This window comes from Hyaena hyaena, unplaced genomic scaffold (assembly GCF_003009895.1).
Source record: "Hyaena hyaena isolate Hyena2069 unplaced genomic scaffold, ASM300989v1 scaffold_551, whole genome shotgun sequence".
Classification (NCBI taxonomy): domain Eukaryota; kingdom Metazoa; phylum Chordata; class Mammalia; order Carnivora; family Hyaenidae; genus Hyaena; species Hyaena hyaena.
Genome location: NW_024081183.1, coordinates 376,024 through 492,120, shown reverse-complemented (window position 1 = coordinate 492,120; position 116,097 = coordinate 376,024). Strand labels below are relative to the sequence as shown.

Below are 116,097 nucleotides of genomic sequence, written 5' to 3'. Positions count from 1 at the left end.
GAGCAAACAAGCATGGTGGGGCAGAAGATTATCACTTATTTTTCTTAACCCAAAAAGAAATTACTTTACAAAAATCACAATGAACAGCAGAACTTCAAAAACATTTGTTTTAAATTTTTGTAATGCTTATTTATTTTTGAGAGAGAGACACACACAGAGAGAGAGAGAGAGAGAGAGAGTGAGCACAAGCAGAGGAGGGCAGAGAGAGAGAGGGAGACACAGAATCCAAAGCAGGCTCCAGGCTCCAAGCTGTCAGCACAGAGATCTACATGGGGCTCGAACTCATGAATCGTGAGATCATGACCTGAGCCAAAATCAAAAGTTGGATAGTTAACCAACTAAGCCACCCAGGCGGCTCTAAAAACATTTGTTTTCAAAGAAGACACAAATGTCTTTCAATGACTAAACCTGCTCACCAATGGTGTTCTCTTGGTTCTTTCTGATTAATTCCTGAGTATAAGGATCCTTTTAGGTTCTTAGCCCTTTAGGTACCACACACTGGAAATATTCATCCTAGTAGACTCAACAGAGCTCCAGGTAACTTCCTTAGTGCCCTTGGTTAGGAGGGAACATCCCTAGACCCAGCTAGTTGGGGCCCTGCTTATGCAAACGTGTGATACAACTAGTGCCTGAACAGGAAGTGGCCCAGATTTGCAAACCACCATACAAATTCAGCTTCGCAACAATGATACTGTCTTCCTCTTGGTTTTGTCCCTTACCAGGAAACAGACATGTCACGCATTCTTGCTAGCCCACTTTCCTCTCTTCCTGAAGGCCTCGCTGATTCCTGGACCTCTCCTGGTCAAGTTCTTATGGTGTCACGGGGTAGGGACCTCAAGTTTGCACACTGCCCTTTGCATCCTTCACTGATCTCCCAACATGGTGTGATGAGTCTGATGTGAGTCTTAGGTATCTGGTGCTGATACACACCAAGATACAGCTGGTTCTGTTCAGGTATGCTGCTGATCCCTGCTAAAGGTCACTGCTGAGGAAACCAGCGATTTCTCTGCTGGCATGTCTGGCTTGGCCTCTGGTACCAATGATGTACACTATTGGCTTCATCAGGTGGCCCATTCAGTGAATTCAGAACACCTAAGCAGGCTACCATTCCATGGTTTTTTGAGACTGGGATCCCATGGCCACACACCTGCCATTCCTCACTAGAGGGAGATTCCCCCCCTAGCGTCTTATAGGGCTGGAGAGTCCATCCCACCAACCTCGTCTCTGTGTAAAGGTTGGAGAGAATGCTTCTCTTCTGACTCACCAGCCCTCTGCCATTCCAGCAACTGCCTGTGAGCAACCATGCTGGGAAAGGTGCTCCTAGTGACCTTAGAAAGGATGGGGGAAGGGTACTTGGGCTGCAGAAAAAATAACATGAGGATTAGAAATAATAAAGAGCTGGAGCACCCGGGTGGCTGAGTTAGTTAGCTGTCCGACCTCAGCTCAGGTCATGATCTCACTGGTCCCGAATTCAAGCCCCGTGTGGGGCTCTGTGCTGACCCTGGAGCCTGTTTCAGATTCTGTGTCTCCCCTCTCTCTCTGCCCCTCCCCCACTCATGCTCTGTCTCTCTCTCTCAAAAATAAATTTAAAGAACATTAAAAAAAGAAATAATGAAGAGCTCTTTCATTTATCTGCTGTGTGACCTCAGACATGATACTTAACCTCTATGTGCCTCCGTGTCCTCATCTTTAACATGGGATTAAAAGAGTGGTTATGGGGCACCTGGGTGGCTCAGTCAGTTGAGCGTCCAATCTTGATTTTAGCCTAGGGCATGATCCTAGGCTTGTAGGATCAAGCATCACATTGGTCTCTGTGCTGAGCATGGAGCCTGCTTGGGATTCTCTCTCTCTCTCTCTCTCTCTCTCTCTCTCTCTCTTTTTCCCTCTGCCCCTCTCCTCTGCTCACCTCTTTCTCAAGTAAAATTTTTTTAAATGTATAAAAAAGAAGGACTATGAAAGTTAGAAACAATGTATGAGAAGAATCTGGGATATTGTAAGTGTTTAAAAAGTGGTGCTTATCCTTATTATCAACTATGAACAGCAGATCTATTTTTGACCTCCAGTTCATCACTGAAGTCATAGAAGTATATGCATTAAATAACATAGCAACAGCATCAACAACAAAAAGCAAAAATAGTAACCTCAGAAAAATTTACAGACATGCAATTGTGAGAGAATTTAATAAATTAAAATTCCCAGCAGAAAAACACTGTGGGTGATAGGAGCAGGAACTTTGGTTAAAGAAAAACAAAATGATCAATAAGCATGAAAAGATTTCACTCTCACTAGAAAGAACTGCAAATTAATGGAATAATAAAGTTGGTTTCATGCGTCATGTTGGCAAAGGTTTTAAAATTATAATACCCTCATTTTGTCTGGTAGATTGAAAACCAGCAATCTTTTCTTTCTTTTTTTTTTAAGAATTGACTGTCTGGGGGGCACCTGGGTGGCTGTCAGTTGAGTGTCTGACTCTTGATCACACGGGCTCGTGAGTTTGAGCCCCATGGGGGGATCCACGCAGACCCCACAGAGCCTGCTTGGTATCCTCTCCCTCTCTCTCTCTGCCCCTCTCCTGCTTGTTTACATGCTCTTTCTCTCTCAAAATAAATATTTAAAAAAATTTTTTAATTGACTTATTTATTTATTTATTTATTTATTTTATTTGAGAGAAAGAGAGAGCACATGAGCAGGGAGGGGCAGAAAGAGGGAGGAAGAGAGGATCTCAAGCAGGCTCTGCACTGAATGTGGGGTCTACCTCACAACCCTGGGATCTTGACCTGAGCCGAAATCCACAGTCGGACGTTCAACCAACTGAACCACCCAGATGCCCTTCAAAAACCAGTAATCTCGTATATCACTAGAGGGAGGGGTATGTGACTTGTTAACCCAATTCCGGAGAACAACTCATGAATATATGTTAGATGTCTTAGAATAGCACTTATTCTGTCATGACAATTCCAGTTTCAGGAATTTATCCTAGAGCAGTAATAGCTGAATGCAAAGAGAGTCTTTAAGCACTATTTATAATACTGAAAAATTGGAAACACACCAAAATCAATTTTTAAAAGGTGACTATCTAGAGGTTGCCACCACAGAACTTTCTAAGCAGAAAAGCCATAGAAGAATTCACATGCACAAAAGACTTAAAACCGTATGTTAAAAAAATCAAAAAGTATATTTAAAATCAAGCAATAAGATGGCAGAGTGTTAATGCCCTACTACTACACTACAAATAAAAAAGTCCTCCAAGGGGCACCTGGCTGGCTCAGTCGGAAGAGCATGTGACTCTGGATCTTGGAGTTGTGACTTTGAACCCCACATTGGGTGCAGAGATTACTTGAAAATGAAATTTAAAAAAAAGTCCTCCCATTAAGAAGAAAACAGACAAGGAGTTAGTTATCTGAAGGCAATTCACACAAAATATATAAATGGTTAATAAACATGAGAAAAATATTTAGCCTTATTAAAAGAAATGCGTATTTAAATATGATTTTTTTAACTTATCAAGTCAGCAAAAAAAAAAGTTTAATTACAACACCCAGTGTTGTTAAGGACATAGGGAACTATACACTTTCACTAACCACTCTTAGAAGTTTACATTGGTTTAAATTGTTTTTTTCTGGAAAACCACCAGCAGTATATTAAATACCTTTTAAAAAAAAAATCAGACCCTGTGCTAGCACCATACAAAGGAAACAATCCAAGAAGTCCATAAAGAATTATGTACTGTCACTTTCTTTTTTATTTAAATAGTTTATTTATTTTTGAGACAGAGAGAGACAGAGCATGAGTGGGGGAGGGGCAGAGAGACGGAGACACAGAATCCAAAGACCAGCTCCAGGCTCTGGGCTGTCAGCACAGAGCCCAATGCGGGGCTCGAACCCACGAACCGTGAGATCTGACCTGAGCCGAAGTCGGTCGCTTAACTGACTGAGCCACCCAGGTGTCCCATGTACTGTCACTTTCTTCACAGCATTATTCACAGTTGGGCAAATGTAGAGGCTGGTTAAGTAATGTATTTGTGCAGGGGTGGAGGGTGAGGGCAGGGAAACTGAGTACATCGATCTTATTATCTAGCTCCTCATGCATATTTTGGTGGACACCACAGAAAGATAGAAAAACGATTTGAAAAGTCTGACATGTAGTAAAAATACCAGGCATGAAGACTATTTTTCTAACGTGATATATAAGAGGAGGAAAGAACTCTGGCTTCAGACTTTTCCCTCCCTTTGACCTCCAGCCAGCTGCAATTTTAGTTCTTCAAAGAATCCGGATTCTCTTTCCCTCTAGGCCTCCATTTGCTGATCCCCTTGCCCTGAAGACCATACCTTACTCCATACCCTCTTCCCCACTTCATCCCTCTTCTTTCTCTGACCGGCTCCCACTCAGGTCCAGACCCCAAATCGTAAGAGGGAACCCTGGAAACATAAAGATTGGTTGTATTTTTTTTTAAGTCAAACTCCTCTCCTATTGTGTATAACTGTTGCGTGGGGATGGAGGGTTTGAGACTCCAGGCTTTGCTCAAGTAACTCTGTTGGTGACACAACCAACTTCCAAAGAGAATGGGTGAGTCTAGTCAATAGCAGAGCTTTTGTTTTGCAAGTTTGAGGCCAGAGCTGAATTGCTTAGGTTAATGAGAGAGAAAGAAAATAGGCCTTCCTCTCCAAACTTTCCTTGTATAGTATTCATCCTCTCTACTAAATACATTTGCCTAAATATTTAAAGACGATTGGATTAGGTGGTGTCAAATTAATATCCTGCTGCATACACTCAAGGAAACATCCAGCATGTTTCTGCTCATTGGCACAGTGCAGCCGAAACGTCACTTTCATTGTTGCAGTCTCCGTACTGAGCACTCCAACATAAGTTCACAGAATGAATAAGTAATGGGATGGAGTAGACCGGTTCCTTCAGAGAGACTTAATAGGAAACTTGAAACCTAAAAAAGAAGACCGTGACAGAAGCCCATGTTGTAAACTGGGGTGTTCCATTCTCAAAGCTGGGGTATTCCGTTCTCAGCCAGCTGCCTCCTGCTGTGGCGGGCCAGCATGACCTGGTGGAAGTAGCTCAGAACTGGGATTCAAGAAAGCTGATTTCTTTTATATATATACATATATATAATTTATATAATATATATGTATATATATGTAATTATATATATAATTAATATATATAATTAACATACAGTGTTAGATTAGTTGCAGGTGTACAATATAGTGATTTAAGAATTCTATACATTAGTGCTCATCACAATAAGTGTATTTTTTGTCTGTCAGAGTGATAGCTCTTTCTTTCTTTTTTAAAAATAGTTTATTGTCAAGTTGGTTTCCATATAACACCCAGTGCTCATCCCCACAAGTGCCCTCCTCCGTGCCCATCACCACCCCGCCCCCCCGATAAGCTCTTTCATAAGCTGTGGCCACACTTCTCCCTAACGTCCAGGGAGACCAGTCCTCTCTCTGGCCAAACTTCCAAATGTAAGGCTCTAACTTTCTGTTCCCCTCCTCCTTTCTTCCTGCCTCTCCCACCCCATCTCTCTACCTATTCCTGATCCTGAAGCACAAAGCCTGGGAAAGACAGAACTTTGCGTAGGAGGCAAGATAGTGTCAGAGTGAGGGCAGAAGCTAAGCAAAAATGAATTTGGTTGCAGAGGGAACACTGCTAAGGTTTAGATCAGAGAAAGCACCTTAGTAACTGCAAAAAAAAAAAAAAAAGGAAACATCAGTGTCCTTCATTAGTGGGATGTGGTTTAACTACAGTGTTGTTACACACAATAGATGCAGGTATGAAAAATGAAGGGAGGGGCGCCTGGGTGGCTCAGTTGGTTAAGCGTCCAGCTTCGGCTCAGGTCATGATCTCACGGTTTGTGGGTTCGAGCCCCGCATCAGGCTCTGTGCTGACAGCTCAGAGCCTGGAGCCGGTCTTCGGATTCTGTAACTCCCTCTCTCTCTGGCCCTCCCCTGCTCACGCTGTCTCTATTTCTCAAAAATGAATAAAACATTTTAAAAAAAATTTTAAACAAAGGGAAATTTTAATGTGCCGATTAAAGAAATCCATGATATGTTGAAGAAAAGTAAATTGTGTGTGTGTGCATGCACGTGTGTGCCTGTGTGTGCTCATGTGTTTATAGAAAGCACTTGAGAGGAGGAGGGACATTTTTAAGAGGTGGGAGTTCTGAATGCTGTTTACTATTTTGTTTTTTACAGAGACAATAAAAATGAAAGCGAATAAATGTCAACCTTTCCACTGGAGGAGTCTCCTTTCCATCAATGGCAGGGAAACTCCTCCCTGACTAATCGGGAGCATGACAGCGGTAGCTGGATGTGTGGCCCCCTAAGCAGGGAATCGGCTGAAACCAGCATGGTCATTAGCGGTCCAGCCCCGCGCTCAGCCCTGTCGCTTCTGCTGCTCCCATTCACAGCTCAGATGGCTCCCACTCGCATGACGACTGCCTTGGACACCTCTGCCAAAATCCTCAAGTAAATCCTGCAGTGACAGCTGACAGAACAGAAGGCGTGAGCTGGAGGGAATCATGCCCATTATTTCTCAAACACTCACGAAGAGCCCATTTCATAGTGGACCCCTGGCTGGGCAATGAGGACACAACAAAGAGGCAGACACAGTCCCTGCCCTCAGGCATTTAGAGTCTACAGAGGAGGCTGAGAAGTTCATGGTCATACCAGTGCCATATGATACACCCCGATGGGGGAAGTACTGGAGCATGCTGTGGGAGCGGGGCAGCCACAACCCAGAGAAGGCTTCTGGAAGACGATGATGCCTAACCTAGACCCAAAGTACAGTAAGAGTGAGCTAGCTCAACGGTGACCTTGATGTGATCGTGGAAACTGCGAGACTGCCGGCAGGCAGTGTGGCTGTAACCCAGGTGCTGGAGGCAAGGGGGAGGGAAAGGTGAGAGGTGGTGTTTCACAGCAAGAAAAACCAGATCCCAAAAGCTGTTCTCCATCAGCCGAGGCAGGAATTTGGCCTGTATCCTGAAGCCTGTCAGGAGCCATTGAAGAGTTAAGCAGGAAAGGAACGTGACCGAGTTTGTTCAGAGAGACCACGCCCGCTAACCTTTGGAGGGTGGGGTAGACAGCATAATCCCCCCCTTCAGATGTCCACGTCCTGATTCCTGGAACCTGGGACTATGCTACATTACATGACAAAAGGGGCTCTGCAGGTGTGTGACCATGAGCATCTGTACAAGTGGAAGCAGGAGAAAGAAGAGAGAAGCAGAGATTTTGTGATGGAAGAATCGTCAGAAAGATGCATCATTGGTGGCTTTGGAGAAGGAAGAAGGGAACCACAAGCCAAGGGATGTGGGAAGTCTTTAAGAAGCTAGAAAAAGAGGGGTGTCTGGGTGGCTCAATCAGTTAAGCTTCTGTTTGCAGCTCAGGTCATCTCGCTGTTCAGGGGTTTGAGCCCTGCGTTGTGATCTGTGCTGACAACTCAGATCTGTGCTGACAACTCAGATGGAGCCTGCTTTGGATTCTACATCTCCCCTTCTCTGTCCTTTCCCCACTTGTGCTCTCTCAAAAATAAATGTTAAAAAAAAAAAAAAGTAGAAAAAGAAAGGAAATAGACTCCCATAGAGTCTCCAGAAAGGAAGGCAGACCTGCTCACATTTTTATTTCATCCCAGTGTCCGACTTCTGACCTACAAGATGCCACATCTGTACTGTGTTAATCCGCCAAGCCCGTGGTTATTTGTTACACAGCAGTAGAAAACAAATATAGGTTTTGGTGCTGCTGGGCCAAGCATCTCAACACGTGCAAGTGGCAGTGGAACTGGACAGTAGGGAGAGGCAGGAAAACTCCAAGGAACATCTAGAGAAAGCCTCGATGGCCTTGAACAGACTGAGAGGCAAAAACTCTGCTGCTGAGGACTCAGAAGTGAGGGGCGCGAAGGAGAAAACATAAACCAACTTTGAGAAGGCCCACCTCATCAAGCACGGACTTGGTGGAAATATGGTTTGTTACAGGCGCTGCCCGTAAGAGCTAAGAAGGAAATGAGAAACATGTTACTGGAAACTTGTTCCCTGGTGGCAAGAAGCCTCAAATCACACGCCCCACAGCCATGTGGAAAGCAGAACTTACAAACGATGAACTTGGATGTTTCGCTGAAATTTCCAGGCAAAACACTGAAAGGGGCCACCTGACTACTTCTTGCCGTTTGCGGTAACCAACCAGAAGGGGACACGGGCACACGGAGAAAAGAACTATCAAATAAAAACAAACCAGAGCTTGACGATTTGGGGGAATTCTCAGCCTGTCTTGATTGTGATACTAAAATGGAGAGATTTACTGACGGGAGAAGTGCACTTGAGAAAAAGCTGACGGTGTGCCTGGACAATCTCTTGTTAACATCTCTGAAAGATCCAAAGGTCCAAGTATTTGGTCACGTAGGAGGCTTGTTTGAAGAGATTCAGTGTGTGACTCATCGGTCACATCAGCTCTCTCAACAAACCCCAAAACAGAAATGGAATTATCCAGGGAGCATGTGTGAAGGAGCCTCCGATGCAATGGAGCGAATCTCTACATGAGATATTCACAAGGTTCTTGAGTCTTTTATCTCAGGAGAAACAGTGGAATCCAGACTTGAAGGGACAGAGAGAGTCTGAAATGAAAGAAGGCTACAGGCAGGAAGCAGGCTGAAACAATGGCCCAGCTGGAAACAGGTGCTGTTTTTCCTGACAAAGAACAAACGACTCAGAGAGAGAGCTAAGCTTTGAGCTACAGAGTACTATCCTTAGGCCCTGAAGCCTAATGGAGCTTGTCCAACTTAACTTTGAAATTACCTGGCACCTGTGACTCCTTTGTGTCTTCCATCTTCTCTCTGTTTGCACAGGAACGTCGGCAACCATTACGATATGCCAGTCCCAACATTCTATTCGGGGAGCAGAGAAACGAAGAAAACTTGTTTTCTAGGTTCATGGGGCCACAGATGGGGAGGAGTTCCACCCCAGGAGAGATGACACGGAGTCTCATCTGATAACCTAATAGAGATGATATTGATGATGAGGTTTATATTTTGGACTTTGAATTGATACTTTAATGGGCGGAGACTTTGGGGCACATTGGGGAATCGTTTGGAACGAGGTAAGTGTATTTTGCATGGAAGGCAGACATGAATATTTGGGGGTCAGAGAGAGGATGGTGGCAGGGAGAATAAGAGCCCTCCAAAGATGTCTATGTCTTAATCCCTAAAACTTGTGAATCTGTTATACGGTAAGAAGGTCTTTGCAGATATAATTAAGTATCTTGCAATGGAGAGGTTATCCTAGCTTATCTGAGTGGGTCCAATGCAATCACAAGGGTCCTCAAAAATGGAAGAGGAAAACTCAAGAAAGAAGAAAGAACCCTTCCATCTGATACAGAAGAGTAGTCTAGACCTCCGAGAGGTGTGATGTTTCTGCTTTTGAAGATGGAAGGAGGGGGTCCAAAATGAAGGAAATGTGGGAAGCTTCCAGAAGGTAGAAAATGTTAGGAAATGGATTTTCCAGGGGTGCCTGGGTGGCTCAGTTGGGTGGGCATCTGATTAGGCTCAGGTCATGATCTCACAGTCTGTGGATTTAAGCCCCGCGTCAGGCTCTGTACTGACAGTTTGGAGCCTGAAGCCTGCTTCAGATTCTGTGTCTCCCTCTCTCTCTGTCCCTCTCCTGCTTGTGCGCGCTCTCTCTCTCTCTCTCTCTCAAAAACAAATAAACACTAAAAAAATTCTTAAAAAAAAAAAAAAAAGAAATGGACTTTCCCCTACAGCCTCCAGAAGGGAACACAAGCAGCAAAGATGGGTAAAACTGAGGCCAAGAGTCAAATTCAGAGGCAACTGTAATAATCCAAGCAAAATAATAATAATAATAATCCAAGCAAAAGAGGATGGTGTCCAGGGTGAGGCAGTTGCATTAGGAATAGAGAGAGGTGGAGGGACTAGATAAACATATATGAGGTATAGCGGCTGGAACGTGGTGATAAAACTGGGGTGAGGGGGAGTCAAGGCTGACACCCATATCTTTGGTTTAAGCAATAAGGCAGAGGGTGAAACTACTGGCTGGCTGCGGAAGCCACACAGGAAGAAAAGCAGGTTTGGGGATCAGCAGATAATTTCATTTTGGACCTATCACCTGCCTATGGAACACCCAAGGGGCCCTTGGATAAGCAGGTCGGAGGCTCTGCAGAAAACATACAGGTGATAGTTAAAGTCAGAGGAGGGGGTAAGATGGTCCAGGAAGAACCCAGAGAGTAAGAAGAAAAGGACAGGCTAGAACCCTGTGGAGTGGTAAGTAAGGGCGTGCAGAGAAGAGAAACCCACAAGAAGCCTCAGAAGGAACAGCTGGAGAGGTAGGAGGGAAACCAGGAGAAAATAGCTCCGTGAAAGCCAGCAGCATAGCTGCAGTGTTGTCCGTGTGCACCAGCACTGGGAAAGAATCCGCTGGAACAAGCAGGGGTCAGATGGAAGCAGGAGCAGGACCGGGCAGCTCAGAGGAGAAGGAAGTGCAGTGGGTGGCGTTTTCTGGCCAGGCATTTGAGGGCGGCCAGAGTCCAGGTGAGCAAACCTGCTGAGCACCGGAGCTCAGCCTAGAAGAGGCAGCTGGTTCCCTTCCAGGAAGCGGTTCTAGCAGAGAAGGAGCTCATGTCACCTCTGCTGTGTTCCAGAAAACTAGCCCTGCGCCCTGCCTTCGCTGACAAAGTTCCTTCTGCCTAAAATAAATGCCCAAAGCTTGCTTAGCACTGTGCTAAGCACTTCCTGGACATCAAGAGGCACTGGTGTTCTCCTCGTGTTACAAAAGAGAGAACCAAAGCTCTAAGAGGTGAAGTGACTTGCCCATGGTCACACAATATGCAGTAGAATTCGGACCCAACTCTAACTGAATACAGGCTCTAAGCTCTGATTCCTCCCAAAGCCATGCTCTCTCCCTTATTGGGTTCCCAGCATCTTTTATCTTCTCTCTCCATTTCATCTCCAGAAGGATTTTCCTCCCTGAGAAAGGGGCTTTTATCCAACTTGTCAAGTTGTCGGCATTCTGCGCTGTGGCAGGGAACCACTAGGTGGCGCCAAAGCCCCAGACAGCCTGATTTCCTGCTGACCAGGAGTTGGACTCCTTGGGGAACAGAGTGGGGTGGGGGAGGGAGGCTGACCTTTTCTTCTTACCTTCCATGCCCACCCCTCCTCCTCATCAGAGCTGGGGAGTAAAGAACAGGAGATTGGAAGGTTAGCGATCAGAGGTCTGAGGATTGTAAACTGGAAGGCTCCAGCCCTCAAGTCAAACAGATGATTCTAAGAATTCTCTGAGAAGGGCGAGGACCAGCAAAATAAAAGCTTGTGGCTGAGGCTGGATTTCAGCCCCACTCCCCTCTATTTTTGTGCAGAGTCCCAACTGCACAACCATATGCTGTGATCTTTGTGGAAAAGGGAGGAAATGCACATTATTGGTACTTACCATGAGCCAGAAACGGTAGAAACATAGCTGGGTGCCCTTGGGAAAACCACTTACTCCTCTAAGCCTCAGTCTTCACAGAAAATGGGGGTAAACACAGGACCTACTTCACTGAGTGGTTGTGAGGACTTAACCACAAAATGCACAGAACAGACCAGTACAGTGTCTGTCATATAGCAGGCGCTTAAGAAATATGATTATAAATAAATGATAATTTTATTAATATAAATATGTAAATGATACGTTTTATTATTAAAATTTAGTAGTTCCTAGGGGTATCTGGCTGACTCAGTTGGTGGAGCGTGCGACTCTTTTTTTTTTAAAGTTTTTTGTTTATTTCAGGGGCGCCTGGGTGGCTTAGTCGGTTAAGCGTCCGACTTTCGCTTAGGTCATGATCTCGCGGTTCGTGGGTTCGAGCCCCGCGTTGGGCTCTGTGCTGACTGCCAGCTCAGAGCCTGGAGCCTGTTTCAGTCTGTGACTCCCTCTCTCTGATCCTCCCCTGCTCACGCTGTCTCTCTCTCCTAGAAATAAATAAAACATTAAAAAAAAATTTTAATGACTCTGGCAGTCAGCACAGAGCCCGACGCGGGGCTCGAACCCACGAACCCACGAACCGTGAGATCATGACCTAAGCGAAAGTCGGACGCTTAACCGACTAAGCCACCCAGGCGCCCCGGAGCATGCGACTCTTAACCTCTGTTCAGGCCACTGTGATCTCACAGTTCTGTGGGATTGAGCCCCGCTTTGGGCTCTGCACTCATAGTGCAGAGATTCCCTCTCTCTCTCTCTCTCTCTCTCTCTCTCTCTGCCCCTTCTGCACGCGCTCTCTCTCACTCTCAAAGTAAGCAACTAAATATTTTTTGAATAAAATAAAATCGTTACAATAATCACTCATTCCTAGCTACCCCTTTTATGATGATATCAATTATTTAATTATTTCCTCACACTGCAGGCCTGATACATAGCGGGTCCTGGAGAAATATTAGTGGGATAAAACACTGAAAAAATGAATTTCAGCCATGTTCTCTGGGCTGATCCAGCTTATAGTCTGGAAAGACTTTCTGGAGGTGGGGTCTTTAAGGACCAAATAAGGATAACCACACACTCTGGTTACAGAACAGTGTCTGGGGACAGAGAAAATGCTTACTAAATACTTCAGAAAGAAGAGAGGGAATGAGGAAGAAGGGAAAAAAGGAAATGGGGGAGAAAGAGAGAAAGGAAGGAGAGAAGAAGGAAAGAAAGCTCAAGGCGGTGTTTTAGTTGACCTAAGGATCTCTGAGAAGGGGCTTCAAACAGGATCCTTAGCAAAATGCTTAGTAGAGAGTTGATGTCAATACTTGCTGGGTCCTGACAGTCCCCCACATTTCCCCTAATATAGCCCTCAGCACACTTTTTTCTTATTTGAGCCCCTACCCCCCAGTGTGAGCTCTGTGAAGGCAGGAACTGTGTCTATATTTTTCAGAGGTACACAGCAGATGTTCAGTAAATAGTTGTTTAATTGCTGCATTGGGCTGAGTTCCAGTTGTGGTAATGGTGCAGTGAATTGCCAAAATATGTAAAAAAGAACTGAATTATGGCACAATAAAGTAACCAAAAGCAGGCACAAACTGAAGGAGGATTCAGCATTTACATGAAGAGAGCCACACTAGATATGGTCCATATTTATATGAATTTTCTGCCAAGGGGACCTCTTAGTTTAAATAGCACAGAGAAGCTAAAACTCAAGTAAAAATCCACAATCCTATGGGTTTGATGAATCCGAAGACAGAGTTCAGGGTGCCACAGTGGCTAAAAACTTGAGGGAAAACCACAGAAACAAAAGAGCCACAAAGAGGGATGGCCAAAAATCTGTATATTAACTCCCCTCAAATTTGTGGCTATCCCCCAAAAGGCACAGGCACAAACAAAACTCCAAACAATCCATGGGGAATTGAGCAAAGATTTCAGCTGCTGCCCACTGCAAGAAGCCAGTTTGGAGCTTAAATTATGCCAAGTTAGCAGGGCTTGGATAACACCCAGGACATTCTTTTAAAATCCTAGAAGGGTCCCACCTTAGAAGAAGTTCTTATATCCTGTAAATAAGACACATACCCCAGGATTAGGAGCAAAGCCAAAAGTAGAGTTACCTAACAATGAATAAAACTAAGCATATACAAGTTCAAGATCATCCACCAGAAGATCCAAATGGCTGAAAAACCAGTTAACATTCTCCAAAGGAATATAACACAATTCAGAGTCTTTACAACACATCATTTGTGCACAGTATACAATAAAAATTAATAGACATGCAAAACAACAATAACAAACAATAAACAAAAAACCAGGAAAATGTGATCCATAGTCAAATAGAAAAGTAAGTCAATAGAAACAGAGCCATAGACAACCCAGATATTGGAATTTGGAGGCAGGGACTTAAAAATAACCATGAAGGGGCACCTGGGTGGCTCAGTCGGTTAAGCGTCTGACTTCAGCTCAGGTCATGATCTCACGGTTCGTGGGTTCAAGCCCTGCGTCGGGCTCTGTGCTGGCAGCTAGCTCAGAGCCCGGAGCCTGCTTCAGATTCTGTGCCTCCCTCTCTCTCTGACCCTCCCCTGCTCATGCTGTCTCTCTCTCTCTCAAAATAAATAAAACAACAACAACAAAAAACCATGAAAAATGTTTCAGAATCTCTCAGAAAGCTCCCACCATAGCATGTAGAAGAGGAGTAAAATCCAAAGCAAGAATGAAGTAATTAACAAAGATAACAAGAGAAATAAAATTGAAAAGATAAAACAATAGAGAAAATCAATAAAATAAAGAACTAGTTCTTTGAAAAGACCAATAGTATTGACAAGCCTCTAGCAAGACGGACAAAGACAGAAAGAGAGAAGACACAAATTCCCAATAGGAATGAAACAAAGGATATTACTACAAACCCCACAAACAGCAAAAGGATAAGGAAATTCTACAAACTACTCTAGACACACAAATTTGACAAATGAAATGGAGCAAGTCCTCAAAAAATACAAGCTACCATACTTTATCCACTATGAGACAGATCATTTGAATAGTTCTGTAATTAATTAAGGAAACTGAATTTGTAATTTAACACCCCCCTCTTTTGGGCTCAGATGACTTTTTTTTTTTTTAAGATTTTATTTCTATGTAATCTCTACACCCAATGTGGGGCTCCCACTTACAATCTTGAGATGAAGAGTTGCATGCTCTTACCAGCTGAGCCAGTCAGGCACCCCTCCTGGCTCAGATGATTTCATTGGAGAATTCTATCAAATCTTTAAATACGAATTAACACCAATTCTATAAAAATCTGTTCCAGAAGATAAAAAAGGAGAGAATACTTTTCAATTCATTTTATGAGGCTAGAATTACTCTGATATCAAAACTAAAGACAATACAAAAATAAAGAAAACTGTAGACCAATTCCCTCCTGACTATGGATGCAAAACCCTTAACAAAATATTCGCAAATAAAATACTCCAATATATTAAAAAATTCTGGGATTTATTCCAGGGATGCAAGAGTGGTTCAATATTCAAAACATCAGTGAATGTAGGGAGCCTGGGGGACTTAGTTGGTCAAGCATTCGACTTCAGCTCAGGCCATGATCTCATGGTTTGTGGGTTTGATCCCCACATTGAGCTCTCTGTTGTCAGTGCAGAGCCTGCTTTGGATCCTCTGTCTTTCTCTCTTTGCCCCTCCTCTGCTCACAGGGAGAGAGTGTGTAAGTAGGGGAGGGGCAGAGAGAGAGGGAGACACAGAATCCGAAGCAGGCTCCAGGCTCTGAGCTGTCAGCACAGAGCCTGATGCAGGGCTTGAACCCATATACCATGAGATCATGAACTGAGCCAAAGTTAGATGCTTAACTGAATGAGCCAACCAGGCAACCCCCCGCCATTTGTTTAATTTAAAAAAAAATCAATCAGTGTAATCCACCATATAAATGGACTAAAGAAGGGGGGCCTGGGAGGCTCAGTCAGTTAAGCATCTAACTCTTGATTTCAGCTCAGGTCATGATCTCATGGTTCGTGAGATCAAGCCCCACATCAGGCTCTGCACTGATAGAGCCTCAATTGATGCAAAAGAACTGGACAAAATTCAACACCCATTCATGATTTTTTTTTTAATGTTTTATTTATTTCCAGGAGAGAGAGAGAGAGAGACAGTGTGAGCAGGGGAGGGTCAGAGAGAGAGGGAGTCACAGACTCTGAAACAGGCTGCAGGCTCTGAGCTGGCAGTCAGCACAGAGCCCGACGCGGGGCTCGAACCCATGAACCGCGAGATCATGACTTAAGCGAAAGTCAGACACTTAACTGACTAAGCCACCCAGGCGCCCCCCATTCATGATTTTTTAAAAAATCTTAGCAAACTAGGAATAGAGGGGAACTTCCTCAACTTGATAAAAACTGTCTACAAAAGAAGTACAGCTAACATCATAGTTAATAATGAAACATTAAATGCTTTCTCCCTGTATCAGTCAAGGTTCCACCAGAGAAGAAGAATCAGGAGACATATTATGAGATGTATGACAAGAAACCGGTTTACACAGCTGTGGGGAAATCCAAAAGGCAGGTCACCAGGCAAAGGAGGTTGAAATTCTCAGGAAGGAGCCGAAGCTGGTATGCACAGGCCAAATGTCTTCCTCATCGGGGAACCCTCAGTTCCACCTTTCAAAAGACTGAAGCAGGCCCATCCAGATTACCTAGGATAATCTCCTTTACTTACAGCCAATTAATAATGGACTTGAATCGTATTTACAAAATATTCTCACAGGGGCACCTGGCTGGCTTAGTCGGTAGAGCGGGTGACTGACTCTTCATCTCAGGGCTGGAAGTTCAAGCCCCACATTAGATGTAGAGATTATTTAGAAATAAAATATCAGAAAAATTTTATTTCGCAGTAAACCTAGAGTAGCATTTCAATAACAGAGGACTCTAGCATAGCTGAGTGGACACAAAACTGTCCATCACACCTCCTGAGACCAGGAAGGAGGCAAGTATGTCCACCTTCACCACCCTTGCTCAGCATAGTACTGCAAGTTCTAGCCAGTGCAATAAGGGAAGAAATGGGGATGAAAGACATGTGGATAGGAAAGCAAAAATAAAACTGTCTCTATTTCAGAAAAACGTTTAAATCTACCCCAAAACAGAACCTGCTAAAATTGAGTTCAACAAGGTACTGGGATATAAATATGCAAAAAATCAATTGTATTTACATACACTAGCAGTGAACATGTGGATGGGAAATTTAAAATATAATACGAGGGCACCTGCGTGGCTCAGTCAGTTAGGTGTCAGACTCACAGCTCAGGTCAGGGCCCCTCAGTTTGAGGGTTCAAGCCCCTCATCGGGCTCCCCACTGATGGTGGAAAGCCTCCTTGGGATTCTCTCTCTCTTTGCCCCTCCCCCATTTGCATGCTCCCTCTCTCTTAAAATAAATAACAAATAAACTTTAAAAATAAAATAAAATACCATTCACAGTCACTTAGAAATTATATATTTATGACTTACAACTAATGAAACTACTATACAAACCCATACAGTACATGTTTGCTGAAAATTACAACGTGCTAGAATTGTACTGTCAATTTCCTGGCTTTGTTATCATTCTACAGTTATGTAAGATACTAGGATTGAGATAAAGTGGATTCAGGGAACATGGGGTCTTCCTATACTATTTTTGAGGCTCCTTGTGAATTTACAATCAGTTCCAAATTAAAAAAAGATTTTAAAATCTTTTTTTAAAAACTCACAATTTTTCACTGAGGCTTAGCTGGGCAGTTCTTCTGTTCCATGCGGAGTTTCCTCAGGCCCTTGGTGGCATTTAGCCGGTGATCAGGCTGGTCTGGGAGGTTCAAAATGTCTGGCGCTTTGGTGTGGACAGCAGGAAGGCTGGGCTTGGCTGGGCCTCTCTCTCCATGTAGTCTCCCCAGTGGGATGGGCTGCCTTCCGGCCTGGTGGCTCAGGGATCCCAGGGCTGATAAATATTTCAGAGCTGAGGCGCTCTGAATGAGACCAAGGCCTCAGGTATGGCCTTGAGAATATGGCTGAAGTGGAGGGGAGGAGACGGTCACTAGAAATGAGGCGGTTAAGGCAATGGGAATCCCGGATGTTGAAGGGGTCATCCAAGAAAACAATGGAGCGCCCCAAATGGCAGGACTCTGAGAGGAGGGGAAGACGTGACCCTGGGGCCCAAATCATTAGCGAGTGAGGGAAAGGACCCAGAGGAAAGAGGAGGGGAAAGAGAACAGTTGGCACCTGAGGGCGTAGGGGCTTCTACACGCACCTTTCTGGAGAAACACTTAAATACTGTGGACGCTGATCCCACGTTCCGAGCCTGAGGGATATGAGGCCTCCATCTGTGACGGCTGCAGGAAAGCAGGTTGTCAGGGAGGATCACGTGGAGGTCCAGGCTTGGAGGTAGACAATGTGCCCTGAGAAATTGAGAACAGTCAGATAATTTGCTAATCATGGAACCGATGTTCCAGAAGACAAGGTGGAAAGGTTGGGATGGGAGATCCGCTGAGACCCTGATGTGGGGTTGGGGGAGGGGAAACGGAGCCACAGGGAGGTAGATATTTTGGGAACTGGCTGAGGAAACCAGGTGAGGTTGGTCAGGTGTAAGCGAATTTAGTCATTTACTCCACACAGAGTCCTGAGAACCTGCGAGAGAGAAGGGCGTGGTTAGGGAAGGTCCTGAGGAAAACCTCAGCCCATAGATCCAACTGGGGGTTGATTCCGTGATCAGTCCCTTGCTCCAAAAATCTGTGGACACCTGGAGCACAGGGGATGGGTCAGACTCAGTCTCTGACCAAACGAAACCTCTCTATGATTAACACAAAATTTTATTGAAAAAAGGAAAAGAAATCCTGAGCTCATTCAGATGAAAAGGCTCTTTTCGGGAGAGATGAGGCTGATGTGGGAGCTGGCATGTCAATGCTCCCTTCTGGTCCAGGACCTGGGATTCTTAGGCTCCTATTTTCAGGTTTATTCTTGCAGCGTCAATTACTATGGTAGGTGGGAAGACAAAAGCAAGAAGATTGGAGTTTCTTTCTCCCCCCTCACCTTTGAGATGATCTTAAACTTTAATCTTTAATCTAATAGTGTGGTAAAGTAAATTAGTAGAGTTTCTTTTTTTTATTTATATTTATTTTTGAGAGCAAGAGAGATAGAGCACGAGTGGGGGAGGGGAAGAAAGAGGGAGACACAGGATCTGAAAGAGGCTCTAGCCTCTGAGCTGTCAGCACAGAGCCCTACGCAGGGCTTGAACCCAAAGACCACCAGATCATGACCTGAGCCGAACTTGGATGCTAAACTGACTGAGCCACCCAAATGCCCTTAAGATTTTATTTAAAACTGGGTGCCTGGATGGCTTAGTCGGTTAAGCGACCGACTTTCGCTTAGGTCATGATCTCGCGGTTCGTGGGTTCGAGCCCCGCGTCGAGCTCTGTGCTGACTGCCAGCTCAGAGCCTGGAGCCTGTTTCAGTCTGTGACTCCCTCTCTCTCTGACCCTCCCCTGCTCACGCTGTCTCTCTCTCTCTCTCTCTCTCCTAGAAATAAAAAAAAATTAAAAAAAAAAGATTTTATTTAAAAAATAAAAAATCTCTACACCCAATGTGGGGCTTGAACTCACAACTCCAAAATCAAGAGTTGTATGCTCCACTGACTGATCTAGCCAGGCAGCCCTAAATTAATTTGGCATCTTTCCAACAATGAGTCTTCCTATCCAGGAATGTGGATATACGACTCTCCATTTATTCAGTTTCCCTGCTCCTTAAGATTTGTATGTGACTGGCCTGAACCTCTAGTCCCTGTCTTGTGGGACAATTTCTCTTGATCATCTCCTGCGTTGGGCTTCAGTTTCCACTGAATTGATTCAGGTTATAAACCCAAGTATGGTAAATTGCATTCTCCAAAGATGGCCGCACCCACATAGGTTCCACACACACACATTCCATGCTCTTCTTGAAATGTTACATTGACACTCGTTCATCAGGAGGTGGAGTCTTTGTTCCCTCCCCTGAAACTGGGCAAACCTTTGAAATTCCCTGGGCCAAGAGAAAGTAGTGACATCGATGCTGTATGACTTCTGAGGCTAGATCTTGAGAGGCAATTCTGCTTCAGTCTGGTGTTCTTCTTCTCTTTTTGAGCTGCTAGGTTTTGAAGTTTGGCTACCTTGAAGCTGTGTGCTGGAGAGACCCTGTGGAAAGCCCACAAATAGATAACGGAGAGAGCTTCCCAAGGAATTCCAGCTGTTCCAGCCCCAGCTCTTAGAGACTTCGTGGCACAGACACCAGATACGTGAGTGAGGAAGCCCAGACGCATCTTACGGCAGCCTCATAACGGACCCCATATCAGAACCAACCAACAAAGCCGCTCCTGAATTCCTGATCCAAGAAAGTGTTGCTTTAAACCATCACATTTTTAGGTGACTTTCTATACAGCAATAGACAACTAACACACTAATATGTGCTATCCAGACATGAAGCGCATCCACCTTCTGTAATTTCCACACGCAAAAAGAAAACGTACACGAGGCCCATGTGTGTTTAGCTCACAAAGAGATGGAGAAATGAAAACATAAAAACCAACAACTTTGGGGGTGCCCGGCTGGCTCGGTCAGAAAAGTATGTGATTCTTGATTGCAGGGTCATGAGTTTGAGCCTCACATTGGGTGTAGAAATTACTTAAATAATTAAATTACAAAAAAAAAAGCAAAACATGGTGGCTCAGTTGGTTAAGTATCTGACTCTTGATTTCATCTCAAGTCAGGATCACACAGTTCGTGGGATCTTCGATGACAGTGTGGAGTCTTCCTGGGATTCTCTCTCTCCCTCTCTCTGCCCCTCCCCTTCTTTCTTTCTCTCTCTCAAAAACAAATAAACAAATATTAAAAACAATAGGGGCAGCTGGGTGGCTCAGTCGGTTGAGGGTCCTACTTTGGCTCTGGTGGATTATGAGTTCAAAAGAGCTTTGCATTGAACTTGCTACTGTCAGCACAGAGCTCGCTTTGGGTCCTCTGTGCCTCCCCCTCGTCTCTCCCGTTTCTGCTCTCTCTCCCACACCTCCCCCAAAACATTTAAAAACATTAAAAAAATTAAACAACAATAACGACTTTGGCCATCCCATTTCTGAGAAGTCTGTTACAAATAATACCCTCCCTCCCTGGGCAATGCCCATCATCCCTCTCTCACTTCCTCCTCCTCTCTTCTTACCTCCTATAACCTCCAAATTCCTCTTCACTCTGTTAGGCAGAGCAACGAAATTCTCTCAAGCCTTTTCTCCCAAACTGAGCTCCAGGAACATGTCTCAAAGCTCAGGGCCCTTTGCCCACCTACTCCACGGGGTTGGCCTTTCCTAGGTCCAGAGGGTCGATTATTTTAGCTGATCTTGTGGCCCTCTCCCTCACATTGGGTACAGGATGCTAAAGAAGGTGTCCTCCGTAAATCACAAGGAAAGCTAAAATGTATCAAGCACCTACTATGTGTGTCTGCCAGGTTAAGTACTGCATATACATCAACTCATCCAATCTTCACAAAAACCCTAAAGATAGGGACTATCATCATTCCCTTTTACAAATGAGGAAACTGAGACATCACTTAGTGTCAGGTGCCCATGGTCATGATTAGTGACAGTCTGATTCCAAATCACTTCACCAATATTACTTAAGCGAGTGAAAAGGAAACTAAGACTGGGAGAGAGGCGATGCTGGATAAGTAGGCTTGGGAAATTGGTAAATAGGATGGTGGCTGTTTCCATGAAGGTGGAGGAGATCACCCCGAACCAGAGAGAAGGCCCAGACCTAGAGACTGCCTGCTTAAGGAAGTTGCCCTGAAGAAAAGGCAATAGAAGAAGAAAGAAGGCTGGACGGTGGAAGTGGGGGCAGGGAGAGCTTCACCGAGAGAATGGCCAAGGGCAGCTCCTGGAGCCAACAGCCTCCTGGGGGTGGGAAGGGTACTGAAGAGGGGCTGGGCCCCACTGGTGACCTCCAAGAGACTGCTCTCCCAGCTGGGGCTGAAGCAGGGAGGTGAGAGCGAGATGAGGGAGTTTGGAGGCGAGGCAGTCAACTCCACTGCAGAGTTAGCGGGGCGGCAAGAAGGAGAAGGTGGACGGGGGTATTCACGAGATGGCTGATCCAGGACGGGCTTTGGTAGAGAGGAGGCGAGACTGCGTGTGAAGCTGAGCGAGGCGGGTGGGGGGCTCTGCTACAGACAGGGTCTGCAGAACCTAAAACTCGCTCTGGGCCTGGGCGCTGGAGGAGAGAGGAAGCACCCAGGCCACAGCTCGCAGGCAGAAGGGGCTGAGACCCGGCCAGCGATGGGGCGCGGGCTGCGGGTCAGGGGGGAAGGTGCGGGGCCTTGGAGGTCAGCCTGGAGGGGGACCTCGGACGGCCCTGGACGGCCTCCCGGAGAAAGGGGACCGCGTCTCAGTCCTGCGCCGCCGCCGCTCGTCGGATGGGCAGAGGGTGGGCACTGGCTGCGGGACGGAGCGGGGCGGAGCTGGGCGCAGGGCGCCGGCCTCCCTCCCCCGGCCCTCTCAGGTGACAGACCCCGCGGGCCCCCGCCCCGCCCCGCCGCATATCCCTGCGGCCCTGCCCGGCGCGTCCGACAGCAGCCAGCGCCGCCGCGCCCGGAGCCTCCGCGGGCCGGTGCGAGCGTGGACCCGGGCACCCGTCCTCCGCGACCCCGCCGCCCGCCATGGCCGCCGCGGCCGCCCCCCGCGGCCTCCTGGTGCTCCTCCAGGTGCTCGCGCTCGCCCTGGCGCAGATCGTAAGTCCCGCGGCCGCCGCCACGCCGGCGCCGGGGTGCGGGGAGCGGGGGCTGCGGGGCCCAGGAGGCAGCTGAAGGACTCGGCCGGTCTCCCCGCTCGCCTGACGCCCCCCTGCCTCCTCCCACCCCGCTTCGTACGGCCCCGCGGCGCGCGTCCCCTCGGTGGGTGCGCACGGGGGGCGCGTCCAGGCGCCGCGAACGGAGACGGGCGAGCCGGGGAGCCAGAGGGACCCTGTCGGGAGCCGCTCGGCGCAGCCTGGGAGCCGGCAGCGTGGCCAGGAGCTGGCGCCGGGTCCTGGCAGCCCCGAGAGCCCAGGTGGCCGGGGAGACAATGGTGCCCATTCACGGGGCTCGGGAGCCTCCGCCCCGCCTCCTCTCCGGGGGCCCCGGCTCCAGCCAGACGCCGCTCGGCCCCGCCGCTGCCCCTCCGCCTGGCTCCCACTCCCGCGCCCCCGTCCCGCTGCCGAGGGCCGCCGGGGGTGGGGGTGCTGGTGGTCTAGCGGGACCGGGGCGCGATGGGGCCAGGCCCGGGCACCAGCCTGGCACTTCTCGGCCAGGGGAGGGCGCGGGCACCAGGCAGACGCGGGACCCCTGCCTCGGTCGGGACTGGCCCCCGTACGAGGGCAACCCGAGGGAAGAGCGGTGCTGGGAGAGGGGTGCTCTGAGGGGAAGGGAGAACGGGCCTCCCCTCCCTACGCCCCCTCTCCCTGCGCCTCCCCCACTTTCCTTTCGAACGAGAGAGAGGGGTACCTACTCACCGCGTATACCTGTTGTTCATCTTAAAAGAATAATACGAGCAACCACTCACTGGAGCCAGCAGTCAGCTGGGCACCGCCTCGCCTACCATCTGCGCTTCACTTGCGCCGTCGGCATCCGCATCTCTTCCCCGCCGCGACGGCCCCAAGGGCGGCGCGGTCCGGTGGAAGGAGGCGGGCGGACGCAGCCCGGAATCCTGGCTCCACCGCTTACTGTCTGCGCTCATTCATAATCCTTCAGAGCCTGCTTCCTCAACTGCAGACTGGGGCTCCTAATAGTATCCGCCTGACAGTTGTGAGCCTTCCAAAAGACGGTATAGGCAGTGGCACACAGTGCGGGGCACACTAGGTTCTCAATAAACGCACGCGCGCAGCCTTCCCGGGGAGGCTGGCGGCTGGGACCCCCTGCTCCCTGCACAGTCTCAAGGCTGCGCCCCTCTGTGTGTTTTCCAGAGAGGCCCGCCCGGAGAACCTGGGCCCCCGGGCCCCCCGGGGCCGCCGGGAGTGCCTGGATCCGACGGCATCGACGTGAGTCTCCGACCTGGGCCGGGAGGGGGAGGGAGGCCGCGGACAAAGGCGAACTTTGTGAGCGGCGGCGGCGGTGGGGAGGGAGCCCGGAGATGCAGCGCCCCCTGTTGTCAGTAGGCGGCGCCGGCCTGCGCCACAAGGAGCCCGTTTGTTCTGGCAAACCTCAGAACTAGCGCCGCGACGCGAAGCCCGTTATAGCCGCCGGCGGACAAGGGGCTGCTGTTCTGCCTGCCGGCCGCAGCTCACAGCGATTTCCCCCCCGCCCCCCACTCTCCCTTCTTTTTGGGGGTGGGAGACGCCTTAACCTCTCGCCCTGCCCCGTTTTGGGGGTGGGAGACGCCTTAACCTCTCGCCCTGCCCGCTGGCACGTCTGCATGCATCTTCAGGGTGGCTTGGGAGCCTTGGTCAGACCGCTGACCCGCTGAAGCCAGTCTCCTGTCTCTCCCTCTGCATTTTTTCTCCCCGATTTAGAACGACCAGGGCTTGTTCCCTGCTCTCCCCAGCACGGTGAGGGTTAAATGCCTCATTCAGGAGGCTCCCCCAGGAGGTCAGCTCCATGTTTACCCATCTGGACAGACTTCTATTCAACCTGGCGGCCCCCACCCTCCAAACACAGGGCGCTGGGTCCCTGCCAGACTTTCTGGCCGCTGCAGGCCCTGAACTGCCTGCCTATAACCCCACAGGCGCTGTCTGTCCTCCACCATGGGCCCTTTGTCACCGGGGAAGGAGGTCCTTTCTACTTTAGGAACAGATTGGACCGACCCTCGTCATAGGCCCTCTTGGTCCTTGCTCTTGTTCCAGTCTCTTCTTTTCCTGACCCCAATCCAGAAAAGGGCTGCTGCGCGCCCAGCTCACCTCCCCTTCATGCTTCACTGAAGGTCCCAGGTTTCCCCCACACTTGCCCAACTCCAAGAGGCGCCCACTCTCTGAGGTGACTTGGAGCCCACAATCCTCTATCTGCAGGTCTTCTAACGGGCCCCTTACCAACATCCGAACGTCTAGAACCCAAAAGCCTATTGACAGCACCTCTCCAACCTGGCTGGGGTTGGTCTCAATCCATCCATGATTTTTTTTTTTTTTTTTGAGGGAAAGAGCTATTAAAAAAAAAAAAAAGCAAGCAAGGCTGAGGGGACCCAGGACAGAAGAGAAGAAATTGAGGAGAGGGGCATGTAGATTTGGGGTAGCAAGAGCCACAGGGTGCTATCTAACCAACTCGTATCTTGCAGGGTGACAAGGGGCCCCCTGGGAAAGCTGGGCCTCCGGTGAGTGCTTTTTTTCCTCTTTGACCTTTGACCCTTCTGATTCTTGCCCTCCTCTGGCTAATATGTGCCCCACCTCTGTGTTTAAGGGACCTAAGGGAGAGCCTGGCAAAGCGGGGCCGGACGGGCCGGACGGGAAGCCCGGGATTGATGTGAGTTTCTGAGTGCCTGGTAGAGCCGGTTAGGGTCCACTCACTGACCTCCCGAGTCCAGTTCTGGCATCTTCTCTGCTCTTCTGTTCAGAGCGGGGCAGCAAGGTGGAGGCTACAGCTCTGAGTTCCCTTCAGCTCCCTGTGACTTGTGACCTCACAGCCACCCCTGGAGCATAAGTCACAGGCATATGGGGTCCAAAGAGGGGTTCTGTTTATCTGTAGCAGCTGGATTTAGTCTCACATTTCTGGCCTCTGAGTAGCGGATCGAATGCTCTGGATGGCGCTGTCCTTTCCTCCTCATTCCCTTCCCTACTCCACCCCGTCCCAGCCCCAGGAGCAATGCAGGAGAGGAACATTATTGGTCGATACCACAGAATTCCCAGGAGCCCCCAAGGTCACAGGCTCCTGGACACAGAACCATTGAGTCAGTCACCTGATTGAGGAGTACACTTGGGTCAGCCACTGAAAGATGGGAGGAAAAAGAAGCCCCATGAGTTTGCCTTTACCCTGATGGCTCAAGAGGGGTCGTCATGGCTACAAACAGCCACCAGGGCCCCTGCCAATTTTCCACAACCTGCATAGATTAAGGAGCACCTTGCCTTCCACTGGCATCTTGGTTCTCACATCCATCCAGAGAAGCAAACATGATTAACCCATTTTGCAGATGTGAACACTAAGGCTGAGAAAAAGTTGCCAAGAGCAGACAGACATCAAGAAAATGGCCAATCCAGACCTACATCTAGGTCTTCTAGGCTCCTAAACTGGGAGGTGTGAGGCCCATGCAGACAAACCTTGGGGGCCTTGGTTTCTTATCTTTCATACGAGAGTAATCCTTTGGCCCACCTGCCTTCCAGGGTTGCTGTGAGAACTGGGGGAAGGCAAAGCAAAGTGCTGAGGTCGAGTGGCCTTCGTGGAGTGGGAGGCAGCTTGGGTCCATCCAGGAGAGACTTCAGACCCTGCCCTCTCCCGTGGTTCAGGGAGCAGGTTTGCCCTTTGCTGATCTATCTTCTCTTTCTTCTTCAGGGTCTAACTGGAGCCAAGGGGGAGCCTGGCCCCATGGGGATCCCTGGAGTCAAAGTGAGTGACCTGATGGGAACTCAGCTTGGGCAATCCAAGGGGGTGGGGGTGGGGGGCTGTGGTAGAGAGTAACAGAGACCTAAGAGACCCCAGCCTCTGACCCTCTCCCATTGCCCCTGCAGGGCCAGCCCGGCCTCCCAGGTCCCCCTGGCCTGCCAGTGAGTATGAGAGCCCGCAAGGGCTTCAAGTGACCCTTTGTATGGGGGGGGGAGGGGGGACTTGCAGAAAGAGCCATGAATTCAATCTCCTTTTCTTCTGTTCCAGGGCCCTGGCTTTGCTGGACCTCCTGTAAGTCTTTCTGGATGGGCAGGGTCCCGGGACTCTTAGGGAACAGGAATTACAAAAGGGCTTCCAGGGAACTGGCCATCAAGGGGAAGGGCCGGCACGCCGTGATGGTGTCCAGAACGGGCAGACTTACCGGAGGACTCGCGGTGGGCTCGCTCTGGGCCTGTCTGCTGGCTCTGGGATTCTCTGGCCCTTACGGCCCTAAGTTGTCAGTCTTTCCGAGCTTGGCTCTAAAGTAAAAGTGGGGAAGGGGCCTCTGGGTGCCTGTCCCTACCTTTGTATCAGGGTGAGCGAACCTTCTAAGGCATCCTGGCCAGTGACAGCTTTCCTCCTAGGGACCACCCGGACCTGTCGGCCTCCCCGGCGAGATTGGAGTCACAGGCCCCAAGGTGAGCCCCAGCCTCCTCTTCTCACTCTGCCCCCCTGCCCTCCACCTCTGAAATGGCAAGCTGGTGGGGGGGGGGGGGTCTCTCCGGCAGTTCCTGGGCCTACTTCCGGCAGCCGGGAGCTCCTTCCGGTCTGGGGCAGAAGCCCCTCCCACCATTCCCACCTTGCTGTAGGTCTTTCAGGAAAGCCGAGGATTGGGGCCACCCCCTGCAATTAGGCCTTTTATCTCTCTGTGACCTAGAGGACAGGATAGACAAGCCAGTAGCAGGGACTGGAGGAGGGGGCAGAGTGACCCTGGCGGAGCCGGACAGGAGTATGATTTGGGCCCCTCTTGCTTCCAGGGGGACCCTGGACCAGAGGGGCCATCGGGGCCCCCGGGGCCACCTGGCAAACCGGTAAGTGTCCTCGGACTTCCCGCATGGGGAAGGACGAGAGTCTTTGGCACAAGCCTGAGGTGGGAGAGGGTCAGGTCGGGCTCCATCTCCATCTGCCTTCTCCCAGGGCCGCCCGGGCACCATCCAGGGTCTGGAAGGCAGCGCGGATTTCTTGGTGAGACGTGGCCCTGGGGCGGGGCTAATGTGGGGAAGGGGTGGGGCCGCTTGGGACGTAGAGACAGGGGGATGGGGAGGGGCTGCGGCGCGAGGTTCGAGGAGGGTTTGGGAGATGGCAAGGCGCGAAGCACAGGCCGGTGACCACACAACCTGACGGGATTGCCTTTCCAGTGTCCAACCAACTGTCCAGCGGGCGTGAAAGGCCCCCCAGGGCTGCAGGGAGTGAAGGTGAGCTACTGGCCCAAGACCTTCGGGGTGGGGGCAGAGCAGCTGGTTGGAAGGGGACCTCACACCGAGTTCCCTCCTTCCCTTCAGGGGCATCCTGGCAAACGCGGGGTTCTGGGAGATTCTGGTCGCCAGGGGAAGCCCGTGAGTATGAGGAAGACAGGGCTACAGAGGTGTGTGTGCAGAGGGTCTCACAGGGACCGCCCCTTCTTCACCCCTTCTCCTTCCCCTGCTGGCTTCTGGGGACTGAGCGGAGAGGCGGGAGGCCCAAGTACTTTCTCTTTGCTGGGCCTCCATTTCCCCATGGGTTCTAGGGTCCTTCCTGTCTGCTTTTTCTGGGAAGGGGATGGTGTCTTTGGCTGTCTCTATGTCTTTCTCTCCATCTGCCTGCCCGTCTGATCACTCGTTCCTGCCTCATAGGGTCCCAAGGGAGATGTGGGTGCCTCTGGAGAGCAAGGCATCCCTGGACCGCCGGTAAGGAGCGCTTCTCCCGGGGGCCCCTCTCCTAATCCTAGGGGATCTTAGTGGAGCCATTCCCTTGCTCCGGCCTCCAACCTGTAAAAGAAACACCTGCGTCCGGTTGGCATGCCTCTGGGTGGAGAGAGGGAGGCTGAGGTTGTCAGAAATTGGGGGCCAGGAACGAAGGCTGTCAGCCAGAAGACTCAGCTGGGGTGCAGGTTTTGTCACTGTCCCCTTGAGTGACCCTGGTGAGTCCCTCCCCATCTCGGAGCCTCAGTGTCCCCTCTCTGAGATGGGGACTATGCCGCCCGCCTCAGAGGGGCATTGTGAAGATCGCGGTGGGGGTCAGAGAAGGTATCGCAAAGTGGGTCTTGAAATTGCCATTGCTGTCATTCTTCTGTCTTGACAGGGTCCCCAGGGCGTCAGGGGCTACCCGGGCATGGAGGGACCCAAGGGAGAGACGGTAAGTAAGTCGGGAGTGTCCTGCAAGGGCTGTCATGACCAGGCCCCTGGGGTCCAGCCGGGACTGACTGTCACTCTTTTCTCTCCCAGGGTCCCCGTGGGTACAAAGGCATGGTGGGTTCCATTGGTGCTGCTGGGTCACCGGTAAGTGTCCCCTTGCTCCTCCTGCATGCCTGCCTCCTCCAGGCCGGAGCTCCTGGGGCTGCACAGGGAGTGTGGCTCTCGCGGAGCCCACGTGACCTGGATGCCTGTTTGTCCTTCTGGCCAGGGCGAGGAAGGTCCACGGGGGCCGCCGGGCCGCGCGGGGGAGAAGGGCGATGTGGTGAGTCCTCAGCTACCCTTTGTCCAGCCATGGTCCCTGGGGAGTACTGGGCGGAACTCAGCTCCACCCGAGGCCTGTGTGTGAGTGTGTGTGTGTGCATGCATTACTCTGTGTGTCTATGTGAGTGTGTGTGTGTTACTCTTTCCGTGCGGATGCATGGGTGTGTGTGCATGTGTTGCTCTGTTTGTACGGCTGCGCACGGATGTGTTGCTTTGTGTGTCTATGCAGGTACGTGTGTGTGTGTGTGTTACTATGTCTGTGTGAATGCATGGGTGTGTGTGCATAGTTACTCTGTGTCTGTACTTTGTGTGTCTGCAAGTACGTGCATGTGTGTGTGTGTGTTACCCTGTGTGTGTGCAGGTGAGTGATCAGTGCAGGGCAGGAGCCTCTGTGCTGGGAGCCCAGCCACCCCACCCCACCCCCACTGCTGCAAGCCCAGCCTGTGCTGATCAAATTCAATTTGGGAGAAGGGCATCAGATCCAGGCCCATGCTTGCTGGGGCCAGACAATGAAATTCCAGCAAATCAGCCATGGGACTAATGGGATTTGCTCTATATCCCAGTTCTCTTAACTTTTTTTAAAAAAGTTAATAGACTATTCCTTTTGAGCAGTTCTGAGCTTACAGAAAAACAGAGCAGAGTGTAAACTTTCTTAAAAGTTTTTTATGGTAAGTTTTTAAGCACACGTAAAAGTACAGAGAATTATACACTGAATCTCTATCTACCTGTTTCCCCAAATTGACATTTTGCCCTTCTCAAGCCACCACTTTGTTGTTGGTATTTTATATTCTTCCTTTTTTTAAAAAAGAAATTATTTACTTATTTTGAGAGAGAGATAGGTTGAGTGGGGGAGGGGCAGAGAGAGAGGGAGAGAGAGAATGCTAAGCAGGCTCCATGCTCAGCCCAGAGCCTGATGTGGGGCTCGATCCCATGAACTGTGAGATTATGACCCGAGCCGAAACTGAGAACCGGGCACCCAACTGACTGAGCCACCCAGGTGCCCCTGTCGTTGATATTCTCAAGCAAATTCCTCAACATCATGTCATTTCACCCCGAAATACTTGTCTATCTTAAAAATAAGGACTTTTCCTCTAATGATAATATCATTCATTTTCATACCAACAAAATTATCCATTATTCCTTCATATCAGTAAATATCAGTTATTCCTTAGTATCAGTGTATGTTCAGTGTTTCCCAATTGTCTCAAAAATGTCTCTTCAGGGTTCTTTTTCATATCAAGACCCAAAGTCCACACATTGTACTTGGTTGTGTTCTTTCATGTAAATGGAGCTCAGAGGCCAGGTGAGGTCTCAGTGAGTGCTCGTTCCTTCCCCTGCCCTTGCCCAGCCCAGCCCAGTCTCTTCAGCTTGGTGCTGACCTCCACTTCCTCCCCGCTGGGTCCCAGGCCCCTCTTCTCCAGCGCCTGCACAATGTGGCCTGTGCCAAGAGGGACCCTGAGAGCTGGAGGTCACTGTTTTCAGCTGCTCCCCTCTCTGATCAGCATCCCAAAGGTGACCTCATTTCTATCTACTTTGTAGGGCAGCCAAGGTGTCCGAGGACCCCAGGGAATGACAGGCCCGAAGGGAGCAACCGTAAGTGTCCCAGGCCTCCCCAGATAGAGAGCGAGGTCAACTCTGTCCAACCTCTCAGAGGATGAAGAACCTGGGATTCTAGACTGAGCTCTGTTGCTGCCGGTCAGCGCTGTGACCTTGGGAAATGCCCTCTCTCTGTGCCTTAGTTCTTTCCCCTGTAAATGGGATGGTGATGTAGCAGAGGTTTGGGGAAGCTTGTGGCAAGCTGGGACACTTGTCATCCACACAGAGGAAGGACTGTGGCCCATCCCCCAAAATCCTCTCTTCCCATTTCTGCCCCCTCTCTCAGTTGGCTGGTGGGCATTCCCGAAATAACCAGACCCACTTCCTATTGCAGCTGTCACCTAGGGGGACATGTGCGGGTGTGACATGGGCGGGTGGCCTGACCCCAGGCATCTCCCCGCTTTCCTTCTGAGCAGGGCCCCCCAGGCATCGATGGCAAGGACGGGACCCCAGGCACACCTGGCATAAAGGTAGGAGTGGGGAGTGCTGGTGGAGTTGGGGGGTGGTCAGGGTCCCTCCCAGCTCAGGCCCTGAGTCTCATCACACTGATCCTGGAGGCCTAGGGGCCTAGGATCCTCAAGTGTGTCATTGCTGCATCCCTGCTTGCCTTTGGGCCTCTGTTTCCCTACCTGCACTTGGACAGAAGCCATGGACCCTCTAGCTGGAGCTTTCACTTGTGTCTCTGGTTCTCCGTCTCTCCCAGGGCAGTGCGGGGCAGGCGGGACGGCCAGGAAACCAAGGCCACCAGGGCCTGGCGGTGAGTATGGGGTGGAGTCCCGGGGGCGGCCCCATGGGCAAATTGCTTCCCCTGCTCAGTGTTGCCCACTTCCCCATGGTGGCATGAGTGGCTGATGAGGTGGAAATCCACACACCCAGGGATCTTGCTCTAGCCCTTGTCCCCACCCAGCCCGGGTGCCAGCCATCACCACCTCTGTGGCCTCTGGCCTGGCTTAGGCCTCATCATTTGAATGGTTCCTCTAGCCTTCTCTTTGACGCTTCTAGTTCTCCATGTTGGCTACTTCCTGCTAAGGCACTTTCCATGGCCCTCATTGCCTCCAGGAAAGTCATTCCATCCAGTCATTCAAGAAATAGTGACTGAGTCCCCAGGGCACACTGAGAGGCAGAGAAAGTCGTGAATGGGACAACTACGAGGCTTGTCCTCACAGCTCATTTTAGCATTCAAGGCTACCATAATCTGATGCCACTGTACCCTTCCATCCTCACCAGCACTGCCCCTCTGTGTCCTTGCCTTTCTCAACATTGCCTTGGCTCTTCTACCCCCACACCTTCAGGCCTTTGCAGGTGCTTCTCCTTGGAATGCCCTTCCCTACCTCTCTGTGCCTTCTCACCATTCAGGGCCACCTCCGTCTCATACCTTCTGGAAGCCCAGTCCACAGGAGCCCCCCTTCCTCCCTGCTGGAGGCGCTGAGGCCAAAGCCTGATAACATGCCCATGTGCAGGCTGTGTTCCTGTAGGCATTCACATGTGCCTTTGAACACAGGGAGCTCCTCTTCTCCCCAAAGACTATAGGCCCCTCTGTACCCCCGTCTTCTCCCACCAGGGCTCAGGGCACAGTCAGTTTTGTGATGCCATGGCTGGGCCTTCTGTTCAGATCCCATAAGCCAGGGCTGAGAAAGGGAGGGGATCTGGAGTCAGAATGGGAGGTAAAGCAGGAGGCGCCTGGGCTCCCCAGTGCCAGGGTGGAAACTGATGTCAACTTCTTTCTCCAGGGTGTGCCGGGCCAACCTGGGACAAAAGGAGGCCCTGGAGACAAGGTAAGGTGACTTCAAGCTGGGGACAAGATTGGCTTCATCTGAGCAAAAGAGCCTGGGGTCAGGGCCCAGGGGCATGGCTAAAAGACCCTAAGGCCCAGGCCTCACCCCAGGGTTTACGACAGGGCCTGGACACAAGTCTCTAGGGCCTAAGCACGTCCTTTCTGCCACTTCCCCCAACCATCTGTGGAGACAGAATGGCATGGCTCCCAACCAGAGGAGAAACCAACAGGAAAACCAGTGGACTCCAGAGGACCTGACCAAGAATACCTTCTCCCCAACTCACTTGGCTCTAGATTGTTTAGGGTTCATCAGGCTTCTCCAAGGTCAAAAGCTTGACTGTCCCTCCCCAGACTGACCTGAACACTGTTTTCCTGCAGGGTGAGCCAGGCCAGCAGGGCCTCCCTGGATTCTCTGGTCCCCCTGGGAAGGAGGTGAGTGCCCCTCCCCTGACACAGGGCTCTTGCATTAGTCCCCCTCCCAGGCCTGAAGACCCTGCACTCAGCATATGCGGCCTGGGTGAAAGTGTGGCGTGAAGCCTTAGTTTGGGGGCCCTGAATGCCAGTCTGGGGTGTGCCACTGACCCAGGGAGACTCCCTTTCTCCTCTCTGGGTCCTTGTTTCTCTATGGACAGTGCAGTGATGGTGGGATTGGTTCTGCTCTATACGGGTATGACATCCTCAGATGGCCAAGTTGACTGGGGCTAAGAATCCAGCAGAGCCATTCATTCATTCATTCATTCATTCCATAAACATTCACCAAATACCTGCAACTGTGTTAGATGCCGAGAGGGTCTCTACTCAGATAAAGTTGACAGTTTAGTGGACAAACAGATATTAAATAAATGATCACGTGATGACTGACCACAACGATGTAGGGTCCTACTGAAGCAAAAGGACAGGGATCCGAAGAACAGGGGATAAATGATGAAATGAATTAGCTGAGACCCAGGGAGGGCAGGGGCCAGCCAGCTGTGGAAGGAAGGGATGCACCGGCCTTTTGCTCACTCCCAGTTTCTGTCCCCCAGGGAGAGCCAGGACCTCAAGGAGAAATCGGACCCCGAGGCATCATGGGACAGAAGGTGGGCGCCTGGCACAGTGGTCCCTCCGAGGGGGCGCCTGCAGCAGCTGGCACTGGACCCAGGATCTGGGTTCTGTCAATGGCTCCAGCACCTGCCTAGTCCTGCCCAGCCTTGTGGGCCTTCCCAGCAAGGGCCCCAGTTTGCTGGTCTGTAAAGTGGAGCAAAGGACCTCAGTGCTGGTGTGGAGGAATGGAGGGCATCCTGACCAGCAGGATCTGGGGTCTGGAGGTGGGGGGGGCAGTGCCCGAGGAGGGGGTGCCCCTACTGATAACCTGTGTGTCATCTTCTCTTTACATTTCAGGGTGACCAGGGTGAGAGGGGGCCGGTGGGCCAGCCAGGCCCTCAAGGACGGCAGGTTAGTGGAGGCCTGCTGTGATGGCCAGTGGGGGCATGTCGGGACACCTCAGTTGATTTACTACTCTGGATTCTTTTCTCCTCAGGGCCCCAAAGGCGAGCAGGGGCCTCCCGGAATTCCAGGGCCCCAAGGCTTGCCAGGCATCAAGGGAGACAAGGTACCAAATGGGGCTGGAAAATATCTGGGTTAGAGGCCTCAGGACCTGGGGTGGGGGGTGGGGGGTGACATGGAGCTCAGTTATGTCCTCCCTGAGCGCTCCAGGTCTTCGTGGAGGGGGGGGGCGGGGGGGATTGTCAGGCGGGTTGCAGGTGGCCCTGGGGGAACGGGAGGAGCTCTAGAGGGGTGTGGCGGGCCCGGGGAGGACCCCGCTGCGAACCCAGCCGTCCAGGGAGAGGGGAACTCACCGAGTCCTGACTCCCCGCTTGCTGCAGGGCTCCCCAGGGAAGACTGGCCCCCGAGGCGGCGTGGTGAGTACCAGCGCCCTCCCTTCCCCCGCGTCCGGGCGGCGGCGGCGCGTGGGGGTCCGCCTCTGCTCTGACTCGCTGTGCTCCATTTGCAGGGCGACCGGGGGGTGGCCGGCCTCCCGGGAGAGAAGGGCGAGAAGGTGAGCTGGCTGCGGGGGTGGCGGGGGAAGGGGAGGGGGGCGGGCCCCGGGGCTTCAGCGCCCCGTGACCCGGTGTCCCCGTGCCTGCAGGGCGAGTCTGGTGAGCCAGGGCCCAAGGGACAGGTGAGTCCGGCTCCTGCGACACAGCCTTCCTCCGGGCCCACCACCCCTGCCGGGGGATGGCCGCTCCACCCTCCTCCTGCACCCTCCCCTCCCCTTCTCCTCTCAGTCCACCCCCTCCTCCTCCCACTCCCCTTTCTCCACCTCCCCTGCGTGTGCGAACTCTCACCTCCGCTCCGCACCCCTGCCCCACGCAGCAAGGAGTCCGCGGAGAACCCGGCTACCCGGGCCCCAACGGGGATGCGGGGGCCCCGGGGGTGCAGGGCTACCCCGGGCCCCCGGGCCCTCGAGGACTGGCTGGAGACCGAGGCGTGCCGGGACTGCCGGGGCGACAGGGCGTGGCGGTGAGTCGGCCCCCAGGAGTGAGGAGTTTCCGGGTAGGAAATCCCTTGCGGGGCGCTGCTGATCCCTCAAAGGCTGGGAGTCCCTGGAGCCAGCTGGCCTCCCCGAGGCCCCACCTCGGACAGCTTGGGGCTGGGTGCGGCGGGAGGGAGGTCTGTGCGATGCCGCAGATACTTCCTTGGGAGAATGGGAGCCGGCCAGGGGCTTCCTCCTGGAAGGCCGCCTCTGCTCACAGGGCCGAGATGCCAGTGACCAGCACATCGTGGCCGTGATGATGAAGATGATGCAAGGTGAGGGCGGGGGCAGCACCCCCTCCTCCTCCCAGTCCAAGCGCCACCCTTCGGGAGCTGCTCCGCTTGGCTCTGCCCTGGGGTCTGCAGGCCCGACCCCGGTGCTCATTCCAGCTCTGCTTCCAAGAGGCCGGGGACCTATGTACATCTGTTCTCGCTGGAGCTTTGACTTCCTCAAACCGCGAAGGAACGGGAGATTAAACACCGGGCTTTCACCTCTGCACACCTAGGGGCCAGGCTCGCAGGGGACGCTCTGCCTCCCCGTTTCACCGAGCCCACCCCCATCTCACAGACCTCTCATCTCCCTCCTTTCCTCCCTCCCTCCAGAGCAACTGGCGGAGGTCGCTGTGAGTGCCAAGCGGGAGGCCCTGGGTGCGGTCGGGATGATGGGTCCTCCGGGACCCCCTGGGCCTCCTGGGTACCCAGGCAAGCAGGGACCCCACGGGCATCCTGGCCCTCGGGGTGTTCCTGGCATCGTGGGAGCTGTGGGTCAGATTGGCAACACAGGGCCCAAGGGTGAGTGCTGTTCTGTGGTGGGTGTGGGGGCTGGGCAGGTGTGGAGGGCCGAGGCCAGACCCATATTGGGTTAAGGGTTGTGAGGGCTGATGGCCTGGCCTCTTGTTTTCTCTTTCATCATCCCCACTCTGCGGATAAGGTACACTTTCCTCCGCCCTTTCAGCAAAGTTTTCCAGAAGTCATGTGTGACTCCTGGGCTTGCTTTCTCAGTAGAAAATTGATGGAAAGGAATGTACTATTTTATAGCTTGAGTGGTTTTTTGTGTGGGGGGGGGATGTTGTTATAAATTTGCTTAGTGGCACCCCATAAACATCCTTCCACGTCTCTGGAAGCGGGGAGGTGAGTTAGCAAAGTACTAGAGCATGCAAACCCGAGAGTCACAAGCCAGGTGTCTGTCCAGACTCTGCCACTTTCTCCTTATAGACTTTGGACAAGTTACCTGATAATCTCCCTGGGCCTTAGATTTATCATCTGTAAAATGGGGGATGTTAATAACAACCACCTCCTAGCATTGTCCTGAGGATTACATGTGGAGGTAATTTACGTAGAGCTGGCACATAGTAAATACTAGCTATCATTATTATTAGATGCTTTCCTGTAATGAACTTGATCAGCTGTAGCCTTCCATCCTGTCTGGACCTTCCTTTACTTAACCAGTTCTGCAGACATTTCCAACTTTCCCCTCTTAAAAACTAGCATAAAACAGCAATAATTGCTGTGTGTGAAATAGAAATGAAATAGCAACCGAAGTAGAAAAAACAGCCTCCAGTTCTGAAAAATGAAGGCTTCTTTCTTTCTCTGCAGGAAAACGTGGAGAGAAGGGTGACCGGGGAGAGATGGGTCGTGGGCATCCCGGGATGCCTGGGCCCCCGGGGATCCCAGGTAAGACCTTGACCCTGCCCAGGGGCAGTTCTGTCCCTCAGCTCTGGGACTCCGGACCCTCAGATACTCGGGTCTCTGCACTGGGGAGCTCTTGGGTGGGGTCCGGCTGGGAATGGGACAGCTGAGATTCTGAGGACATCCTGGCTTGTAGCAAAACGAAGAGGCATTTGCTCCCAAGATTCACTAATTAGAAGTTGGGCGTAATGGATAATGCGACTCTCAGAATCCATCTGGGGCAGTCCCTTTTTCCTGGCCTCATCCTTGACCTCATCCCACCCCAGGGGACTTAGAATCCTGCAGCCAGCTGAGACAGGAGGCCCTGATGTCTTGGTGTTCTCCCTGTCACAGGACTCCCTGGCCGGCCCGGCCAAGCAATCAACGGCAAAGATGGAGCTCGAGGGTCCCCAGGGGCCCCGGGAGAAGCAGGCCGGCCAGGCCTGCCTGGGCCCGTGGGGCTGCCGGGCTTCTGTGAGCCTGCGGCCTGCCTTGGAGCCTCAGCCTACGCCTCTGCACGCCTCACGGAGCCTGGATCCATCAAGGGGCCATGAGCATGAGGCCGGGACAGAGCCCGGCGGGCATCCTGGGGGGAAAGGACTGGGTTCCCTCTGGGTGGACACACTCCCCCTCCCCCCATCCCTCAGCCCAGGAAGCCAGCTTTCCCAGGACCTTCCATCTGGGACCCAGGAATCCTGAGAGAAATTCTAAAATATGGGGTAAGGAAAGGGAGGGCACTGGAATGAAAAGGTGAGGCCAAGAGCCAGGGCGAGTGTCACTGGAGAGTCTTAGCTCTAAGGCAGACGGGTGGCTTTCCTTCCTGGAGCGTGACTCAGAAGTTACCAAAACAAATGTCTCCTTGATCTGTGCCATCTTCCAGTGGCCGTCTTCTTTGGGGCAGGTGGACTGAGGTCTCTGCCCGTCCCTGATCCCATCTTCCTCCCCTGGACTTGCTGGGTGACGGCTGGTGGGTGACTCCCAAGGTGGCCATCCTTAAGCCAACCCCACTATTGCCTCCCTGCCTCCCTCCCATCTGAGTATTTAAACACCCATCTCCCTTCTCCCCCCTGCATTACCCCCTCCCATCCCCACCCCTTCCCGAGATCCATCCAGACCTTTCTGTAAATAAAAGCCCCCACTTGGGTACAAATAGGATGGGAGTTTCTGGGCCGCCACTGTCTGGGGAGGGTGGGCAGGGGCCCCTGAAGGGGAGGCACGTTTGAGGATCATCTGTGGGAAGAACCTGGGGAAGAACGGGACGGTGACCTGCTGTGTAACTTTGGGCAGATCTCTTCAGCCATGTCCCAGCCCGGCACACCCAGCGTCTTGCCAGGGCCCGGTGCACAGAAGGTCCTCCGTGAGACCCGGTACCCACAGCGGGCTGGCCTGGGGTAGTGAAAGATCCAAAGACTTGGTTTTTGTCTTCAGGGGTTCCCAAGTCTGTGGGACCCAGATCACTAGGGCAGAGGTGACAACCACTCACAACCACTTTCACTCGGGATGTCTAGGGGAGACTGGCTCAGATCTGATCTGTGCCCCTCACAGCTTTGTAGGCCGGCAAGGCCGCCCCGGCAGCAGGAGCAGCAGGGAAGGACATGGCGGGTACCTCGGACTCGTGCAAGGATGGGAGCTTTTGATTTTCAGGGAGTGACCGATCCTGGTGCTCCATTATTGATTTGGGCATTTTCCCCCCCAAATGAAACATTCTACTGGCCTCAGCCCCCCAAAGGCACAGGACTCCAGCTTGAGGTCTAAGCATTTGCCGAAGCCTGGACCCTCCTACATTCACCCAAAACTTGGCGCTAGTCCCCACCCAAGCCGGGGCACCTTCTCCTACGAACAGCAGGGCGGAGAACTCCTCTCACTAGCCCACCCCCAGTCCTCCCTCCCCTGCCTCAACACACACACCCACCAGTGACATCTCAGTCCCCTTATCCCAAATGATGGACAAGGTGAGGTAGCCGCAAGGGCCACAGGGGTGGCTTTGCCCTCACTGCTTTAGCAAATCCTGTATTCCAGCCTCCCAGCTCCCCTGCCTCCCCCCAGGAGCCCGCCACCGCCACCTCTGCGCTGCTGTGGCTGCTGGAACAGGCTCAGAGGGGTGAGGGGAAGGGGAGCAGCAGGAGGTGTCATACCTGGTGGGGAGGGGGTGCCCCCTTCCCTAAGCCAAGTCGCTGTACTTGTCCTAGGCCCTGAAGCCTTGGGCTTAGAGCACCAGTGTACGCCTCCTGGAGGTTTCCTCGTGTACTGGCTCTGGGCTCTTTCCGTGTCCCTCTGCAACTTTCCAGAGACCGGGTCCACTGGAGGATTTCAGTTACCACTGTAACGGGATGATTTTCAATCTTATGCAGTCACACCTCATTCACACTGATGGCAGAGAGCCTGCTTGGGATTCTCTGGCTCCTCTCTCTCTGTCCCTCCTTCACTCACGCTGTCTCTGTCTCCAAACAAATAAACAAACTTAAAAAGAACCGCTACAACTGGAACTCGGGAGATAAAAATCTAGTGCAACAAAATGGAGTAGGAACTCAACCCCTCCTGTTTGCAGCCAGGAAAAGGGGGATTCAGGAAGCCTAAAAGGAGTACGAAGACAGCCCAGCTCCTTCCCTGAGGCCGAGTAGCCTCTCCTCCACCAAGGGGCTTGCGAGGACTCTGGTCCCAAACCTAACCGTGGTAGAGCTCCAGGAGTCTGGATGATGGGATTTTTGTTTCAAGTGATTTAGTAAATCACGAATCTTTCAACCCCGATGGCCAGCGTCCAACCCATGCTGCTAAAATCAACGGTGACAAGGGCTTTCAGCCAGCGCTCTGGTGGTTTACTGACAAATGGGGTCTCGAGTTGGCTGCTGGGTACTGGGGCATTTTCTGAATGGTTGGGAGCTGCTCTAAAGGATTGGGTGGGAGCAGAAATATTCCCAGGATAAATGGTGGGCTTGTTTCTTATCCACAGAACAAAGCTTCTATCGGTGATAGGACCCACAGCCAGTTGCCTTGGTTACTGGGCCTGTCATACTGCTCGTGAGGTGAAAATGAACCAAAGGTAGTGGATCTAGCTCTAGGTGGATGAGGAGAAATGTGTCCTCTGCCTCTTTGCCCACCCTATGTGATAAGCACCTCAATCTCAACCTGTCCAAAACTGAAGTCATTCCCCAGCCCCCAAACTGCTTCTTCATCGTACCCCAATCTCAGTGACTAGTTCTACCATCTACCAGGTGCCCAGGCCTGAAACCCACATCATTTTTAACTCCTGCCTTTATCTCCAATGCTAATGCATCACCAACCCTGTCAATCTCTCCTTTTCACTCATTTGTTCAGCAAATATTCATTCATTCTACAAATACTGTTGTCTCCCCGGTTAGAATCCAAGCGCTATGAAGGCAGTTTTGTCTGTCGTTTTCACTGCTGTAGCCTCAGGGCCTTCAACAATATACAGTATTTAACAGGAACTTAATATATATTAGCTAAATGAATATTCTTTGTGATAAGATCCATATGCTTTATTATGGCACACTAGCCCCTGGGGGCTGGCCCATCTTCCTCTTCAGGCTCATTTCTCACTCCTAACTCTGCAATTCCTAAAGGCCCCATGTTCTCTTGTTTGTATACCTGCTGTTGCCTGGAATACCACCACCATTTCTTTAGCTGATTCCTACTCCTATTTCAAAACTTGCTCATGTCCTCTAGAGATCCTCTCCTCCCACAACTGCCAGCTTCACCCTGCTCACTGGGCATGGGTGGTCCTGGTTTCACAGATTTTTAGAAAATATGTGGGCATCTTCCTATCTGTCTCTGGTCAAACTGTTCGAGAAATCCTGCTCCCTGGAACCCGTCCTGGATAAGACGATCCTGGGCTTTCCTATCCATGCTGCCTCAATAAGATGGTACCATTCCACTACGGGTTGTAGCCGCCTTCCCACCAAACTATACACAAGTTACCTTTTCACGTCGTTATGGTCTTGAAACATACACTTTGGGACACAAGTTCCTTGTAATTTTCTTTCTATAGCACCTGGGACGGAGCTTAAAAGCCCTCAGGTAGGACTCATGAAGCTTTCTGCTAATGATGATAAAACACCCAAAACAGTCAAAGTTACATAAAACACGTATGTGCTGAAGAATCCAAAGGACTGATGAAGAAGACCAAGTGGAAGCAGGCTTCCTCAGCTAGGGGAATGCTACGTACAGGATTAAGAATGACAGGAAAAATATAAAGGCCAAGGGCAAGCTGGCACCATCACTGGAACGAAAATTTTTGAATTAATCCTAGGAGTTCTGCTCCTATCCTAAACAGAGGGAAAATTTACTAGTAGCTCTCAGACTCTGCAAAGGCCCAAGATTGATAAAGGCAGTCAGTATATACTCAGGGCGCCTCAGTGGCTCAGTTGGTTAAGTGACTTCAGCTCAGGTCATGATCGCACGGTTCATGAGTTCGAACACCACGTCAGGCTCCGTGCTGACAGCTGGGAGCCTGGAGCCTGCTTCAGATTCTGCATCTCCCTCTCTTTCTGCCCCTCTCTTGCTCTCCCTCTCTCAGAAATAAATAAACATTAAAAAACATTTTTAAAAAAGACAGTCTATACTCTACCTCAGCAGAGACTTTACCTTATTCAGAGATCAACACTGCCGAGGTCCTGCCATTTCACCCGAGGCCTTGATCTGCTTTATCCTGTGTCCTGTATGTCCACGAGTATTAGGATACACAGTGCCACCTCCTTCCTCAGCTCGCCACTCCACTCTTGTCTCTGACTAGTCAATACCTAGGGAACCCACCAGTGCTACCCAGCCATGCCTATGCCTCGGCCATCCATAAACTGGAGGTGACTAGGTCAAAACAGTCACATAATAAGAAGCTAGTTACTGGTGTGACAGGTAAGGGAGCCCAGAGAGGTAGCTGGAGCAGACCAGACAGGCGCGAGACAATCTGAGCTGATGGAAGTGGAGGAGTGGTTCCGAACACAGCTCCTGAGGAACCTCAAGAAGCGGTGGCACTCTGGAGGGGGGCTGGTGGAAGGGACAGAGAGGGCCGTGCGCGTCAGGCACGGTGTGGCGGTCGCGTCGCTCAACAGTCCGGCCGCTTCTTCCTGCTCTTCATGACTAGCCCTCGGTCCCTCTGGGGTAACAAACATACATCTAAGTAACAAATGGCACACGATTTTGTCAAATTACAGACAAAGTCCATCAATCTGCATTTGCAATTTTTAATGTTTCACTTGTGCAGAACTGAAATGTGTATTTAAAGGCACAGAAGGAAGGAAAGGCAGTTATCACAGCGTGAGTCCACAGATAAAGAGTGCCAGATAAAACCTTAAGACTGCTCCTCTTTAGCCTTAGGAAAATAAATAATGCAGTACTAAACTAGCTTTATTTTTATTAGATTTCCATGTAAAGGCAGTACCCAAATAGCAGCCGAGTAAAAGACTTTCTGGCCAGGTACCAAAGATGCACAGTTGATCCACGTTGGGATGAACGCCCGGAAAGAAAACGTTACCAGAGGGTGCGAGCTCTAGGCACAAAGTAAGTTCTCATTCAGAAAGTGGACAGAGATTTGAAGCAGTCAAACACAAAGAGCTTTGAAAACTGGAAAAGGAATCTGTTGTCACGTTTGTTTTGAAAATAAAAATTAGCTGCACATCAAGAACTGTACTTTTCAAAAATGGAATCAGGCCTGATTAGTACTTATGACTTCCTGATAAAAATTACAAAAATAAAAATGGAAACTCTTCTGTTCTTGAAAGAGATATAAAACTATATATTTTTTCTCCTGAAACACCATAAGAGAATCATCAGTATTTCACCCTTACATCTCTTAAAATGTCCTTTTGTTCTTCTCTCCACATTCCGCCCCTTTAAAAATAGCCAAACCTTTTCAACATGGCAACTGCTGCTAATTGAAAGGATGCACTGTTTACTGAATGAAAGAGTATAAATAAGGAAAAAGCTGAAATGTTCTGAAAAATGCTAGTTTACCCCATAATGAGATCATATCGGCCAGGTAGAAAGATAAAGGCAGAGACTTTCCTGAAAACAAAAACAAAACCCAGGGATTGAAAACCTTCTGAACATAATTTCTAATTTCGAAGCTCCTGATTGGTGTGAAGCAAGAGAGGGAACAGAGAATTTGATAGAACAGAACATATTTCTAACTGGTTTCATATAAATCACATCAGCCTTACCAATTATTATCTTTCTTCCTTATTTAAAGCACTGATTGGCCAGGGCAGATCACAAGAACATGGAAGTGAAAACAAATCTCAGCTCGGGTCCGAGCACAGTGATTTGGGACCACCGTCTCACTCCCTCACAGAGAACACTGGGCAGCATACCCCTTTTAAACATAGGCCCCCAAACACCTTATATGCACATTCCACCTAAGTGTGTGAATAAAACAAGTTCTGTATTTTCTCAAATCATTTTAAAAGTTGATGGTAAAATTAGATGCTCGAGATAAAACCATGCCTTTAAAAACATTAAGCCTCAAAATTTCATCCAGTGTTTTCAAGAAACGGATTATTAAAATCATTTTTGAAATGAGATATTAAAGGTATTTAAATCTGGGTTTTTCTGTACTTAATAATTTTCCTTAAAAAAACAAAAAACAAACAAACAAAAAGGTTTAAAAACATCAAGAGCTGGAACATGCTGCCAGGACAGAAATAACCGGAAATGTCTTCAAGTCGCCGACCCTGGGCACCTCAGTCTTGTTTTGTATTTTCCAAAGCTTGAAGCCTCTCCAGTAGTGGAGGGTGAGAATAATGCCACATTGAAAACAGCCAGTCCGAAACAGGAAATCCCAAGTTATCTTTGTTCAGTTTGATTAAAGCAGAATATAAGTCTTTAGCTTTCCCAAGTTTCTTGGCGAATGCATCGGCTTGAAACTCAAATCTGCGGCTTAGGACTGTTAGGCAGAAAGAAAGAACCTGAAAAAATAAACAGAAGGGGTTTGACCACTGCCCACCTCTGCGGCCACTGACGGATGCACGAGCAAGGCCTGCAGGGGAAGGTCAGCTTGGGATAAGAGAAACAGCAGGTGCACAGGAAGATCACTGGTATTCAGGAGACCTAGGGTGGGGAATTATTATAAATTGAGACTTTTCCTCTGAGCAAACAGATCAGAAACAGATCTATATTCCGAAGCAATGTTATTCTTACCATAAAAAAAAATACTAATTTTTAAGACTGCCATGCGCAGCCACTGATGTAAGCACTTTACGTATTCCCCAATAATCCTACATGGTAATTAGTCTTACTGTTGTTTCACAGATGAGGAAGGTCATGTTCAGAGAGGTGAAATAACTAGGTGCAAGTCACACAGCTAGAAAGTGGTGGCGCTTTCTTGGTACCTCCATAGCCCACACACATGATCTTCCTCTGGGTCAGAGTTAAGTCATGGTGATTTCCATTCAGACCCTTTCTTTCTCTATTAAATATATTCTTGGGAGGCATCTGGGTGGCTCAGTCAGTAAAAGCATCCAACTTCAGCTCAGGTCATGATCTCGTGATTTGTGAGTTTGAGCCCCATATCGGGCTCTGTGCTGTTAGCTCAGAGCCTGGAGCCTGCTTGGGATTCTGTCTCCCTCTCTCACTGCCCCTCCCCAGCTCATGCTCTGTCTCTCTCTCTCTCTCAAAAATAAATAAACATTAAAAATATATATATATTCTTGGGGCACCTGGGTGGCTTAGTCGGTTAAGCGTCCAACTTTCGCTTAGGTCATGATCTCGCGGTTCGTGGGTTTGAGCCCTGCATCAGGCTCTGTGCTGACTGCCAGTCCAGAGCCTGGAGCCTGTTTCAGAGTCTGTGACTCTCTCTCTCTCTGACCCTCCCCTGCTCACGCTCTCTCTCTCTCCTAGAAATAAATAAAACATTAAAGAAAAAAAAAAAATATATATATATATTCATATATATTCTTAAGGTGCCTGGGTGGCTCAGTTGGTTAAAAGTCCAACTTTGGCTCAGGTCATAATCTCATAGTCTGTGAGTTCGACCCCCACAACAGGCTGTCTGCTGTCAGCACAGAGCCCGCTTCAGATCCTCTGTCTCTGTCTCTCCCTCTCAAAAATAAACATTTTTAAAACTTAAAAGTCTTGTTCACTAATTCCATATAAGAGGATATAGCCCACCACCTCAAAATTGAATTTTCTAAAGTGTTCTGAGCTATGGCAGCATTGCCAGAATGAATATCCAGTTTCTGAATGGACCCTTGCAAAGGGGACAAATTTCATTTGAAAATATACATTTCTGAGAGAAAAATAATTTCTTTGCACATTGGAGTACTTCAGGTTGAATGACATGAGTTCTAGTTCCTAATACCTCAGCATTAAGACAAAAAATAATAAAAAAAGTCTCTCATTTGTATCTCTCACTGCCACTAGCAAATAGAATTTCAAAATGCAGTCTGGGAGTTCCTAATACCTTCTTAGACATATTCAAAGTTAATATCTGAATTCTGCCTGAGATGTCTCTCCAAATCGGGAATAGATTTTTTAGGACAGAGTCACTAAGTTGTCCCTGTCAAGCTATCGATCGATCAATCTTTCTCCTGATTTTAAGTGTCCCAAGCAAAGCGCTCTTCACTACCCTGCACCTGCCACCTCTGCTGTACACTGCCAAACCCTTCTTAATATTAAGGGCAATTTCCTCATCTTTCCCTGGAAAATAGCTCTTTCCTATCATGCCCTCTTTTTAAATTTTATTTTTTAAATTTATTTTTAATGTTTATCTTTGAGAGAAAGAGACAGAGTACAAGTGGGGGAGGGGCAGAGGGAAAGATGGAGACACGGAATCTGAAATAGGCTCCAGGCTCTGAGCTAGCCGTCACCACAGAGCCCGATGTAGGGCTGGAACCCACGAACTGTGAGATCATGACCTGAGCCGAAGTCGGATGCTTAACCGACGAGCCACCCAGGCGCCCCATCCTATCATGCCCTCTTAAATGCTGGCATTAAACCTAAGTGTTTTTGTTTAAATATCTAGTTCTTTTGAAACAAATCTGGGCTCTTCAAGATTTTTTAAACTGTTGCTAATATCTCTGCGGATTAATCACATTTCAAATTACTCTACTACCCCACATTTATTTGGTGGTTTTTGAAGTGAACACAACCAGTCGCTATAAGAAAGCAAACAAGCAACACAAAAATCTCTGAGCAGCCAAATTAGCTGCAGCGGAGAATAACCACTAACACCATGCATGCCTGTATTTAGAACAGGACCCTTCGGAACAGACAGAATCTAGTAACCGCTACCTAATGAGTTTGGTGATCTGATTTCCTCATCTAGGGTAGGTTAAGGATACAAACTATAAGGGGATGATGATGTACAGGAAACTCACACTGACACTAGTAAGGATTATCAGCCTGATGGTGAGGGAAGAAACAAAAAAATTCATTAAGTAACTATAAGTAGCACAACTGCTTAAAAAGCAGAGTAGTGGGAGTCATTGAGTATATACATAGCTCAGTGTCCTTAAGACACTCCTGAACTGTGAACAGAAGACAGGAATGGGAAGATCATTAAAGAGTTCTCTAGAGGAGCCTGGGTGACTCAGTCGGTGGAGCATGAGACTCTTGATCTTGGAATTGTGAGTTCAAGCCCCACACTGGGTGTGGAGATTACTTAAAAATAAATTCATAAAAAAAGAGTCTTTTAACCTCTTTAAGCAGTAACAAACTGCATAAGGCATTTTATACATATTCTCAGTTAAAATAAAAAAGAATTTAAAGGTAATAAATCTCAGTGCTCTGGAAAACTTGGTTTATATGGACAATGCTATGCAAATATGATCTATTCCTATTTCTCTTCTGAACTGCTTCCCCCTTTTTAATGAAGAAATAGGATTCATTTAGTCTATCTAAAACTCTTAATTCTACAACCTGGCTCAAAGAAAGAATTTTTGTGAATGGAGATCACTCAAAATCCCCAATATTATTCTTGGCTTAATTTATCAAATATCATGAAATGTTGCCATCATCAGAATCAGATTTGTTAATATACAGTCTGATCGCCTGTATGGCATCCCCCTCCTGAGCAGTCTGAGTGGTGGTTCTTAAGTCTCACTTTTAAGAACACACCCGGTTTCGACTTAGAGGGCCTGTGGTGGTGGTGGTGGTGGGGACCCTCAGCCTGTTCTGAAGCGAGCGGGTGTAGAACACGATCAGGGGGAACACAGTTACAGCCTCCCTTATCCAGCCATTCAGGCACTCAACTCTCACTGTTCGGTCCCCTCACACGAGATTTTCAGCCAAACACTGGTGAAATGTGATCTACATGGCATTCTACCAGAGAATCTCCACCTACCGGGTCTCTGAGGTGTGTTAGATCCAGGTTTTCACCACTAAAGTCTAGTCCTCGAGTATTCCCCTGTTAACAGCATGCAAGCATTTGTTCATTTGGGCTTTTCTGCTACTTCCTTCCACTGGCCAGTAAATCAAGGGACCAAAAGGTTCTCTTTCATCTACTTCTTAAAACTACAGTTTTGTTTATTTCTTTTTTCAGTATCCTAAAGGTTCTAGATTTGAAATACAAGGGCAGATATAAGATAATTGTAAAGATTATACATTACCTCATTGTAAGGTGAAAAAATAAACTGGAAGATGATCAATAATCCAATTAGAGTGGGTTGGCTGTTATAGAAACCAAATGCAGAAAAAAGCTCCTTTCGACCAATTAATACAGCAAACAAGAAGAAACACAGGAAGGAATTCATCTAGAAAGATACAAAATCAAAGTTATTACTAAGGTTGATTTATTTCACTGTGGGATCAGAAGCACCAAAATACTAGAATCAGACTTCATGGTGCGATTTTAATAACCGTGTTAGTGTAATCAGAGAAAAAAAGTTAATTAGGTAATTTTATAGTTTTATTCTAGAAAGAAAAATAAAATTTCCCCCAAATGTATAAGCTGTATAGTTTTTTAGAAGGACAGGCTTATGTGGAGCCTCCAATGACTGAGGGTTGAAAGTGGCCAATAGCAATGGGATATTTTTTTTTTTCTGTAAAAAGTTAAAGGACTAGAATGGATTCTGGCTTTGTTTGCATTAAATTGTAATCAGATACAAGGCCTTCCACCTGACCTTGATGTGGAAGCTCCAAGAAACAAGCTTCCCTTGAATACTCTTTAGGACCACTGGAGCTGTACTGAGCAGTTGGGTCCAAGAAAAAAGTGATGTATCTTTAACAATAAATGAGGGAAAAAGAGTCACAGTCTACTAAGTATGAGTAAAGGGGTGCTGGAGTGAGGCTGGAGAACCGATACCATTCTTCTCCTCGGCAGTCAGGTCCTGGGAGACCATAGGTGCCATATTTGAGTGTGCTGCTCCAAACCATTTACCAGGGAACTCAAAAGCTACCAGCCTAGAGTGGGATTCAGCATAAGGCTCACAGCCCCAGGATGAAGTGCAAGCAGCTCACCATTCAGCCCTTGTAACTCCGTGCATCCACATGACAAGCTCCTAGAATTATAAAGGCCCCTAGAATTATGAGCCATCCATGCTTTTGTCAAGTGACTACTGTTCTTCTGAAAAACAACTGTGGGTGTGCTACTGTGCCCTACTAGAGACTGATTCCTGGGGCGCCTGGGTGGCTCACTTGGTTAAGCTTCCAACTTCAGCTCAGGTCATGATCTCACAGTTTGTGAGTTTGAGTCCCACATCGGGCTCGGTGCTGACAGCTGAGAGCCTGGAACCTGTTTCGGATTCTGTATCTCCCTCTCTCTCTCTCTCACATATAAATAAATATTAAAAAATTAAAAAAAAAAAAAAAAAAGAGAGAGACTGATTCCTGACTGTGGGATGCCAGGACCCTGCAGTTAGAGCTGTCTTTCCTACACGGGACGCTATGCTGGTCCACCTGGCCAGGAAACTGGAATGCCCTGAAGCGCTCCAATGTCACGTCTAAGTGGCATATATGTGAACGGGAATGAAGGATGTCATGAAGGCAGAAGTGAAAAGAGCAGGTGGCTTATACTCCTAGTACTTGGTAACTCCCACCCTCTGCCATCCCTCAATCAACCCTTACTCATGGGGAGCTCCCTATAATCATTTAATTGAGGAGGAAAAACCTGAGCCCATTTTACAAATCACTTAATACAATCTGCTGGCACGGGCTGAAAGTGGACTGCTGTGGCACTGCAGGACCACTCAGGGCTATTCCTGGAAGACAGTGGTGAAGGAAATACTCTCAGTGAAGGAAACTTTAGGTAGTATACCTCACTGTCCACTCAGTCTGGACAGAGAGAAGGCCTGAGCTGAGGTTATATAATCATTGGCAGTGGGTAAATAACGGTTTGGCTGGATAATCAGGGCCTCGGAACAAAGTCAAGGATGGCTAACAAAAAGATCTGGAAAAGAGGTATGTGGGAAAACTTCCAAAATTAGCCCAGAGTATGATATGCTGGTCCACTGTGAGTGTTCACCAAAAGAGTCCACAGTAAAGGAGGCTGTCGATAAGGTGGAGAAGATACCGTCTCTGTGGATGTCAGTCAGCCTCTTTCCCTAGACACTCTAGGACTTGGTCAAGGGGCTCTTCAACAAAGTGGCCAAGGTGCCAGAAATAGAGTCAGTGCGTTAGTCAATGACCTAGACATCACCCCACTGGCTTTTGATGAGTGCCCAGTCTATCAGAAGGGGCAGGTACCACTCGGATCAGGTACCACACCTCAGGGAGCAGCCCACCACCTCGGTAGCCTAATTCCATTGGACCCCTCTCTTCATGAAAGCAGCAGTGACTTTCCTCTTTAGACTGAATGCTTTGAACTTGGATTTGGACTTATCCTCTTATCCACTGCAATGTATCCATACAACTAGCCTCAAGCCAAACTCATTTTCTGCTGAAAGATGCAAGGCAATTGGAAGGGCCCACAGGAGGTTCCAAATCCTCTTGTCCAGACTCCGTCCCCCAGAAGCAGGGAGCCTTTAGAAAGGTACAAAAACCTACTTTAGACTCAGTTAAGGCCACATCTGCTCAAAACCAGTCAACAAGATACAGTGCTATTTCACCGGGAGCCTGACAACTGTGGTAACTGCTGGTTTAGAGAGTGGATTTAGGTCCCAGAGTAGGAATGTTATAGGAACTGTTATTTTCTTCTTTATATTTACTACATTTTCCAATTTCTTTTCAACAGATGTATAATGACTTTTAAATGAGAAAAAAAGTTTACAAAAAAAAAAATCATTTTAATGTCCAGCTTATCAAGGCTCACGCTATTTGATCTTCATAGTTCCTACAGCTGAGTGACTCTGGAGGTAGTGATGGTGTTGGTAACGATGAACACTGACATAGTCCTTACCACATTCCACATACTACTCCTTACTCTTTACTTGTATTAACTCACTGAATTCTTATATCAGTCCTAGGAAGTATTATCAGTCAATAAGGGATGGAGGCAGAGAGAGATTAAGGAACGTGCAGGTATGAGGGCACAGGGAGCCGTGATATGAAGCCACATATCCTGGCTACAGAGTCTGTCTTAACCTCTCTACTAGACCACCTCTCCTGCTCGCCATACTTCTCCTCTGACTACCTGGCCATAAAAAGGTAACTGTCACTCCCAACTTACCTGGCTGATGATGATATTCTTGACTGTGTGTCCCAACTTCCAGTGTCCCAGTTCATGGCCTAGTACAGCAAGCACTTCCTCATTTTTACATCCTTGTTTCTTATTCTAAATCAAGGAGAACGATGCAGATAAATTATTAACAACCTTCACAAAGTTTATACCTTTTACCCAGTAAGAGCCCTTCTTAGATTCTAACTTAAAAGAAAAAAAACCAATCAGACTTTTGTGCAAAACCGTCCATTCACTTAACAAAACGTTTTCTGAATCACTCCATGGAAGACACTGGGTTAACCACTGGAGAAAGAGTCATGAACAAGATAGACATTCCCTGACTTCATGAAGTTTATAGCCTAACTTGGATTAGGGAAAAAAAAAAAAGCAAACGTTAAAAATATAAATCTTTTGGGGCGCCTGGGTGGCTTAGTCGGTTAAGCGTCCGACTTTCGCTTAGGGCATGATCTCGCGGTTCGTGGGTTTGAGCCCCGCGTCGGGCTCTGTGCTGACTGCCAGCTCAGAGCCTGGAGCCTGTTTCAGTCTGTGACTCCCTCTCTCTCTGACCCTCCCCTGCTCGCGCTGTCTCTCTTTCTCCTAGAAATAAATAAAACATTAAAAAATATATATATATATATAAATCTTTTATCAGTAGGACAACATTTAACTAAATCATGACAAAGTTATATGACAGCTATATTATAAACCCATTAGAAATGTTTCAAAAATTATGTTCTGATATGGGAAAACAGTTTACTAGGTGAAGAAAGCATGATACAAAGCTAAAAACAATGATCCCAATGTAATGGGAAAAATGGGAATGTGCATGTAAAAATATACAACACAGAAAACAAATGATGTATACCAAATGTTAACCGTAGTTTTTTCTATAGGATAGAAATTATAGGGATGTGTAACTAGCTTATATCTTTCCTAGTTTCCAAATTACCTACAAATAAGCACATATCACTTATGATCAAATACACCATGAACTGCCATTTAAAAAATCGACACTTCCAAGTTAAGATAGCAGAAAGAACAAAATTCACAATAAAACTACAATCAGATTTTTAAGATAAACACCCACAAGGGAGGGGAAAGGAAGGGGGGGGTGACAACAGCAACATTTTGGAAGCAGGAAAGCAGATGGACAAGTGATAATGGACTTAGCAGACTGGAGAAAGCTGCCTCACAAGCTAGCAGCGCGGCAGGCAGAAGCAGCCTGATTTACGCCAGTCTTCAAAGGGCCTGGGAACTAACAGCACTAGATACTTCTGGAACTGGGGAAAAGGGGAAGGCAGCAAGAAGAAGAACTGAGAGTGGTTTCCAAACTGGTTCAAGCTATAGATTCCTTCTCCAACTCTACACCAAAAGGCAACTGCCCCTCGCCCTGGCAGAAGCCTCAACAGTTATTCTCTCTGGACAGGGTAAAAGAAGAGGACCTTTCAACTGAGGGGTGGGCATCGTGGAGAGCAAGGGTACACCAGCATAGTCTGCGTACACAGAATATGTATCTGGTCAGCTATTGGTAGGGTATACTGTAGACTCTCTCTCGACCCAGCCCTCTCCCCACACTGGGCTCCCAGGACACTACCCCCAGGCAGAAGATCAGATGAGTACTCCCTGGGAAGTCTCACCACTCTACCGGGAAAGACCTGAGGATACTAACACCCAGGTGTTCTCCAACAATAAGCCCACCCAGGTCACCTGACAGCGAAGCTCAAGTGGATAAGCCTTAGCTACAGGCTCAGAGATTCCAATTAAGTTTTTAGTCCTCATTCTCTTACTAAGGAGTAGACATCTAAGAATTACCAGATATATGAGGGAAGCTGTTAAGATAGAACACTAAATCCAGAAAAAAGCAGTATGGATGAAATAGAAATTACATAAGGGAAATAATTTTTTTTTCCTTCAACACATATGAAGACTGGGCTGGGAAAGATAAAAAAAAATAATAATAACTACAAAAATGGCTAATACTTATTAAACTGTGACTATATACATAGGCCCTCTGTGCTAAATATTCAATTATCTCATTTATACATCAAAATCAACATATGACAAAAGTATTCTTATTATTACCACTGTCTAGATAAGAAAATTTGGGCACAAAGAAGTTAACTAATTTTCCTCTGACCACAAAGCCAAAGTCTGGAATTTGAAGCCAAGTAGTCTGATGCCAGAGACCTGTACTTTCAACTTTTGCAAACTATGAATGTAAAAGTAAATTATTTAATAATCATCAATCAAATGAAGTAACTTTAGCTGACACATATGTAATCATTTGCATATTACTACAATATTACAAAATAAACATAAATGGCAGGCAGTCATATCGATGATGATATATAATGTTTACTAAGCCAAATAAAATTCTGTTCATAAACTTCCCAGATTCAAAGTAAACAGTGCCAAGACACAATGAACAATTTAATCTTATACACACACATGTGCACGCAGACATTGACTCACCAACACAAACATACACACATAGCCTTAGACACCTGCATCTGACATTACCAACTAGAAAGTCTATAAAACTCTCAGACATCTAAAAATACTTAGTAAGTTATAAACATCCTTTTAGATATACAGTTTATTTAGTTCATCTGAAAGAAAGGAAAAGCCAAGGTGAGGAGGTGAAATTGAGATCCCTTGCACAAATCCATGAAGGGCTACACTCTGAGTCAGAGTGAGCTAGAGGGGTTACTGGGTGGCTCAGTCAGTTAAGCATCCGACTTCGGCTCTGGTCATAATCTTGCAGCCTATGGGTGCAAGCCTCGTGTACGGCTCTGTGCTGACAGCTCAGAGCCTGGAGCCTGCTTTGGATTCTGTGTCTCCCTGTCCCTCTACTCTTCCCCAGCTCACACTCTGCCTCTCTCTCTCTCAAAAATAAACAAACATTAAAAAAAAAAAAGTGAGGTAGGAAAAATACAGTGACAAAATAACCCAATTGTCTCAAGTCTCATCTAAAGTGGAAAAAAATATTTATTAAAATTCAAAATCACTATCTGTATAATATGGTTAAAGCTATAGAGTTTATAGAAAAATCCCAAGCTGACAGAGTAAAGTACTTCTGATTTGGTAGCACTGGGGACAGATGCAAATCCGCTATTGAGGACTGTACCCTGAACCCAGACCCCTCAAGATTCCTAAAGATTAAAATCAGTGATGCACTCTGAGCTCACAGTAAAAATTACCAAAGACTTTAGAAGACAATGGAACAATGAGTAAGTTAGCAGAAATGATACAGAGCACCATTAGCTCCATAAGACTTCAGATAATGGAACTATTAGCTACAAAAGAAAAAGAAAAAAAAAAAAAAGCATTCTTTACACAAAGAAGAGATCTAAGAACATGAGGAAGGAACTGGAGAATTCCAGAAGCAACTAAATTGGTTTGAAAAAGAAAGAAATAGAGCTTTAAAAGGGAAACACAATGGATTGGCTAAAGAATAGGCTAAATAAATCTAGAGAGTGGAATCCGTGAACTAGAATATAGAGACAAAGAGAGGGAAAACATAAAAGAGTGGTTACCCTTGTGGAAGACAGAATGAGACAGTGTAACATTCATCTAACTGGAATTCCAGAAAGACAGACTGGAGAGAATGGAGGCAACAACACTCACAGATACAACTGGCCAAGAATTTTCAAAACTTCAGGAAAGATCTAAGTTGTTGGGACTTAGGAATCACAATATATCCCAAGTAGGGCTGAGATAAAGAAGTCCATACTTGCAGAACATGAAAATCAAAGAGAAATCTTAAGAACCACTAGAGAGAACTATACAGAAATGACAAAAGGGTCAGAGTAGACTTTTTCAACAGGAACAAAAGCAAGCCACAACACCACGGAACGGCATCTTTAAAGTACTAAGATAAACAGCTCAATAAGATAGTCTTGGGTCGGCTGGCTGGCTCAGTGGACTGAGCATCCAACTCTTGATTTTGGCTCAGGTCACGATCTCACAGGTTGCTTCTCTCTCTCTGCCCCTCCCCCACTAATGTTTTCTGTTTCTCTTTAAAAAACTAAAAAAAAAAAAAAAAAAAGAGTCTTAAATTGACAATCAAGCATGAGAATGAAATAAAAACAAAATAAAAAAATTTCCTAAGAAGTTGCTAAGACATATACTTCCGGAAAAAGGAGAGTTATTTCTGAAAGTATAAGGAATGATAAGCAAAGAAACAGGTAAGCATATGGGTAAATCTAAAAAATGACTGTATGAAATAATAATAATAAAGGTAATTTGGGGGATAAAAATAAAATAAAACTAAAATACAAGATGAAAGGAGGAATTGGATCAAGTATGTATGGTCCCTAGATTGTTCAGGAAGCAGTGAAGATACTATATATTTTAAAACTTTGTTATAAGGGCAATACTAATTTTTAACAGCAGTCACTGAAAGCACAATCATACAAGAACCTTCCAACTTGAGTAACAACTCAAAATAGAATTTTTAAAACCGTCAGTCAGTAAAAGGATGAAGATATACATGTGTATGTTCAGGGGTGGGGTGGGGATGTGGAAAGGACAGAAGAAAAAGGCATAAAATAATATGGTAGAAATAATTCCAAATATATCAATAATCACAACATATATAAATAAATTGAGCTTGTCAAAAAAACAGTGACTCTCAATCATAACAACAAAATCTAACCTACATGCTATGTATAAGGCATCGAAGACAGGATGGTAAGGTGAGAAGTAAAAAGATGGCTGAGATAGTGGTGGCTCACCGCACAACACGATAAAAAAAATGAATTATACATTAAAAAATGGCAGAAATGGTGAATTTTAGCTTAAGAATTTTTTTAAAAAATGGATGACATCTAGCAAACGTTAACCAAAAGAAAACTGGTGTAGCTGTACTGACATCAGACAAAATCAACTAAAAGGGTGCCTAGATGGCTCAGTAGGTGGAACACGGGACTCTTGATCTTGGAGTGGTGAGTTCGAGCCCCATGTTGGGTGTAGATTACTTAAAAATAAAATATTTTAAAAAGAAAAAAAAAAGGGCAACTTAAAGGCATTATTAAAGAAGGTCACCACAGAATTGGCCAAAGATTCAATTTACCTGGAGGATGCATTAATTCTAAATTTATATGTATCTAATACTATTTCCTCGGAATATATTAATTCTGACACATCTATCATAATAGAGGATGTTAACATATTTTTCTCAATAACTAAAACACCAAGAAAATAAAATCAGTATCCTGCAACAATTAGAGAACTTATATCCTAGAAAGTGAAGGCCAAGGGTTTTGAAATAAACTCTTAAAAGGGTGAGGTACAAAAAAACCCCAGATGAATGTGGAATTGATTTTGTTTTATACAGTCTAGAAAAATGCAACCTAATGGGAACATGGGAACACAAGCAGCAAGATTTATTAGAATGGAGATATTCTACCACCTTTCCCCTCCTTCCCCAATTCCTTCTTTTTAAGGAGATGTCCATTTAAAGTGAGGCTGGGTACGGGCACCTGGGTGGCTCATTTGGTTGAGCATCTGACTTAGGTTCACACCATGATGCCATGGTTCATGGATTCAAGTCCCACATTGGACTCTGAGCTGAAAGCTCAGAGCCTGGAGCCTACTTCAGATTCTGTGTCTCCATCTCTCTCTGCCCCTCCCCTACTTGTGCTCTGTCTTTCTCTCTCTCTCTCTTAAAAGTAAATAAACATTAAAATATTTTTTAAAAAAAAGAAAGAAAAGCTTTTAAAAACATAAAAAATAAAGCAAGGCTGGTAGATACATGAGAAAGAGGACAAAGAGATTTGCAAGATAGTCCTGACATTTATTATCTCTTTTCAAGTATTAGAATTTAGGTCAGAGCAAGAATGATGAGAAAACTGGCCAAGTTCTGGGGCACCTGGGTGGCTAAGTCGGTTAAGCGTCCGACTTCAGCTCAGGTCACCATCTCATGGTTCATGAGATCGAGCCCCGCATCGGGCTCTGTGCTGACAGCTCGGAGCCTGGAGTCTGCTTCAGATTCTGTGTCTCCCTTTCTCTCTGCCCCTCCTCTGCTCATGCTCTGGCTCTCTCTCTCTCTCAAAAATAAACATTAAATATTAAAAAAAAACAAAACTGGCCACATTCTTTAAAAGACAGAGAAACATGTGTGTACCTGCACCTTCAGGGCCTTTTAGAAAGAATCATAATTTAAAGCACCAATTAATAGACATCTATTCTAAGGGGGAAATTAAGATTGCAGATTCACATACGAAGACATTCACTGCAAGAATATTTTTAACAGCAAAACATTGGAAATAATCCATATACCCAATAGAAGGAGAAAGATGGAAAAAATAAGTTTATAAAGACTAGAAATACATATAGTATGATGTTTATGGCCAGGTAGATTATTCATGTTTTCTAAGTTTTCTATTGCTTTCATAAGCAAAAAATATGGCTGTTTGTTTAATAATAAAAATGATAATAGCTCCCACTCATTAATGGCCTAAGTATGGATCAGGCATTTTACATGCAGCTCATTACTCTCCACTGCTAGAAGGCAGCTATCATTTGCCTCATTTTATATAAAGCAACATGGTCCTCAGGCTTCTGTTTTCACTAGTTCTCAGCTTCCCACTATGAACTCCTTCATTAAACAACCAGCTCTCTACTCGATGGCACAGGTTCTCATGTCTTGGTTTAGGAAGATTTTTTTTTTAAGTTTACTCATTTGAGAAAGACAGAGAAAGAGGGAGGCAGAGAATCCCAAGCAGGCCCTGCACTGCCGGCGTGGAGCGGACAGGGGGCTCAAACTCATATAAGGTGAGATCAAGACCTGAGCCGAAATCAAGAGTAGGACGCTTAACAGCTTAACCAACTGAGCCACCCAGGCGCTGCTAGGAAGCTATTTAGAAATGCACAGAGTCACATTCAAAGATACAGAATGATAAGAGCTTAAACAGGATCCACTAAAGGACTCTTGTTTTGTTTTGTTTTTGTGAGTCTTAGATAAAACTGAATTTTCTTTTCTTCACACACTAATTTCACATAACAGAACAGAAAGAAGCACCACACATTTTTTACTTTTCTATAGCACTTCCTTTTTCACAAGATTCACACATTGGCTCTTTTGATCCCAACACCACCAAACGGGGCAGGATGGGAGTATTATCTTCATTTTAGAGATAAAGAAGAGGAAGCTGAGAAGTTAAAAATGTCTTGCTTAAGATCACCTGGCTAGTAAGTAGTGGGTAAAACCCGAACCCACATCTCTGTAGCCTATGCCCTTTCCATTTACTCTTACTGGGAACACTTAATATAACCCTAGCACTTGCTGGAGAAACACTTACTTTCTTTACAAAGGGGCAGCTTTTCTATAGTTTTACTTTTCCTTTTAAACTTCTTTTGAGACAAGTTGTTCCAAATATCCTATTTGTCTCCTGAAGGGTAAAATCCCAGAGGCAAGTTTCCTTGACATCTTTTTAAATTTTAATAACCAGTACGGAAACATTCATCAAAATGTACTAGCTCTCCCGGAGAGGACGGATTTCAGATAACAGTTTTCTTCTTTCAACTTCTGTTGATGAAACACTTCGTTTTCTCTACCTCATCCAGATCGAACCCTCCCCCTGTCACTGTGTAGCACATAGTAGGCGTTCAGTAGCAGGTCCTGAATAAACCACGTTTCCTAAACTTCTGCTACATCGGTGTACTCTCTTCGTGATTACTCAATAGCTTTCTCTAAACCAATTCACTTTCTAAAACTTAACTTTGTCCTAAATGACAATATTCATGAAATCACTCTATGCTAGTTTTACCATTGTCCAAATATACATTAATAAAGATATAGCTATTCAAATTTAAAATACTGATATACTACCTACAAAAGTAGTATGGCACATGCACTGGAAAGCACTACAGTTAATGACTGTTGAATCAATCTTTGTTTTTTTTCTTTATTGAGTTTTTAATTTTAATTCCACTTTAGTTATTAACACAGAGTGTTACATGAGTATTTGTCTTTCTCTGTGTTGAGTCAATCTTTGACTTCCTTCACTCCCCACAAGCACAATCACCAGGTACTTCAAATCTATCTTTTATTGTGACTCTTGAACTTATGCTGACCTCTCACTATGCAGACTCTCATTATTTCACGCCTACATTGATGTAACAAGCCTCCAGAAGTCTCTCTGCCTCAATCTGCTCTATCCTATATGCTACCACCAAACTGTAATCTTCCTAAAACAAGCTTTGGCTTCTACCCAAATCAGTAAACTTCCTGGCGACTGGACACAACCACTCAATGTCTTCAGAAAGAATTCTACAAACTGGTCCCAGTGCGCCTTTCTATCCCCATCTATAAGAACCCATTTAATTATTAGTCTTAGAATAGCCAGTGCGTAGGGTTTTTTTTGTCTCTATCACTTTATTCATTCGATAACTTTGACCTGAAGAGCCCCATTCACAAGTGAAAATTCTGCTTAGTTCAAATATCATCTATTTTAAGAAAACTGTCTACTAGGGGAATCTGGGTGGCTCAGTCGGTTAAGCGTCTGACTTCAGCTCAGGACATGATCTCACGGTTTGTGAGTTTGAGCCCCATATCAGACCCTGTGCTGACAGCTTAGAGCCTGGATTCTGTGTCTCCCTCTCTCTCTGCCCATCCTCCACTCCTGTTCTGTCTGTTTGTCTCTCTCTCAAAAATAAACATTAAAAAAAGGGGCGTCTGGGTGGCTCAATTGGTTAAGCGTCCAACTTCAGCTCAGGTCATGGTCTCACAGTCCGTGAGTTCAAAACCCGCACCGGGCTGTGCTGACAGCTCAGAGCCTGGAGCTGTTTCAGATTCTGTGTCTCCTTCTCTCTCTGCCCCTTCCCGCTCCTGCTCACTCTCTCTGTCTCAAAAATAAATAAAACGTTAAAAAAAAAGTAAAGAAAAAGAAAACTATCTATTAGAATCCTCGTTAACCTCTTAATTACTAATAGCCACACTATTCCAGCCACTCATGATATTTACCACACTCTGCTTTAATTTATGGGCTCTTTGTGTACAGGGCTAGTCTCTTCCACTACAGGTTCTTCGGGACAGGACAATGTCTAATGTATTTTAATCATGTAACTTCTACATAGATGCTAAAATATTTGTACCTATCAGTGAAATAAAGCAGGCTCCTCAAGAAGCCAGCAAAATAACTCAGACTCCACTCAACACATTTCAAAAGACTATCTAATCTTTTTTAAGATTCACACCAAAGAGAACTGTTCTCCTAGATGCTAATGGTCAGTAATTTCATCACACTGTTTGAAATCAGTGGACCACTGTCGAACGTCATGGTTTGGCTATCATGTTATCCCCCTACTCTGGCACCCCTGTAGGTGGATACCTTTTAAGAGGGTGACTTGCTGAACTTGCATGATTCCCTAGTGCTGTCCCTGGGTCACCCTTTCTGGATTTCAGTTTTCCTACTGATGAGATGACCTTAAACTCTCTTCTTAGCTTAAAATCCTGACTCTTGGTCAAACCAAAGTGACTTTTATTCCAACATCCCAGCCGGCAGGATAACCCTACTTCACAAATAAACTAAATCACAGGAGTTAACCCTCTCCCAGTGCTTTTTAATCCCTTCACAGAATCTTGCCTCATGTACATATTTATAAGAGGTGAGGCACTTTATTAGACTACTTTTTAGGATCACGATGGATGTTCAAATGATAATATTTTCCGGTAGTTAGAATACATAAAATGGAGTACAAGGTATCTCACCTATTTCATTTAATCCTCATAGCCCTAAAGGCAGGCAGCTTCAGCCCAGTGTTTCTCAACTAGGAGCGATCCTGCCCCCCAAGCCCTACCCCCAAGAGCTATCTGGCAATGTCTGGAGAGATTTTCAGTTGTAACAGGGGTTAAGGGTAGGGGAGGCTGACACTGATCATGCAGTGGGGAAAGCCCAAGGATGCTGCTAAACATCCCATGATACACGAGATACCCTCCCACAACAAAAATCACCTGGCCCAAAATGGCAATAGTGCCGAGGTGAGAAACCCTGCTGGCAGCATCTTTTAATTAAGAAATCAATGATTCAGGGGGCCCTGGGTGGCTCAGTTGGTTAAGCATCCGATCCTTGATCTCAGCGCAGCTTAAGATCCCACAGTTCATGAGTTTGAATCCCACATCAGACTCTGCACTGATGGCCTGGAGCCTGCTTAGGATTCTGTCTCTCCATCTCTCTGCCCCCTCTGTCTTGTGCACACATGTGTGCATGCTCGCTCTCTCAAAAGAAATAAATAAACTTAAAAAATGTGTGCATGCTCGCTCTCTCAAAAGAAATAAACTTAAAAACAAAAAGAAATCAATGATTTAGGGCCGCCTGGGTGGCTCAGTTGGTTAAGCGTCTGACTCTTGATTTTGGCTCAGGTCATGGTTTCATGGTTCATGAGTTTGAGCTCCGTGTCAGGCTCTTCACTAACAGTGCATAGCCCGCTTGTGATTCTCTCTCTCTGCCCACCCCCACTCTCTCTCTCTCAAAATAAATAAACCTAAAAATTTTTTTAATGTTTTATTTATTTTTGAGAGAGAGATAGAGACAGCTGAGCAGGGGAGGCTCAGAGAGAGAGAGGGAGATACAGAATCTGAAGACAGGCTCCAGGCTCTGAGCTGTCAGCACAGAGCCCGATGCAGGACTCGAACCCATGAACCATGAGATCATGATCTGAGCCAAAGTCGGACGCTTAACCAACTGAGCGCCCCAATAAACTTTAAAAAGAGAGAGAGATCAAATAAGTCAGGCAGAGAAGGACAAATATCATATGTTTGCACATTTAGGAGGATTAGGAGGAACTTAACGGAGGACCATGGGGGAGAAGAAGGGGGTAAATGGTGGGAGAAAGGGAGAGAGGCAAACCATGAGAGACTCTTGAATGCTGAGAAAAAACTGAGGACTGATGGATGTGGGAGGGGAGGGGGGAGATGGGCACGGAGGGGGGCACTTGTGGGGATGAGCACTGGGTGTTATATGGAAACCAACTTGACAATAAACTACTTGTAAAAAAAAATAAATTTAAAAAAATAAAAAGAGAGAGAGATCAATGATCAATGATTTAGAGAACTTAACTTATTTGCCCAGAGATATACAGAACCAAAATCATCTCTGAATGACACCAAGGCCAAAAGCATATTCCAATACATGTACAAATACTGGTGGCTGTTTCTGATTAAAATTCTGCTGTTTCTTATCATTGTCCCTTCTCCCCCCATTTAGCCTTGGTACTTTAGGTCAAGAGTCATATGCTCTACTGACTTAGCCAGCCAGGAGCCCCCTGAAAAAGCTTTCTGAGACTCAAGTCAGATTTAAGAAATGTCTTTTCCTGTGTTCCCACCGCATTCAGTACACACAGCTTCACTGTTATAGTTATCTTATTTCTCCCCTTCAGATCACAAGCTTCTTGAGATCTTTCCTCTTTATTTTTGCATTTCTAGTGCGAGGCATAGTATGTCAGCATAGAATATAGGTTTCATAAATATCTGTCAAAAAAACAAAAGAAAACTGACCACATTATATAGTATACCCCAGGACACCCAGCTACTAAATGACAGAACCAGGATTCAAACGCAAGTCTCTCCATTGCCAAAGCCTATCACTTCTGCGTCTCAATGAGGTAAAAATCAGATGTTTATCTCCTCTTTGTCCTACCTGTGGGAAGTCTTTGACCATAAACATATCAAGAATATATATGAAGTCTTCTTTTAAAGACAGCTTATGATCATAAGAATTTTCCTGTCTTATGCTTCCCATTTTCATGTATACATTCTACAAAAGCTTGAGAGGTAGTTAGCAGGTAATAATAGTGATAGTCTCTCCCAAATACCAGAATTATAAAGGGGCCCATGGTGTTCTTTTTTGGTAAGAATAATTTAATTCACCCCTCACTTCACAGAAACTGATGTCATTCTGAGCTGTCATATGAACTGTTTATAAAAATGGAGCCCGGCCTCTTAGGAAAAGAAGAACTCACTTTAACATTAGCTTTTACTTCTTCACTGTCCCCTTCTCCGTCTTTGCGGGCTTCCATGCCAGACTCCTCCAGGATGGCTTTGTTTAGTACAGAATACTCTTCTAGTAGGGTGTCAAACAAAACTATGCGCTTGTTCTTGAAGAAGCCATAAAAATAAGCATTGCTGTGGGAAGAGCGTTTAGATCCTAAGGAAAAGACAGTTCAAAGCATGGAAAAGAATTAAAAAGTCTGGGGTCCTCTGGAGAGACTCCTAGAAATTGTATTACTGCAAAGGACATTAACATTTTCAAACTGTTTAATACTTGAAAAAAATTGTATCAACATAAGTCACCATGAGCAGTGGAGATTATCTGTTTTCCTGCCACCTCGCCAACAAATATTTGTGCACACTGCAGCTTTACAGCAATAAGGAAAGTCTAAATATCCAACAGTAGTGGAATGACTGAATTACAGTAAAGCTGTGAAATGGAATTTTAAACAGCCAGAAAAAAGCAATACTTTTGAAGAATCTTAACAAGATAGGAAAAAAGCTCACCAATATACTGTGAAGGATAAAAAACTTCGTGTATATAAGGTTCCATTATTGTCATGAAAAAAAAGTACATGTAAATAGAAAAGCATAAACACAAGCCTATGAAGACATATATCAAAATACTGAAGTGTTTACCCTTGGCTTCTAGAACTACAGACTTTTGTTCCAGCCTTTATACTTTCCAAGTCTTTTTAAAATAAGTATATTCACTTCTATAATCAGAAAAAAATTAAAGCTATTTTTAAGAAGACTGGAAAAAAAAGAACATACTTAACAGTATGTGGCTAACAGGAGCTGAACTATGGTTGATTTTTTATTTGATTCTTTATATTTTTCTTTATCTTCTAAATGTTCTACACTGTAGAGGGACCTTAGTGGTTAAGAGCAGACTTTGGGCTCAAATCTTACCTCTGCCATGTACTAATTGTGTAAATGTAAGAAACTTCCTTAATCTCTTTAAGTTTCATTTACCTGTTTATGATGTGAGGTTAATCTCTAGCTCACTGGACTGGATTAAAGATTACATGAGAAATTCTAAGAAATCAATTGTATACCACCTGATCCATAAATGACTACTATTACTTATATACATTTTTAAAAAAGAAGAAATGATAAAACATTTGTTTCTCCTGAGAATTTGAGATGTCTCACAGAAAATGTGTATTTTGTATCTAGTCATACTTCTAAAGTATGCTTAACAATACAGTTAGAATATAGTATATTTATATATATATATACTGCAGTATATATGTTTAGAATATAGTGAGGCTTTGATAAATATTGGCCTACTTATGTATTTTATTATTTTTTCTTCTTTTGATTTCGTTGCCCAGAAATTAAGAGTCAAACACGTGGTCCGATTTTGCCAGTAGTGCAGGACCTTAGCATCTGGAAAGCTATGTATAATTCAGAGGTCTCACATTTCTATCTCATTTCTGTCTTCTCTGATTCTAACTTTTAAATTAAAAATATTTCTTAGGATGGGGGAGAAGGGGGGAAGTAGGGGGAGAGAGGGAGGGAGGCAAACCATGAGAGACTCTTGAATGTTGAGAACAAACTGAGGACTGATGGGGGTGGGGACGAGGGGAAGGGGGGGTGATGGGCATGGAGGAGGGCACTTATGGGGATGAACTGGGTGTTATATGGAAACCAACTTGACAATAAACTATTAAAATATAAAAATAAGTTAAAAAATAAAATTAAAAAAATATTTTTTAGAAGCTGTCTTAAGTTATTTATGGAAGTGGGCAGATTGTACGCTTATAAATAAAATATAATTAATATTTTAAAGTGTAGCTCAAGGAATACCTACACCAAATTACCTAGGGGAGCTTGTTGAAAATAGATGCTAAAACACCTGGGAATGGAGCCCAACAATCTGTCTTTTAGCAAAACTTCCAGAAAGTTCTTCTACTCACTAACGCTTAAGGACTATGCTCTAGACCATAAGCTTTTTGTATCACTGTACTGGCATGTAGTATATTCAATAACGCTTGCTTACTGAATGGGTTAATGATACCACTGGAGATATGAAGCAATATACTTGAGAACTCTGAGAAACCAATGTAAGGCACTGCCATCTGTGTCATGTTTTATGATGTCTTACCTTCACCTATCAGCAGCGTTTTTTATCTATTTAAGTAATATCCAGAGTGTGGGGCTCATATTCACAGCCCTGAACTCAATGGTCGCTTGCTCTTCCGACTGAGCTGGCCAGGTGCCCCCTCAGCAGCATCTGACACAGCTGACCACTCCCTCCTTGAAAGATTTTCTTCTCCTGTCTCAAAAGAAACACCACTTTCTCCCAGCTTTATTGCTACCTCAATGGTGTCTCCTCCTCAGCCTCTGGTGCTGAGGCTTGCCCTCTCTTACTGACTTCAACCTGACCCCCCTTCTCTTCTCTAGGTGCCCTCTTGCACAGCATTAAACACCATCTATGTGCCAGATACTTCCCTATCAATATTCTGACTCTGATCTCTCCCTAGAACTCCAGACTCATACAACCAGCTGCCTATCTGACATCTGTACATCTCCACAAGGATGTCTATAATGCAGATTTGTTATTTCTATTCTTGAAGGGGGGGGAGCTGTTCCTGCCCAGTGTTGAATTCTCCTTTCAGAGTTTTGGGAATTTCTCACCGTAGAAGTCTTGTGGGAGACTCTCATTTGAGAAATCTAAAAGGCCAGATATTTGTGTCCCCAGCACTTCTGGCAGTTACCCGTGCCCTGACTCAATCAGATGCACCCACTGGGGACTCTCAAGATTTAGCTCATTTTGCACAGAAGCAAGGCAGTGAGGAGTGAATGCTATGGGTAAGAGTGGTAGGGATGATAAGACAGCAAACTGCTGAGTTCAACAGCAGGAGGCAAGAGCAGGGTCCTCACTGGACTGGCTCTACAATGTGATTCCGACCTCCTCGTCTCCCTGGGAAGAGGCCATTTTTCAAGCTTGTAAACTTAACTTTCCTGGTGACTTTATGAGTTATCAAAGATTGCTTCAATAAGGAACTTTCCTGCTTCAGTCAGCCACAGTTGGTTCCACTGCTTACTCAGAGCTAACCACTGCTTGAGGAACTCTAACACAGCGTCCAACAGACACCTCAAAATGTAACATCGGGTAGAACTTAATCGTCCACAAACCTGCTCTTTGCTCAGTTTTCCCATCTCAGTAAACTATCATTTATCAGCTGCTCAGGCCAAAAATCTAGGTCCTTGCCCTAAATGTCTCCCTTGCCCCAATTCCTTCACAGGGAATCTCTGAATAGATTGCATCAACTCTACCTCTGAAACGTATCTGCAGCGTATCCACTTCACTCTGTAAGTCACTGCTGCCCTAGTCTAAGCTGCCCTATCTCCCCCCTGACTGCTACCACAGTCTCCCAACGGCTTGTCCTGCTGCTACTCTTGTGCTCCCACTACGACCTTTTCTCCACACAGCAACTCACAATATTTTAAAACTACAAGCCAGACCATATCACTAAAACCTTTAATGGATTAAACCTGAACTTAACATAAAACCCAAGGCCCTACCCTGATTTACAAAGGCCTGTGTGGACGGACTCCTACATATATCTCACACTTCAGATCCCAACACCCTTCTGCTGTGCTGAGTCACACTGGACTTTCTTCTGTTTCTTGAAGACACAAAGCTCTAGAGGGTCTTCCCACTGATCTCAGCATGGATGGCTCCTTCCCTCAGGTGTCAGCTAGCACTCGTCTGCTCAGAGAGGTGCCGCCTGATGACCCAACTGAAGTATCTACTTAGTCATCCTTCATCACCTCGCACCAGATTCTCTGCCCAGCACCTGCTAGCCAATATTTTCTGAGAACAGAATGTTGTTGGCTTTTCACTACAATATCCCTATCAATTTACAAATCCATAATGTGTGCTGTTATTAGTAGTAACAACACTTAGTCATTCAAAGTATTTCTGAGGATTGTCACCATTATTACAAACAAAAACATGCATTACAGATCAGTAAACTTCTGTTCAGCAAAGGTAAGTTGCCAGAGTCACACAGGTAATTTGTGATAAAAATAGGATTCAGCGGGGATGGGCTAAATGGGTAAGGGGCATTAAGGAATCTACTCTTGAAATCACTGCTGCACTATATTTATTCTAACCTGGATGTAAATTTTAAAATAAATTATTTTAAAAAGACAGAAAACAAGAAACAGTATTCAAACCCAAGCCTATTGACTTCACAGCCTGACCTCTGAAATGCTACCCTCTACCTACTCAGATCTTTTTTTTTTTTTTCTTTTAATAAGCTCTGGCCACTTTTACTTAAAAAAAATGTTGCATGATTTACTTTTCACTGGCTGTTCTGGAATGCTTTAATGATATCAGAATCACCTGGATCAGTGACAGCCAGTGTGCATACTCCCCAGTATTTTCCACGTTTCATGCCCGATTCAACACTATTGCCAACATAGTGACAGACATGAGTTTGGGCCAGCATGGCATAATACTCTAGTTCAGATTTCCGCAAGGCTGGGCAGTTGTTGGCCAGGATGACCATTTCAGAGTCTGCCTGTATCCTAGGACGTACTTTCTACTTTTCATATTGATTTGGAGCCCAGAGCTGATCAACTCCAGTAACTTTTTCACCTCCTTTGTGGCCACCATCTTCCTGCCTTAAGTGTAGGCTGGCCCGACAAGATGGCCAGGGAGTGAGGAAAGAAAAAGGCCAAATTCTGATTTTCCATACAGTCCCAGCTCATGTTATAATTCTCCATAAAGCCTTCCTTATTTCATCTAAAACCATATGGCACTGACTGTATATATTTACACATCAATTACCTCTATTGTGATATGATTAGCCGCCATTTTGTATTTTCTGATTATAACTTAAGTGATAAGCAACTTATGCCGCCCCTTCAGTAAAAGCCCCTCAGAGACTGTCCTACTGTACTGATTAGTGTACTCCTAGGTTACTAGTCACCAAAAGAGTAGTGATCCCAGAGGCTAAAGAAATAGTATGAATTGTCATTCTTCTACCATTTCCTCCATGGCAATGTCCCAGTTGTGCAGTCAGCCGGGCTGTATAACCTCAGAAGCCACTACAAGTCTGAGATTCCTGTCCTCTTCTAGTTGCTGTTAATTCATTCTTTCCCACTGTAGCCGTCTCTGTTCTCCCTGACCCCGCAATTACTTCTCAGTTTCTACTCCTTCATTCAGTACAGCTGTTTCTCACTGATTTTTTTTTTTTTTTAGTTTTTTTAAAGGAGTGATGGGCAAAGTATGGTTTGCAGGACAAATGTAATCTGCCACTTGGTTTTAGAAGTAACACTGCATTATTTTAACACAGCCACGCTCGCTCGCTCGTGCATCACCTGTGACTGCTTCTGTACTGTAACGGCAGGGTGGCACAGCTGCGACAGAAACCATGGGGCCCACAGAGCCTAAAATCTTGATTGACTAGCCCTTTACAGAAAACGTTTGCCAAACCACGGTTTAGGGGAAGCAAAACCGAAATCGAGAGGCGGGAAGGGATTTATCCAAGATCCCACAGCTGCTGAGTGGCAGAGGCAGAACCAGTCTCACACATTTACATGGATTTTACTTGATAGATTGTGAAAGTCACGGTATCATACAACAGTTTTACTCTACATCTTTTGGGGCTTGAGACTTTAGTGGCCTTATGTAAGCTAATACATAGCTTGACTCTCAAAGGCAATCATCAAAAAAGCAGAGAACAACTAATCTGAAGTATTCAATGGTACTACAGTTTCTGGTAAATGTGCAGGTGCAATCGGACTCCTCCAGAACACTGGAAGTTTTGTTGGATGAGACAAAGCCGGCATCACTGGTTTCATTTATAAGCCCCCCAACTAGAGTTAAATGGAACTTACCTATGCGAAAATCGCAACTCAATTCCCTGACGGAGCCAGGCAGGTAACAAAGGACATAAACCAGTCTAATATACATGATGTAACTAGCAGTGAAAAAGGCCTTGGCCAAAACCTAAAACCAACATGGTAAAGCCAACCAAACACAGCTGTAGGTAAGAGCAGGACTGGTATCAGGCTACCACTTTCTATTCCTGGACTATGCCACCAATTCTTAGAAACCTTCAAAAGCCAAAATGTAAAAATCCTAACAAATCAAAACACTTGAATAAAACCTCCTTACCCCCAGGTAGCCTTACCTTCAACAACATACACCTTAGTCAAAGGAAAGTCAATACTCTTTGCCATTACTTCAATTTCTTGTTTAAGCTTTCCCTCAGGCAGAGGTGTGAATTTGTCAAATAAAGGAGCAATATAATCAGCATAGATTGTGACAAGCACCTGAAAAATAAATGTCAGAACAACCTATGAATATGTCTTTTTTTTTTTTTTTAATTTTTTGTTTTATTTATTTCTGAGTGAGAGAGAGACAGCATGAGCAGGGGAGGGTCAGAGAGAGAAGGGGACAGAGTCTGAAACAGGCTCCAGGCTCTGAGCTAACTGTCAGCACAGAGCCCAATGCAGGGCTTGAACCCATGAACCGTGAGATCATGACCTGAGCCGAAGTTGGATGCTTAACCGGCTGAGCCACCCAGGCGCCCCTGTCTTTTTTTTTAGAAATCTGATTTTCCATCATTTAAAAAAAAATGTTTATTTATTTATTTCTGAGAGAGAGAGAGAAAACACACGTGAGCATGTGCAAGGGAGGAGGGGGTGGGACAGACAGAGAGAAGGGGAGACAGAGAATCCTAAGCAGTCTCCAAGCTGTCAGCAGAGCCCTACCTGGTGTAAGCCGCCTAGGCAGGCCTATGAATATACTCTTGAAGAAACACTGTTATTTATATAGATTCAATCATATTAAAGTAACTATGTGATCCAGACTTGAAACATGGATCTTTTTATTTGCTCTGGTATTCCCAGCCCCAAATACTACTAGATAGTAAGTGCTCAGTATCTGTTTGTTAAATTAAATCAAAGTGAACAGTCCCTATGTGGTAATAATTGGAAAGTCAAATGGTCCATTCAAAACTATCATGGGAGTTTCTGATACTTCATAAGCCCATCATAACTGGGAATTCTGCCTTTCAGAGTAATCATGAGACACCTGCAGTCTTTGCTAAGAATTAATTACTAGAATTTGGCTGTGTGCAGTCATTTGGGTGGTCTGTTAAAATTACCTGCAGTGCACAACTATACACTGTGAAACGGCACTTCCTTAAGCATTTCTGGAACATTCCTTCTGTCTCTTTCCTCTTACTTCATTTGCCATACACAGATATGTGTAAATCCAACTCGCATCTGTTCTCAGAGCTTGATCCCACCAGTGGAAAGTGAAGCAGTGAGCACCATGGCAATTCAGACTAAAATAAACCTCATCATCAGAGGAGCTGAAGAGCTGATAGATGCTATTTTCTGGGGGCTGTGAACAGACTGTTTTCATTGCATTGTAGTGTGTGTGTTGTGAAGTGGTTTAGAATATGGTAGAGATAAGCAGCAGAGATGTGAGGAAGGAAAGATGGAGGGTGAGAGGGAAGGTGGGGGAGAAGGAAGAGAGAGAAGGGGAGAAAAGGGAGAATGGAAGTGAGGAGCAAGGGACAAGGGAACAGAGAAGAAGGGATAAAGAAGCGAGAATGGAGGAGGGGAAAGCAGGGGAAGGAGGACAGAAGAAAGTCAGGCAGGTTTATGATTTCCTTTTTCTTATCCCTCTTAAATCTAGTCTCCCTTCAAAACATCTATGATGTTTAGGCACTGGAGCTCAGTAAAGGTGATTAAATGCTCAAAGTTAGTCATCCATTCTGGGGACAACTCACAAATGCACAGCCCAGAACTGCCTGACAACTGGATCATTAACGATAAGTAACAACCAGCTTCTAGGATCCGAGTCAGCATAAGGAGAAACAAAATCTACGGTCGGAGTTAGTTCTCCTATTTCTATACTCAAAAGCAGAAGCCAAGGGGGAAATTTATACAACCACTTATTTATATTCCATTTGCTTCTTCAGAACTGTTTACATGCTAATGAAGATTAAATCCTAGTTATCCTGCCAAGAAAATTTTGTAAAAGAAAATGAAACAAAGATTTTACTCACCAGAGAAACAACTAACGTGAACAGCCAGGCATAAATAAAAAAATAGTCACCCCCAATTTTAATAATATAAAGTAGAAGTGAAGACACAGGCAATAAAATGCACTGAGTCACAATAAATTTCTTGACTGCATCTTTCATGAAGAAGCCCAAAGTCTGAAAAAAGAAAAGATCATCACAAGAAACTGAGAAACTGCTTTTAAAATAACTAATAAGTGAATATAAACTAATAGGTTTTATAAATAACTAATACGTGAATAAAAGAATATAAAGTGAATATAAACTAATAAGTGAATATAAAATAATAAGTGAATATAACAATATACATTGTTAAAGCTATTTTATTTTTAATTTTTTTAATGTCTACTTATTTTTGAGAGCGAGACAGAAAGACAGAGCGTGAGTGGGGGAGGGGCAGAGAGAGAGAGGGAGACACAGAATCTGAAGCAGGCTCCAGGCTCTGAGCTGTCAGCACAGAGCCCGACATGGGGCTCGAACTCACAAGCCATGAGATCATGACCTGAGACTAAGTCGGGTGCTTAACCAACTGAGAAACTCAGGTGCCCCTATTAAAGCAATTTTAAAAGTTAAAAGGTAGTGAGTCTATACTGTATGACACTAGGTAGCCTAAGACAATAAGTAAATGTCTGGCATTTTACAGTTCAAAATCAACTCATTTAAACATTAGCAAAAGGACACTAGACTTTAGTACTAGAAGAGTTTATGGCAAGACTTTAAGCTGTGATCTTTATTATATCTGCAGTTCCTTTTCCTTCAATGAATTCATGCTCTAAAATGGCAAATTATGCTTCAATTATTACCAGCAGAGGGGGGAAAAAGCACAAAAACGTCTTTATATTTAAAAGAGAATATTTGCATTCTCTAGTTTACCTGTTGATTGAAACCATGTTTTTCTTCGATCACAAAAGTATTTTAAAGACTCCACGGCAAACCAGTCAATGCACTGAAAAGTGTAGCCAACAGGAGAAACACCAAGGACTGAGTGATCTAAACACAAGAAGAAAACAGTGACAGTTTTTATAGTCTAATATTAATTCCTTCTTCAAATGAATGATTAGCGAACAAATCAATAGGTGGTTGCTGTGTACTTACTAGATCTCAAGCAATGTGCTTGATTCTATGGGTAATACAAGGTCTGAAACATCACCTCTACCCTCAGAATTTACTTGCCAGAGGAGGTAATAAAACAATGTTTCTTTTATTACATAGGCACTATGTGAAAGTCACCTGAAGCCATATAGATAAAATGGTTAAAAGAACTAAAAAATGAGAGGCAGCCACATATGCTGGTGAACTCCTCCAAGGCTGAGGAGACTCGGGATGCCACTCTGAAGAGGTAAACTAAAGGGACAGGACAGACAAGGAAAGGAGGAAGAAATCCTTGTAACTTACAGAAGCATGGAGAGAGAAGAAAGTACCCTGTAAATGAAAGAGGACAAGATGGCAAGCCTGGTTGGGACAAGACAGAGAAATTTATACTAGATCATGTTTTCAAAGAGTTTGGCTGATTTAGAAAAAGGTATACAGAAAAGGAACACAGGATGAGCTGCATTAAAACCCAAGGTACCTATACATGTAGAAGAGAGCCATCATTTCAAATAAACAATCAGGAAAGAGGGGAAAGACTTGGCAATTTCCAACGAGAAGTCAGGAGGCAGTGTCCTGGCATCCACCACAGGTGGGTGAGTCAAAGCCTTAGGACTTTGCCCAGGGAATGGAACTTCTATAAGAATGAGTAGTCAACTCAAGGAGTTCCATGGAGATTCTCGAAGATACACTCTCTGCCCTTGTTTGAAGTATCCGCTAACTGCATATGGTAAAGAGTATCTGCTTAGTGGGTTCAACAAAATTCATGCTTCCCCTTTCACTATAATGGGTTGTTCCTGAGAAATAGCTGCCTAACTAGAGAGCACATTTCCCAGCTCCCTTCCATCTGAGGCTAAATGACTGGTTCACCAACAAGATATAAATGCAAAGGATACTACAGAGCCAAGGGAATTAAGAAGAGGATGTGCTTTCTCCACCCCCTCATTCCACCTGCCTGCTAGATACAGAGAAATCTGGGGCAATCAAGAGATGGCACGGCCATAAGATGAAAAGAGACTGGGTCCCTGGCTTCCCATGTAGAAGAATGTCACTCGGCCAAAAATACTCACACGAAGCTATTATGTGATTGAGAAATAAAGTATTGTGATAAGCTATGGAAATTCTGGAGTTTGCTGCAATAACTAGCATTATCCTAACAGAGCATGTGTGGACAAGGATTGTACAAACAGAGAAGCAAGTCTAAAGACAGAGCCAAAAAATTAACTTCCATATATAGCTAGCCAAGCAAAAAGTAAGACTCTAAAAAATATATGCTAATGAATCACATACCTCATACTCTGGTCCAAAGCCAGCATAGCCACAGAACCGTCCAGAAAGTCTCCAGAGATAAGGAATTCCTCCAAAAAGAAGAATAAGCTATAAAACAAGACATACTTCAGTTAAATTTGAAGACTAGAAACTATCAGATGAGAACATTTCATAAAGAAAAAGGGACAGGGGGTGCCTGGGTAGCTCAGCTGGGTTGAGTGTCCTACTTCAGTTCAGGTCATGGTCTCGTGGTTCTTGAGTTCAAGCCGTGCATTGGGCTCGCTGTTGTCACCCTGTCAGTGCAGAACCCGCTTCAGATCCTCTGTCCCCCTCTCTTTCTGCCCTTCCCCCACTTGTGCTCTCTCAAAAAATAAATAAAACATAAAAAAAAAAAAGAAAAAAGGACAAAATAATTATCTCTGAAGGAAAAAAAAGAGACCTAGCTTATTTCGGATAAAATATGCATTTACATGAATACAACCCAATTGAGATACTAGGTTTAGACAGGTAAAGTATTTGTGCCTGTACATTTTATATGGGCAAATTAGTATGGTATGTGAATTATACCTCTATAAAGTAAAGCTGTAAAAACAAACAAACAAACAAACAAACAAACAAACAAACTTGCCAAAAGACCACAAAGGGCTTTATGGATCAGGGACTAAGCTTAGAAAAGGTAAGCAATTTATCCAAAATCCCACAGCTAATGAGTGCCATAAATGGGATCTGAACCAGGCTATGTGGCTCCTTTAGTGGCTTTTGCCTGAAAGGAAACAGCCCCCATCCGTCAGGACAAAGAACTAGTATCAGTATAAGTGGAGGGTCAGGTCCACTTACCGAACTGAGGGACAGAATGGGATACCTGTGCCTTCCCCAAGGAAGGAAAGGGTGAATCTTGAGGTAGGAGTCAGGGTTTCATAGGAGGAGGCCCCCTTCTCGGCACCACCCTTTGTCTCGGGCAGATAAAGTGAACAAAAGTATTCACCAAATCACCATGACATCCGAATGAGCAAGCTGCTCTTAAAATCTGAAAAAAACGCATGCTTACAAAACACAACTTCCCACTATAGATATGAAGTGTACGGAACTGAAGAGGAGATCGATTTATTTTTCCTTTCTATGGAGTCTCAGGAACACAACGATCAATCACACATGTTGGTTAGAAGCACAACGTCCTCATTGGTTCACACACATTCATCATGGTTTTGACAGGCTTGGCCACTATCATAATTTCAAGGGAAGCCCTCCAGTCTACTTTCCATTTTTATATACGTAACCATAAATAATATAGTGGTTTATATACGCTTAAGACTATAGATAAATGACATCATATTGTACTTATTCTACAACTTGCATTTTACACTCTACGTATATTTAGACCCATCCACGATGATTTGTAAATGTATTTGGTATTATTATCAGCTTGTTTTCTACAGTGTTTATACCAAGTTACACCCCCATCAGCAGTACTTGAGGGCTCCTGTTCCCCTCAATCTCACCCACACTTGGTGCCATCCATCTTTCAGATGTTTCCCTGTATGTTGGTTTAATACCATGGATCTCAAATATAGTCTCTGTATAGCAGCAGCAGCATCACCTGGGAATGTGTTAAGAAGGCATATATTCGGGCTCGACCCCTGAATCGGGAACTGGAAGTAGAACCCAGCAGTTTCCAGGCACGGTCACCAAAGTCTGAAAATCTCTGGTTTAATAAGTTGCTGTCTTAAGGCTCCCTTAACTCCATGTCCAGCTATTTCACCTAACTCGATCTCGGATGTAAGCCCTGTTTTCCCAAAAGACATGCTTTGGCACCACTGTCTGGTATATGCACCACTTGTTGAACTAATTGACTTGAGATGGCACTTCTTTCATTCTGTTCTTAATCCTAATAAATAATGCAAAATTAAGGATTTATAAGCCTTCTGGTGAAAGGTTAAAACACCTATTATTAAAAGTCCAGCTTTTAAGTACATATCAAGGGTAGTTTTAATATGAACTTCAAATGCTTCTCTGAATGCTTTTAGAAACTGCTGTCATGGGCCTTGTTTAGTATACTTTGGGGAATGAAATACAAAGCACAGTGAACAGGGAAGTTTCCCCCTATCGATCATCTCCCTGAGCACGCTGCTGGGATGTCTTAGAACAAGAACTAATGAGCCCAACAAAAACCCCAGCTCTCTTAAACACAGGATGTCACTAGACTCTTGGAAGGCAGGCAAGGCATATAGTCATCACCACATTATAGATGAGACAATTGAAACTTAGAAGTTAAAGTCACTTCCCCAAAGAAACCCAGGGACGAAGTGACTGCTATTGACTGAGCACTGTGCTAAGGGCTTCATCTACATTATCTCCCTTATTCGGTCCTTGCCACAAACCATGTGAGGTATGGTTTAATATGTGTCAACCTCTCATCATAAAGAGGAAAAAGCTGAGGCTCAAGAAGGGTAAGGTGCTCACTCAGAAACCCGTAGAAATTGGAGAAGCAGCAAGTTGAACGTTCTACACTGCCCTCCTCAACTGCCCAGCCCTTCCGCTTCCTGGCAGGGCTCTTCACTGACATCTGTAAGGCACCAGGAGCATCTGTCTCAGAAAGGCTGGACACCTTCTCTCTGGGCACTGTCACATCTGTGTGAACAGTGGCACCTGGAATGTGTCATACAAGGCCTCTGCTTATGTTCCTTCAGGTAGGAAAAAGGGAAGCAACAAAAAGTTTAAATTAATCTTTGCACTTGTTCTTTGTGACCAAAATATAAAAACCCATTAATTTTAACCAACACAGATTAGGAATTCGTGAACCTGTTTTCAAACAGAACAGGATTTCAGGGGCGCCTGGGTGGCTTAGTCGGTTAAGCGTCCGACTTTCGCTCAGGTCATGATCTCGCGGTTCGTGGGTTCGAGCCCCGCGTCGGGCTCTGTGCTGACTGCCAGCTCAGAGCCTGGAGCCTGCTTCAGTCTGTGACTCCCTCTCTCTCTGACCCTCCCCTGCTCATGTTGTCTCTCTCTCTCTCCTAGAAATAAATAAAACATTAAAAAAATTAAAAACAAAAAAAAAACAGAACAGGAATTCAAAGTAACACAAAGTGCTTCCCATCTAATGGTAAACATTGCTACTAATTCCCCAAGGATAAATTCAGCACGTTTATGATGTGGTCCCTAGAATTTTAAAAATGGTTTCTTCGATGTAAGTTTAAAGACTCAGAAGATCAGAGTTTGAAACCTACTTCCCCCACTTGCTATTGTCACTTGGCCGTTAAACGGACAAGCCATTTAATTTCTCCGAGCCTTCACTTTCTCATCCATAAAAAAGGGGGTTAACAATGCCTGTACTTTCTACCTCAAAGCACAGCTGTAAACATCAAACACACTGCAGACTGTAAAGCTCTCATTCTATATGTGTCTTCCCTGTCTCTGTCATCTGCTGGAACAAACAACGCCACCCCACGTTCACCAACCGTAACAGCCGAACTGCTGCCCATCTTTTCTGAAACTGTTTGCCAGTGACAACAAAAGAGACTGAAAATGTTTTGCCGGTCTTTTTTAATGGCCCTGTGAGGGGTAAGCCAGAGAACTTCACAGAATCAAACATCAGCGAGGAAAGAGAATGGTGTCTAAATTCACCTCTACTTCCAGCTCTCTCTCTGAAGGCTGATTTCATAGTTGGACCCTAACAAAAGAAATGCTTCAGATAAACTAACCAAAGCCAAACATAATCCACAGTAAAGCCTGGCTTGGTTGGAAAGCATCAAGTTTCAATACTAATCTTCAGTATCTCCATAACTAAACCAGGCTGGGACTTGTAAAAATATAATTTAAAAGGGGCACTGGGGTGGCTCAGTCGGATGAGCGTCCAAATTCGGCTCAGGGCATGACCTCACGGTTCGTGGGTTCAAGCCCCGCGTCAGGCTCTGTGCTGACATCTCAGAGCCTGGAGCCTGCTTCAGATTCTGTGTCTCCCCCTCTCTCTGACCCTCCCCTGCTCACGCTGTCTCTCTCTCAGAAATAAAGAAAACATTTAAAAAAATTTTTTAAATAAATATATAATTTAAAAACTCAATATTGAAAAGACTAATTACTAGTGTTGCCATCACATCCCAAAAACCAAATCAATTTTGTTTTTCAGATCATGTACTAATTCTTCTAAAATACCAAGATTTAACTCTTCTTCTTAACTTTTCACTACTTTACATCATCCTGAGGAAACAGGAAAGTTTTATAATTATTTGGTTCTAATCACACAGTCCATAACTGTCAAGGGAAATTTTGTGACGAGCTAGACAGTGTTTTCATCATTTAACAAAGCTCTGAACAGCTGGTTTCCTCTCTTTAACTGAGGAAACAATTATGGGAGCTGACCTCATTTATTTTCAATTTTGGAATCTTTCTCTTAGTGGTACTAGAGATCTAAAAGAGTTCTAGAGGAATAGTGATGATAATCACGATCATGATGATTAAAATAATAATGGCCAACACTTAGAGAGCATTGATAATGGATCAGGCACTGTTCTAATCTTCTTACACATATTAATCATTAAATCCTCTCAACAACACTACGAATGAGGAATATTATTACTACACAATTTTAACAGATGAGAAAACTGAGGCACAGAAGTGGTGACTTGCTTGAGGTCCCATAGCTGGTACGGTAGAGTTGAGATTCAGACCCAAGCCACCTAGGTTCAGAGTCTGCTCTTAAGCTCTGCACCATGTACTTTCAATTGTTCTTGGAGGGAGAAAACCAACAACTGGTGTTTGGGAATGAAAAAAAATCTTGCTTGTTTTATTTATAAAGCACAGATACACATATATACAGTACAGAAACAAATATACAGTGTATCTGTGGTATTAAAATTTCATGGAGGGGGATTAAGGAAAAAGTGTCTAGGGACGCCTGGCTGGCTCAGTTGGTTAGGCATCCAACATCGGCTCAGGTCATGATCTCGCGGTTCATGAGTTCGAGCCCTGCATTGCCCTCTGTCTGTGCTCACAGCTCAGAGCCTGGAGTCTGCTTCAGATTCTGTGTCTCACTCTCTCTGGCCCTCCCCCACTCATGCTCTGTCTCTGTCTCTCTCAAAAATGAATAAACAAGGAGGGCACTTGTTGGGATGAGCATTGGGTGTTATATGGAAACCAACTTGATGATAAACTATTTAAGAAAAAAATGAATAAACATTAAAAAAATTTTTTTTCAATAAAATTCTCAATAAAAATGTCTTGTCAATGTCTAAAAAGATACAGGGTCAGGGATGATCATGAATAAAAGACTGAGAAACATGCTCTACACTATACAGCCTGTCTTCTTTTAGCAAGTGGGGGAAGACTCGATCTGTTTTACTAAGTAAAATGATGTGTCACTTGTTTCGTTGAAGAAATATGGATTATGTGCTTATTTTATGCCAATCACCAGATGGCAAATGATTACAAGAGCTTGAAGTATCCTTTCTTTAAGGAATTATCAGTCTGGGGCGCCTGGGTGGCTCAGTCAGTTGAGCATCCGACTCTTGGTTTCAGCTCAGGTCATCATCTCATAGTTTGTGAGTTCGAGCCCCATGTCAGGCTCCATTCTCCTGGTGCACAGCCTGCTTGGGATCCTTTCTCTTTCTTTCTCTCTCTCAAGACAAAGAATTATACTTTAAAACACATACACACACACACACACACACACACACACACACAACTATTGGTCTTTCAACTAAACAGGAAAATTCAATATAGTATGATAAGTACTGATAGGGATAATGAAAGACTACTGCCTTATCCAGTCTTGAGGACAGGGGGAAGTTTCAAACGGTTTCTTTTTTATTTTTTAAATAATTTTTCTAAATGTTTATTTTTGAGAGAGAGAGAGCACGTGCAAGCGCACGAGCTGGGGAGGGGCAGAGAGAGAGGATCCAAAGTGGGCTCTGTGCTGACAACAGACAGCCTGATGCGGGGCTTGAACTCACCAACCGTGAGGTCATGACCTGAGCAAAGTCGGAGGCTCAACTGACTGAGCCACCCAGGTGCCTCTCAAACTGTTTCTTAGAAGAGATGGTCTCAGCTGGAACATAATGGAAGAGTGGGGATTAATCAGCCTCCAGCGAGAGAGTGGACTGGTAGAGGCAGCACCCCTGACAGATACTAGCATGTGAAAAAACTCAGCGTCACAGGAAACCAAACTCGACAAAAAGGGGAAAGAATTTGGGGGAACAAATAAAAAGATGAAGCTGAAGCAAGCAATGTCCAGGTCAGAAAGTACCCCCAAAACTCATGCCACAAAGTTTGAACTGTACCCTGAAGGAAACAGTGAGCCAGTAGGAGAATAGCGTGACCCAAATTGTCCTTCAGGACTCCTTTGGCTGCAACGTGAAGGGCAGTCAGAGAGTTAAGACAGAGGCAAGAAGGTAAGGAAGGCCTGCTACAAAAATATCTTATAGGGGCGCCTGGGTGGCTCAGTCACTTTAACATCCGACTCTTGATTTTGGCTCAGGTCATGATCTCACTGTTCTGTGGGTTCGAGCCCTGTGTCAGGCTCTGTGCACTGACCTCAAATGTAGAGCCTGCTTGGGATTCTCTCTCTAAAATAAATAAATAAGCTTAAAAAAAAAAAAAAAAAAGAATATCTTAATATCTTATAATAGAAGGTTCTTTTTCATACCCGACCTACGACATAAGTTATCATATGCCATGGTCTTCAACTCACTAACCATGACCTCTTCTGTGAGTCTCTTCTGCTCCCCACCCATTACCACTGGTAACAAAGGTTAAAAAGCATTCTAGGATTTGTAGATATGGTACCCTCTTTGGTGTCACAAAAATACAAAATGAAAACCAACATTACAGAGTATTAAACATTTTGATAGGTTGTCTCTCTGAAAAGTAATTTACTCACAGTGCCTTCAATCTCTGAATAGAGTCCTGACCAGAAGCTGAAAGTACTTTTATCCAGCTGATACAGTCGAGATTTCTCAAAGGTTTCTGAATCCATGATCTGTCCTAACTCCAGTGGGACATGAGTTGTTGTTTTATATATCCGTCTCTGAAATATTTTGAAGAAAACACTTTGAGACAGTCAAACCACCTTCCTTATTTATTGCAATAGTCATTTATGATCAAACACTGAGGGGTTACAGCATTAACTTGTCTCTTAAGTCTACTGAATTTGCTTTACCTATTCACAAATATTACATTTGAGCAAGTGCATTGACCCCTAAGACAACTGACACTGCAAAGTAAAAGCAGAACAAGAGAATCAGAGGCTAGCTGACAAGGGAAAATTAAAGTCAGGGTTGCCGTCACACTTCAGTCTGCACATGTACACCCAAACTGTACATCGCAAAGGGTATCACTCACTCCAAGACAAGCATGTATCCTATATAATACAGAAAACAGAGGTGCCTGGGTGGCTCAGTCAGTTAAGCGTCCGACTTCGGCTCAGGTCATGATCTCACGGTTTGTGGGTTCGAGCCCCACATCAGGCTCTGTGCTGACAGCTAGCTCAGAGCCTGGAGTCTGTTTCAAATTCTATATCTCCCTCTCTCTCTGACCCTCCCCTGCTCATGTTGTCTCTCTCTCTCGCACACACACAAACAAATAAAAACATTAAAAAAATTTTTTTTAATAAAAAATAAAAAAAAGGAAAAGAAAACAAATTCATGGAAAGGAGAAGGAAGCCATACTAGCCATAAGTATTAACAGATATTGTGGCTAATTACTAAACGTGGTCCTGGAAACTAAATTCAGAGAAATCTGAGGAATGACAAATAGAAACAGATCAGGTCCTCAAGAAAGACAAACTTAGAGCACCTGCAGGGCTCAGACAGTTGAGCATTTGACTTTTGATTTCAGCTCAGGTCATGATTCCAGGGTAGTGGGATCGAGCCCCGTGTGGAACTCGGCACTGGGCATGAAGCCTGCTTAAGGTTCTCTGTCCATCCCCTTTGCTTCTCTCCCCCCCACCCCCACCCCTGCTCACACATTCTTATCTCTAAAATTAAAAAAATAAAAGACAAATTTTATCGTTATGCCAAATTCTAAATGGGAAATTTCAGCCCATGGGACATAATACAGGGCACAGAAACTAAGCAATATAATGGACAGCATCTCCTACAATGGTTTTATGACACATGACTTCCCTGTATGTTGCTGGGCACCTTACCAAACCCTCCATAAAAGGTATTACATGAAAGCATAACTGAGGAGGCGTCTGGGTGGCTCAGTTAGTTAAGTATATAACTTCGCATAGGTCATGATCTCACAGTTCGTGGGCTCAAGGCCCACAACAGGCTCTGTGCTGAGAGTTAAGAGCCTGGAGCCCGCTTCAGATTCTCTGTCTTCCTCTCTCTGCCCCTCCCCCACTTGTGCTCGCTCTCGCTCTCTCTCACTCTCTCAAAAGTAAATTAAAAACATTAAAAAAAATTAAAGCATAAATGAGTAAAGGAGACATTCTCAAAAAGTAGTTACTGTAAGTGTGCTTATCATAAAAGTAAGACAGATAGATGTTCAATACCCCTCTCAATTTAGACACTATATACTGTGTGTTTACTTTATCCACAGGATCTTCTTTAGGACCTCAAGATTCAGTACTAATGAAGTTATCCAAAGATATCTGTGTCAGAGAACTTAATGCTATACAGTTTAACACCTCTTTAAAGATCCTGCACAAGGGGGCACCTGGCTGGCTCAGTTGGTACAGCATGCGACTCTTGATCTTGGGGTCATGAGTTTGAGCCCCATGTTGGGCACAGAGATTACTTTAAAAAAAGACCAAAAAAAAAAAAAAGACTCAAAAGATTCTTAAAAAATAAGTAAGGAAAAGAAGATCCTGGGCTAAAAGAGATCAAGACACAACTCAGACACTGATAAAAAACTAAAAACTGCAATTTATATTATCTTTTTTAAAAATTGTTTTTGATTACCTCTTTTTCCTTTTCTATAATCTAAGACTTTTTTTTTAATGTTTTATTTATTTCTGAGAGAGAGAGAGACAGAGAGACAGCATGAGCAGGGGAGGGTCAGAGAAAGAGGGAGACACAGAATCCGAAACAGGCTCCAGGCTCTGAGCTGTCAGCACAGAGCCCAAAGCAGGGCCTGAACCCACCAACCGTGAGATCATGACCTGAGCCGAAGTCTGACGCTCAACCGACTGAGCCACCCAGGCGCCCCTATATTACCTTTTTTTAAAACATTTTTTTAATCTTTATTTATTTTTGAGAGAGACAGAGTGCAAGCAAGGGAGGGGCAGAGAGGGAGACACACAATACAAAGCAGGCTCCGGGCTCTGTGCTGACAGCCTGACTCTGGGCTGGAACTCACAAACCATGAGATCATGACCTGAACCAAAGTCGGATGTTCAACTGACTGAGCCACCCAGGGGCCCCTAAAAATTGCAATTTAAAGATTCATGTAGAACGTAACCTGAGAGAAGATGTTTGGAGAGGAAATACTCAAGAAAGAGTTCCTGTAGTTAAAAAAAAAAAATTTTTTTTTTAAAAAGGTTCTCAGAGCCACCAGGTTGACACAATGACAACAGAGAAGGCAGGTAAAACAAATCAGCAGGGAGAGACTGCAATAAAGCAGACAAACTTAAAATCTATCTCATTTAAAAGTTCAGATCTCTAACAGCGGGTCGTTCATTATATCTCCAGGAAACTGTTAAGTAACTTTCACTTTCTATTGTACAGCTCTGTTTAAACAAAAATAATAAGGACCTTTTTCTGAAAAAGAGGAACACGTTCTTTGGGGAAAACAACCTACTGTATACATGTTTGTTTTTTGTTGTTTAGAGGAAGGTCCTTAGGAGGATTTGTTAAGTCTTTATTTTCAGGAAATGGTTTCCTAATCCCGTGGTTGAACATCACCGGGAAGTTGTGATTAGTAAAAATGTTGCATCTTCCTTTTATAGGCTCATGGGTCGCTGCCAAAGATAAAGGACGTTAAGTCTGGGCCCGAGGATCCCAAAGAAGCTGTGGGCCAGGCACGACTCAAGTCAACTCAAGACAACCCTGTCTTCCCTTTCACCAGGCCCTAAGCGGCCTGGGTCCCAGGATCATGTCGCGGAAAACCTCCCAGAGGCACCAGATACCCTCAAGGCCAAGCCCGCCATCGGGCCAACGTAGGAGGCCTAGTAGGGACCCACAGGGTCGGGGCTGGTGCTGGCGCCGCAGGAATCATGCAGGGACTTGCCGGTCGAGACCGACGCTGGCCGGGTTGGCCAGGTGCCGGGGCCCCGTCTAGGCTCACCTGTCGCTGCGCTAGGAAGGTCTCCCAAAGATACACCGTCCAGGAGAAGAGCAGCACGGCCCCGAAGATACGCTTCTCGGCCGGCATCTCCCACATCGCGTCCAGCGACGCCCACATCCCCATGGCCACCCGGTTCCGCCGGCTTCTTCGGCGTGCACCGGTGCCACACCGATACCAGTCCCCTCACAGCGTCCCCGCAGTGCCACAGCGATATCCGTCCCTTCCGAGAGCCCCTACACCGACACCCGCCTCCATCCCACCCCTACGCGCAGCCGGCAGCGCTACACCGACACTCTTCCCCACGGCGACGCCCCCAGGGCCTCCCACTTTCCGTCGGAAAAGGACCATCCCGCCTTCCCCACTTCCGGCCGGAGGCGGGCCGAACTCCACACGCGGAGTTCCGGCCTCCGTCAGCCCCAGCTCGGCCGCCCGTTCAGAGTACGCTGAGCTGCGTTGCACCAACATTCTTCCCCCTCCCTCCCTTCCACGCCGGCTTCCCGCCAAGGGTTCCGCCCTCCCTCCTGGGCCCGGCCGCGCGGCGGAGCTGTCGCTTTCGCCCGAGAGGGAGATCCCCCGCCTCAGGGCTTGCCCTGGCAGGGCTGCGGCTTGCGCCGGACTCTCCCGGCCAGCGCAAGCCCACTGGTGGCCGGGGCTGAGCGGGGACTGACGCAGAGGGGGCCGCCACTCCCGTCCCGAGGAGGCGGAGAAGAACCGCAGAGAGGCCGATTTCGCCGGCTCTGGAAGTCCTTCTTCTGACCTGGCGCAGTTCAGACTGTGGCTTGGGGTGCCCGGGACACCTTAGGGTTGGAGGGGTGTTATACGTGCAGGATTTGGGCCCTTGTTGGGGTGTTCCGAGTGCAGACCTGTTAGAGAGTGGGCGCTAGTGATGAGATTTTCGTTTAAAGATGTCTCTGTCACCGCAAGCGAAGGCGGAGGTGGCATCTTGCCTAAGAGAGTGTCCTGGAACAAAGCGACAAAAGCGTGGATTAAAAATACCTGAACGGAGAGAACCTTACTTTCCGTAGGGACAAACTCCTGTCAAAGCTCAGTGCCATGTTTATCTTGGAATTGAGAAGTGAAATGTGGCCACGGGGCGCTTGTTAACACATTTATTTGACTTGAAAAGGGAATTTTTTTTCTCCCCAAAGAGAAGTCTAATTTGGTTAGCTAGTTTGTCAGAGAGACTGGCGTTGCTAATTTGCATAATTATTATTTACAATAAATTGAGCTAAATCTGCAGCTGCAACTAAAATATATTTAAATTGCAGTAATATTGTAATCTAAAGATGTGTTGAAATTAACAATATCGAATTTCCCAACTCTTCCCAAATGCCTGGAAGAGAAAGTAATCAGTATAATTAAAAATCACTTGAGAAAGTGAAGGATTCTAATGAGTGGATAACAAATTCTTTTGCTAGATTGTTTCCAGGTTTGTTTTGTTTTGTTTTGCTGTGCTTTTAACAGAATTAGTAGTAGACCCTAATTGAACTGTCCACTGAGGAAGGAGCACTACTTGACTTTTGGCATATCAGTCAGAAGGAAACCAAAGAACTGATTGACATTTCTATAACAGAATTACCAGCATTCCCTTGTGAGTCATCTTTCTTGGCATTGTATCTATGAAAACAAAAAAGAAAATTGAAGCAAGAACCCTGTTAATCTAGCAGTAAGAAACAGTCATTTAGATACATGAATTAATTGCTGGGGAATTCCCATCCATCTCACTGAGATTATGTTTCCAGTAGAATTTTACCTTTTATTTATGTAGTAACAAAATTTATAATCATGTCATTTTGAGCAGCTGTATATTAAAGATAATTATAATGCTTACTCAGCTCGGAAGAACTCAAATACATAAAGCCATACAATTACGGGGAAAAATTTTTTTAACTTCCTTTGATCCATATTTTTTTCACGAATAAGTGATCAGTAACAGGTTTCTGAAATGTAAAAATTACTGTCTTTGGATAACATTTTATAGAGTAGAACATAAATGTAACTTAGAGATGAAAGAACAATATAGAATTATCAAATGTTTAAGAGCTCATTTGTGTAATTTTAAATGGATGATGGTGATCATTAAATTGTATGTAGAGTCTTTTGGATACATTATTAAAAGCGATTTGACAGTTTTATCTTAAACTGTCATTATTTACCGTTTGTGAGAGTTTACATTCATTGCAACCATTTAAATTTGTGATGGAAACTTTAGCTATCAACTTAAAAGTTTGAGGAGATAAAACACTTTTTCAGAATTCCCTCTCCCTTGGGCTATCATTGCCATGCCCTCCTTGGTTTTCTTGTCTTCTTCATCTGTCTGGGTTCATCCAGCTCCATCCTGCTTCAGTTTGTCCAAAAGCCTCACGGAAACTCCTGCCAACCAAATGCTATGGTTAAAGCGAGTACAGGTTTAGAATCAGGCTGCTTGAGCCAGCCACCGATGCACCACATATTAGCAAGTTACTTTACCTCTCTGTGCATTGGTTTCTCATCAGTGAAATGAGAATACTACTACTTGCTGCCTCCTGTTGTGAGGATCAAATGAGAAAAGTCATGTAAAGATTTCAACAATGTATATGGCTCTGAACAACTGCCTTTTAAAGACTAGCTCTGGGGCACCTGGGTTGTTCAGTCAGTTAAGTGTCTGACTCTTGATTTCGGCTCAGGTCGTATCTCATGGTTTGTGATTTTGAGCCCAAGATTGGGCTCTGTGCTGGCAATATGGAGCCTGCTTTGGATTCTTTCTCTCTCCCTCTATCTCTGCTCCTCCCCAGCTTGTTCTCTCTCTCCCTCAAAACAAAACAAACAAACAAAGACTAGCTACTAGCTCCCCAAATGTGAGAGAACTGCATCACAGTGCTGATCTGTCACCATGTGTCTGAAGAGATATGGGAACAGGAAGCTGGTAAGAGGTTTCTAAAAGTCAAGACCTGAATTCGCTCATTCATTCAATGAATATTGAATATCTCCTAAGTATTAGGCATTGTTCTGGGTCCCTGGGATATAACAGTGAACTAGACAAAACCCCTTTCTCTCCTGAAGCTTAGATTCTTGGTGGGCTGGGGAAGATAGATAATAAGCAAATGCATGACGGTAGAGTGAAGGAGGTGACAGGTGCGGTGAGGAAAAAGCAGGGAAAGGAGGCTATACTATGTTGGCATAAGGGGCACCTTCTCTATACAAAATAAGCAAGGAAGACCTCTCAGATTGACATTTGAGCATACGCCCAAAGAAAGTAAGAGAAGAAACCACATAAGTATCTGGGGAAAGTGCAGAGGCCCTAAGGTCAGACAATGATTAGTATATATGAGGAATAAGAGGGTGTAGAAAGAGGAGAGAGAGGCAGATCATGTCATCATGCGGTCCTTTAGATAAGAACTTCTACTCAGTGAAATAAGAAGCCAACGGAAGGTACTGAGTGGAGGAGAAATCTCTTCTGCCCACCGTGTGGAGGGTAAATTGAATGGGGACACACATGGAAAAAGGGAGTCCAGTTAGGAGGCCATTTTGAGAATCCAGGTGAGAAATGAGGGGGGCGCTTTGACTAGGGTGGTAGCAGCAGAGGGAGAAGTGAATTATGGAAAGTGAATCATTTGCTACCCTGTGCAGAAAGATAGTGTTTGTAAATAGAAGGGTTGGTGTGTATGAAGACTGACATGGGAGCCTCAAAACAGGCTGTCACCAGGGTTTTGCTAAAGGAGACAGGCTGAATTTGGGGGATAAGGATTCTCCTCCCTACTGAGTGGCGGACACTGGTAGGATAGTTGGTCTACCCATCTAACCTGAACGATAAAGTGCTCTCAAGCCCTTTCCCATGGTGCCTTGATTTCCGGCTTACCACACATCCAAATTTCCTTAACTGATGCCCTGGACATAAGTACTCTGGTCTCAAGAATGACCCACTTCCCACACTGGGAATGAATACTTGATACCAGTCTCTTGTGATTGTGGTGTGACTCACACTCCCTTTCTGGAGAGCTGAGAGCCAGAAACAAGGTGACTCCATCAGTTTCTACCACACTGTGCATCCTCATAGAAGCAGCCAGCCTGTTTATCTTTTACATCCAGATCATTCTATTCTGTCTCCCATATGGGCTACCAAATCTATTTTACTTCCCTGTCTAAAAACCCACAATGACCTATTTCCAACAATATGATATGACCTTTAAGGCCCTTTATTACATGACATCACTCTACTCTTCTGGACCCTTCTAACATTTTCTTTGAAATACCCCAGAAAATAACTGAAACAAGATGACTAGAACTATGTAAGGAGACACTTAAATGTAGATTGTGCAAATAATGGAGATAATGACTTAAAATTTTTTTTTAATTTTTAAAGTAATCTCCTACCCAACATGGAACTCGAACTCAGGAAATTGATATCAAGAGTCACACTCTCCACTGACAGATTCAGCCAGGTGCCTGGAGACTTTGACTTTATTTAAAAGATCACATGGCACTCCTTACCAGCGTAGTGAACAAACTTCTCACCCACACTCACAGACAGTGCACACTGTTGGTAACTTCCATCTGTTCTGTTCACCACATCATGAATTTTTTAAAAAATTTTTTTAATTTTTAATGTTTTATTTATTTTTGAGAGAGAGATAGAGACAGCATGAGCAGGGGAGGGTCAGAGAGAGAGGGAGTTACAGAATCTGAAGACAGGTTCCAGGCTCTAAGCTAGCTGTCAGCACAGAGCCCAACACGGGGCTGGAACCCATGAACCATGAGATCATGACCTGAGCCGAAGTTGGATGCTTAACCGACTGAGCCACCCAGGCGCCCCACCACATCATCAATTGAAGCTTATCTGAGGATGAAGTTAGTGTGTCTTACCCTGAAGCCCAAACCCTTCACTGTAGCTTAGGAAACGGCCAGTGCTTCAGCCATCCTGAAAATTCTCCTTCTCCAGCCAAGCGATCCTCCTTTTTATATGGCTCCATGGTGATTCACCAGCAGGAATACCTTCCATCTCATTATCTATGTAACCCTTTATGGGACTTCTCAGGTGTCACTTCTGCAAAGCCTTTCCTGGCTCTACCCTGTATTTACTAACCTGTTTTTACACTGAGTACACTATACAGTGAAGTCTCATCTTACACAGAGGTTGCATTTTAATACCAGTGCACTGGACGAAACATGATCAAAAATATCCTTGGAAGTCCCTCAGGAAGATGTCAGCCTGGGAGATTGTTATATTGTGTCCTGTTGAATGTGAGCACTGCCAGGTTTTCTCCAGGATGGCAATAAATCACTGCTGCTTTCTTTGCACAAATGAAATGTTTCATTTGGGTGGCGGATAGTTTCAAAGTATTTGAAATGTGACTGTAATCACATTTATTGTGGCAAAAATGCACACACTATTAGGCTTGTGGAATCTGAGACTCATCCACTCAGGGATGATCTACTACCATCCCCCCCAGTGGGCCATCCTTCCCATGGCGGGGCACACCCATCAAGTGAAATGGCAGGTAGGTCCCTCCTTCCCTCCCTGCCCAGCTGGGATTCACATAGGAGAATTCAGCTAAGTTCAAGGTGGTATGACCCCACTATATTATATAGAACTCCTTGTTCTGAAATTACCTGCCCAACCAGCCAAACTGGGTGCTCCTGAAGCACTCAGGACAGATTCTCATGGGTTATAATGCTTAGACTAGATTAAGTATCAATAAAAGTTGGATAAAATTAAAGTGTCCTTTATGTCTACCCCACCCTTGTCTACCTCTGAGTAATTAATGCAGACAGACTCCTGGGCCATATTATTTACCTTGAGACCAAAGACCAGCACAAGAAGCAGCCTCTCTCTACAGGATAGTCTACAGCATTGCCCTTAAAGAACACTTTCTTGCTGTTTTTATTGTATCCAATCTAACCTCTTCAGCATGGAGCTCAAGGTTGTATCTCTGACCTACTTTCCCTTCTTTTCCCACCACCCACATTCCAGTTTGGCCATCCTTGTTGAAATATGCCTGTTTATGGTCTCCAGCCTACCAAGTGACATCATTATCTCGGAGACATTTTTAACTACTACTATACCCCACATTACCCCACCACATACATAAATAGAAGCTGAGCCCTAGTGAATAGAGAGCCAGTCCTTACAGGGTAATTTCAATATAGTTCTCTATCTTTATTGATACACCACCACACGCATGAGGGAAAAAACAGTGCTTTTCTGGAAAACATTGTGGAGTCCATCACATTTCAGATGTGGAAGTAAACCCTGAGGTTGGCAAGGGACTTTGGCAGTCAGAACAGCTGCAATAGGGCTCAGAGGAGCAATCCCTCTTCGTGGTAGGTTTGTGGGAAATGATCATCCCCTCCAGGTCCTTCACTTTGTTTTCCACCATCTGAAGTTTTTTCAAAATTCTCTCTTGCAGGCCCAAGGACAGGAAGAAATTGTTGTCTTGAATTGGCAGATTGGTCCCTTCTGGGTTGACCAGCAAAGCCTGAAAAAATTCTGCGCCCTTCTTGTAAAGTTTGTAGAGTGTGATTACAAACAACAATATTTTCTAAAATAAAACAGAAGTTGAATGTTACTTGTTTATTCACACTAATGCTTCAGTTTACTAACAGAATCAAATCAAAACAAAAACCTAACAGTAACAATAATCCCTCATTCCTATGCCGAGGCTTCTGTTTAACAAAACATCTTCACATCTATTTCGTCTTTTGATCTTCATCACAAAATGGAGTGATAGGCAAGTCAGGGATTATTTGCATTTAATTAGTAAAGATGATAATAATAGATGCCATTTGCTAAAATCTTGTCACATGCAGGGATCTGTGATAGGAGGGTGTTTTGCCTATGCCTGACCTGTTTATGTAGAAAAAACCCAGAGCTGGGTAGCCATTTAAATACCTTCCAGTTTGGACTCTGCCGTTGTCCAAGGTCATATACTTGGAAATGGTAGAGCCGGGACTGTAACCCAGGAATTCTGACTTCCATGTATGTTCCCTCAGGACACAGTGGTCTGAAAAACTAGATTCCTGGTCATGGGGGGAAGAAAAATTTAATGATCTAGGGCAGATTCCTGTCAAGATAAAAAAAAAATCATCTTTCTTCCTTATTATGACAACTGGCCCTGTTTATTGAGTACATACTGTGTGCTGAGCTTTACACACACAATATCTCCTTTAACCCTCACTACAACTCTGAGAGAGGCACTGTTAGCAAACCCATTGTACAGATAAGGAAAGTGGGTCTTTGGAGGCTGGTTGCTCTCAGCTAACACAGCAAGTAATGGACCCGAGATTTGAGGCCCAGCAGTCCGACTCCAGAGCCCTTGCTATTAACCACTTGTTTTACTACCTCTTTTCTTGGCTGAGGTGTCTGGAGGGCTGTGAATTCATCTAATTGAGCTGAACATTAACCAAACAAGAGCAGAACCCAGAATTAAAGAAAATAGTTTGTGTTTTTTACTTATATTCTTCTATTAGTTAGTTGAAGTGAGTGTATACACATATATCCCCATTGGGGATTTGCGTTAATTAGATTATATTAAATGAGATTTTGGAGATTTGAACTAAGAATCCTAAAAGTTGGGTTCAAATCTCAGATTTGCCAGTTTTTACAATTTATGTCAACTTGGTTAGGTGATAACCAAGTTTGCTTGCCTACAAAACGGAGATGATAATGAAAACAAAACCTCTATATGAAAATAACCTCTATCCATTTCATGTTATTGTTGGGATTCTAAAAGTAGTTTGACTAGGGGCACCTGGGTGGCTCAGTTAAGTGTCTGACTCTTGGTTGTGGCTCAAATCATGATCTCATGGTTCATGGGTTCTGCTTGGGATTCTCTCATTCTCTCTGCCCCTCCCCCTAGCACACTTTTGCACACACACACACACTCTCTCAAATAAACTTAAAAAGAAAACATGTTGGGGATCCTGGGTGGCTCAGTTGGTTAAGCGTCAGGCTCTTGCTTTCAGCTCAGGTCAAGATCTCACTGTTTGTGGATTAGAGTCCGCCTCTCGGCTCTGTGCTAACAGGCAGAGCCTGTTTGGGATTCTCTCTCTCCCTCTCTCTCTGCCCCTCCCCTACTTGTTATCTCTCTCTCTCTCTCTCAAAAATAAACATTAAAAAAAGAGAAAGCATTTTGACTACATTGTAAATATAGCTATTATTGTTGATTAAACTATGAAGTTATTATTATTGGTGATTAGAAGTATGTAAAATCCTAAATGTTTTTTTTTTAAATGTTTTTATTTATTTCTAGGAGAGAGAGACAGCGTGAGCAGGGGAGGGTCAGAGAGACAGGGAGTCACAGACTCTGAAACAGGCTCCAGGCTCTGAGCTGGCAGTCAGCACAGAGCCCGACGCGGGGCTCGAACCCACGAACCGTGAGATCACGACCTAAGCGAAAGTCAGACGCTTAACCGACTCAGCTACACAGGCACCCCATAAAATCCTAAATGTTTCTTATAATCTCAGCCAATTATGCTCCTATTCCCCCAAAGAATCCTTGTGTATTTATTGAGCCTGATATTGTTTTTTTCCAATGTTTTATTTATTTATTTATTTATTTATTTATTTATTTATTTATTTGTGTGTGTGTGTTAGAGAGAGAGAGAGAGAGAGAGTGTTCACAAGCACGTGAGCAAGTGAGGAAGAGGCAGAGAGAGGAGGAGACAGGATCTGAAGTGGGCTCTGTGCTCACAGCAGAGAGCCTGACATGAGGTTCAAACTCACGAACTGCAAGACCATGACCTGAGCCAAAGTCAGGTGCTTAAATGACTGAGCCACCCAGGCTCCCAAGCCTGATATTGTTAAAACAAAGAAATAATGAAAATATTGATGCCTAAATGAATATACATGCCTTGACATCAGGTACAGAACAAGGTCACAGTAAGAACATGAAGGCCAAACCCAAGGTCCCAATTATCCTTGCAATGCCTATTCTATTAAAAAGTACCCCTCATGGTGTCTGGTACATAGTAGAAACTCAAAGATGAGAACGTGATCAAGTAAGTTTGAGATGAAGCTGCCTTCTCAGTTTATAAACTTGTTTGATCCGTTTTATTCTAAAACAAGCCACAACACTGCAAGAGAGGGAGCATTTTATGCTCAGAACCTAATTGGTGAAAGTTTTTAAGGATAATCTAGTTTCAATCAATTTCAGCGATTAGGGTTCATCTTTGCTTATCTGCATGGTCTTTAAAATACGCTTAGCATCAATGTGGGAGAGAACTAACCAAATTCCAATTTATAACTATTTAAGTTCCTCTGTAACAAAAAAGTATAACCTGAATTGACCGAACACTTCGTTTCCATAAGGCATATACTCCTACTCCCAACAAAAGCAAAAAGGAAATCCCCAGGATAACTTGCACGGTTGGAGCAAGAGTATCTAGTATTCCAAAATTTGTTTGCTGAGGGGGACTAGTCTCTCCCAGAAGAGTTGCTTGTAGCCAATTCCATACTGAGCTCAGAGAAAGATATTCGATGAGGTTGCCCCAGACAGAAGATGAAGACGAAGATGTTGACATTTTGGTAAGACAGCAGCTCCAGGAACTACATGTGGAGAGGTTTCAGGAATCTAGATATGGGCTACGGAGGGAGGCCTTGGAGCCAAGGTGCTCTGGAGCCACTGTGAACTGTACATTGTGATGTCACTGTTCCAAAGATCAGCTTGCTTCCCACTCACCCAGTGAACTTTCTCACTCAGAACCAACCAGATACCGCATTTTCAGTTCAGTCATGCCACTTCCTCCGATCTTTGGCAAGTTCTAGCTCTAGCCCGGCACCATCCAATTGAACTTTCTGCAATGGTGGGAATATTCTATGTCTGCTCTGTCCAATGTGAAAAGTGTGGCCAAGGAACTGAATTTTACATCTTATTTAATTATAATTAAGTGAAAGTAGCCTCTGTGGCTGGTGGTCACTTTCTTGGAGAGTGTAGACATAGAACACTTCCAACAATACACTGAAGGGACAGCAAGTATTAACTTAGGTTAAGTGAAGATTTGCGGATATAAAGAAAGCTTTCCTGAAGAGTGAACAGTTTGCTCTTTAGAGATTAGGTAAACATGGAGGGGGGATTATTTTGTAGCATTCCCTTTTTTCACATGTCACTATTGTTTAGAAGTTGTGATCTTTGGGAAGACTTTAAACATATTTGAGGCTCATTTTGCTCATCCGTTTACAGATGGGGATGCCACATCCTTTGCAAGGTTTATATTAGAAACAAATGGGGGGTGTCGGGGTGGTTCAGTTGGTTAAGCGCCCGACTTCAACTCAGGTCATTATCTCATGGGTTTATGAGTTCGAGCCCTTCATTGGGCTCTGTGCTGACAGTTCAGAGCCTGGGGCCTGCTTCAGATTCTGTGTCTCCCTCTCTCTCTGCTCCTTCCTTGCTCTTTCTCTCTCTCAAAAATAAACATTAAAATTTTTTTATGCTAAATGTTTTTCTTAATGTTTATTTATTTTGAGAGAGAGAGAGAGAGAGACAGTGTGAGTGGGGGAGGGGTAGAGAGAGAGAGGGAGACAGAATCTGAAGCAGGCTCCTGGCTCTGAGCTGTCAGCACAGAGCCTGACACAGGGCTCGAACTCACGAGTGTGAGATCATGACCTGAGCTGAAGTCAGATGCTCAACCGGCTGAGCCACCCAGGTGCTCCAAAATTTAAAAAAAAAAAAAAAAAAAGGTATAATTTTTTAAACACTTTGTAAATTGTAGTGTGCTGCACAGTAATTTATATTACATGTTATCAAATCAATTATTTACTGACTAGTACCTATCTACTTTCAGCAAGGAGGTATGGAAATACAAAATGTATAATCTGTACATGAAAAGAGTTCACACACAAGTGTATAAACTGTGAGATCAATTGTGAAGACAGCCAAGAATCCAAAAGTGGGTTTGCACCAAGGGGCGGGAGAGGCACTAAAAAGGAAGAAAGGGGACAGTTATGACAATTTAAAGAAAAATATTGTCTGATGCTATTCCAATTTGCTCATTCTGGTTGAAAGGACAGCAACAGGGAGGCCTGGAAGAGGAGGAATAACTGCTTTGTTCTTGCAGGAAGGGGAGGTACGGCAAGTCGCTTGAGGTGCCAGAGACCCATCCAGAAAATGGAGCCTAGAGTGCTGTTGGAAATGTACTTATGGCTGAAATGATCTACTGGTTGAGGAGTGACTGCTATTGATGTTAACCCCACAGTCTGCTAATGACTGAACACAGAATCTTTTCCAGCAAGGAAAAGTGACACAGATAAGACTTTGGATTTGGCTATTATAGGTTGAACATAGGTCAGAAACCATTAAAGAATGCTAATCAGAAACTTTTTGGAGAAAGATACAGCTGTGACAACTAAATCATTGCTTGAGACTCTCTATACTAGATTAGATCCCCCTGTTACATGGCCCCTGTCACTTTCCTTTCAAAGCACTTAACAATTTTTGGTTTAACATGTCTTTCCTGACTATTATCAATTTGAAGACAGGGACCATGTCCCTATTGTTGACTACCATATCCCTAGGGCTTGGGACATAGCAAACATCAAAATATTAAGTGAGTGGTGCCTGGGTGCTCCGTCTGTTTGTATCCAACTTTGGATCAGATCATGATCTCGCAGTTCATGAGATCAAGCCCTGGATTGGGCTCTGTGCTGACAGCTCAGAGCCTGGAGCTTGCTGTGTGAGCAGGGAAGGGGCAGAGAGAGGGGCACAGAATCTGAAGCAAGCTCCAAAGTGACAGCACAGAGCCTAATCTGGGGCTTGAACTCACAAACTGCGAGATCATGACCTGAGCTGAAGTTGTACACTTAACAGATTGAGCCAGCCAGATGCCCCCACATTAAGCATTTTTAAAAATAAAATATTAGATGAATTCAAAGTCCCCTGGAAGAAATCTAAATATCTTTATGGCCTATTTCATCAAGTGCCTACTACGATATTTGTGTACTTGTTTGGGTAGAATCTTTTTATTTTGTTAAGTTTATTTATTTTGAGAGCGAGAGAGTGAGCAAGTGAGGGAGGGGCAGAGGGAGAGGAAGAGAGAGAATCCCAAGGAGGCTCCACACTGTTAGCTTACAACCCAATACAGGGCTGGAACTCATGAACTGTAGATAATGACATGAGTTGAACTTAAGAGTTGGATGCTTAACTGACTAAGCCGCCCAGGTGCCGTTGGATAGAATCTTTATAGAGTTAAGAAGATAGGCCTTTGGGAGTACAATAGAGCTGGGTTAAAAATTTTGGCTCTCCTACTCACTGACCTTGTTATCTTGAGCAAATTATTTAACTCCAGCCTTAATACCTTGTGACACAGGAGTAATTTCTACCTTGTAAGCCTGTAATGAGAAATTGAACATTTGTGTGAAAGAATAAGCTACCCATAGAGATAAGTGCAAGTATTGTTTGTAGTGACATTTATAACCAAACGCAAGGTGTTGTAAATCTCCATAGTATAACATACCTTAAAAGAACCGAGTCCAAATATCCATTTATAGTTTGACTACCTTCTTAGACACATGAACATCTCCAATGATGATCACCATGCAAGACATCTCAGCTCACCTCTATTTATTTATTTATTTTAAATGTTTGTTTACTTTTGGGAGAGCATGCCAGCTGAGCTGTCAGCACAGGGCCCAACATGGGGCTCAAAGTCACGAGTCGTGATATTGTGACCTGAGTTGAAGTTGGATGCTCAACTTACTGAGCCACCCAGGCTCCCTCAGCCCACCTTTAGTAGTGTCATCCATTCATCTATCTACCCGGCCAGCCATCGGGCACTTTCACATCAGACTGTATTAAGAGTTTTTGACTTGGGTCGCCTGGGTGGCTCAGCTGGTTGGGTGGCCAACTTCGGCTCAGGTCATGATCTCACGGTTCGTGGGTTGGAGCCCTGTGTTGGGCTCTGTGCTGACAGCTCAGAGCCTGGGGCCTGTTTCAGATTCTGTGTCTCCCTCTCTCTCTTGACCCTCCCCTGCTCACGCTGTCGCTCTCCCTCAGAAATAAATTTTTCAAAAAAGTTTAAAAAAAAAGACTTTTTGACTTATATACTGTAATTGCAGTATGACTTATGCAATGCCTACTTTTAAGCCTTCAAAAGGTTCTTCACCGACTTTCAAACAAAACCCGAAATCTAGAAACTGGTTACATGGCACCAAAATATGGTTGCTGCTTACCTATCTATCCAACTTTCTCTCTTTTCTCTTTCCCATTTTTTCTCTCAGCACTAGCTATACCAGACTTGTCAGTGTCATGAACACACCACAAAGCCTTTCCACACAATAGGATTCTCCTCTCTGGCTAATTCCTGTTGATTCTTCAGGTTTCAGTTCAAACATGGCTTCCTTAAGGAAACTCTTCCTGGACTTTTTGCTGGGGGGGGGGGGGGGCATCCTTTTGCCGCCACAGATTCTTCTGTAGCACTTTATGTAGTGTTTTATTGTCTATCTTCTTTACTAGATTCTAAGCTCCATAATGCAGGAAACTCACCACATCATGTTCAATACTAAGGATCCAGCAGATAGTATGAGCTTAGTGAATACTTGGCTATAGCTTTCCTGTGCCTCCAGTCTTCTCTTTTCCAGGATAAGCCTGTTGAAGACAGGTCAACAGGTTTTTAAATCTGTTTATCCTGGTTCCCTTCCTCAAAGTGGTTTGGACCTCCAAAAGCAGTCTGTCACAGAATCTATTCCTGAAGGTATAGACCAAGCAGGTCAGACTAGAGCAGGCCCCTCTTTCCAGACTCAGCTCTATATAATAGGAGGCTTTGCCTGAGTCAGCAGTATAAAACCAGGGGGTATCAGTCTATTGTGGGGGGTGAGAGGTGGGGAGAAGGGATTGAGCAACTAGTCTGACTTCTAGAAGTTTCTCTCCAAGAGAAAAATGGACTTTTTAACAGGTTACAAGTTACAGAAACCAGATGAACCAGTTTTCCTCTTTGCCCAAATGAGAAAAAATGTCAACACTAGATTATGACTGGCATTGGATCGGCATGACCTGGCTTTAACTTCAAACTTTATTCTCCATTATTCATTTTCACAAACAATATACTCAGTTTAATTACAGAGCTATGGTGTTTTTGGTACGTCAAGTACCACCTGCAACCTTCTAATGTTCTTCCTTCACATTGACTTCCCCTCCCTGATATCCTTTGTCAGATGAGATTGGAAACTAGGCTCCACCTATTCCCAGCTTTTATCAGCTAGGTAAAACACTTCATTTCCATCTTAAGTTTTTAGCTGCCAAATAAGGGTAACTGTACCTACTTCATGAAGTTATGAAAATTCAACAAGATAATTTTATGTAAAGTGCTTTAAAAAAGTGTAATTATCTTGAATTCTCAAAGTACTTTCCACTTTGTATTCTAGGCCACGGCTTCTCAACTTTCTCTATGCCTATGAATCATCCAGAGATCTTTTTAAAATGCAGATTTGGGCCCAGAAGCTCTGGATTGGGACCTGATATTCTGCATTTCTAACAAGCTCCAGGTGATGCCCATGCTGTTGTCCACTGACACACTTTGAAGAACATTTTAGCTACCCGAGCCCTCACATGAAAGCTCTGCACCTTGATAAATTTACTTTGCATTTTTATCTTTCCAAGCATCTGAAACTGTCTCTAAATATGTGTGCACTTAAAATAACTGGTTAATAACTAATTCATCTTCCAATGACTATGTCCTTGACAGTGCAGGGCAGATGTAGGCAACCTGGAACTGAGAAAGGATAGGTTTGGGATGGAATACTAATCAAAAACTTTCTTTTCCATCATTTCTCAACACCCCCCCCTTTTCCTCCCACTCTTTTTCACACGTGTTCATAAACATGGGGTAACACGTAAGAGAATTTTCGGTAAAAGGACAGAATGAAAGTATCTGGTACTCTCAACTTCTACTCATCATTTAGCAGGCATTCTTGAATTGAAAACAAAGTCAATGCTTCCAGGTTTGTGCCTGCATTTGGACAAATCCCAAAGACACATCAAGTAAAAATGACAGTACGAAAAGCTATAAAAATACCTCTCTGACCTTCTGAACTATACATGCTGGGTTTCACATAAAACATTATCTTTAAGGGCGCTTCGGTGGCTCAGTTGGTTAAGCGTCCAACTTCGGCTCAGGTCGTGATCTCATGGTTCGTGGGTTTGAGCTCCGTGTCGGGCTCTGCGCGGACAGCTCAGAGCCTGGAGGCTGCTTCAGACTCTGTGTCTTCCTCTCTCTCTGCCCCTCCCCCGCTTGCTCTCCATCTCTCAAAACAACAACAACAACAACAACAACAACAACAACATTGTCTTTAATAAAAATCAAATGAAGATGCTCCAACTGAAATAGAAAATAACCTTAGGATGAACTTGAAGCAAACTTTCAATAGCATTCTGAAAATTAGGGTTTGGTTCCACTACAAAGGGACCCACTTGGCCCTTTCTGGGGGTAGAAGTTAGGAGTGGTTGAATGGACGTGGTTCAGTATTCAGCGAATTAGCAATCTTCTCTTGTTCTGGGCTAATAATGAAGCCATCAGCTTCATGCTCAGTTTCTCCTGCTCACATCACAGAAAGTGACATTTCAAGATATCCCGTACCTCTTCACTTTATAGGTGAGGAAACTGAAGCCCACAGAAATTAGCTTAAAGGTACCAAGGAGTCAGTAGTAGCCTCAGCCTCTAAGATGTCTGTGTCCACTCTGCCATTTTTTCTTTTAACAGATTCTTATTTGAGAACCCTATGTTACCTACTAGGATCTGAACCAAGAAACCACTTGGGCACTATGTGTGTGTGTGTGTGTGTGTGCACACAAGCACACGCGTACACACACACACACACACACTTAGACTCTTAGGTTTTTAAGGGTCAGAGAAAAGGTCTTAAAATCCTATCCACAGGCATAAAAAAGGGACATTAGGAGTGTCTGAGTCACTTCATCTCTAGCTAATGAAAGGGACTGAGAACATCACAATGAACAGAGAATAAAGCTGCTGTATTTATAAGAACACATTGCTTTCTTTGTCTTTAGACATACCTGGCTCATTGTCCACTGAGGTTCAATGTATCCAAAGACCAAGCTCACCTTGACTTTCCATCCTCTTCCCAAAACTTCACTTCTTCCTTTTGTATTCCAACCTCAACTGGATGCATCAGTACTAAATTTGTTTTCCTCAAAATGTTTTTTTTTTCACATCCAACTCTCTCCTTTAAATGTCATCTCTTCTTCCTTGTGCTCCAACAGATAGTATAATTCTCATCAGGCTTGCCTCCGTTATTTCAACAGTCTTAATATCTACTGTTTCCATTCTCAGCCCCTCACATCACAATCATTTCAAGTGATCTACAAATTATTTTTACCATCGCAATTAGCATCATGTCATTTTGTTCAAATCCTTTAAAGGCTCTCAGCTGCTTATGGACTCGAGTCCAAACCCAATAGCATTCATGGTTGGGTCCCAGCCCATCTATCTGGACAGTCATCTCATCCACCTTAGTGCTCCCCTTTCGTTGCAGCCTACCACATTCTTTGTAGCTCCCTGGAAACATGACTGCATCCATCTATGCCCTTCATGTTCTCCTTGGTATTCTTTCTACCTGGACAAACTCCTGGGCATCCTCTTTTGGGAGCTCTCTTGACCCTCAGAGCTAATTTCTCAATTTCAGAATTTTCTCTGCACAAAAACTTTAAGACAATAGTCCTTCAGAAAGAAACTTGGACTGAATGGTTTGGTTAGTAAGAAATGAAAAACTACTGGGGTAAAATAGAAGTGCACATTCCAGAAAATGCAAGTGCAGTTTCAGTTAATGTATGGCATGAAAACTCATTATGAGTAAACAAGAAATGGGTGAAAAATTGTAATTTATTGAAACTCAACTCAAAAAATATAAGATGCTGTAGTGTACAATATATTACACAAAGCACCCTCAGGTGCACATTCAAGTCAAGTAAGAACTCCATATCCCTTTCCCTAGCCCTCCCACCCTGGGATCTTAGTATTTGTTCCATATACAATCATGCACACTTAATTTGAAAAAGGAAGCCCCGATATATTTTGATGTATTAATTAGCACCAAACAAGAGTACAGTTCCATTTTTTTAATAAACAAAAACAAACAAACAAAAAAACCCCAATCAATAAACCAACTGGAGAGCTAATGGACTCAGCCAATACTGCTGACATAGATATTATACATTCATGTAAATACACAGCCTATTCTACCCTAAACAATGGTGTGGCTGGTTCACAGCCTTTGTTCAAATTGGCAATTGTCCCCATGTTGCAGTGTTGGAGCCAGTCTGTTTCTAAAACAAAATTGCTATTTAGGAACTTCCTACACAAAGCTCATCTGTCTTTTTTGTTGGAAACAAGTCTAAAATTGGTGTGGAAAACTTAGATCTTTCAAGGACAACCACTGGCCGAAGATAATGAAGCTGTTTTAAGGCAAGCTCTCCACAGTCCGTTAATGCTTTGTCCAATACAACCCTCAGGTTTTCCAAGGAAGGGACTGTTGTTGTCTCAGCTACTATCAAAGGTGGGATTGCAGTCAGGTTCTCATGAATTGCAGAGTCACTGGAAGAATGAGGTATGTCAACTTCAGGGTCATTGTCATTCACCATATTATTTGCCATAACACTCCCTGTTAAGTCATTAGTGGGTTGTGAAGAATTACTTAATGTTAAGTGCTCCGAAGGCTCCCAATCATCAAAATCATCTTCTTTCTCCTCGCTTTCCTGAATAAATTTCAGAAATGAAGATTCAAATCCCATAGGTTTGTAAGTCTTCAAATCAAATGACCTGGGCTGTGGATGCTTCCTAAAATTCTCTTTTGGGACAGGAGTTGAATTTTTTACAGTGTTTTCTTGCCCTGAACTTTGCTGCCCAGTTTCTGAGTCTTTGATCCTTGGTAAAGGCAGCTGGAAACTTGTGAAGTAAGTCCCACTTTCAGTCCCACTAGGATTAGGTATGGAATTTTCTATTTTACAAGGAGGAGGCTGAGCTATATTACATTGTTCCAAAGAAGTGGTTTCTGAACTATGGTTACATTTCAAAGTTCCTCTGTAGAGCAAAGTATCTGCATCAAATACTGGTTTGCTTTCTGTACATCCTTTCTGACCTCCATCCCTTTCGCCCGGATGAAGGGAATCCATGTTCTGGACAGGCACGCTATCAGCTGGGGAATGGCTGTGCTTTGTGTGCTCTGATTCACAGCTATTTTCTTCTTTCTTTATATAGGGCTCTGCTTCAGAAGGGGGCTCCTCCTTAATTTTGGTACCATACTTCACACAAACGACCAGGTTTTCCATCTGTTGCTCTAAATAGGCGCTACTCATCTGATGGGTACGTTTATAATGCCTCACTATGCTGCTCTCCAACTTTACCACAGATAAGCATCCTTGAACCATGCAGGGGTACTGTGTGTGCTCAGACTGCTCCACACACATATGGAGGGCTTCAGCTCTTGTTTTAAAACTAATCGGAGCCTTCTTTTCTTTGATTAAACTACATTTTTTAGCCTTAGCATTAAATGATCTCCTGGTAGTCTGATGTTCATGCCCCTGAGTGAGAGCTGTTGGACACACCTTTTCACTCCTTAGTAGCCTTTCATTTGCCACTTTCTGGCTTCTAAACAGATCATCATAATAGTCCTTATGTCGGTAATATACATGTTGAGAATAATTACTACGATGGGTGAAGATCTGGCCACAGCCATTAAGATCACAATGAATTTCATATTCTGAATGCATTTCTCCTTCAATATTATGCTGTTCCATCAAGTGGTGCTTCAACTTGCTGAATGTATAAAAAACAGCAGGACACTGAGGCTGGTTACAGGAAAACCTTGCTGCAGATTCAGCTTCAGAAAGCACTTTAGGCTCTTCAATATGGTCTAGGTTATGAGAGTCACTACAGTGCTTAGCAAGAGCTTTGGAACACAGGAAACGTTTGTTACATTCCTTATATTTGCAAGCAAATATCTTTTTACATTTGACAAGTTCCCTTTTGGTTCTTGCTTTGTCTTTTTCTAAACATAATTGTTCTTTGTTGTACTGATGTACAGTTCTATAATGACGAATCAAGCCTTTTAGATTAGTGAAGGAGGAGTTGCAAGTTTTATGGATACAATGGAATGGTTTGTGGTATTTATTCAAAATATAGCAGAGATTTCCTTTAGCAACAGTTCTCCTGCTACCTCTTCCCTCTCTTCCTTCTCGTTCTTCCCTATGGCTACCTATGGGTGATGAAATATCAGATGTTTTACTTTCTGTTTCTTCGCAAGAGGACTCCAAATCTGTCTCTGAACTGCATTCATCCTTTTTAGAGTGACAGTGTGGCTTCTCGGAGTTACTGCTGGGGTCCCCACCAAGTTCTGTAGAGCAATCACCTTTCAATCTATCTACTGAGCATGGGCCTTCATGATCACATTTTTCATTATCTAGTAGTTTGTGAGTTACTCTGTCACTGCCAATTTGATGTTTATTTTTATAATGAATCCTAAGGTGTGTTTTTCTTGTAAATGACCTTTGGCAAATATGACACTGGAATGGGGAATACCGATGTTGAAACATGGTTAACTGAAGGACCTTTTCTTTTGAGTAATTGTGTTTTTTAAGATAATGCATTAACAAAGCCTCTCTGGTCACAAATTCGTATTTGCATCCTTGAAGCTCACAGAAAAAAGGCTTAGCTGCCAACTGTGCAAGGTACTGACTTGGCATATTCTCGTCTTGATTCTGAAAATTAAGGTCTGAGATGGTAGGTGAAACCGATTGAAGAGACTTAGCACCACTGGATGGGTACCCTTGCAATGACCCTGAGAAAGATCCATGCGTTATTGAGTTTTTCAAGCTTAAATGTTTCAAGCGTAACAGAAGTTCCAACATGGTATCCTCTGTACATGGCCTTTTAGAAGCACAAACAGAAGCTTCTGAGGAATAACCTTGATATTCTCTTTTGCATTTAGCATGAATATTGTGATCTAGACCTTCATCTGGAGAGTCGCTGTTTGTATCTGAGCTGGGTTTAGGTTCTGCATCAAACTTTTCAGTTGCTTGATTATGTTCATTACCCAAACAGGGAAAAAGATCTTTTGTCTTTACCTTTTTGGGTTTGAAGTGGTATGGATGAACCTTCCGTAGATGCTTTTGCATCCCTCTTGCATTTTTGTACGTGGAACCACAGCCATCAAAACCACAGGTAAACTTAGTCCCATCAAAGCAAACTGCCACATTGGAACATTTTTCTTTTAAACTGGAGGGCACAAAGACTTTCTCATGAGATAATAATATATCCTGCATGGTTTCAGAGTGATCCAGTGTATCAATTAACTCTTCATTCATGGAAGCTGAAGAGCTGTGACTCAACTGATCACTAGAATTACTGTCACTGTTTTCTTTCAGGTTTTCTGCAGTTTCTATTTGAGAACTAGCTGATCCGGCACAGAAAAGAAGATCCTCCGGTAAATGTGATTTGTCAGTTTGGTCAAGTAGATGAGGCTGATCAATGCAATCTTGCTTTTCACCTGGGGCAGCCTCCTCAAGTTTCACCGATTTCTTCACATCTGCATTTGAACTTTCAACGTTATGCATTGAGAGGTGATCCTGGTATTCAATTTTGGAATAATAGAACTTTTTACAGCCAACAAAGTTGCACGTGTAAGATGCATCCCTAAAGTGTTGTGCTTCGTGGTGGTAAAGCTGTCCCAAATCACTGAAAACAATATTACAGCCATTTAATTCACATTTATAACGCAGATCATCATGTTTCTGTTTATGGTTAAGTAGTTCATTCACTGATCCGAACCTTGCATAGCAATCTATAGATACACACATATACGGCTGAGGACCACAATGCACTTGTTCATGCTCCCGCAGGTGAAAAGCAGACATGAAATGTCGTCGACAATAAGTACACTTCTCTCTTCTATTTTTCATATCCAAGTAGTGCTTGGCATTTTCATCATTATTTTGGTGTTCAGCTTTAAGATGTACACTTAAGTATTTAAATTGCTTAAATACTCGGGAACAGTCTGTGCCAGGACATGGGTACAAATCTCTGTCTTGCAGGTGGCAATCTTCTAACTTGCTAAATGTGACATATTCATGAGACTCTCCTTTGGCTTGTTCATCCAATGATTGGTTTTGCTCCAGGTTTGCAGAGGGGCTCTTGGGACAAATTCCCTTCTGAGAGCCTTTCAAGAGTAATTTCTTTCTAGAGCGGTCCCTTCTGCTTGGTGGCATTTTAACATGCTCCATCACATGAGGAACAAATATTTCTTTTCTCTTGAATTTTTTAATACAAACTGGGCAGGTGTAAATTCCATCTTCCATATGCATCTTAGAATGATGAAGAATCCTGGCCTCTATACATTCCCGCTTACATAACAAACAGAAAAATTTATACTGAAGCCACCTCTGGTATCTTTCAGAAGAACCAATGGGTTTTTTGTCTCTTTTCTCCTTATGCTGATCTGTCAAATCTCTTCTTCTATATTGTTTATCTTCTTTACCTTCCTCGTAGTCACTGAGAAATGACTCTAAAACATCTGTGTCATTAATAGACATTTCGTAGCCACTTAGATCATCATCAGAATCAGAGGCTTCTTGTCCTAGCAGTTGGTGGCAGTGGCGTTTTAAAGTCTTCCAGTCCCAAAATTCAGGATCAAAAGGCCAGTGGGCCTTTAAAGCTAGTAAGAGCTCGCATCGGAGAGAATTTGGAACTGGTGCATTTTCTTCATCAAATTTTTGATCTGGTTGCAAATACAGTTCTTCCAACATATTAAATCCATCCAAACTAGGTTCAATTAAGAATTCTGTAAGCTGACAGGCTCGTCTGACCTCTAAATCTTCTGGTAAAAGACAAGCAATTGTTTTGCAAACTGATGCCTTCATTTCCTCATCCTCGCTTGATCTGAGTTGAAGAGCTCTGACACATAGTAAAACCGACACTCCGAGACCAGCATCTTGTGCCTGTAAGAAAAATGGGGAGGGGAAAGAAGTTATTACTCTTTTTCATTATGAAGTATTACAGAACTTTCACTGGTAAGATACACACTTCTCAAACTTTAGTGTTCTTAAATTTATTTTTAAACTTCTTTCCTTTACATTTAGATCATTCTTTTTTTAATTTTTAAATGTTTTTTAAATTATTTTTGAGGAAGAGAGTGAGCAAGCGGGAGCATGAGCGGGGGAGGGGCAGAGAGAGAGGGAGACACAGAATCCAAAGCAGGCTCCAGGCTCCAAGCTGTCAGCACAAGAGCCTGACATGGGGCTTAGACCCATGAGCCGCAAGATGATGACTTGAGCTGAAGATGGACACTTAACGGACTGAGCCACCCAGGTGCTCTGATCTTTTTGACTCAACATGCAAAGAAAGGACTGGATTAGATGCTACAATGTACATTTATAGAGTGTCCAACTTTACAAGGCACTGCATATTAAAGCACGATCTAACCCTTAAGGAATTTACTTATATGCCAAATGTATAAATAATAAAGATACGTGAATTCAAAGGAAATCAGGATAAATAAGGTCATTGAAGGATTCAAAGAAGAATTGTCTTAGGCTGGTTAGGAAGGACAGGGCTTAAATAAGTGGGTGAAAGAGGACAGCTGTATAAAAGTTTGTCTAAGACTGAATTCAATTTAAGAAATTCATGTGTCATGAACAGCTGAGTGTTTTCAAAATCTCAAGGTTGAAATAATGATTCTCCCTATTTCATCCTAAAAGATTTAGTACTTTATAGCTATAGGTATACTCAATCTCAAGGTTCCCATGGGGGTAAAATTTTCTTAAATTCCTTCTATAGTGGCAGGTTCTCAGGAACTAGTCAAAAATCAGGAAAAAGAGGAGTATGAGTGCTCAGGTGGTTGGGTATCTGACTTTGGCTCAGGTCATGATCTCACAATTTGTGAGTCTGAGCGCCACAGTGGGTTCACTGCTGTCAGTGCAGAGCCTGCTTCAGGTCCTCCATCCCCTCTCCCTCCCTCTGCCCCTCCCCAGCTTGTGTTCTCTCTCAAAAATAAATAAACATTATGGGTACCAGGTGCTGGGTGGCTCAGTCAGTTGAGCGTCCAACCTCAGCTCAGGTCATGATCTCACAGTCCGTGAGTTCGAGCCCCACATTGGGCTCTATGCTGACAGCTCAGAGACTGGAGCCTGCTTCAGATTCTGTGTCTCCTCTCTCTCTGCCCCTCCCCCGCTCATGCTCTGGCTCTCAAAAATAAATAAATGTTAAAAAAATTTTTTAAAGAAAAAGATAAATAAACATTAAAATAAAGAAGTCAGGAAAAAGAACTGGTCATATATGATACAAGGCATATAAGATGACTTACATGAGAGGCTGAAATAGAATATGAAAATACTATGAGCAAAAAAAAGTAGGATTACACGCCAGAGTCATTTAAAATGCAAAGCATCATAGTTTTTTAAAAAGTAGCTTCTATGTCTACATTGGGGCACAAATTCATGACCCCGAGATCAAGAATTGCATGCTCTATAGATTGAGCCAGCCAGGTGCCCCAAGGGCATAAATTTCTGAGTCAGATTTTGACTGCCTTTGAACTCCAGCTTAACTGCAGTGACAAGTTCTTAATTCCTCAGCTGTATAAAATGAAAACAGTAGTGGTAATATTAGATTTCCCTCCTAACATTGTTATAAAAACAAAATAAGCAATATAAAGTGATTACTACATTGTTGGCACAAAGTATTCAACAGAATACCATGTAAAATAACAGGATAAATTCTACTCTTCAAATTGGTAATCAAATTGTTAAGCAATTATACTTCATTCTGAGTTCTAGGAACACAGAGAAACAACTACCATCAATTTATAGAACCCTCACTACATTCTTTTTTATTAAAAAAAATTTTAATGTTTATTTATTTGGGGGGGAGGGGGGTAGAGAGAGGGAGACACAGAATCTGAAGCAGGTTCCAGGCTCTGAGCTGTCAGCATAGAGCCCAACATGGGGCTCAAACCCACGAACCACAAGATCATGACTTGAGCTGAAGTCGGGATGCTTAACCGACTGAGCCACTCAGGAGCCCCTGAACCATTACTACATTCTAGGCACTATGCCAAATACTGTTTTCACACATTATCCTCATTTTATAGATGAAGAAACCAAGACTCAAAAGATTAACTGCCCAATGTCACTAGCTAGTAAGCAAGGGAACAAGGCTTTAAACTTAAGGCTATCTCTGTGCATAAATTAAGTTCTTAACGAATTTATAGCCTTTATGAATTTCAAAGCTTATGTGACATGGCTATATCCTATGTGCCCTATATATAATATGCCTGCCACTCTTTGTTCCAATAGCTACCTGATTTAAAATCAATTTATTCATGTCTTCGAAATTCAGTTTCCACGTTTTATATCCTATAACTTATTCACTACTCTTAACAAGTAACTTCTTGGTATATCTGTTCAGAATGCATAATGGTATAGTCTGTTTTTTTGAAAAGTGCTCTTAGTAATTTGGTAGATTTTACCACTGCATCCAGATCGGGCTATTTAAGAATAGAGGGGCGCCTGGGTGGCTCAGTTGGTTAAACATCTGACTCTTGATTTCAGCTCAGGTCATGATCTCACGGTTTGTGGGATCAAGTCCTGGATCTGGCTCTGCGCTGAGGGTGGAGCCTGATTAAGATTCCCCCACCCCTCCCTCGCTCATGAACACTCTCTTTCTCTCAAAATAAACATAAAAAAAGAATAGTTATTCTTTGCAGTTTATCTCATTCTTCCAAAAAGGAGTTAAGTAATAATAATAACTTGTTGAGAACCTATAAATTATTTTAAAACTTACCTGACCCTCTAAGTCCTTTGTGCTCTGATTTACAAATGATAATCGTATCACATTATGCAATTTGTCAACATACCCATGGTCTAGTCCTGACCCTGCTGCAAACTAGGTTTACAATCTTTACAAGTCATACACCTCTAATTTTGAGCTTCTTTATTAAAGAGAAGGAATTAAACAAGATAGTCCTATTTTGCAAACTAGTAAGCACTATATGTTCCACCAAAAAGGGCCAAATAAATTGGATTCAAGTTTCTTGAATGTTCCCCTCTTCTTTAACTTCCACTTCAAAATATAACATCATCTACATTAATTCATACTGTTTTTAAAGTCTAACAACTCTAAGCACCTTTATTTTTTATTTAATCAATTAATTAGAGAGAGAGAGAGCATGCACGTGTGAGAGTGGAGGAGAGGAGGGGAGGGAAGGAAAGAGAGAGAGAGAGAGAGAGAGAGAGAGAGAGAGAGAGAGAGAGAGAGAGAGAGAGAGANCACGTATACAGCACAATGATGTGGGGCTCAATCCTATGACCCTGGGATCATGACCTGAGCTGAAATCAAGAGTCAGACTCTTGGGGCGCCTGGGTGGCTCAGTCGGTTAAGCATCTGACTTCGGCTCAGGTCATGATCTCATGGTTTGCAGGTTTGAGCCCTGCATCAGGCTCTGTGCTGACAGCTAGCTCAGAGCCTGAGGCCCTGTTTCGGATTCTGTGTGTCTCTCTCTCAGAAATAAAACATTAAAAAAAAAAAAAAAAGTTTTAAGAGTCAGACACTCACCTGACTGAGCCACCCAGGTGCCCCTAAGCACATTTAAATGATCTGGTTTAAGCTCTTCATTTATAGAAAATGGAAGCCCAGAAAATAAAGAGATACTATTACCAGACCCTCTCCATTATACACTGTTGCCTTCTGCAAAAGACCTGATGCCCACATAAGCATTTTTAGCATCATTAACCTGTTCCATCCCAAGGACTACGTCATTGGTTATAAGCTGTCTCCCAATATCCTTTGCCTCTTCTGCTACAAAAACACAAAAACAGAAGGCCTGTTTCGATCTGGTTATGAAGTAACCTGAAATAATAAATATGTCTCGTGTCTCCTTTGCAGCTAGATGTGGCTGTGTGTGTGCATTAGAAGGAATGAGGAAAAGGTGTTATCATGGTGTGGTTTGCCCCCCTAGCTCCCAGCCCCCTGCTATCAGGAATGGACATGATAGCTAGGATTTGAATAGTTAGCTTTTAGAACATGAGATGAAAACTATGTGTTGATGGCAGACAAAAAAGGAACCTGGGTTTCTGAAACGTGGAACCACTAAAAACAACCTTGGCCTGTCTGCCTGGATTACCTGTCTATATGAGAGAAGGGAAAATTTCCATCTTCTTTAGAGCACTACTATTGTGGGATATCTACCACTCATGGCAGAACTAGATTCTTTTTTTTTTTTTTTTTAAATTTCTGAGAGAGAGAGAGAGAGAGAGAGGGAGGAGAATCTGAATGAGAATGAGCAGGGGAGGGTCAGAGAGAGAGGGAGATACAGAATCTGAAACAGGCTCCAGGCTCCGAGCTGGTTGTCAGCACAGAGCCTGGCACAAGACTCAAACCCACGAACCGTGAGATCATGACCTGAGCCGAAGTCGGGCGCTTGACCGACTGAGCCACCCAGGAGCCCCATGGCAGAACTAGATCCTAATCAACAGAGATTAGATCATCTCTCTTTAAAAACCTAGAGGTGAGTCTCTCAATTTGAAAGGAATTCTCCATTCACTGCCCTTCTACCTACCAGTCAACATCTTTTCTTTTCTTTTCTTTTTTAAATTTATTTCTGAGAGAGAGAGAGAGAGCGAGCGAGCAGGGGAGGGTCAGAGAGAGAGGGAGACACAGAATCTGAAGCATGCTCCAGGCTCTGAGCTGGCAGTCAGCACAGAGCCTGATGCGGGGCTCAAACCCACGAACCGTGAGATCGTGACCTGAGCTGAAGTCGGACGCTCAACCGACTGAGCCACCCAGGCGCCCCTGATCCACATCTTTTCTGCTCTTTAGACCAGTTATCATGAACAATTATAGTGGAAAGTTCCCTAGACGAGGATTAAAGACGAACGATCTGGTTATGTAAGTAGACAGCAAATTTCTTGGTCTGTGTCAGAAATCCACTTTTTTTTTTTTTTTTTTTAAAGTAATCTCTATACCCACGTGGGGCTTGAACTCACAACTCAAACAAGAGTCACATGCTTCACCAACTGGGCCAGCCAAGCGCCTCAGAAACTCAGCTATCTCATTTTCTGTGATTCCTCGAGGTAAGCAGAATTCTAAAATGACCCTCAGTGACCTTCACTTTTGTATAATCTCCTCCCCTCAAGTGTAAGTGGAACCTGTAAATATGATATAATCCCTATGATTATGTCATGGCAAAAAGGTCTTTGCAGATGTAATTAAGGCCCCAAATCAGCTGATCTTAAGACAAGTGGATTACCTAAGTGGGCCTGACCTAATCTTTCAAGCCCTCTACATCTAGGTCTGGAAGTCAGATTTAGAGATTAGATTCAAATTAGGAGAATTTCTTACATGTCTACTGGCTTAAAAATGCAGGTATGGAATGAGGGAGGCTTCTAGTAGCTGAAAACAAGCTACGTCTGACAGCCAGCAAGAAAATGAGAGCTTTGGTCTTACAACGCAAAGGAACAGAATTCTGTCAACAAGAATGTGCTTAGTAGTGGATTTTTCACAGGCTTCCAGATAGGAACACAATCTGACCAAAACCTTGATTCTACCTTCCTGACAGTCTGAGCAACAAACTTGGCCATGTTGTGCTATGCCGTGTCCTACAAAACTGAGCTAACAATTGGGTGTTGTTTTAAGTACTACATTTGTGGCAATTTGTTATTCAGCAAATAGAAAACTAATACTTTACTCAAAAGTTACAAAATAACTTTTTTAAAGGCCAGTTCTAAAACTAATTAAAAAAATTTTTTTTAACCTTTATTCATTTTTGAGAGACAGAGTGTGAGTGAGTCAGGGAAGGGTAGAGAGAGGGGGAGACCAGAGGGAGACAGAGAGCCTGACATGGGGCGCGAACCCACAGACCACAAGATCGTTACCTGAGCTACTGAGATGCTTTAATCGACTGAGTCACCCAGGTGCCCCTAAAACTAATTTTTAAAAATAAGACAAGTTCGGTAATTACTTGAACATGTTCTTTCTGTGACAGGAGACACAACTTCATTCACAGTGATTAGAAATAGTTATCGCCTAACTTATCTGACCATGAATTTACTTTTTAATAAATGCTCTACCTTTTCCTATCTTCACTGGAAAAGACCAGACCAACATATTTCAAATAAAGTATAGGATACAGATGTTTACATTAGAGGAGAAAGGATGTCCAAAGATACAACTGTGCCTTGGCTTTAGTATAAACAATCTTTGGATGTGTCAAAGAAGTAACCCATAGAACATACCCATGAGCCATTACAGATATGGGTACATGGAGAGCTCTGCCATGAGCAGATACTAAAAACAAAACAAAAACAAACAGTATAAGGTTTGTCCTGAATCTCTAAGCTGATAGTCTTATATGTCTATAGAGCTCAAGTCAACACAAGGCTTTATATACAGCACTTCATTTCATGTAGGAAATATTTACTTCCTAAAAATATCTAACTTGTTTCCTACTGGTGTGCACAGAAGATTATAATTTTACATAGCTGATTCTGGAACTGTTCAATTATTCCAAAACCTAAGAAACATATCACTCTGTTCTTAAGGAAAACATTAAAAATATAATTATATTTTCTTTATTTTTAATAAGTATGACAATATGCAAACAAACTTGCCTATACAAAATATAGAAAACTGTTCTAGGAAAAGCAGACATAGGGTAGTTGAGGGGATAGCCCAGAAATATAATATTCCCTTCTGCCAGGCACTTCAAATCACTATTTTCCACTAAGAAAAACTGTGGATTCCAGGAGGTCAATGTGCAGAAACAGCAAGATATGTCCAATTCCATAATCTTCCCTCATCTAAAAGGAGTTGCCTGGGAAGTAATCTCCCTACTCTTTTCTTCAGTTTCAGGACAATCATCATAAAAAGCAAAATTACTCACTTCTGTTTGTATAACTCTAATCAGACAAAACAAATGCTGCTGTGTTTTAGCTATGACACCAAATTGACGACAGCGCTCCAAAAAAGTGTCCAAAGATGGGTCAATTCTTCTCTGCAGTTTACTCCAAAAGAGAGTCAACTCCCTATAAAAAGAAAGATTAAGGTAAAACATTTAAAGCAACTGGTATTTGCTGTCCACCCTCCAACCCCATTTTGGTTTGTAAAGGTAAATTGATAGTACACAAAAACTAGAAGGGAAAAAAAACCTGTCTATACTCTCTATTGCATTCCCTCACTGGTAAAATTGTTAAGAATCCTCCCTGAAAATTCCACCACTTCTTTTCTTTTCTTTTTTTTTTAAATTTTTATTTATTTCTAGGGAGGAGAGGGAGAGAGAGAGAGAGAGAGAGAGAGAGAGAGCGTGTGTTTTGGTGTGTTTTAGAGAGAGGGAGATACAGACTCTGAAATAGGCTTCAGGCTCTGAGCTGGCAGTCAGCACAGAGCCCGACGCAGGGCCCGAACCCACGAACCGCGAGATCATGACCTAAGCGAAAGTCGGACGTTTAACCGACTAAGCCACCCGGGCGCCCCCCACCACTTCTTTTCTTTGTGGTGGGAGAATATAAAAACAACAAAACTATTTCCTTTATGCTGACTTTTTAAAAACACTTAGATTCTGTCGTGTTCCAAAAGGTTTCACCCCTTGTACTGGTAATTACATTGACTGAATTAAACTCTATCCTAGTGGGTGGAGATCATCAGCTATCCCTACACTGCTAACAAAATGTATACAACTAATAAATATTCTAACAGTACACTTCCTCACTTACCTGGCCCTTTCTAGCTCTAAAATCTCATGAAGCTACTTAGGTTAGGCATGTATTTTGCAATGTTTAAATATGACTAATAAAATGAGCAAAATGGCACTTTTGGAAATGGTGAAAATACAAGAATCTTACAAATACTCATTATGGAAACAAAGAAAAGCTTGAAAAAAACCAAGTTAGTTAAAAGCACTGAATGGGTTAAGAGAAAATTCTTTTTTAAGTTTATTTTGAGAGAAAGAGACAGAGAGCATGAGCAAGGAGGGGAAGAGAAACAATCCCAAGTAGGCTCCGAGCTGTCAGCACAGAGCCCAACATGGGGTTTGAATTCACCAACTGTGTAAGATCATAACCTGAGCCAAAATCAAGAGTCTGACGCTTAACTGACTGAGCCACCCAGAAGCCCCAAGAGAAAATTCTTAGGGAAAAGCACTAGTAACCCAGAAATGTCCAGGATAAAAATACTAATATGAATGTGAGGGAAGTTACTTGGTAAAACTGAAGAGAATGTTACCACTTTTAAAAAGTGACTCTTTTCTTTACACTGCCATACTGTAATATCTGGTAAATAATTTTCATAAAAAATATTATTTTCACAAGCCAGTTTTAGAAGACTAATAATATCTTACTGCTATTCACAGACTATCCTAGGAAGCTGGGTACGAATACAAAGCTTAACAAATGAACAAACCTCAAAAGACTGAAAATAAACATATTTAACAGAACTTATTTTATTATACTTTCTTTCTTTATTTATTTAGTTGAACTAATTAATTTATTTAGAGAGTACATGCGTGTGAGCAGGAGAGGGGCAGAGGAAGAGAGAGAGACAATCTCAAGCAGGCTCCATGTTCAGCGCAGAGCCCAACACAGGGCTTGATCCCATGACCCTGGGATCATGACCTGAGCCAAAATCAAGAGTTAGCTGCTCAACCAACTGATCCACCCAGGTACCTCTATTATACTTTTAAAGAGGTAATGAGGATTCTCATATGGTGAAATTCTTATATATATACAAAACTTCCCTCAAAGATTGAAATTAATATACTCCTCAAAAGGTACATTATTAAAGCTCTTAATATTTAATGATGGCAAATCTGAGCTGTGATAATAAAATTAACTGAAAATGATTTTAAATGTTTGTCTTTGGTGACTAGTGTTGCTTTCCTAACCAGGAAAAGTAAAAAATTGAGACAGGTCAGCTTTGAAAATAGCTATTGGCTAGGCAAGTAACTGGGGTGACTGTCCATTTTTAAACTCACAAGATTCTGGGCGCCTAGATGGCCCAGTCAGTTAAGCATCCAATTCTTGGTTTCAGCTCAGGTCATGTATGATCTCATGGTTCCTGAGTTTGAGCCCCCGCATCAGGAGTATCTATTACCTAAAATTCGTCAACTAGCTAGAAGTTTAAAGTTAGGCAAATCTGATAAAGTGATAAAAGGCAGGTTTGAGTACTAAAGTCTCCTAACAATTTTTTTAAGTTTACGTATTTATTTTGAGAGAGAAAGACAAAGAGTGCAGGAGGGGCAGAGAGAGAGAGAATCTCAAGCAGGCTCTGTACTCCCAGCACAGAGCCCGATGTGGGGCTTGAACTCACGAACTGTAAGATCATGACCTGAGCAGAGACCAAAAGTCGGGTGCTTATTAACCAAGTGAGCCACTCAGGAGCCCCTGAAATAATTTTTAAAAAATAAATCAGAATGTCTAGGGCTTGATTTATTACAAATTAAATATTTCAAGCTATAGTTATTTTAACTCCAAATAACCACGATCAAAAAAGGGCATTGTTTTTAAACATACTTACATAATTATGATCCAATAATTTAAAACTACTATTCATTACCCAACCAAACATATAAACTTGCCTGAATGAAACCAATTCATGAAAATGCCACCAAGTCATCCATTCAAATATGAACACTGGAAAACCAAAACCACCAGTAACTAGTAACTCGGAGCCTGCTGGATCATACATGCACTGGGATGAATATCAATTACAACAATGGTATGATTTTTTTTTAATGGACAACCATTAAAGAATATACTGAAAATGATTCCACTGTATAGATGCTTCCAACTAGCCTACTGCCTATCTCAAGCCAACAAAGTATATAGAGAGTCATAAAAACTGGAAAGGAAATCTAGTTCTATTAATTGTAGGAAACACACTTCAGCAAAGATCTAGCCACCACCAGGCAAGAACTTTAAATTACACTGGGTTTCTGCATATCAGGAAGCCCAAAGTCCAGTTAGTATGTCACACTGTTATCTAGAATTTAGGCAGTGTGGAAATGAGGCAAAGAAAACTTTGTGGAATTAAGGAATGACCATCTCTAAAGGTGGCTCCTGAAAATATAGTATGTGATTCTCATGACCCCTTTTTATTTCCAACAAAATTTGGTTAAATAAAACATATATGGATATGTGGTCTTTGCCAAGTACTAAGGACAACACACATATCAACCCCAATATATCAGTCTAGCCTGGGAGAGAACAGGCATGAGATTACATATAAAGGAACACAAATGTACAAGATTATTTTTTAATGTTTATTTATGAGACAGAGAGAGAGAGAGAGAGAGAGAGAGAGAGAGAGAGCAAGTGCAGCGGGGAGGAGCAGACAGAGAGGGACAGAGGATTGAAAGCGGGCTCTTCAATGACAGCAGTGAGCAGGTGGGGCTTGAACTCATGAACCATGAGATCATGACTTAAGCTGAAATCAGATGCTCAACTGACTGAGCCACCCAGGTACCCCCAACATACGTTAAACTCGGATCTAAGAAAGCAAAGGTCAATCTATCAAATACTTGCTGAAAGCTTTGTGTGGAGATTTAAAGCTCACCTGTATGAACTTCATTTTTATTTTTTTTTAATGCTAGTTTGCTTTTGAGAGAGAGAGAGGCACCCCTGTATGAACTTTAAGTCTTAATGTTTGTTTATTTTTTAGAGACAGAGCATGAGTGGGGGAGGGGCAGAGAGACAGGGTGACATAGAATCCGAAGCAGGTTCCAGGCTCAGAGCTGTCAGCACTGAGCCCAACGCAGGACTTGAACTCATGAACCTTGAGATTACAACCTAGGCCAAAGTCAAAAGCTTAACCAACTGAACTCTACCTAGGCGCCCCATGAACTTCACTTTAAAAGCAGCAGTAGTAATTACACATCTGTACATACACTGTCCCATTCAAAAATGGGTATCTTTCTTATCTGCTCGGCTACTCTAACAATATTACCACTGCTGACATCTATAGGAAACTCATTCCTCCAGCACTTCTCTGATTTTTGCAGAGCCAAAACTCTTTTGGGGTCATGGTTAATTAATAAGCTGAGTAATATACCTTTTGAGATCAATCATACATATGGTGACTACTATAAACTAATAGGAAATATTTTATTGTGGTTTGTAAGTATTTCTAAAGAAAATTTCTAAGAAAATTTTAAAAAACTGTTCTGGGTAAGTTACATAGTTAACACTTCAAATAATATCTTCTGTGATGATCACATTCAAGAATATTTCCAATAAATAAATTCTAGTATGTATGTTTAAAAATAAATGACTGCTTTATCAGATTCCAACTTTGACATGTTTTATAGAATTCCTAAATTTCATTTTCCTTAGTGAAATATCTCATCCCAATATCCCATTAGCAAAACAAACAAACAAACATCCATGAAAACAATAGAAAGGGTTTAAACAAAAAGGCTCCAAATTTGAAAATTTTAGATTCTGTTTCTCTTTAAACTGCTTGGGATAAGCTTGCTTTTAACCAAGTGTGAAGTGACTAAATATTTTCTTTCCTTTACTCATTCTAGCTCCTCAGGAGGCCAACAAGAGGGAAATCCTTGTTAATCCCTTCCTGCTGTGGGAGCAGCATTAATCCGACAGCTTTTAACATCCTTGGAAGGGCTAATGTGAAGAAAGGAAGAATAGTTATAGGTCACTCTAGAAGGGGAACTCTATTAGGAACATTAAAAGAACCGTGTGACTATAGTTTTAAAATTACTTTATAATCAAGAAAAATCTCAAATAAATGACCTA

At 44.4% G+C, this 116,097-nt stretch overlaps 4 protein-coding genes and 1 pseudogene across 5 annotated transcripts in view; 1 reads left to right on the top strand and 4 right to left on the bottom strand.

The window, feature by feature from the left end:
• The first annotated feature begins 22,078 nt into the window (after window positions 1-22,078).
• On the top strand, window positions 22,079-37,354 carry COL9A2 (collagen type IX alpha 2 chain). Its single transcript, XM_039255935.1, has 32 exons — window positions 22,079-22,200; window positions 23,409-23,483; window positions 24,710-24,745; window positions 24,832-24,894; window positions 25,918-25,971; window positions 26,094-26,129; window positions 26,236-26,259; window positions 26,592-26,645; window positions 26,985-27,038; window positions 27,145-27,192; window positions 27,366-27,422; window positions 27,510-27,563; window positions 27,840-27,893; window positions 28,288-28,341; window positions 28,431-28,484; window positions 28,609-28,662; window positions 30,201-30,254; window positions 30,674-30,727; window positions 30,961-31,014; window positions 31,988-32,032; window positions 32,410-32,463; window positions 33,057-33,110; window positions 33,412-33,465; window positions 33,551-33,622; window positions 33,897-33,932; window positions 34,025-34,069; window positions 34,160-34,192; window positions 34,387-34,533; window positions 34,767-34,821; window positions 35,149-35,337; window positions 36,142-36,219; window positions 36,568-37,354. The coding sequence occupies exons 1-32, from the start codon at window positions 22,129-22,131 to the stop codon at window positions 36,765-36,767; spliced, it is 2,067 nt and encodes a 688-aa protein (XP_039111866.1). The 5' UTR covers window positions 22,079-22,128; the 3' UTR covers window positions 36,768-37,354.
• A 4,043-nt stretch (window positions 37,355-41,397) lies between these two features.
• Window positions 41,398-82,682, bottom strand: ZMPSTE24 (zinc metallopeptidase STE24). The gene is given in 10 exon segments (XM_039255953.1): window positions 41,398-43,130; window positions 46,770-46,913; window positions 49,766-49,870; window positions 61,721-61,905; window positions 67,904-68,045; window positions 69,794-69,946; window positions 70,682-70,798; window positions 72,188-72,274; window positions 79,038-79,184; window positions 82,388-82,682. Coding segments are annotated over 10 exon segments (1,428 nt in total). The 5' UTR covers window positions 82,511-82,682; the 3' UTR covers window positions 41,398-42,905.
• LOC120247877 lies at window positions 66,068-66,381 on the bottom strand (annotated as a pseudogene).
• Window positions 82,683-88,499: 5,817 nt separating the features above from the next.
• Window positions 88,500-91,988, bottom strand: TMCO2 (transmembrane and coiled-coil domains 2). 2 transcript variants are annotated; one of them, XM_039255958.1, is made up of 3 exons: window positions 91,643-91,988; window positions 89,256-89,383; window positions 88,840-88,905 (listed from the first exon to the last, which is right to left on the bottom strand). In XM_039255958.1, the coding sequence occupies exons 1-3, from the start codon at window positions 91,883-91,885 to the stop codon at window positions 88,887-88,889; spliced, it is 390 nt and encodes a 129-aa protein (XP_039111889.1). In that variant the 5' UTR covers window positions 91,886-91,988; the 3' UTR covers window positions 88,840-88,886. The 2 variants fall into 2 exon arrangements, with proteins under 2 accessions (XP_039111888.1, XP_039111889.1); XM_039255957.1 differs by lacking the exon at window positions 89,256-89,383 and having other exon boundaries at window positions 88,500-88,905.
• Window positions 91,989-99,617: 7,629 nt separating this feature from the next.
• The window catches only part of RLF (RLF zinc finger), an 87,375-nt gene continuing 70,895 nt past the window's right edge, over window positions 99,618-116,097 (bottom strand). The window contains exons 7-8 of the mRNA XM_039255956.1: window positions 111,237-111,378; window positions 99,618-104,301 (exon numbers count right to left, since the gene is read on the bottom strand). Of these exons, the coding sequence (XP_039111887.1) occupies window positions 99,655-104,301; window positions 111,237-111,378 (4,789 nt within the window). The 3' untranslated portion in view covers window positions 99,618-99,654. The remainder of the gene's footprint in view (window positions 104,302-111,236; window positions 111,379-116,097) is intronic.

Bases quoted from the DNA above. Each gene is read 5' to 3' on its own strand.
- COL9A2 (XM_039255935.1), top strand. From the start codon at position 22,129: ATGGCCGCCGCGGCCGCCCCCCGCGGCCTCCTGGTGCTCCTCCAGGTG. The intron at 24,746-24,831 runs GTGAGTGCTTTT...TCTGTGTTTAAG, and splicing joins CTGGGAAAGCTGGGCCTCCG to GGACCTAAGGGAGAGCCTGG. The intron at 31,015-31,987 runs GTGAGTATGGGG...TTCTTTCTCCAG, and splicing joins AAGGCCACCAGGGCCTGGCG to GGTGTGCCGGGCCAACCTGG.
- TMCO2 (XM_039255957.1), bottom strand. From the start codon at position 91,885: ATGTCAACATCTTCGTCTTCATCTTCTGTCTGGGGCAACCTCATCGAA. The intron at 88,906-91,642 runs GTTATACTTTTT...GTTTTATTTTAG, and splicing joins GAAGTGTTCGGTCAATTCAG to AAAATATTGTTGTTTGTAAT.